This window comes from Triturus cristatus, chromosome 2_1, assembly GCF_964204655.1.
Source record: "Triturus cristatus chromosome 2_1, aTriCri1.1, whole genome shotgun sequence".
In the NCBI taxonomy this organism is placed as follows: Eukaryota; Metazoa; Chordata; class Amphibia; order Caudata; family Salamandridae; genus Triturus; species Triturus cristatus.
The window spans coordinates 114,939,360-115,083,538 of NC_140581.1; the positions used below are offsets into that span (position 1 = coordinate 114,939,360).

General features: G+C 47.0%; 1 protein-coding gene and 1 long non-coding RNA gene across 3 annotated transcripts; both read left to right on the forward strand.

Moving 5' to 3' along the window:
• Positions 1 to 38,737: 38,737 nt before the first annotated feature.
• On the forward strand, positions 38,738 to 99,654 carry DCTN3 (dynactin subunit 3). Of its 2 annotated transcripts, XM_085628429.1 has the most exons (8): positions 38,738 to 38,844; positions 39,138 to 39,282; positions 58,139 to 58,223; positions 83,354 to 83,440; positions 95,550 to 95,633; positions 96,553 to 96,611; positions 97,004 to 97,063; positions 99,028 to 99,654. In XM_085628429.1, exons 2-8 carry the CDS (start codon positions 39,178 to 39,180, stop codon positions 99,115 to 99,117), a joined length of 570 nt encoding a protein of 189 aa, XP_085484555.1. In that variant the 5' UTR covers positions 38,738 to 38,844; positions 39,138 to 39,177; the 3' UTR covers positions 99,118 to 99,654. The 2 variants fall into 2 exon arrangements, with proteins under 2 accessions (XP_085484555.1, XP_085484563.1); XM_085628437.1 differs by lacking the exons at positions 38,738 to 38,844; positions 83,354 to 83,440.
• A 29,919-nt stretch (positions 99,655 to 129,573) lies between these two features.
• Positions 129,574 to 132,966, forward strand: LOC146863848 (uncharacterized). Its single transcript, XR_014976574.1, has 3 exons — positions 129,574 to 129,815; positions 130,043 to 130,134; positions 130,415 to 132,966. It is a non-coding gene; the product is annotated as an uncharacterized LOC146863848 (long non-coding RNA).
• The last annotated feature ends 11,213 nt before the right edge of the window (positions 132,967 to 144,179 follow it).

Genomic DNA, 144,179 nt, shown 5'->3' on the forward strand with positions numbered 1-144,179 from the left:
CAAATAACTTGGAAGCCAAATATATAGATGTCCAAACATCAAATGCATTGTTCTGGTTCTCTCATCCATCACATCCTGATAAACAGACTCCACAACTTTGGAATCCAGGGAGAAGTCCTCAAATGGATCACCTAATACCTCACCAGAAGAACACAGAGAATCCGTCTCCCACCGTTCACCTCGGATCCCAAGAAGATCATCTGCGGTGTCAACACGTACATGACCCCCCTAACCAAAACCATCAGATAGTACGGACTCAACATCATCTCCTATGCCGATGACATCCAGCTCATCCTCTCACTGTCGGAAGACGCCTCCATTTCCAGAGCCAACTTCCACAGATGTATGTTGAACGTCGCTGACTGGATGAAGGGCTATTGCCTCAAGCTCAGCTCCAACAAGACAGAAGTCCTCATCTTTGGGAACAACACCTCGTCATAGAATGACACATAGTGGCCTGCAGAACTCTACCCATCCCCTGTCCCGCCAGACCATGCCCACAACCTTGGCATCATCTTAGATAGCAAGCTATATATGAAAAGACAGGTAAACACAGTCTCATCCGCCTGCTTCCACTCCCTACGCATGCTCTGCAAGATCTTCAGGTGGCTCCCAGTCATCACCAAAAGGTCCGACACACAGGCCCTTGTCACCAGCAGGTTGGACTACGAGAACACACTCTACGTGGGAATCACCGCACGCCTCCTGAAGAGACTACAGACAATACAAAACGAAGTAGCAAGACTGATCTTCGACCTCACCAGATGGACCCACATCACACCGCACCTCAAGAAGCTACATTGGCTACCAATCCGGAGGAGATACCAATTCAAGTTGCTGACCCACGCATACAAAGCCCTCCATAACGAAGGTCCAGCATTCATCAACAAACACATGACCTACCACCAACTGACCAGACACCTACATCTCACCTCCCTCTTACCAACAGACAACCCCTGGATCCGCAGAGGCAACAGCGGAGGACCCACCTTCTCCCACCTGGCTGCCAAAGCTTGGAACAACCTTCCCCTGCACCTCAGGACCACCTACTTACTCCAGGATTTCAGGAAAGGGCTTAAGACCTGGCTATTCGAATGAACAGAGCACCATGAAGCAGTAAGCAACTCCAGAGCCTTGAGACATTTTCAGGTTATTTGCCTGATTGATTGATTGATTGATTGATTATGTTATGTGTATTTGTAAAGCACACTGTCACCCATGAAGGTATCCTAGCACTGAGCAGATGTGTGTTCCTTGCCCTGCCTATGGCAGGTTGGTTGATTGAAAAGCCAGGTCTTCAGTTCTTGTGGAATTCAAGGAGAGAGGAGGAGGCTCTGATGTGAAGTGGGAAGAAGTTCCATGCTTTAGGAGTGATGCAAAAGGACTCCTGTCCTCCTGATCTGGTTCTTTGTATGTGTGGGATGTGTGCGAGTAGGAGTCCTCCTGCAGATCAGATGTGTCTGGGTAGTTGATGCAAAGAGATGCAACTGTTCAGGTATGTCAGGCCTAAGTTATGTAGTATCTTGAATGTGTGTGTGAGGAGTGGAAAATGAGTGTGTTTGAGTATGAGGAGCCGGTGTAGCTCTCAGAGGTGTGGTATGATGTGGGCTTTGTGTGGGAGGTTGAGAATGAGTTTGAATGCTGAGTTCTGGATAGTTTGTAATCTTTTAGTGAGTTGCTTGGTGATCCCGGTGAAGAGTGTTCCGGTACTTGCTGGTGACAAGAGCATGAGTGACAGTTTTTCTAGTGCTGCTTGGAATCATTGGGAGATCTTCCTCAACATCTTCAGGGTGTGGATGCAGGATGCATTGACGGTGTTGGCTTGTGTGATCATGTACAGTTATCTGTTGATGGTTATTCCGAGGTTCTTGGCATGCGGGCTGGGCGTCGATCTGGGTACTAGTTCGGCAGACCACCGGCTGAGTAAGACGTTCTTGCTGAAGATCACTACTTCTGTCTTGTCGGTGTTGAGCTTGAGACAGTTGTCATTCATCCAGTTAGCAACTTCGATCATGCAGGCGGTGAACTTGTTTCTTTTGTTGGGGGTCTTGCCCAAGAGGGAAAATATGAGTTGTGTGTCGTAAGCGTAGGAGAGGATGTTGATGTTGTTTGTGCTGATGACACTATCCAGAGGGATCATATATGTGTTGAAGGGGTGGGGCAGAGCGATGAACCGTGAGGCCCTCCACAGATGAGCCTGCAGGCTTTTGAGGAGTAAGGTGCCAGGTTGACGGCTTGTGTTCTATTAATTAAGGAGCAGATCCAGCAGAGAGCAGTCCTTGGATGTCAATCCCATGCAGGCGCCTGACGAGGATGGATTGTGAGAGTGTGTCAAATGCTGCAGAGGGGTACAGGAGAATGAGAGGCTGTCATATCTCCTTTGTTAAGGACCATGTGGATGTTGTCTGTGGCCACAATGAGTGTGTTTCTATACTGTGGTTGGGCCTGAACCTGAACTGTGTGGTGTTGAGATGCTGGTGGTTGCTGAGGTGGTTGGTGAGGCATCTGTTGATTAGTTTCTCTAAGACCTTTGCCATGTATGGTAGGAGTAAGATGGGTCTGTAGTTAGGAAGCATGGCTGGGACAGTGGATGGTTTCTAGAACAGGGGCCTAACGGTGGCATCTTTCCAGGTGTCTGAGAACGTGGCTGAGTCAATGGAGGCATTAAGGATGGGTATTAGTGTTTTGCTTATTGGTAGGAGTCCTTTGGTGTAGCTGTGATGATGGAGTGTCAGATGGGGCCCCTGAATGCGTGTCAGCGGGTCACGAGGTCAGGGTTTGTTCTTTAGCCGTGATTGGAAGTTGAGTTGCAACAGTGATGGGGTCTGGTTGAGGGTCAAAGTTGATGTATATGTAGGTAATTTTGTTATGGAAGAGTTCAGAGAGCTGTATATGTGACTTTTGTACAGAACAAACCTAACCAAAAGGCAGCTGAGTATGATAAATGTAAAATAATTATAAAGGACGTTTGCATGACATACCTACTGTTAGGGATCTATATATGAACCTAATGATAAATATCTTTATTTAAAAAACCTTCTCAAAATATTCTTACTCATTCATTACACCACAGGCATGTATTTATTGGTGTTGCTCTGAAATGCAAGGGGGAGGTTTGACCAAGTGTGCTATGTTAATAAAGATAGCCAATGGGTTAGTCAGAATAGGAGAAGATGGTGCAGAGTTTTACCCAGCAGATGAATGCCTATGGTATGGTGGCTCCTGTACAAAGAAAAATTAGAGATGAAATTCTGCTGCAACAATATATGATAATGCAATAAGGGAATAAATATGGTCTTGTAGCTTAGTTTGCTTACCTTCCACCCTGAGAACAGGGTTCTAGCCTGTGCTTTAGCACATCACACATTGTGTGATTCTGTTCAAATCACTTAGGGCCATTTCGATCTCGGTGGATGGGTTACACCGTCACAACAGTGAAGGATATCAAGTCCCCAAAATATAAGTTCCATTATATCCTGTGAGATTTATATTTCGGTGTACGGGATATCCGTCACCGTTGTGACGGAGAAAGCCATCCTCTGAGATCTAAATCAGACCCTTACTCTTCATTCATCTTGAACCAATATGTGTAATATAAAAGTTATGCCATCTAGCAGCATACTAAATGCGTTGCTTTTCCTGCCCATCCGACCATGATTTCTGTATTTGGTTTCAACCAGACCACCTGCAAACATCACACTGTCCTCTATAGAGCAGTTCCTATTTGTGATGCTGCTGCAATCAAATTGTTTTCTAAAAGAGCTCTGAAGAGCTTGGAACTTAGGGACCAGATGTACTAAGAATAGACTCACAAAAAGTGATTGCAAATTGCACATCAACTTCTGTAGATCAATATAAGTACTATTGAGTTGGTTCAAAAATCACCATTCTCATTATTATTTATGAGGTAGGTCGCAAACTGTGACTCACCCTGATTAAATACCATCACAGGTTGATGTTTGCTGGGGTCAGCAGACCACCAAGCCTGTGATTGCTTTTGAGGAAAGCATTTTTTTTTCACTGAAGTCCATTGCCTTTAAGGGATTGAGGCTGTGTTTTTATAAATAAATACTTAAAAAAAAAAAAATTGTTTAAGAGTGGCAGTGGTCCCCTGGACCTCTGACTGCTCCCAAATAAACTTTGTTTTACGTTGACAAAGAGAAGGGGTTCCTAAGGAGGTTTGTAACCAAAAGGTTTGCAAACCAAATTGCAGTTGCAAACCATTGATAAATAGCATTCCGAATCGCAATTCGGAATGGAAGCCCATTCCCAATTACAATTCAGTATGCATCTCTAAACTTATTCTTAGATTCGACAAAAAAGATGGATTTATGTACACGGTAAAAAGACATTTAGCAGTTGCCAACCCTGTGATTTAGTGAATCACAGGTTTTCATCTGCTAAATGGCCTTGTATAATAATGGTTTTTATTTTACCTACTATGCAAGGTAAATTAATGTGCATTTTTTGACATTGCTTAGAATATCCTGCCTGTCTCATTCCAGCATGTGTATGCACATTAGTGGCAACATATTTCTAAACATTTTTGTTACTCACTGTCTGTGAGGGCTTGTCATTTAACTCAATCTCCTCATTTCACCTTCTCGTTGATCCCACCAATATTGACACTAAAGTACTAAAGTAAAAGTTTGTAAACCACAACACAACGTAAAATGTGTTCACTCATAATTCCTAATTCTTTGTTTTGATATACAAAATATCTCAAGCAAGCTTAAATCAAATGGTACTCAGTTTTTAGCCTGACAAATGTAAACACAGATATGAGTGATATTTTATTTGACAGCAGTATGAACAAAACATTGATTTCTGGTTTAACTAAATCTTTTGCCAATCTTTAAAATGCAGCATATGCTTAAGGAACAAACTCAGCCTATGCTTCAGAAACAACACTCATGGGTCACATGGATGGACCTCGCATAGCTCTACAGTGAGCTTTGACACTATAAGGAGTGTAAAGGGGAGCAAAACAAGATAGTGAATGATTTTTAAGGCTAGAAATTTCTTCCTGCAGTCTGTCTGGGGCTGTTGTAGTACCCCCATTTCCAGAGACACTATTCCTTCTTTCGAGCCTCCATCCAATATTACAGCCACCCTGACGGATGTCCGGACCCACAGATGATCTTTTCCTCTTCTGAGCAGATTTCTAGAATTACTAGAAGCAATGGACCACCAGGTGTAATTTCTAGCAGAAATTTAATTTAATAGCAGACATTCTGCTCTGCAACACTGCACTCTATGCCACTGCACTCTACGCTGTACCACTCCACTCAATGTAGTTTGAATCTTAGCTTTATCTAGTGTTGTATTGCTTACAGCTCACCTAAACCTGGTCTTGGAATACTGCAGCCCTTTGGATGCATTTGAAGAAACAAAGCTCTTTGGTCTAGCGTTGGAAGAATGCTCGCATCACATCTTTAAGGAAAGGAAACACTTGTAGTCTTTCAGAGAACAACAGAATAACTACAAATGGTCTTCTAAACAGAAAGTCTTTTTCAGGCACACGTCTAGGGCTCAACACTCTGGCAGATGTAGGACAAGGATTTCAGATTGGTGGCCTGATTTATCACTTTCTTATGGAATGGGAAGAATCATCTTCAGACAGGTGGGACATGGACATTGTTCAAAGGGGATATTAGGTATTGTTCCTCTCTCCTTTTCTGGATGTTCCGGGCCATTCCTACACCATGACTGAAATGCCAAATTAAAAGCAGAGCATTGATAGACGGAATAGCTCATTAGTGGGGAAGAATGCAATCTTTCTTGTGCTGAAAACAGTATAAGGGAAGGGTATTATTCCTGGTTCCCAAGGAAGCAGGGGCTTATCAGCTCACGATAGATATGGAGAGAGTGAACAACATCCCACTCAAGGTAGAGACACTACAAAGACCTATAACCTTGAGTCACAAAAATTGCTTTATGGTTACAATAGATGTGATGGATCCCTATTCCCACATACATCTTGCGAAGGTATGGCCAGGGGTTTCTGAGGTTCTGCAGACAAAACCAGCATCAGCAGGTCAAGATTTATCCATTTTGTCTCCCATTGTCACTAAAAACCTTTACAAAAGTGGTAGATCTGAATGTGGTTCATCTTCACAAGCGGGGGTGACAATTGAGGCGTTTCTTGAGGACTGGTTTATTCATGTTCCATCAAAAGACGCGATTCTACAGTTGCTGGAAGTAACAGAATCATTTCAGATTAATCATCACTGAGTCCTACTGGAAAAACCAAGATGCCAACTCAGACCATTGAGAAATATGACCTTCATTGGAGACGGATTTGGGGGACGTTTTCCTTCCAGAATAACAAACTATCTGTCTTCATGTCCTGCTCCCTACTTTACTGTCCCTTCAGAAAGCTTCAGGAAGAAAATGAATGGAGGCCCATGGACACATGTGAGTCTGTGCTTTCATGGTGCAATGGACAAGCTTCATCTACAAAGGCAACTTCAGACTTTCTGATCTCCAGCTTGCCAGTCCTAGGAAAGGTTGCTCCCAATAACTCCAGGGATCAAGTCACAACTTCAATGGAGGTTGCAGCCTATTAATCTGGTAAAATGTATAGTAATGTGCCCGGACCTCCCCGGGACTCACATACAAATGGGCCAGCCAGTTCCTGCCAGTACCTAAGACTCTAGCTGTCAAAGATTGCTTTAATTCACGGTTCATTCGTTCCACAATTGAATTGCCCTCAGGCCTATATGAAGACGGAAATTGCACCAGTAACCCCAAATACTTCATCGCATCCTTGTAGGCCTTAGAGGTAAACACTGGACCTAGGTCTGAATGAAGGTACCACAGGCAAAGTTCCCAACAAAGACACGCAACTCTTTGATGACATTTCGAGCTTCAGCACTGCGTTGTGGCCAAACCCAAAGGAATCTAGTGCACAAATCAACTGCAACTAAAATATATATATATGCAGTATCAGAAGAAAATGTACCGCAGTGATCAAGATATACACAACCAAAAGGCTGATTAGAAATGCATAACTGCATTTGCAGTGGACGTGTTACCATAAAAGGCTTGATTTGCTGACATGTCACAAGACAGTACATATTTACGGGTCTGTTTATATAAACCACGCCACCAGTAACGTTGCTGCAATATAGAAACTGTCGCAAACACTCCAGCATGGGCAGAAGCCATGCCTTTGTGTGCGGCTTTGAACAAAGAGTGCCTGCGGTCTGCGTTGGGAATCAGCCGATCACCAACGTCCGGTATTCTTGCAAAAGGAACTTGTTCGGGAGTTAACTGATGAGAATACTTTGAAGGGAAACCCTGCGGATAATTAGTGCCCTCCGTAGTATCAGCAATAGCTGCCAAAATCTCATTATCAATCTTAGTCATGGACCTTGTAACGGCGGCAACGGAACACGTGGCTACTACAGATTTGGCTGCTTCATCAGACAAAGAATTACCAACAGCATGTGCTCCCACATGCTGATGGCCAAGAGTATGGATAACCTGTGTGAGTGGGAGACGTGTTTTAAGTTCCGCCACTCGAACCCAAAGCTGTTTAGGCTTTATCGTGCTGCCTTTAGAATCTCGATATTCATTTTGAGACCAAAAGAATAAGTTGTCATTGAACGACTGAACACAGTAGTAAGAATCACACACAATTAGAGTATTCACATTTGGATCTGCAAACTTGAGAGCAAGAACCAGAGCGCGCAGCTAAGCCAGTTGGGCGGTACAGTCTCCTAGCGCCTGTGTATGCACTATGTTAGACTTGAATTCTCCATTCACCATTGTACCAGCCACAATAGCACAAGCTGCTGAATAAGCGTGTTCACAGCCGGTGGCCGGTTGCGCAGAGCCATCCATGTAAATAATACTTTTATACTCCTCTAAAGGAAGTAAAGACAGAGGAGGAGGGTGAACATGTTCATATTGCAAGAACTCCTGTGTCTGAAGAGCGGGATCAAAGATAAACGTGACATCAGAGAAGTAGCCCGTTGTATCCAATGGAGATGTAATGCTTTAGAGTTTGGCACACTGGCTTTAGTCACTGCTAAAGCAGGGAAATGCATAATCATTAAAATGCATTTACCTTGTGCCAGTGCACATTCCTTCAGGACCACCATCTGCACTGCTGTCAAAACTTTTTCAACATTCAAAAATCGCATTTCGGCTGAACTGTACAAATGTGATTTGTATGCAATAGGTACTGTGTCACCTTCATTGTATGTCAAGTAAGTGAAACCCACTGTGCCTGGCACGATTCGTATCACCAGGTTTGTGTGGTTCTCACGTGTCAACAAGTACTTACATTCAAGCAGATCTGACTGCAAAGATTGCAGTATAGCTGAATGTTCCGGAAGCCAGCTGGCAGATGAAAATGTAGGTTGCATCAAAACATAATCGGGAATGTAAATCCTCCCGAAATTAAAAAATCCCAGCGAAAACTGAAGTTTCTTCTGTGTAGATGGAGACTGCAATCTTGCACATTTCTCCAGAAAGTGGAGGGCTAAGCCCCTACCTTTATTGTTGAGCTCGTATCCCAAAAAGAGCACCGCATAGTAAGCGATGTGTGATTTGGCAAAGTTAAATTTGTAACTGTACTTGGCAAACATAAGTATGATGCGGTCGACACGGCATAGATGCGGCCATAGTTCATCGCCCGTCAGATTAATATAATCAACGTACAAGTATGCATCGGGGTCAATGCTGTCAAACAAAGAGACAACACGCGCAGCGAATACCCCGGGGCTATTCTTATACCCCATACACAAACGTCTACATTTTTTTGTTTTCCAGCGGCCGTAAATGCTGTCCATTGACTGCATTCAGGAGCCAGATTATGACTATAGAAGCCATTGGAAATATCAAGTGTCGAACAAGGCTGTCTACAAGTGCAGAGCTATGGGTATTCTGTACCGCGAATGTGCGACAATGAGAATTCAAATGTCGGTAATCCAATACAATGCGGTAAGACCCATCGGGTTTGGCTACTGTAAAAAGAGGATTATTCACCGGTGACACGCATATCTGACTCACACCTTGATACACCAACTCAGTCAGAACATCATAAACGGGGGCTTTAACCTCCCGCCGGATGAGATATTGGGGTTGAGGGTTTGGCATTGACCGTAATGGTATCTCATGTGCTGGAGAATCTTTATCCCAGCCCACATAGTTACGGTACACCGCCGGTACAAGGGCCAAAGCCCACTCAGATGCAAAAGCTTTCGCATGCTCCTCAGGGACGTAACGTGAAAAACTCGGAAGTATCACGTACTCCCCTCTAGATGCGGCTAGAACAAACGGTGGGGGCCAATCTGCCTCTGCTAACAAAATAAAAAGACACAGACATATGGTTGGGTCCAAACTGGGGTGACATAGTGGGCAAAAGAACGATGGATTTAACCCAGATCTTTTGACTGGAGGAGAATGTTTGCATTGTCAGCATTCCGTCCATCATTTGTTTCCTGTAACACTTTTCACCCTAAGTGGGATGGGTGTGCCCAGACGTGGGTTCCTTGCTCACTGTGCCACTGGATTCAAGCAAGCCTGGCTGAAGAAGGGTGGCATACCCTGAAACCGGTCCCAGGATGCATGTTTCCGGTCCAGGGAGGACCTGGCCTGGCAGTTCGGTCTGGACTGTTCCCATGGGGCACAGGGTCAAGACTGATTTGCATATGGCTGGGTCCAAACTGGGGTGGCGTAGTGGGCAAAAAAACGATGGATTTAACCCAGATCTTTTGACTGGGGGAGAATGTTTGCATTGTCAGCATTCCGTCCTTCATTTGTTTGCTGTAACACTTTTCTGCTAACAAAATGTCATAAAAGGTTAGATTTCCCCCCAAAATCCCTGTGATCACATGCTCTATGTCACCTTCAATTTGAAAGAAAATGTTATACAGTCTATCTGGGGGGGCAACTCGGGTGTCTGCTGTTTCTACAGTAATGAAAGTTTCAGTTGCTGTTGCCTCCAGACAAGGACGCAGTGCCTCCTGCTCTATGGTACCTTCCGCAGCGCTGCTGAGCAGAGTCATTGCACAAGTCCAATCCAGTAGTCGTGTTCTCACCGTCTGAGGCATATCTCGTTGTCAAAGCGACAACCTTCTTCTTTTGAAATGGTGGACAAAACCGAGGCAGCTCCTCTTGTTTGGCTTTAACGTCAAACTGTTGAGGTTGATCCTGTCCCGGTTGCTTCGATGGCCCTTTGCCATGACCTTGGAGGTCCCCAGCACCGAGTTGTGAGCCCGATGTGTCCTGCAAAGAACGAGGAGAGTGTTGGTCAGGGACTTCAAATCTATCGGGTGACTTAAGTTTAGCGCAATCGCGCAAATCATAAGTACGTTCAGAAGACTCAGGGGTCGGTGAACCAGCACGCGACCCCTACTTCTGTTGCCCCTTATTTTTATTTTTCCAATTCATTTTAGAAAAGAATGGTTTTGCATCCTTATCCGTTTGAGTTTTCGGCACTTGGGGCTGCACCTGTGCTTGAGAAAAGGACTTAACCCCCAGACTATTGTGCCCTACAGTTTTGTAAGCTTTTACAATAATTTTCAGCAATTCTTGTGGCTTATCTACGTCAGCCACGGTCTCCAGGCGGTTAGCCACCTGAAAGCTCACCGCATCCCCATTAACATTAGCAAGGATCATATCAGCCACTACGTCGAACACCCCCACCAGTCGCATGCCCAATTCAACAGCCGCTTCGGCTCCGTGCTCATCTTGAACACGCTTAATCAAGGACGGGAGTACGGTCATGGAAGGGGTACCGAAGCACATTGAATACACCGCTGCAAATACTTTACCCCAAGTAGTACAGTCAGCTAAATCAGGACCCAGGTCTTTAGGTAAGCTCACTGTCAAAATCCTGTGCTTTTCCACAGGAGTTGTATTGGGAAAGACTGCCTCGAGTTGCCCAAACTTTTCAGCAAGCCAATAAGTAAACTCGTCCTCATTTAGTGGACGCTTGCCCATTACAGAATTAATCATAACGGGACGGATGCTCACTGCAGCATGCCCTGCCTGTTGCGCAGCAGCCCCAGGCGGTCCCGCCTGGAAATTGCTTCTGACAAAGTGAACAATAGCCCTATGTATGTGTATTAACGAGGTATGCAACACGCGAAGCTCTGCAAGTGCAGCAGTAGTTGCGTAACACGGGTGTGGAGTATATCCAGCCAAAATGGGCCATGTGGCCCCCATCAATCGGTAAGGGGCCCAAACGGACCGGCGTTAGTGGGTGAGGAAGGGTGCCATTGATCCAAATTTGGTGTTGCCAAGCTGTGAGCGGAACTTCAAGAGACATTTAAGGGCGATAGCCAACAGGAAGGGCCGTGGCAGTATATTCGTTAAACAGATTATCCGTTCCGTCAATCGCCGCGAATGTGATCCAAGAATGAAATACCTCGAAAGGATAAGCTGCATTCACCTCAACTACAAATATGAGCGCAACCCCAGCATCAGGGACTTCATGCTGAATCAAATAGGCTTTGATTGCAGCTCTATTTGGCGGCAGAATAGCTACTGCCGCCATGATCAAGAAATAGTGACTAACAACTTACATGTGGCAGCACAATAGTCAGTATAACAAGTAAATGAAAAGACCTTTTAAAACTCAAGCTTGAAAAACCTATAAAAGTACACAATATAGGAGGAACCACCATCACATCCGTCTCCGGAAACAGAAGTGAAGGGATTGTGGACAAGCACAAGCACTACTCAAGCGTCTCGCAGATAAGAACCAGACCAAATGTTGGCAGCGCCATGTTGCAGGGATTCTGCACATATACAGAACTATGCGCAGGAAACCAGGACCTCGGTTTATAGTGATGTACCAACCGATCACCTTAGTGCCCAAAATCCCAAAAAACGACTAGCTATAGTGTCTCATTCGTTCTCTGACATAATACCGACGCTACCAATGATTAGACAACCCAGAACACAACACTCTCGACTCTATCAGGAATCCCGGTAGCAAGACAACTCGTTCGCTCACTCACTCATACTTGTCCATAACAAGAGTAATCAGAGTCACGGTGCAGTTTGAAATGTTTATTTTAACTAACGTGATCTATGGTGCAGTACACATGCCATTACCAGCAGCAAAATGCATAAACACAATACCGTTAGCATTGTTACAATTCCATAGACTACAAAAGGGGATGTCATTTTATAAAGATAGTGGAAAAGGATTATAGGACCTAACCACCCTCCCCGTGGTAAGAAATAGTTTATTATAAAAATGAAGACCTTTGGGCTTTGTCAGCAGACCCCATACCTCAAAGCCTAGTTGAAAGGTTTACATCTCAGGACCAGCACATCTCTTCTCTCTGGAAAGGTCTCTCTCCAAGTGTTGTAACAACATGCAGTTCCTCAATATTAAAGCACACAACTTTCAGTAGTGCAGCTGTGTGTCATGTTATGTCTGGGTGCGAGGGACTGACCAGAACAGAATAAAAAGGGGCATTGTTTATCGACCTTGTACATCGGGTGCAGACTAAACCCCAGGGAACAGCAGATAATGCGAAAAGCAGACAGTTCTCATGTGAAAGGCACAAACAAAGTCTTGCAAAATAAAGGCATGTAGTAACGTGCACAAAAGCAGCCTCATGGCAGCGAAGCTCATGCTAACTTAGCAATGTCGACAATGAACCCACCAACCATACAACAAAACCTCACCCTTCATAGTTTAGTACGATCAAAACAAACCAATACACTAGGTGATGACTTTTCCACACGTTATCTTTTGTGCGCTGTATACCTTTATCAGTGAAACTGTATGTCTGTGCAAATGTAATGGTCATTTCAATTGAAGATGTGTTGTCTGTAATGTCATTGTGCTACCACGCCATGCTTACTCCATTTGACCCTACTCCACTCTACTCGGCATCACTCTACACTATGCCACTTCTTTCCACGCCACTCCCCACTGCACTCTACTCTGCACCACTCCAATCTACGCCACTTCACTCTATGCTTCTCTTCTCTACATCACTCTAGCCTATGCCAATGCACTCTACTTCACACTACTCTCTGGGCACCACTGCACTCTTCGCCACCGCACTCTACACAATTACACTCTGCAACACTGCACTCTATGCCACTGCACTCTACTCTGTACAACTCCACTCTACACCAGTGCACTCTATGCCAAGCAACTCCACGCCACTTTAATCTACTCTCTGCACCACTGTACTCTACTGTGCACCACTCCACTCTACTCTGAAACAATCTTGTCTATGCCACTGCACTTGGCACCACTGCACTCTGCACCAGTACAATCTACTCTGCGCTACTTCACTCTACAAAATTCCACTCTGCGCCACTCCACTGTCAGCAACACTGTTCTCTATTCCACTGCACTCTACTCTGTACCACGCCATTCTACACCAGTGAACTCTATGCCAAGCAACTCTATGTCACTCTAATCTACTTTACGCTACTCTACTATGTCGCACTCCACTCTACTCGGAAACAATATACACTACACCACTAAACTCGTCGCCACAGCACTCTGGGCCACTCCACTCTACTCTGTGCCACTACACTCTACTCTGCATCACTGCAATCTATGTCACTGCACTCTACATCGCTTTAGACAAAACCAATCCACTCTATGCTACTGCACTCTATGACAATCTTCTCTACACAACTGCACTCAATGTCACTATACTTTACTCTGCAACACTTTATGCCTCTGCACTCTACGCCATTTTACTGTACGTCCTGCACTCTACGGCACTGTATTCTACTTTGCATCAGTGTACTCTACCCCACTGCTCTCTATGCCACTCTACTCTGCACCACTGCACTCTATGACAGTCTACTCTGCAACAATGTACTCTCTGTCACTGAACTCTACGCCACTGCACTCTACTCTGCACCACTCTACCCAACTACATTCTGCATCACTCCACTCTATGCCACTGCACTCTACCCTGCCCCACTCTACTCTGCTCTGCACCACTCTCTACCACTGAATTTTACGCCACTCTTCTCTACATCACTGCCCTCTGTGCCACTGCACCACTCTGTTACTCTACGCCAATGCAGATTACACCACTAAACGCTATGCTACTCTAGTGTTCATCGCTTCAATCTATGCCACTGCACTCTACGCCAATCCACTCTAATCTGCTCTGCACAATGAACTTTACGACACTGCACACTATGCCACAACACTCTATGCTGCACTATTCCACTCTACGCTGCTCCACTCTATACCACTGCAATCTACCCTGCCCCACTCCACTCTATTCTATGCAGCTACAATCTACGCCAACCCCAATACACCACTTTACTCAAAACCAAACCACTCTATGCCACTGCACTATACACCAATCTACTCTGCACCACTGCACTGTACGCCACTATACTCTACTCTGTAACCCTCTACTCTATGCCACTGCACTCTACACCATTTCACTCTAAGTCACTTTCCTCTGCACCACTCTACACCACTGCACTCTACATCAATGCACTCTACACCACTCTACTGTACACCACTGCACTCTACAGCTCACTACTCTGCAACACTGCACTGTCCGCCACTGAACTCTACACCAATCTACTCTGCACCACTCTACTCCGTGCCACTGCACTCTTTACCACTGCACTGTACACCTTCTAATCAACTGTACACCACTGCACTCTATGACACTGCACTCTACGCCACTTCACTCTACGCCTCTCTACTCTGCACCACTCTACTCTATGACAGCGCACTCTAGCATGCACCACTGCACTCTTCACCACTGCACTCTACACCACTCTACTCTGAACCATTCTACTCTGCGCCACTGCACTGTACACCATTCTAATCTACTGTGCACCACTGCACTCTATGACACTGCGCTCAACGCCACTTCATTCTACGCCTCTCTACTCTGCACCACTCTATGACAGCGCACTCTAGCATGCACCACTGCACTCTTCGCCACTACACCCTACACCACTACAGTCAAGGCCACTCCACTCTGCTCTGCACCACTCCACTCTATGCCACTAAAAAGCTCCATATTCATGTCATTGCTTAGTTGCGGAAGTAGATAATTGGGCTAACTTTTATTGCTATGGTTGTAACTGGACCCTTCCCCGGATCACCGAGGAGCCTTCCCCTTAAGCGGCAGGGCTAACAGCTCTAATAAAGTTAGGAATTTTAATACTATATTACTTAACACACGCTCTCTGCAAAAGCATGAGACACATATCCATGACCTCTTGTTAGACGACCGCCCTGATCTCTTATTCCTTACTGAGACTTGGCTAACCGAGGCCTCTTATCCTATCATTTTCTCAGCCATCCTCATGGGTTACAAACTCCTCAGGAAAGACCGGTCAACTGGGATGGGAGGTGGCGTTGCCATTATTTTCAGATAAGAGCTAGACTGCATCTCTATTATGTTAGACAATATTGAGGATGCACAATGCCTAGGCTTTAGTTGCACTCTATCCCCCCGTCAATGCATAGCCGGAATCTTGCTATATAGACCTCCAGGGGCGCTTGGTAACTTTATTACTTCACTAGATGAAGTTACTACCCCTCTTGCCCTTAGATATAACCAGTTCCTCCTTTTAGGAGATTTTAAAGTACACATGGACAAGCCACTGGATCCTTCAGTAATCTCTCTGTCTGATACGATGCTGGCCTGTAATCTGACCCCATTTATTTTTGCTCCCACACAAAACAAGGGCCACACTCTCGACCAGATTTTCTGTAACACGGAATTGGGGAGCAATCCGCCATCACCCGGTTGGATCACTTTCTTATCAACTTCAAGATTCCTTGCCTAAGCAAGAATTCTTTACCAAAAGCGACAAGGACAGAACATAGTATCAGAGCCTTAGACAAAATATCCATCCCAGCACTGGCGCAGGCTCTCGAACTTTCCATCCCGGCGCTATCTGGCAATCCTGATTTTGATGCCCCTATGCTGGAATCCTGGCTTATGTCCAACATTGACACTGCTGCCCCTATGACCTCTCGTCCTTCAAGGAGGATTAATCCCTCCGTGCCATGGTCCAATGAATCCCTAAGAACCAGCAAAAGTACCTGCAGAGGTCATGAAAGGAAATGGCGGAAATACTATTCTCCTGAAGATAGGAAGACTTATAAGGCCGCATTGAAAACCTATTATTCACAGATAAAAGAGGCCAAGATGAATTTCCTGCAAGCTAAGATTGAAACGGCCCACAATAAGGGAAAGGAAATCTTTGACATTGTAAAATCCTTTACTTCCCCTAAAGTAGCTAAGAAAGAAGCCCTGCATTCAGCTGACTGGACCAAGCAGGTGGCGTTATGCCTCCACAATAAGATTGCTGTAATCCAACAGTCTTTTGATAAGGTTTCAGTGGAGGGTCAGATCTCTTATCAACTTCTGAATGAAAAGTTTAGTCCCCTGCAGTCTCCTGCACTTTTAGTGTTCCCTGAATTACAATTAGACGAATCGCTCAATTACCTCAAAGGCCTCAAGTTCGGCTCCCCAATAGATGCCTGCCCTGCCAAACTATTAGCACCTATAGCTCCCACTATTAACCCCATAGTTAACAAGGTGCTTAACCTATCCCTCTCCACCAGTAAAATACTGCATTTCTGGAAGCAGGCAAAAGATTCTACCACTTCTAAGAAACAGACCGCCGATCTCCCTCCTCCCAGCCTTCTCTAAGGTTTTAGAGAAACACGTTAACAGGGTAATCTCAGAGTACATTGAATGCCATAATCTGTTGCATATTTCCCAATCTGGCTTCAGGACAAGTTATAGCACAGAGTCTGCCCTATAGCAAAGTGACAGAGCACATAAAGGAAAAACTTGATCAGGGAGGTAGGGCAGTTCTGATACTACTCGACCTGTCAGCGACTTTCGATACGGTCCCATATGAGAGACTTCTTCACAGATTGCGGAACTTGGGCATGGGTAGGACTGCATTAGCCTGAATGACTTCCTTTTAGAAAGATAGATTGCAGGAAATATGGATACCCCCTTTTTCATCCCCCATGCCAAACATGAATGTAGGAGTACCCGAGGGCTCCAGTCTTAGCCCCACCCTCTTTAACATATACATGTCAGCTCTTGCACCTTTATTAGAGGAACATGGGGCCAAGATTATCTCCTATGCTGATGACACACAACTGAATTTCATTTGTGAAAAAGGAGCCGACTTTGATGGAGATAGTTTTAGATCCTGTCTTACAAAAGTGTCCAATTGGCTCAAAATAAATCAGTTGAAACGCAATCCGGATAAATCAGAGATTGTCTTTTTTGGACAACCTGCAGTGTGCAAAGGGAGTTCCTAGTGGCTGGTGGAGTTGTCCCTCCCCTTATAGCTCAAGAGCTGGTTAAAAACCTGGGCACTCTACGCCAACTACTCTACACCACTGCACTTTATGCCAACTACTCTGCACCACTGCACTCTAGGCCACTTTACTCTAATCTGCAACACTCTACACAACTGCACTCTATGCCACTGCACACTACACCACTCTAGTCTACTTTGTACCACAGTACTTCATGCCACTACTCTTTGCGTGACTTTATGCCACTGCACTCTATGATACTCTACTGTGCAAGACTGCACTAGCCGCCACTGAACTTAATGCCACTCTACTCTGCACCACTGCACGCTAAGCCACTCGACACCATAGTGCTCTGTCACTGCACTCTACACAATTTTATTCAACTCTACACCACTTTACTCTACACCACTGCACTCTGCACCACTCTGATTTGCACCACTCTACTCTGCAGCCCTGCACGCTACGCCGCTCTACACCATTGCGCTCTACGCCACTGCACTCTACACCAACTACTCTGCACCTCTACACCACTGCACTCTATGCCAACTACTCTGCAGCACTGCACTCTAAGCCATTTTACTCTAATCTGCAACACTCTACACAATTGCACTCTAGGCCACTACACACTAAACCACTCTATTCTACTTTGTACTACAGTACTCTATGCCACTACTCTCTGCGAAACTCTATGCCACTGCACTCTACGATAGTCTACTCTGCAAGACTACACTCACCGCCAGTGAACTCAACGCCACTCTACTCTGCACCACTGCACGCTAAGCCACTCAACACCATTGTGCTTTTTCACTGCACTCCACACCAGTCTATTCTACTCTGCACCACTTTATTCTACACCACTGCTCTCTGTGCCACTCTGATTTGCACCACTCTACTCTGCAGCACTGTACTCTATACTACTGTACTCTACTCTGCACCACTGCACGCTACGCCGCTTGACACCATTGCGCTCTACATCACTGCACTCTATGCCACTCAATTCTACTCTGCACCACTGTATTCTATGCCACTGCTCTCTGCACCACTCTACTCTGCACCACTCTACTCTGCCCCAATCTACTCTATTCTACTGCACTCTACTCTGCACCACTCAACTCTGTGCCACTTTTCTGCACTCTATGCAGTGCACTCTATGCCACTAGACTCGGCATCACTCTACACCACTCTAATCTATTCTGCACTCCATGCCACTGCATTCTATACCATTTTGCTCTACACCAAACCACTCCAATCTACACCACTTTACTCTACTTTGTAACAATCTACTCTACGCCACTGCCACTGCACTCTACGCCACTTCACTCTACTCTGTGCCACTCTACTCTACACCACTGCACTCTATGCAACTCTACTCTATGTCAGTGCACTATAAGCCAATGAACTCACCACTGTACTCAAAACCTATGCACTACATGTCAGTGCGCTCTACGCCAATCGACTCTGCGCCACTGTCATTTATGCCACTTTGCTCTAGGTCACTCTGCTCCCCTCTATGACACTACACTCTATTATACTACACTCTACAATACTACACTCTATTACACTCTACTTCATTAAACTCTACTCCACTGTATGACACTCACTCCACTCTACAACAATCTTCTCTATGCCACTCTACAACACTACAACACTTTACGATACTCTACACAACTCCCTCTATGACACTTCATGCCACTTTTATCCATTCTTTTCTACAACACACTACTCCACTCCACTACTCCAATCAATGCCACTCCACTCTACTCTATGCCACTCCACTCTGCTCCACTCTGTGCCATTCCACTCTCCTACACTACTCTACTCTATGCCTCTCCATGACAATCTACTCCACTCTATGCCACTATACTCTACAACACTCTACTCCACACCCTCTATGCCACTCCACTCTGCTCTACACCACTCCATGGCACGCTATGCCACTCCACTCTACCCAACTCCAAAACCCCACACCACTCAATTCTACTTCATTCAATGCCCTTCCACTCTAGAACACTCTACTCCCTCCACGACACTCCATGAGACTCCAAACCATTTAACGCTACACAATGCCACTCCATAACACTCCACTTTACGACACACCACTCTCCTTTACCCCACAACTTTTAGCCACCATGCTGGTGTATAACACGGCTAAAACATATTGGCAATGCTAATACCTCTTGCATAGGCAAGACATACTTACTTTGCCAATGCTTATTTTTAGACGCAAGAGATAGTTGCCATAATGACAACGCATGCGCGCTGCCAGCAGGTTCAACCTAAAGAGCCAGGCTATGTTCACGACATGGTGGTACTTGCCAGCAGTGGGTGCTCATAAGTTACCCGTAAGTGTATGTAAATAGGCTAGTTTACTCTAACCAGAAAATAATTGAATTATCTAATTGACATTAGGTAGTTTGAATAACTAAATTGTAGAGGTTGTGCAGAGGGGTGCAAGTGGACAACTTGACCACCTCTGATTAAACCAATCCGTTATCATGCTTTTCAGAAAATATGCCTTATAGTTGATATTTGTCGTAGTGGGTTGTATATGTGCGTCTGTGTAGGTTTGTGTGCAGTATTTTAAAAATGTGAATGTCCAGTGGCTTTTGGGTGCCATATAACTGCCTTTGACACCCATTAGTCTATGTCACTTCTCGCAATGTCATTAGGGTCAATACCTGAACCCCGTGGGGAAATTTGGAAGTTGGCTTCCCTGTATCAAACAAGGGTTGTCACTTGACCAGTTTTCTACCGGCACCACTGGTATTTTAATGTCCCGGCTGGTACAAAAATAGGCACAACACTGAAAGCAGGTATTTTTAGCCCCTACCTGTACTTTCTTCAAACAGCAAATATAAATAAAAAACACTTTTAAATATGTTCTAAAGCTGCGTTAACGATCCCTGACTAATAAATACAGGCAGAAAAGTCATGTTACAAATTAATGAATTTGATTTCATTTATAGTCCTAGGCACTATCATGTCCAGGCCTTTGAACACTCTTAAAAGTGTAAAAGTGTTCTAGAGCTGACTTAATGATCCACGACTAATAATTAAAGTAAACAAAGACAGAACAATCAGGTTACAAACAAATACATAGGAGTTTGTTTAAAGTCCTTTTCAGTATAAAGTCCTTAGCCCTTTGTGTGGTTCAGACAGCCGGGAGCTGTCCGATGCCACGGTGGGCATGGGTGTGGCATGGCTACCGGCCAGATCGGCTTATGTTTTTTAGCCCTTTATAAACCACAAGGCCTCAAGGGATTATTACATGTTTGGGATGTTGGGGAGTGGCCCCTTGGGCAGGGGTCACTTCCCTTTAGGGGTTGAATAGTTTGGCCATTTCTGCCCCCGCCTGGATGCAGATTGGCCTTATGCTTTTAGGCCCACCTGCCGCCAAGGGGGACAGACGCCACTAGACACCAGGGATGTTAGGTTGAATATGTTGTAGTTGTAGTTGGGGAGCGGCCCCTTGGGCCTTATGCTTTTAGGCCCATCTGCTCCCAAGGGGGGCAGAAGCCACTGAATACCAGGGATTTTGTTTTGTGGGAAATATGTTTGGTGTGGGGTGCGGCCCCTTGGACAAGGGTCGCTCCCCTTTAGGTGGTGAATATTCTGGTCATTTTTTACTCCCTAGGGGCAGATTGGCCTTATGCTTTTAGCCCCACCTGCCCCCAAAGGGGGCAGAAGCCACAATACACCAGGGATGTTAGTTTGAATATGTTGTTGTTGGGGAGCGGCCTCTTGAGCAAGGATTGCACCACTTTAGGGGGTGGTTATTTTGGCTGTTTCTGCCCCTTTGGGGACAGATCTGCCTTATGCTTTTAAGCCTACCTGCCCCCAAGTGGGGCAGAGGCTTCTAGACACCAGGGATGTTGCTTTCAATAAGTTGTTGTTGGGGAGCGGCCCCTTGGGCAGGGGTCGCTCCCATTTAGGGGGGGATTATTTTGACTGTTTCTGCCCCCTTTGTGGACAGATCTGCCCTATGCTTTTAGGCCTACCTGCCCCCAAAGGGGGCAGAAGCCACTAGACGCACTGGATGTTGGTTTCACTGTATTGTTGGGCAAGGGTTGCTCCCCTTTTGGGAGAGAATGTTTTGTCCATTTTATTATAAAGTCCGTCTGCCTCCCAGCTTGGCTAGCGGATTGTGTGTGCACTGGTGCATTATTTGTATATGTGATTGTAATTTATGTTTGCAGTTTCAGCAGTGGTTGATCTGCAGTTTGCATAGTTGCATGTGTTTGGTAAGATAAACTTTTTTGCCGTGTTTACTCCAAATGAGTATTACTGTCATGCACAAATTTATTTTTTGTAAGTGGTGTCATAATAGCAGCATATTTAGCTTATGTTTTTGTATTTGTGCACGATGTGTATTGTGTTGTCTTATGTGTAATATTATTATGTTTTTCTTTTTTAGTGGGATATTGTTGGTTCTTGCTGTGTTTGTGCACAGTAGCTGATGGTGAGTCTAGCTGTCTCTGGCAAATGAGTGGTATTGTTTTTGAGTATAAAGGCCTTTGTGATAAAGCCACATTTTGTTTATTACTTATATTACAAAGTGTTCCTTGTTGTTGCCTTGTTTGTCAAGTTACCTTTATTAGTAAGGATTATGGCGAGCCCCAGGCTTACTGCTCAGCAGGTTGTTGGTATGCTTTTTCAATCTTCCTCTGACCATGATTATGAGATCGACAGTGCATCTGAGGCAGAGAAGAAAGTAAAAGATTCTGGCAGTGGAATCATCTGATGATGAAGCTTCTCTCAGTGCAGATAAAGCTACTCTCAGTGCCTGTTTTATAGGAGGACACTGATGTTTCATCACTGCAGCAAGAGGCGTCGGGATTGCAGTTTGAGGACGCAAAGGCTTCCCATTGGAAGTGCTAGACTCTGGGTTGGTCAAACATGGTGCAGCCGGTGTTGACTACCTTCAGTGGTGTTGCAAGGTGTAGAGTGAATTGTGATCTTTTTTGCCTATAAATGTTTTTCAGTTGTGTATGGACGATGTATTTTTGGCTGAGATTGTTGAGCAGACTAATTTGTATGCTGAACAGTATTTGAGGGACAGGAGTGGCAGGCTTAGGCCCCACTTTAAAGCTACCCATTGGACTCCCACAAATCTGGATGAGATGAAGACGTTTTTGGGTTTAACTTTTTTGATGGGCTTGATAAGGAAGCCGCCCCAGTCTTCATATTGGTCTACCAGTCCCTTGAGGGCAACGGCCATATTTCCTGCAATTTTAAGTTGTGATCGGTATTTACTTTTGCTTCGGATGCTGTATTTTGTTGATAATGCTTCAGCGTTGCCGCAAGATCACCATGATTGTGGCTGTCTTTTTAAGATTCGACCTGTCCTTGATCACTTTGTAAATCAATTTTCGGAAATCTATGCTCCAGGGAAAGTAATCGCTATTAATGAGTCTTTGGTCCTGTTTGTTGGACAGGCCACACGAAGGGCTTGCTCCCTCCCCGCACGACAGGGCCCGAGCTCCGGCCCACCAGGCATAACCCACGAAAAGCACCTGTACCCCGTCTCCCGACGGATCTTCTGCCCTCGGACCTCTACTCATCACGGGGCCCAGCCCCACCGGCTCCCCCGGCCGGTTCAAGCCGCCATCTTGGGCCCTGCACCACGAGGCCGCGTGGCCTCGCCCCGACCCTAACCCCGGGCCTGGCCGGCCCCGACATCCCGGCACCACCATCCACCCAGGAGGTGAGCGGACCACTTGGCAGGTCAATGGGAGAACGAAGTGTCAAGAGCTCTTCCCCCGCCAGGTGCCGATCGCCTCCAGCTCCCCCAGGCGCTGGCTCCACCCCCTGCTGGGTGTCTGGACACCTTCATCCCGGGCCCTCCGACCTCCAAGTGCGAAGGGTCCGGACATCAAAGGGCGCCTGCCCTATAACTGGGGCAACTCCGGAGCAGGAAGGCAGTTGTATCCTGGAGTCGAGAGACACCGAGAGAACTCAGCCTTGACGGACTACTGGCGCTGCCGTAGCCCGCTCTTGTGAACCATCGTCCTGCCTGCTGGCGCTGCCGCGGCCTTCTGCAACATCCATCCTCATCGGGACCTGCTGGCGCTGCCGCAGCCCGTTGTAACGACCATCCTCACCGGGACCTGCTGGCGCTGCCGCGGACCGTACATCGACCATCTTTCCGGGACCTGCTGGCGCTGCCGCGGACCGTGTACCGACCATCTCGACCGGGACCTGCTGGCGCTGCCGCGGCCCGTACCAACTAAACCACCAAGCTCGAGGATTGTGAGCTAGTCATCATCTCATCCGAACTACCTGACTGGTAAACAGACTGTCCCGCTACCCCTTACCCTGCTTTGAGAGACTTGAATCGAGGGGACCCCTGAGTCCAGACCTCCTTGTACCGTTCAACCGTACCTTAAGAAGTGCTTATAAAGAACACTGAACCTTATCCGTGTGTGGTATCTGTCTGTGGGGGAGGGAAGTTACTTGTCTGTACGATCGCTGGAGACGGCTCTCCCCGGAGACCTCTCCTCCTGACCCCGGCCGACCCTCCCGGTCCGTCTACCCTTTCTAACATTGGTGGCCAGCGGCGCGATCCGAATCAACGCGTAATCGTACAGAGAGTAGCTCACCCCACGACAAAAACACGATGTCAGCCAAAGATAGCAGCTCCACCGAGAAATTCCAAATGGATAAGTTAGAAGAATACAACCACCGCGAACTGAGACAATTCTGCATAGAACTTGGCATTGCTACCACCGGCCTGAGTACCAAGGATGATCTAAAGCACGCCCTAGAGTCGTGGACAGAAACTGGGGTCGCCGGACCCTCCGACCAAAGCAGCATCACACCAGAGGGGAACGCCACGGCTCCCGAGGAGCGGGGAACGGGCCTCTCGCAGGAGGAGATCCGAGAAAGAGAAAGAACCAGATTGCACGAGTTGGAAATGGCACGACTCAAGATGGATGGGGAACTCAAGTTAGCTGAACAGAAACTCAACCTCGAGCATATGCGGCTCCGAGAAGAACGAGAAGAGAAACAGAGACAGAGAGAGCTGGAGGAGAAAAAAATAACGCTCGAGCACGAGCGCCAACTAGCGGAAATAGAACTTCGGAAACAGAATAAAGAACTGGGGGTGCCTGAGCGACCACACACCCCGGGGCCAATCGAGAAAAAAGTCCACATCCCCAAGGATGTTGTCCGCGAGTATGTCCGAGAAGACGACATACAACAGTGGTTTAAAGCCTACGAGATCGCCATGACCTCCCACCGGATCGACCGGAGTGATTGGGGAGCCGGACTTTGGGGGAGGTTTATCAACGAGGGTCGTGATGCCCTACTGCAGCTCCCAGATCACCAAATGTCGTCCTACGACCACATGAAGGCTGCCCTCCTCACCCGCTACGGCCTCACACCCGAGATGTACCGCCAGAGGTTCAGAGATTGCACCCGGATCCCAGGTACAACTTGGGTAGAATACGTGAACTATTTCAGCCGTGCCTTCGAGGGTTGGATCAAGGGGAGCCATGTCACCACCTACGAACAACTCTTTAACCTTATGGTATGGGAGCACCTGTCGAACAACTGTTTCGTCGAGCTCAGGCAGCACCTCCTCGACAGTAAGCTGACTGACCCCCGGCAGCTCGCCGCCGAAGCTGACCGATGGGAAAGCACCCGAGTGGGCCGGAGGGGGCCACACGAACAGAACAGAAGCAACCAAGGCCAGCACCGTCCTCGGGGAGGAGGAGGGGGCCAGGGGCGAGGGAGAGACGCCTTGCCAGCAACACCCGTGGCCAGCACCCCGCCTCCGGCCGGCCGGGGCAACCCCCCGTGGCGTCCTGGGTTCCGAGCCAACATCACGTGCCACCGATGCCAGCGAGTCGGCCACTACGCCAATGACCCGAGCTGCCCGCAGAACCAAACACCCAAGCCCCGCCAGGTAGCTGCCGCCGCCCTGGGGAAAGAGCGATTATCGGAGGAACAGGAAGAGTATGAGCCGGCCCAGCAAGAGTGGGAACCGGCCGCCATGGTCCTGGCGTGCCTAGGGGGAAGAGACATGGTCCCGCGGGCTCCCCTACCCGCTAACACCAGGAAATACGGTCAGTGGGTGACCATTAATGGACAGCGAGACGAGGCCTTGCGTGACACAGGCGCCAGTGTGACGGCCGTCCGCTGTCACCTGGTGAAGCCCGAGCAGATCCTGCCGAACATTCTCTGCCCCGTCCGCTCGGCAGACAACTCTGAGAGTATGTGTCAAATGGCCTGCGTCCCATTCGAATGGGGAGGGGTCTCCGGCCTGTTGAAGGTGACAGTCCGGGACGATGCCCCCGTGGACTGCCTCCTGGGGAATGACCTCGAGAGTTCCCCGTGGGCCACCGTTGAGAGAAGAGAGCACCTGGGGATGCTGGGCCTCCCGGACTGGGCCTGCATAACCACCCGGTCCATGGCCGCCCGTGCCGTCCCCCGATCAGAAGAACCGGAATGGCCAGCACCTCCGCCCCCGGTCGCCCCAGTAGAAGACAACGACGAGGCCAGCCTCCCAGACCCGACGACCGAAGGGGACGCGCAACCCCAGGACCTTCCTGACCTGGCTCAGTGGCGTCAAGAAGGGGGGCCCACCCAAGAACAGTTCCGCCAGGAACAAAAGACCTGTCCCTCCCTCGAGGGACTCCGCCAACAAGCCAGCGCCCAGAACGCAGGGGACTCCACCGGAACTCACTGGGTCTACTGGGATAACGACCTGCTATACAGCGAGCAAAGAATCGCCGAGCTGGGGGCCGGTCGAGTACTGGTGGTACCTCTCCGCTTCAGAGACTTTCTGCTCAACCTGGCCCACGATGTCCCCCTGGCTGGACACCTGGGCCAGGACAAAACGTACAGCCGCCTAGTGACCCACTTTTTCTGGCCGAAAATGAGGAACGACGTCCTGAACCACTGCCGATCTTGCCCCACATGCCAAGCCAGCGGGAAGAGTGGTCGGAAGCTGAAAACCCCTCTGCAACCCTTCCCTGTGGTCACCACCCCGTTCGAGAGGGTGGGGATAGACATTGTGGGGCCTCTGGACCCCCGCACGGCACAAGGACACAGGTTCATCTTAGTACTGGTGGACCATGCCACCCGCTACCCCGAGGCGGTGCCCCTACGGACCGTGACAGCTCCGGTGGTTGGCCGGGCCCTAATGGGGATCTTCTCCCGGGTAGGCTTCCCCCGAGAAGTCGTCATCGACCGAGGCACGAACTTTATATCCAAATACATGAAGTCCCTCTGGCAACAATGCGGGGTCACCTACAGATTCACGACCCCCTATCACCCCCAAGGGAACGGACTAGTGGAGCGTTTTAACCGCACTCTCAAGGGGATGATTGGGGGATTGGAAGAGCCCCTCCGTCGCCAGTGGGATGTACTACTCCCGTGCCTCCTCTTCGCATACCGAGAAGTTCCCCAGAAGTCCCTCGGTTTTAGCCCTTTCGAACTCCTGTACGGGCACCCTGCGCGAGGGCCCCTCAGCCTAGTAAAAGAAGGTTGGGAGATGACCCCCCTAAAGACCCCTCCAGACGTCTTCAAATACATCCTGGCCCTACGCAATCAGACCCGGCGCTTCAGAGAGATGGCCAAGGCGAACCTCGAGGCCAGCCAGGAGGACATGAAGAGGTGGTATGATCACAATGCCTCGTCCGTTGAGTTCGAGCCTGGACAACAAGTATGGGTGATGTCCCCCACCGAACCATGTGCCTTGCAAGATAAGTGGACGGGGCCCTTCAAAGTGGTCGAGCGCAAAAGCCCCGTCACTTACCTCATCGACCTGGGGACCTCCCGGAACCCCCTTCGGGTCCTCCACACCAACCGACTCAAACCACACTTTGTGCGCTCAGAACTCAGCCTCCTGATGGCTACGGACAGTGGGGCAGAGGAAGACTCCGAACCCCTCCCGGATCTTCTGAAGACTCAGGAGAATGACGGCTCCGTGGACGGGGTCCGGCTCTCTGACGCCCTCACTTCGGAGCAACGCCAGGGCTGCCGGAACCTCCTGCTGCAGTTCGCTACCCTGTTCTCCCTCACCCCCGGGGTCACCCCTTGGTATTTGCACGACGTGGACACCGGGGACAGTCCCCCTGTCCGACACCGGGCCTACCGCGTACCAGATCGGGTACGGGCCTGCATACAGGAGGAAGTGGCCAAGATGCTCACAATCGGGGTCATCGAGCCCTCGGACAGTCCCTGGGCCAGTCCGGTTGTGTTGGTTCCCAAAGCCGCTGCCCCCGGCACCGCACCTGAACTGAGATTCTGCGTCGACTACCGGGGCTTGAACGCTGTCACCCGGACCGACGCTCATCCGATCCCCCGAGCAGACGAGCTGATCGACCGGCTGGGGGCCGCCCGCTACCTTAGTATCTTCGACCTAACAGCGGGCTACTGGCAGATCGGCCTCACACCCAGGGCTCAGGAACGGTCAGCCTTCTCTACCCCCGATGGCCACTACCAATTCAAGGTCATGCCCTTCGGCATGAAGAATGCCCCCGCCACGTTTCAACGCCTCGTGAACCAGGTCTTGGCGGGGCTCGAAGAGTTCAGCGCTGCCTACCTGGACGATATCGCTGTATACAGCCGCCACTGGCCCGACCACCTCCGTCACCTCCAAGAGGTCCTACAGGCCCTCCAGCGGGCCGGCCTCACAATTAAGGCCGGCAAGTGCCAAATTGGCCAAGGGTCTGTGACCTACCTTGGGCACCAAGTGGGAAGCGGGCTGGTAGCCCCGCTACAACTTAAGATTGCTGCCATCCAGTCCTGGCAGCCCCCCGTCACCCAGACCGAGGTCCGAGCCTTCTTGGGGCTCACCGGCTACTACCGGCGGTTCGTGAAGGACTACGGCAGCATCGTGGGGCCCCTCACGGGTCTCACGTCCAAGAACAAACCGAAGCGGATTAACTGGACCCCCGATTGTCAAGCGGCCTTCGAGAAGCTGAAGGCCGCCCTGTGCACCGCCCCTGTGCTCCAGGCCCCCGATTACAGTCGGGAATTCGTGGTACAGACCGACGCCTCCGACCACGGCATCGGAGCCGTCCTTTCTCAGTTAAACCCCGAAGGTCATGACCAGCCGGTGGCCTTCATCAGTCGACGTCTCCTGGCCCGAGAACAGCGCTGGAGCACCATCGAGAGGGAGGCCTTCGCAGTGGTGTGGGCCCTCAAAAAGCTCCGGCCCTATCTCTTCGGTACCCACTTCCGGGTACAAACCGACCATCGACCCCTGCAGTGGCTGATGCAGATGCGGGGGGAGAACCCAAAACTCTTGCGCTGGTCCATTTCCCTGCAGGGAATGGACTTCACTGTGGAGCACCGACCAGGCCAAGACCACGCCAACGCGGATGGCCTGTCCCGCTTTTTCCGCCTCGGCGAAGAGAGTCCCCAAGGAGATGGGTGACTCTCCCCGCCTTCAGCTGGGGGGGACGCATGTTGGACAGGCCACACGAAGGGCTTGCTCCCTCCCCGCACGACAGGGCCCGAGCTCCGGCCCACCAGGCATAACCCACGAAAAGCACCTGTACCCCGTCTCCCGACGGATCTTCTGCCCTCGGACCTCTACTCATCACGGGGCCCAGCCCCACCGGCTCCCCCGGCCGGTTCAAGCCGCCATCTTGGGCCCTGCACCACGAGGCCGCGTGGCCTCGCCCCGACCCTAACCCCGGGCCTGGCCGGCCCCGACATCCCGGCACCACCATCCACCCAGGAGGTGAGCGGACCACTTGGCAGGTCAATGGGAGAACGAAGTGTCAAGAGCTCTTCCCCCGCCAGGTGCCGATCGCCTCCAGCTCCCCCAGGCGCTGGCTCCACCCCCTGCTGGGTGTCTGGACACCTTCATCCCGGGCCCTCCGACCTCCAAGTGCGAGGGTCCGGACATCAAAGGGCGCCTGCCCTATAACTGGGGCAACTCCGGAGCAGGAAGGCAGTTGTATCCTGGAGTCGAGAGACACCGAGAGAACTCAGCCTTGACGGACTACTGGCGCTGCCGTAGCCCGCTCTTGTGAACCATCGTCCTGCCTGCTGGCGCTGCCGCGGCCTTCTGCAACATCCATCCTCATCGGGACCTGCTGGCGCTGCCGCGGCCCGTTGTAACGACCATCCTCACCGGGACCTGCTGGCGCTGCCGCGGACCGTACATCGACCATCTTTCCGGGACCTGCTGGTGCTGCCGCGGACCGTGTACCGACCATCTCGACCGGGACCTGCTGGCGCTGCCGCGGCCCGTACCAACTAAACCACCAAGCTCGAGGATTGTGAGCTAGTCATCATCTCATCCGAACTACCTGACTGGTAAACAGACTGTCCCGCTACCCCTTACCCTGCTTTGAGAGACTTGAATCGAGGGGACCCCTGAGTCCCGACCTCCTTGTACCGTTCAACCGTACCTTAAGAAGTGCTTATAAAGAACACTGAACCTTATCCGTGTGTGGTATCTGTCTGTGGGGGAGGGAAGTTACTTGTCTGTACGATCGCTGGAGACGGCTCTCCCCGGAGACCTCTCCTCCTGACCCCGGCCGACCCTCCCGGTCCGTCTACCCTTTCTAACACTGTTCAAGGGCCATTTGGTTTTTAGGCAGTACATTCCTAGCAAGAGGGCATGTTAAGGAGTTAAGATATATATGTTGTCTGAGAGTAGTACAGGATATGTCAATAATTTCCGGGTATACACTGGTAGGGATTACACTATTGACCCCACTGGTTGCCCGTCCACTTTTGGAGTTTGTGAGAAAATTGTGTGGGAACTTGTTTGAGGACTTTTTAACAAAGGTGACCATTTGTACCTAATTAACTTCTACACTGGTGTGCAATTGTTTAAGGAATTGTTCAAAGTGGACACTGTTGCTTGTGGCACAATCCGCTCTAACCGTAAAGGTTACCTAAAAGAGCTTGTTTGAAAAAGCTTGAGAGGTGACCGTGCAGTGCCTTGCATAGTGATGAACAGCTAGCTGTGAAATTTGGGGACAAGAGAGATGTCTATATACTGAATACCATCCATGATGAAAGTGCTTCACCAGTGACTGTTTGGGGTCAGGTTGCTGAAGTGCGCAAACCTGTGTGCATTTTAGACTACAATAAGCACATGGGTGGTGTAGTTAGAGTAGATCAGAGGTTGGAACCTTACACTGCTGTCTGTAAGGCTTACATTTGGTATGAGAAGCTGGCTATCCATCTCTTCAACTTAGAAATTATTAATGCTTTTATTGTTTTCAAAGTTTGTTCTTCAGTCAAGGTTGACTTTTGTTCAGTTTCAGGAGTCTGTAATAGGCAGCCTTGTTGTAGTGGAACAGGCAAGTATCCCTAGACTTGGAGTGGTGGAGGTTGTGTCTTGATTGACAGATCACCTCTTTCTTGATTATATTCCTCCCAGGCCCCAAAAAAACACAATCCCTGTAAGAGATGTAGATTCTGTACACAAAGAGGTATACGGAAGGAGAGTCATATGCACTGCTCTAGTTGTCTTTCTAACCCTGGGCTGTGAGTGCCCTCATGTTTTAGATTGTATCACACACAAAATAATTTTTGGTGAGCAACCATGCGTGTAAAAGTGAACTGCCTGGGCTGAATTGTTTTATATTTTTTGTTAAGTTTCAAGTCGGCGTTAGTTGGATGTATTTAGTTACAGCTGTTATGTTTGTGGTTCTAGTTTTGTATCTACTTCCAATTGGTTTGTGTTACCTTTTTGGTTAAAATGGCGTTTGGCTGGCGGTGTGCATGAATTGGAGCTTGGCTGGTGGTGTGTGTGGACTGGGGCTTGGCTGTGGTGTGCATGGACTGGGCTTGGCTGGCAGTGTTCATGGACTGGGACTTGCTACTGTCACTACACACATTGTTAGCCAAATGCCAGTGCACACACTCCGTCAACTGACAGCCGGTATGATTTCTGTGTCACTCATGTGGGCATATGAAAGTGATGGGCCCTTGAATGGCGCTGACTGTTGAAGTGAGTGTTTTAATTTGCTGGGCCCATGGCTGTCGGTGTGAATGGTCTTGTGTGTGTCACGTATGATAGGTGTGTTAAACTTGTGTGTGCCACGTATGGTAGGTGTATTAAAGGCCTCTAAAGAGGTTGGTGCCTTGCTATGGCTTTACAGCTCAAGACCTGTGAGTCATTGGTTCAGTTTCTCCACCGTTCAATTATTAATACTGCATTTCATTTTTGTAAAATCTTTTGTTAAAAAAATATACATTTTGAACATCTCACTCAACCTTGTGTCTAATCCAACTAATGTCTACTTGAGGAACAGATGGATGGGCAGAAATATTTGTCTTTTCTGTCTTTCTCTGCCAATGTGTAGATTGTCGCTAGGAAACCTCTACCAACTCTAGATATTTTTGTAAACTAAAAACCCTGAGGAGTACTGGGTGGATTGCCTCTCATGGATCGCAATAAGTTTTCTTACCCACAATGCCTGGCAAACCTCAAAATGTGACTATAGTCACACATTTTCCTTGCATTACTTACTGTGCCATATTCTTGTGGAATCAGAAAAGCCACAATTTTCCTACCATTCAAAATTCCCCCAGGTCTCCAGATAAAAATGGTACTTAACTTGCATGGGTGGGCCAAGTACTCGCGACAGGGAAGGGCCCAAAACATATTGTGGATACATCAAAATTATCTAGCACAAAACAACCTGGTTTTGCAAGGGGGTCACCTGCGTTTTTGATCCCGGGTCGGCGGCCTTCTAGGGAAACCTACCAAACCACAACATTTCTGGAAAACTAGACACCCGGGGAGTCCAGGGAGCTGTGTCTTGCGTGGATTTCCTAACATTTTCCTACCCAGAATCCCCTGAAAACCTCAATGTCGGAGGGACGGTCGGAAACAGAAGCGAGGAGGCCATAGAGGTTGAATAGTGTAGGGTTTTATTGATGATATTCAATAACCCGCAATAAGGGATAACGGTAAGTAAGCAAAGTACGATATGCAGATAGGCAAAGTATGGTAGAAACAATCCAGTTCGTTGGTGTTTTCATAGGCTTGGTCCTCAGTGGGTCTCGCCGAGGCTCCTCTGTAGGAAGGTTGGGCTGCTCCTCCTTGGCTCCTGGTGCCGTCTCTGGTGTGGTTCTCCCCGGGGTAACCCAAAAACAAAAGAAATAGCGGTCAAGTACAGGTTTTGTGTTTCTTGTATACCGTCACCACACCCGGTGCGATCCTGACAAGGAGAGTGAAGGGTGGCGAAAAGGGGGTGAAGAATTTCAACTTATACAGGTAACAAATGGGTGGTCGTATCCTATGGTAGGGATTTTGCTGGTTTGTTTTCCTTTAAATCCTCTCCTGATACTTGCGGGCGACTAGTAGAGAAACCCTCTCCCACAATCCCTCCACCCACTCCATTACTATCCCTGTGGTCCCCGTTACGTACCGCTGTCTGCCACAACTCTCCTGAGTTGCGGCGGCTCATACGCGTCCCCCGGGCTCCACCACTCCTCGGTCCAGATGTCGGGACCCTCCGGGTTCTTCCGTGGGGATCTCCTCGGCGTCCTCTCGACGGGAAGCGGCATCCTTGCTTCTTTCGGCGTCCTCTCGACGGGGGATGATGTCCTCGATCCTTTCGGCGTCTCTCTCTGCTACCTCCGGCTGCCTTCCAAGGGACGCGCTGATTCTCTCGGCTTCCGGCTTTTTCTTCCTCCTGTGACCTCCAGGTCCGTTACCTGATTGGTCGACCTGCTGTGTCCTGTCACTTCCGGATCAGGTGCAACGTACTGGGGGGCGGGGAAAAGATTTGTCGTTATGTCGGCTTCGTGGTTATCAGCATACGAACGGTAAGGACGCCGGTTAACATCTGGTTGTTTATCCCTGTGGACCCTCTCCTCCTCACATCCCCCTACCCTATCTTTCTTGTTAACAAGAAAAGGATCCTGAGGATACCTAGACAGGAAGTCTGCATTGGCTTGGTCTTTCCCTTTCCTATGGCGAACAGTAAATTGGAAGGGTTGAAGGGCTAGGAACCGCCGTAAGATTCTGGGGTTGTGACCTTTGTTCTGGGACAGCCATTCAAGGGGTGCATGATCTGTGTAAAGGAGGAAGTTCCTACCATCTAGATAATAACGGAGCGCTTCTACTGCCCATTTAATTTCCAGTGCTTCTTTTTCAATCACCGCATGCCGGGTTTCTCTGGGGTATAGTTTGCGGCTGATAAAAAGAATGGGTCTCTCTTGTTGTTGGTCATCGGGTTGTGACAAAACTGCCCCAATACCAGTGTCGGAGGCATCCGTCTGCAGGATAAAAGGTTTCTCATAATCAGGATTTACTAGAAGGGGCTGTGAAGTGATGAGACATTTTAGTTCTTGGAAAGAGGCCTGCTCTGTGGGGGATGGAGTTTTTAGACGTCTTTCTGTCAGTATAGCTTTCTTCAATAGGTCAGTTAAAGGACTAGTGATCAGGGAAAAGTGGGGAATGAATCGCCTGTAATACCCCAGGAGACCCAGGAAGGCTCTGAGGTCCTTTTTGGTCTTGGGGAAGGGAACTTGTGAGATGGCTGCTACTTTTTCTTCTTGGGGTTTTATGCACCCTTCTCCCAGGAGAAAACCTAGATATTTCACGGATCTAGCAGCTAATCTGCTTTTGGTGGTTATTTTAATGGTCAAGCCTCCGTTTCCTAAGGTTTGGATCACCGCTTTTAGGTGTTGAAGGTGTTCTTCCCATGAATCGCTATGGATGATTATGTCATCCAGGTACGCTGCTGCGTATTGCCTGTGCCTCTGTAATAAGGTATTCATAAGCCTCTGAAAGGTGGTGGGGGCCCCGTGGAGTCCGAATGGTAATACCTTAAAGTGATATAGACCTGTCGGGGTACAAAAGGCTGTCTTTTCCCTGTCTTGAGGCTTCAGGGGCACCTGCCAGTATCCTTTACAGAGATCTAGGGTACTGATGTATTGGGCCTTCCCGAGCCTCTCTACCATTTCATCGATCCTAGGGAGGGGATATGCATCAAACTGTGATACCTTGTTTACTTCCCTGAAATCGATACAGAAGTAGATGGACCCATCGGGCTTCGGTACTAGTACTATAGGGGAACTCCACTCGCTTTTAGAGGGTTCGATGATGTCTAATTTTAACATTTGTAGCACCTCTTGTTCTATGGCTTTTCTCCTGGCCTCAGGGATTCGGTACGACCGTAGACGAACAGTCGTCCCGGCTGTAGTGTGGATCTCATGTTCCACCAGGTCAGTTCTGCCTGGGAGCAGTGAAAAGACGTTTTGTACTGGTTGGAGTGCTTCTTTTAGTTGCTCTCTAAGGGGGTCGGCGAGGTCTGGGTCAACGCTTTGTTCTAGTAGTGAGGGGGATGGGTCGGTGACTAGTACCGGTTTCGGTCCCTCCCATTTTTTTAATAGATTAATATGGTATATTTGTGTGGGGCTTCCTGATGATCCTATTTCTACTTTGTAAGTGACGGGTGTTACCTTATCAACCACTGTGAAGGGACCCTGCCATTGACATAAGAGTTTGTGTTCTGAGGTGGGGCGAAGTATTAGGACTGGATCACCTATTTGGAAGGACCGCTCCTTAGTCGCTTTATCGTATTGGGTTTTTTGGGTCTTTTGTGCTTTTTCTAGATTGGTTTTTACAATCTCTCGGACTTGATTCAAATGTGACTTAAGGTTTGTTACATACTCCAATAACGGTCTGGCCGTATCGGCCTCTTCTTTCCATTCTTCTCTGGCCATATCCAGAAGGGTACGTGGTGGCCTTCGTACAAGAGTTCGAATGGTGAATAGCCTAAACTCTTTTGCTGTACGCACCGTATGGCAAACAAGGCCAATGGAAGCATGTCCTCCCACTTGCGTGCTTCGAGATTGAGTAGTTTCTTAAGGGTGGTTTTTAGGGTGGCATTATACCGTTCTACCAATCCGTCGGTTTGAGGATGATAGGCGGCCGTTCGAATCTGCTTAATGTTCAATTGTTGACACACCTGCTTCATCAATTTAGAGGTGAAAGGGGTGCCCTGATCGGTAATGATTTCTGTAGGAAATCCTACACGTGATAAAACGTTGATCATAGCTTTAGCTATCTGGGTGGTATTGGGTTGTCTGAGGGGAATGGCTTCCGGGAAGCGGGTGGCATAATCAACTAAAACCAGGAGATAGCGATAAACATTACGTGAGGGTAAAAGGGGTCCTACGATGTCCATCCCCACCCTGGAAAAGGGTACATCGATGACAGGTAAAGGTCTCAGGGGTACACGGGGCGGAACATGGTGGCTAGTTTTTTGGCAAACTGTACATTCACGACAATACTTCCTGACCTGTTGGTATATACCTGGACAATAAAATCTTTCCAGGATAGCCTTTTCTGTTTTGTCCCCCCCAAAATAGCCACCAAGTAAGTGACTGTGAGCTAAGAAGAGGACCTTTTCTCTATAGGGGAGAGGAACTAACAGCTGGATGGGCATAGCTCTTGCTCCCTTTCTGAACAACAGCCCCCGTATTTTAAAAAACTGGGGACCTACTTGTAGTTGGTCTTCTTCTTCGGCGGCTTGTCGCCATGCTTCCTGTAGGGTGTTATCCTCTCTTTGTGCGGTGTGGAAGTTTTGATCGTGACCCCATATAGGGTTATCTGACTGACTGAGTAGAGCGGGTTTCCCTTTTCTTTTTTCCCTTCTTCTTTGCTGTTTACTTTTCCTGTCCTTCCCTTGATTCCACCCGGGATCTATCTCATGGAAGAACGGGGCCTCTTCGGTCCCATCTATTGGTTCCGTACTTTGAGTGGGTAAGAGACTGTGAAGGTGTGGATAATCGGTACCTAGGAGTACGGGTTCAGGAAGGTGAGGGAGGAGACCTACTTTCATAGTTACTGGTCGTTTGATGGGTGTGTGTTGTATATTCACGTTAGTCATGGGATAGGTTTTGCAATCCCCATGGATACACCGAATATTAACAGCCCCGGTGGTAGTTGAGGTTCCTCCAGGTACAAAAACCAAAGGAAATGATGGACGGAGTGTTGAACATTGCAAGCACTCACCCCCAGTCAACTGATCTGGGTTTAATCCATCACCGTTCTTTAGCCCACTCTGCCACCCCAGTTCAGACATGGCCATATGCAAATCAGTCTGACCCTGTGCCTCTTGGGAACAGTCCAGCCCGAACTGCCAAGCCATGTCTTCCCTGGACCGGAAACAAGCTTCCTAGGACCGGTTTCTGGCATTTCAGCCGTCTTCAGCCAGGCTTGCTTGAATCCAGTGGCAAAGTGAGCAAGGGACTCACGTCTGAGCATACCCTGCCAACTTATGGCGAACAAAGCAAAAACCAAAGGAAATGATGGACGGAGTGTTGAACATTGCAAGCACTCACCCCCAGTCAACTGATGTGGGTTTAATCCATTACCATTCTTTAGCCCACTCTGCCACCCCAGTTCTGACATGGCCATATGCAAATCAGTCTGACCCTGTGCCTCATGGGAACAGTCTAGCCCGAACTGCCAAGCCATGTCTTTCCCTGGACCGGAAACAAGCTTCCTAGGACCGGTTTCTGGCATTTCAGCCGTCTTCAGCCAGGCTTGCTTGAATCCAGTGGCAAAGTGAGCAAGGGACTCACGTCTGAGCATACCCTGCCAACTTATGGCGAACAAAGCAAAAACCAAAGGAAATGATGGACGGAGTGTTGAATATTGCAAGCACTCACCCCCAGTCAACTGATGTGGGTTTAATCCATCACCGTTCTTTAGCCCACTCTGCCACCCCAGTTCAGACATGGCCATATGCAAATCAGTCTGACCCTGTGCCTTATGGGAACAGTCCAGCCCGAACTGCCAAGCCATGTCTTCCCTGGACCGGAAACAAGCTTCCTAGGACCGGTTTCTGGCATTTCACCCGTCTTCAGCCAGGCTTGCTTGAATCCAGTGGCAAAGTGAGCAAGGGACTCACGTCTGAGCATACCCTGCCAACTTATGGCGAACAAAGCAAAAACCAAAGGAAATGATGGACGGAGTGTTGAACATTGCAAGCACTCACCCCCAGTCAACTGATCTGGGTTTAATCCATCACCGTTCTTTAGCCCACTCTGCCACCCCAGTTCAGACATGGCTATATGCAAATCAGTCTGACCCTGTGCCTCATGGGAACAGTCCAGCCCGAACTGCCAAGCCATGTCTTCCCTGGACCGGAAACAAGCTTCCTAGGACCGGTTTCTGGCATTTCAGCCGTCTTCAGCCAGCATTGCTTGAATCCAGTGGCAAAGTGAGCAAGGGACTCACGTCTGAGCATACCCTGCCAACTTATGGCGAACAAAGCCAAAACCAAAGGAAATGATGGACGGAGTGTTGAACATTGCAAGCACTCACCCCCAGTCAACTGATCTGGGTTTAATCCATCACCGTTCTTTAGCCCAGTCTGCCACCCCAGTTCAGACATGGCCATATGCAAATCAGTCTGACCCTGTGCCTCATGGGAACAGTCCAGCCCGAACTGCCAAGCCATGTCTTCCCTGGACCGGAAACAAGCTTCCTAGGACCGTTTTCTGGCATTTCAGCCGTCTTCAGCCAGGCTTGCTTGAATCCTTGCATGGATACCTTCTGTGGACAAAAAGTTCCATGGGATTTAGAGCAAACTACCCCAAATAGCTCAAAAAAGACATGGGGGGGGGGAGAGGGGGGGAGGAGCCTAACAGCGAAGGAGTTTAAGCAACACCAAATGGCTGGTATTTTTCTCTTGGAAATGTGGCAACCCTAATGTAGGGTGGCCAGGTGTCCCGGATTTGCCTGGACAGTCCCAGGTTTGCCTGGACAGTCCCGGGTTTACACCCGCTGTCCCAGCAGATTTCGGGAAATGTAGCTCATGTCCCGGTTTTTAGGTCTCGCCGGACCCAGCGCATGCGCTGGTCTGGCGAGACTTATTGAGAGGGCTCCAAAAAGTGCTACCAGGCCAGCTTAGAGCTACAGTGCATGTGCCCGGGCGCGCGCGCCCCGCTTTACCGCTTTGATGTTGATCGCGATCACTTTCGCGGCCGCACGGCCGCTTGGCATAGCCAATAGGTCTCGCTTTTGGGACCTTATAAGTATTTAGTTATGCAACTGTTGCATGGCTAAACACTTATAAGGTCCCAAAGGCGAGACCTATTGGCTATGCCAATGTTTGTTACAGAGGGTCGACTGAAAACGGAGGGAGGTGCCTTTTATGTTCTACATAGCAGGGATAGTTGCCAGCTGTTATAAGAAAACGATTTAATTAACAGACATGATCCTGGTGGAATGTCCCGGTTTTTGGCTCGAACATTGTGGTCACCCTACCCTAATGCAAACACGAGAAAATACGCATTCCATACGTTTAGCCTCACTTACAAAGTGTGTGAGCAGAGACGGCAGGGTGCAAAAGGAAAGGTGTGAGGAAGAAGTGTCAGGGAGCATAGAGGGCTGTAAGAGTGGCAATGAAGCAGAATAGGGTAGTGTGTAAGCAGTGCAGTATATGAGCAGAAGGGGCGGGGAGCAGTGTCTGGAGAAGAAGGCACATATTGTGTGAGCAGAAAGATCCTATGTGCGCACAGATGTCTGGGTGTGGGGACCAGAGACTGGAGAATGTATGCAGAGGTGACCGGCAGTAGGAGCAGTGTAGCTGGGCAGGAGTCCAGGGTCGTGAGTGGACAAGTGTGTAAGCTTAGACTATGAGATCCAATTGTCTGTCCTTTCTGCATTTCTTTCCTCTTTATTTTAAAAAATGCGTCCTAAGACATAGGACTTGTCGATATTTTTGTGAGGCTGGCTTTTGTTGACGCATATTTGTATTAAATGCAAGTACTTGTTTGTAAAAATAATATATGGAGTTAATGAGCTCATTACGATTTCGCAGTATAGTGCCATTCCAAGATGGCCGCGACATTTCCATCTCTTTCGGAAACAGGCGTAAATGATGTAGTCTCACACCGGACGTGTCGTGTGTTTCAGATGTCATCGGCTGTTCAGGGGCAGGGCGGGTGTTGACATCATGGACGTTTGTGTGGAGGTAACAAAGCTCCAGGCCCGGCTGGCAGATGTGGAAAACCGACTCTACGGAGAGCGGAGACTCGGGGAAAGCCGGGGAGGTGGTAAGGTAAGTTGGTGGCTGCGCAATGCAACATGGCACGTCTTTATTATAGGAATAGCGACTTAAAAAGTGTGGAATCTGGGCTGTTAAACCCCATTTGCATTGTGTGGTTCTTGCCGGGGAGCGAGCGGAGACGGGTTTATAGATTCTGCGTTTTTTTGAGCGGGGAAGCGGCGTTCTGTCAGTTGGTCTCTGTCTTGCTGGGGATACTGCTTGATATATCCTGCCTACTACAATAATATCACCCTCTGTTGTGGAGGGAGTTAAGTCTGCAACAGCGGGATGACGAGGTGAGCAACCAAACAGTTAAAACGCACCATGTAAAAATGTGTGAATGCATATAAGGGGAACTTTGGAAGAAAATGTAAATTTAGTTGGAATAGGATTGGTTTTATTTGAACATTGACTTGTATTGAGTTAACTAGGGCTTTAAGTGGGATGAAAAAACTGGGGGGGGGGGTCTCAAGGGGCGTGGTCAGTGTAATTAAGTGCGTGGCTTAAAAACACGTAAACTGAAAATCTGTGTTTAGCACAGTGTGCCGCCGACTTGTATTTTGCAGATCCGGTCATTGCGTCCAGATATATGATATAATAAGCCACATCATACCTACAAGTCAGGTCTATTGGCTTTGTCAATGGTTGCTAGTTGCATAAGATAAATAAGCAGCAATTATGGATTGTATATAATATTGAAAAAAATTCCACTTAAAGCCCTGGTGACACCACAACAATGTCTCTTCCCCCCCCCCCCCCCCCCCCCCAAAAACGAAAAAGCGGGGTAAAGGCAAGATCGAGGTACGGGCAATGTGAAGAAAAACATTTCGTTGTAACGCATGCGTGGTAAAGGCATGCGTTGCAACGGAATGCGTAGTAACGACATATGTTCCATGTGGAGACGTCGACTCTGCTGTGATAGTTTATAGTGCATGTTAAGTGCTCGCTCGTTCTTTCGTTAATCAACTTTATTCTGTCAAATGACCATAAAAGCACAATATACATAAGCCATAGAATGGCTGTCATGTTACTCTGCGCAAGACAGTCTTTGATTATACTTCAAGTGAAGCCCAATTCTTGTGTGGTCCAAACTTTGCACCATAATTGAATAGGGGGCCAACCTGCCCTGTGTTTCAAAAACCCTACCCCAAGATCTTTATGAGTAATAACTCTTGGGCTGATTTTTGGGGTCCCTAATAACCTATTTAAAATGTATCCCCTTCTCCCTGTAAGGCCTTAGGAGTAATTATCCCCCATACTCCTGCTCCATATATGCCCATGTTAAGGGCTTTAATTTTATAGAGCGTGATCATTTGTGCAAGGGGTTTGTGTCCTAACTTCTTAGCGTATCATCTAAAAATTAATTCAGAAGAAGCCTCCATCCCCAGTCTTCTCTGAATTAGTCTTTTCCAATTCATGTTCTCATTAAACCTAAGGCCTAAATCATTAAAATCTTTTGATTTTAAAACTTCGATCCCCACAATAAAAAAATTCACCGGTTGTGTTTTGGGCCAGAAGTCATAATGTACGATTTTTAAGGTTCACCTTGAACTTCAAGTCTTGCATAAGATAATTAAAACCATTTAAAGGTAAATGCAACCCGTTTGCTGTGCGCAGGATTAAAACCGCGTCGTCTGCATAAAATAGTACAGGGACTAAACCGGAACCTATTTTAGGAGCGCGATACGTTCATGGTATTAAAAAAGCCTCAAAGGCATTTATGTAGGCTAGAAATAAAAAAGGAGCCAGAATACAGCCATTTCTTACTCCATGTTTAACTAGGATAGAGGGCGTATACTCTCCTTGCTGGGTCTTCCTCTTTCGCTCACTCTTCTAGTTTTGCTAAAAGTACCCTGCCAAAAAATTTAACTGAGGCATCTAGAAATTAAATGGGCAGGTAATTTGCAGGGGTGTTTAAATCATCTTTCTTAAAAATAGGAACAGTTATAGTTTCCCTCCAGGTCTGTAAGTCCCTCATTGATGACATCTCTAAAAAAGTTTGTTACCAGGGGGCCCAGAAATCAAGATTATTTTTGGGGTCAAGTTGACAATCCGATTTTTTGGTTGTTGTTGTAAAAGTGCCTATTCCGCGCTTTCACTTTAATATCAGTCACTCACCTTTCTTTAGACGTGGCTTGTCTAAAGAAAGGAGCGCGTCCTCCGTGAATGTGAAAGCACCACATGGGCGCTAGTAAACAAACAAGTAAGCGTGGCTGCTATACTTAAAGCAGACCGCACTGCTAAAATAAATAAAGACAGAAACGTGGGTGCTATTGCTAAAGCGGACCGCCATTAGTAAATAAAATTAAAGCAGGCGGTGGTCTGCTTCGTAGTGGCTGGAATAGAGGCAAATCATTAGACAAAGTAGTGCTCGCAGCCAAGATAAAGCAGACCATGTAACAATACAAGTAAAAGGTCAAGTCATTATGGGAGGTAACACATGCAGACAGGGAGGTACCAAGGAGGGACTAACAAGCCTAATAACCAATCGGAAGCCAGCATTTACAAAGTCCATACTCCAGTACAGAATGCCTCGCAGCAGCGCATGCGGTGCCCAGGCTCGACCTAAAAACAACTTGTTTGTTAGAATTAAGCATATCAAGGCTTTGCCATAAGCCAAATGCTGGAAGTGGCCAATGTGCTCTCCTTTCTCATTTGTAATTCCATGGGCCCGTGGCCCACTATATGGGCATTTTGCAATATTAAAATCCCCCGCTCAGATAATAGAAACATTTGAAGGTTCCCTAGTTGGTATATCTATGAGGGTGTGTTCCAAGTCCCCACAGGTTGAGTAAAAAAAATGTAATTCAGATAATAATATTGCTTGCCCTGGATATGGTTGACTCCAAAATCTGGTAATGAGAACTAAACATCAACATCTTAACATTGAGGTACCTTAATGAAGTGGCGACCGGGACTAATAGGCCCCACTGCCTTGGATGGAATAGCAGGGGAGCTAAAGGAACAAAACCTATCAAGTACAACACTGTTGCATGCTCAAGTCTCATGACAGCAAATGAGGTTAACTTTTTTAATGTTCAATTTCAAACTAATTCCTGCTAAATTCAAGGAAAGAAGTTTTAAATCCTGATGTTGTTTCACAGGTGGATTTTTGATTGTAACCCCCACAGCCTTCCGAACTGGGGAAACAGCTCTCTGTGAATTGGTGTGTGGTAAAGTAATTTGTAAGTCAGGGGAGTGATGTAGGCTGTCACTATGGAGCCTGTTAGTGCCTATAGAGTTTGAGCAGATTAAGTTGTGACAGGGCAAATGTTATCAAGGATGTTTGTATCGGATCCGAGGACACACCACCCCTCTCAAGCAAAATTTGAGTGACATGGGCTGGTGGTTGAGCGCAGCTTCCCTTGTGTATAATATTATTCTCCTCCATGTTCGGGATCATATCTGCTTAGACTGTGGTCTTCAAATTTGATGCCAAGACCCCCTATCAAAATTGTTTAGGCATAAGGACCCCCTCCATACAAAAATTTCTAGAACCTAGTACTCCTTATCATTGGCAACCAAAAATGTTCTCCAGAGAAACTGTCAATCTGTGGTTGCACCTCATTTGTACCAGTCTAACACCTAAATATATCAATAAGCAACAAAAAGTTGACCAATACAGCTTTACATAAGGCCTTCTACTGAGCAGCAACACCTGTTGCTGCTTTTTAGTAACTTTTGAACCTTTTGAGTAAATACATTCTTTTTGTTAAAATCGGCAGATTTATACGGCTGATGATGGTGAATGCGGCAAATGTATAATTATGCTAAAATCACTGCGGCCATGCAATCACAATTCCAGTGGCCCTTGGTATAATAGCTGTAATGCATGCTTCAACTTTATTGCATGGCATTGGAGAAAAACCATACTATATTTCATGGGATGCTGATGGCTTGGCATTTACAGCTGCATGTAACTGGAGGTAGCTAAACATCATTCATCATAAACAAAACATACGTACATTTTTTAGGTCTTTCACGGTCAGGTTGCTACATATAAAATAACGGGCAGCTTCAATGAATAATAAATACATTTTAAAAAGTTGTTACTCAGTGGGAAATGCACTACAGTACATAATGAAACTTCTAATATTTAATGCACTGCAAAGGTTTGTGTGAAACCAGATTGTGGTTGGTGCAGTGGAGACTAGTGACTTGTGTATTTTTAGTGGTACAAGGTCATCGCCTCTGACAGAAAGCCCTGTGAATATGTAAGTCTTTATTTTATACTTGCATCACACACAGTATAAGATAGACTGCTATAAAATGCGCAAAATGTTTTACGATAAAATGGTGCTTCCAAAATATAGGGACTCATTTACAATCCTCTTGGGCTGCTGGTGTGTTACTTTTTATGACGCTTTGGTTGCGCAGAGTCCAGACCTATATCTACAAGGCCATGCAAAGTCACTTTGCGTGGTTTTTCATGGCCTCCTAGATATGGTGTAAGGCAGCGCAGCGCAAGTCGAGGTGCTGCCTTACACTGCGCATGGGGGGGTGTTCCATAGGCGTTTCTCTGGATTTTCCCATGGCCCTTGATGCATTCCCAGATTTACAAGGATCTGTAAACCTGAGAATGCATCAAAACTGTACGCTGCCCCAGGGGATGCATAACAAGGAGAAATATCTTTTTTTTTTTCTCCACAATTGTTTCCACTTTTCTATGTTTAGCACATATAGGAGGAAAAACCTTCATGGATTGTTTTTGAGCAGAAAGGCATGCCTTCCTGCACATAAACAATCATGCCAGCAATGCAGACACCCTTGCACCATGGTGCAAGGGTGCCTGTGTTGGTCCTAGGGACCAAATTGTGCACCAGCAGAAGAGACAGGAATGCACCTCATCTTAGTACAAGCATTTGCAATGCATATCGGTCTCGCCTTTAGGACCTTATATGTATTTCGCTATGCAGTACATTAGTCTGAGTGCTGAAACATCTACTGTTCTTTAACATGGAGGGAAAGTAAGCACCAAACTGCGTGACATACCAGGTATGGGAACACATTGAGAGAAATATTGCCTTTCAGCGGGAAAGCTCTGTTTTTAATATAAAATCAAGGCCTTCGGTGGTCATGTCACTGAAAATACAAGATTTGAAAAAAATATTATTGTCTACGGGTTCTTGTGGAAGACAATTTCCATGAACTGGAATCGAGAGAATGCTAAAGTGATTCTGGTATTTTACTGACCTCTGCTGGTCGTTTTCTATCAAGAAAGTTAAATAGAGGCAGTTGAACAAAAAAAAAGTCCCTAAGCGAAAGCAGACAAGTCCTTGGGCTGATCTCCAGAGCCCACAAAGTACATACACATATAAGTATATACTAAAGTGTATACAAAAGGTCTTGAATGCTCAACTTAAAAATGGTCCATTCTTGCCCTTTGAATTGGCGTAGGGCAGCGCAGCATAAATACATGTGGAGCTGCACTACACCTTTTCATTGTAAATGAGGCCCATTGATTTTAATATTACCCAAACCGTATGTAATGCATTTTGTTTTTTACATTACTGTCCCTTCAACACCTTCTCAGGGACAGTAAGCACTATGTAAATACAATGACAATTAAAAGCAAGCACTTTACAGCTCAGTAACTCTGTGCACTACCACTCAAAAAGCTTCAAATGATTCACTCTCCTGTCCTGAGAAATCGAAGCGAGGCAGACAGCTAAACACACCTTTCTGCCAGTGTGCTACTGTCCTGAAAGAAATGCAACGTGCACAACGAGTTAATCTGCAAATCCTTTACATTTGCTGATAAACTCATTGTGCGCATTTCCATTTCTTTCAAGGCAGCAGCATACTGCTAGAAAGGCATGTTTAGCTGTCTGCCTGGCTTTAATTCCCCAGCGCAGGAAATTCCCTGAATAACACTCCAGGGGAAGCATTTTACCTACCGGAAGAAACAATCTTTGACTGTTTCTTTTTGGAAATGAGAGGGCGACCCCTTTCCCATGACTCCAGGGCCCTCCTCAGGTTCGCGCCCCACAGATTGAAGACCTCTGGCTTAGTTTGTACCACACCAAGAAGCCCTCGATGGTGTTCTTTCGAGATTCCACTCCTGATCTATATGATGAATAAGTCAGCCATTAGAATCCATTCCCGAAAGTGGAAGAAATCTATTATGAGATGCAATCAGAGGGACTCCCTTTGAGACTGCCCGGGTGCAATGGGCACCACGCCTTGCCTCCAGGCCCTGTAGATCAGCTAGGGGAGGATGGTAAATGTATCCCAGCGGCACAACAATTAATGTGGGTTGCGCATCCCCTTTGGGAAACCGCCTGTCAGTCCTTATCAATCGGTAAGCTAAGTCTGGGTGCATGCAAATTATCACTGTACAGTCTGCCCCAATAGATTTTAAGGAAGAGCCAATCCATTTGACTCTCCTCATCAATAAGTTATCATTTTCCCTGGATGCAAAGTCGGTATTTCGTGTAAGCCAATGACGGACTTTGTTTTTTGGGGCCCCGATCAAAACCACTTCATATGGGGTATAAAGAAATTATGCTGAGTGGGGCAATTATGAATACTAGTATGTTTAGAAGGTCAACTTTGTCAAGGGCTATCTGGCGGTTTATATATTCTCAGCCTCTGCTTCTTCCCAGAGACAAGCGCGGAACTACTTGCGCCGGAGCAGTTCGTCGTGTTGGTATCTGCCTGGGCTGTGGGAGCCCCTCTGGTGGATGCTCTATACAGTGAGGTCTCTTTCTCGCGCCTAAGACTCTCAGCAGTTATGGAAGTAGCCTGCTTACTAGGTTACTTAAGATTAAGATTGTGTGGTTATCTGAGATGACAAATCTCTGATCGTTTCCAGGGAACTAATTCTTTTCATGGAAAGGGCAATGTCCTAGACCACAGTAGTGCCCAACAGAAACTGGATCCCTTCCTAGGATGGATTTAGATATCCTTTATTTGTTAACCCAACTCGAATCAGTAACTAAAAAGAAAATTTGCACCTGCATCACTTTGTAGGTGTGTGCGTGCATGCATGGTGTGCATTTTTTAAAACTTTGCCAAGCTACACAGCATCGTAGTGTTGCTGAAAACCCTGAGTAAATCAAATAGGTCACTAAAGAAAGACATATGGCGTTGTCAATGTTTTTCTTTTTGTTAAGCACTTTTGGAGCGTTCATGAGTTTTTCAGCTCTCACCCTCGTATGCTCCTGGCCCAAATGCCCACCCCTGCACTTGGTGTTGCTATCACACATGTAATGCTCTCTCGCATACTTCACAGTCCCCCTCCTTCCTAGTGCTCCTTGGTGCTCACTCCCTCATGTATGCAGAAAGTATTAAAAAATAAGAGTGAGTGCCAGAGCAGTGCATGCCTAGTGATTTTTAAAGTGCTTTCTGAAATAAGCGTGCGCTTAGCCCTTGAATATGGTTGTAGGAAAAACAAATGTGAATTTTCTTCGGAATCTTTTATCCACATGTAGGCTTTTAGTGTTATCTATTCCTTTATTGCACACGTTCAAAACTACAGCTCCTTAGCGTTTCAAGACATCATTACCAATGTTTTCTTAGTCAATTAGGAGAGAGGGAAGGCCCCACCCATCCTATAGTAAAATTCAGATCCTTCATAAAATTCTTTATATTGCTATGTTTTTTTTTATTACAAGGTTTGGATGAGAGATCAAACTTAACCATGTTAATACTGAAACAAAAAATCTCTCCTCAAGTTTCCTAATTCCATGCCCTGCATCGTATTGTTCATGCACATCCAATCCTTGGCTTCTTGGCAGACGGCACAGAAATTGTTGTATTTGTGCCAATTTTAATTGGTGGGGGGCGGGGGGGGGGGAGTATAAGGTATGCAGGTGGCGAATTTCAGAAAGATGTGGGGAGAAAAGGGGCAATCAGTGGCTAACAGAGTAAAAGCCTGCATAAGAAAGTGGTGTGGTGAACAGGAGTGACTTTGGTATTTCAAAGACCACTTCCTCTTCCTCAAACCTTAGCTGTGTTTAATTCAGTTTCATATTACAGAGTTCAAACATTATCAATTCTACTTATTCCGATGAGAATCATTGGTACTCATTTATGTGATACAGCTAACACCCATAGACAAAACCAATAGAAATTAATAAAAGGTTCAGCAGAGAGTTGGCAGAATTAAAACATGCCAACAAAAACTTGTGAAGGAGGATATTCGGAGGAGGTTAATACAATTAAGAGAAGGATAATCAGGAGTATGCTGCTGAGGCACAGACAATAATGTGATTTAACTCCAAGATACTCCTCTGACGGAGACACATTGCAACCTTTTGGGAAGTGGAATCTACATGACTGTAGCACTTGCTGCTTTAACGATGGTTTCTAGATGGGTGGTCATACTGCTAAGAAGATTAGTGCCATTGAGGTGAAGCGTACTCTGGTGACTCAATGCTGCTGTATAGCCGCATACGAGTGCTCGAAAATAGTACAGAATCTACTTTGATGCCGGGATTGGACAGCATCTGGTTGATGATGGCAGATCTGCTACCCTCCTTCTTCTGAACCCGTCTGCTGTGTTCACCACCGATTCCCATAATTTATTGCTACAAAGCTGCAAAAAAATTGGCATACATTCTATAACCTTTTTAGTTTTTGAGCAACTGGTCTCGGTCTGTACAGCTGCCTCCTATTAAATCCAAGCCAAGGGTGGCAAACTGGGGTGTTCCTCAGTGGTCGTCTCTGAGCCCCACCTTCTTCATTGTTTGTTTCACATTTGGTGGGTATTGTTAGAGCCTGGGGGTTTGAAATAACTAATGTTTATGATACTCAACTCATCATTTTCATTGACAGAATGACACTTAATACGAGATAATACCCAATATGCTCTAGACTGCAGATGGGATTCCCGTAATAGTAAGTGATAAGAACCTGGTTCTGAATGACGTACTTAATGGATCGTGCATGAAGGTCTAACAACTGGAGTTGATGACATTTACATCCACATTGGGTCTGACTGAAGTACCAAGGGTGCAGAACCATGGAGAGAGGCAGTACTCGTACTACTTTATGGCCCTCCTCTTCCTACCAGATTAACTTTCTTTTCTCTATACACACCTATATATAGAGATTTTCAGCAACAAGAGTCATTGCATGGGGAATTTCGCACCACCCTCTCCTATGGACAGAGTTCAGTTTCTCATGTGGCTGCTGTCCAACAGGGTTGGACTAGATACATAGCGTCTGCAAGACGATAGTGGATAAACTGAGGGAGAGCATTGAAAACTAAATCTATCAAAATAGAGGCTGCACTTAGGAAGGCCTGGAAGACAGTGGGTAAGCAGTATCCTGCTCAGTGAGTGCAAAAAAGCAAACACTGCAGGAAACTAGGAAGATGGAAGTCATACTTGTACACTTGGAAAGAGGCTTCTTTTGTTCTAGGGACTTATTGGTGACACATCACATTGTGAAAAGAAAACAGCTGTATTGCGCCATACCGAGTATCCTTTACCCCACCCATTTGAATGGGATGTCACAGAATACAAGAATTTTTCCAAGACCTGCATGCCTCATAGCTCTGCATAGAAAGCTGGGAACACACTCTACGGAATTCACCACTGAGAGGTCACTGATGTAATCTCTCAGGTGCAGAATGGTTAAATGCCAGGCGCTATCGGTCTCTGAGGAATTCTTTAAGTGACTGTTAAGTAGATTATCAGACTGTACACTTGTATTATTCAGGGATGCGGGGAAGACTGGAAAGCTGCCAGACTATCTCCGTACAGCAATGGTGTTTGTGATCAAACCACGGGAGGGCTGCCCCTCATTTAGACCCAACTCACCTTTAAACATAAAGACGAAGATCCTGGCACAAGTCTTGGCAACAAGGGTGAATATTGTTGTAGAGACACTGATAATCTAGATCAGTCAGGCTTTATGCAACCCAAGAGTACAAGACGGGACCTCAGATTCTTATTTGGATGTATGGTTGTTGGACTTGGCCCTTTTCCCTGAATTTTTTCGCTTTTATGGGAAACCACATGCTATGTGAATTCGTGTTAAACGCCAATGTTAAATGCTGTCCACTGGTGTACGCACCTTTATCTCCCCCATTGTAGAGAAATGTATAGGCCATGTGTGGTGTGAGATGCCATACGACATGCTGTGCAATGGCGTGTGCAGACTGAGTTTCCCTATTTAAACATGTAACTTTTAAAATGGATGCCATGGCTGTGTGGTTGTGCCGCCTGACTGAGCTGGGTTACCAGCCTAGTTGTTATTTCCCAGCAACCCCAGCTTTTGGAGGGAAGCCTGGCACCCAGGGTGCTGGACACCTCCCCCTGTGCCAGTTAGAACCAGTTTCCCCAGATGCTTCTAGAAGGTTCTGGCACTGTCTGGTAGGTGGGGTGAGGGGCATATAAAAAGCGTAGCTGGGCTGCCATGTGCTCAGTCAGAGCGTGGTCCTGAGAGAGAGGGGACCTGCCGCCAGGGGGTACCGCCACATGGGCCTGTGTGCTGGGCCCTGAGCTTATCTTCACCCCTCTGCTGTCCACAGGGCCAGGGAGAGCCATAGCTAGGGCACCACTGGACCAGTGGAACCTCTATTGGAGTATAGGCGGTTGGAGCTGGCAGGAGACTATACTGCTGTGGCTGACTGAGCTGAGGCTCTGCTGGCCCCAAGATAGCCGAGTAATCCTGCCTGTCTGACCTTGCCCAGTGTGAGGGGAACCAGGGAGGCTAACTCTCGAGTGCCTGCTGCTCTGCTGGCTAGCGCCTGGAGAAGAGGAGCGCCGATCTTATTACCTAGAAGGTGAGGAGCGGGGACGCTACACCTAAATGACTGAACTTCCTGCCTGCACCCTAGCGCCTCGTAGGACCCTGACTGCATTCCCTGCGGAAGGAGAGCGCTATATTCAGTGGGCGCTATATTTTAATGGACTGCTCTGCTGGTGAGTGCTGCAATCCCAGCTGTCTGCTCCCTTGCGCCTGGTGGGCGCTGCATTTCGATTCCCCCGTGCTGTGGCGGTATTTTTGGGCAGATTGAAACGGCGGGAGCGCACCCCGCGTATTGCGCCCTTTTCCTATTGCAAATTACGGCGGGAGCCTACCCCGCGTTGGTGCGCTTATTTAACCCGGCGGGAGCCCACCCCGCGGGCTTGGACACTTCCCAAAATTAGTTGAAAGCCAGCGGGAACCCACCCCGCGGTTTTGGCGCCCCAGAGTGAATTTGAAACTACGCGGGAGCCACCCCGCGTGTGAACGCCTCAACCACTGAAGGCGGGAGCCCACCCCGCGCTTCAGCATCGCCGGAAAACACCGCCACCGGCCCGGGAGGTTAAGGAGCGCCGCGCGGGCTTCCCTGTGACGTCAGGGGAGCCGCGCTGGCATTGGCGCCAGCGGGAGCCACTTCAGGGAGTCCCGCCCTGCAGAGGCGGAAGTGGGAAGTGCAGAGCCTTGTGAGCTCCGCAACGAAGTCCCGGGTCCCAGAGGGGGCCCGGGTGAAGTGCAGAGAGCCGCCAGGGAGGTGCTGCTGCTGGCAGGGCTCCCATGTCGGGAGAGAACCCTGCCTGCTGAGGAGAGAGCCGAGACCTGCTGCGGGAGACGGGAGGCGGCCGAGGAAATCCCCGGTGAGTCGGGGCTGGGGGTTGGAGGCTGTCAGGGGCCGGCCGAGGTACAGGGTCGGTACCTGAGACCCCTGATGCCGAGTGAGCCCCGGCGCTAGTCCCTGCCATCCCATCTGCACCGCGACGCCGGGCAGTTGCAACAGAGGTGCCCCTTTGCCTTAGGAGTCCCGGAGTGGGGCTCCACCCCGTAGACCGCGGGTGCTACCGTGTTGGGGGTATTGCTGATTTGGGAGTCCCAGAAGAGGGGCTCCCACGTTCCAGTACTGTACTGGCTGTGCCTTGCGCGACTGCCCCACCGGACAGTGGGCAGTGGCAGCATGGGTATTCTCGAGCTGCTGGTTTGGTGCAGGACATGCCTCTAAGTGGGAGTATTTAAGCTGACACTCGCCCAATGTGTTTTATGCCCCTATTGGTTACCTAGTGGGTGTCCTGCCGGTTAGCCTACTGACATGCAATAATGCTCTAGTCCAGGCCTCCCACCCCCCATGCATTTATGCTAATGAGGTCTATGCCTATTGGGATGCATCATGCCTATGTCAAGGCCTACTGAGAGCACCTACTATAATTATGTCCAATGTGCCTTCTGCTAATGATGCCTTCATGTTCCAGGTGGTACCATGTTTGCCCGGCTGATGTTAAGTAGGATGTACCGTTGCTGATGGATCTTATTCCTGACTAGCATTCATGTTTAATGCATCTACGCCAACGAGGTCGCCTAGTCCGGGATGTGTGGTTTACGGCATAAGATACTGCCAGGAGGCTTACCTTTTATGCCTAATGCTTATGGTTTCTTTTCCCCTAAGCTTACATCAGTGGTGTTCTGCATAATTTGTTTTTCATGCGAAGTAGGCCTAATGTTCACATGTTGATGCCCACAGGTTCATGTTCGAGAATAATGCCTTTATGCCTACTACTGGATGCCTGCTCTGTTTGTGCCCACAGGTGGATGCCTAATGTTTTCCCCTTACAGCTATCCTGCCTCAGGGGTTATTCATGTCGTTGACGCTTATGGGGATGTCATGATGTTTCCCTTGTAGATGTTCCGGCCTAATGTTGCGCCCTGATGTTTTTATTGCAGGATTGAGACGGATGGACTTAACTTTATTGTCTTGTATGCCACAATGGTTCTGGCAGGGGCCTTATTGGCACTGCCATGTATATACTATCCCCTGTAAATATTGACCTGGCGCCAATTGGCGCAGTATAGAGATAACTAAAATTTACCCTGTGTTCTACAATACAAAAGTTATTCTTACACAATTTTGTGTAGCGTCTCTTTTTGGAGTGTGCCCTGTGCGCACTGCGTGGATGCTTTACACTTTTCCTACGGAGTTTGGCCCACCCGCTCTGCACCACGCTACCCGTTTCCAACAATGGTATACACAAAAAATGTCAAGAAGCTACTAGTTGTCCCTGGATGCAGCCAAAGCAGATTAGCCAAATAAGGTAGCTGCAGCCATTGTTTAACATTGAACTTGATGTCAATTTCAGTTCTCCGTTCAGTGTCCTTCATGTTGCTTTGCCACGCCCTCCTCTTGCTTCCCTAGCCTACGTATCTCCGCCCACCCCCTTGCCTCTTTGTTGCTTCCACACACTAGCATTTAATTTTTTTATTAAAATTTTTTACTAATCCAATCTGGATTGGCAAAAAAAATGCTTGCTTCATTTTGTAGGCATGTGCATAGTTGGTGCTCAAGCCTACAAAATTATACTGTTGGTTGTTTTATGTCATAGACTTTTTTCTGCATCAGGGTTGTTGTACAGCATGGCTAGAATCATTGGCCAAGCCAATAGGTCTCAAACACGAGACCTATAGGCTCTGGTTGTGCTTATGTTTAGCTAGGAATGCCATTTCTGGGCATAAAACACAAACGGGCAATTGGAGAGAAACCAGTGTGGCAAATTAGACTCGCCTGCCTTTATTGGTTTGGCTTGTAAACCAGCATGACCTATTTGGTAGAAGGGTGATTTTGGTTTTTTTTTCTCCATCACAGACCTGACATTCTTTGAAAGATTTAATTTAACAAGAAAGTATTTTTATATTTTTAGATCATAACTTCCTTGTCTGGCAGTTACCTCTACAGCAACCACTGAGCGTTCACTTTAGGTCCTCTGACAGATCCGTAGACCCAGTCAACCATTTCTTCTCACCCCCTAATATATTTGTTCCAGTCAATAATAGCTAAATTCAGCAGCTTAAGATTCCATTTCCTATACCCGATAACTCCTGGAGGTGCCCGTGTGAACTCTCAAACAAAAGAAGGGATAGAGGGCTTATAAATAATATTAATTATTATTTATTAAGGTCCAGCATACGTGCCCATCAAACAGTGAAAACAGAAAGGGTATGCAGTTCCTAGGGGTGTCGCAGGGTGTGGTAGGATAACAAAAAGGTGCCAAGGTGAAGGTGTTGAAGTACGCAGGAGAGAAGATCACTCCTTGTGGAAAGGAGACCCTCACACACCCAACAAGCGGGTGTCTTGCTTCATCATCGGGTCTTGCTCCTTATCGGGCCGGCGGTGCAATGCCCGATCAGGCACCCAAATGGGGCCTTCTTGACGGAGATCTTTTTTTCCAATGCCGATGGGTGAGGTGTGTAAGAGGTTCCTGCTGCTGACTAGTGTAGGTGCGTGTGAGGTGTGAAATGAGTGAACTAAAACGGGGATAGGTGATCCACTCCAAACTATTTTAATAAAGCATGGTCACCATCCTGATTAAAACCACAGTGAAACGCACCTTTAGGTGTGTGAGTTAATGTGCTAAAAGGGTCAACATATTTCTTAATTGGCAATTCTTCAGGACCGAAAATAAGGCTACCTACACTTTTTTGGTGGTGGTCACAACCTCAAGGAGGTGTCAGTGGTGACCACGCGTACAGCACCCTAAAAATGTGTGGTACCAAAAGTTAAATAACACAACCCTCGTAGGCTGTGGTGAAATTGAGACCAAGGTGGGAGAGCACTAGTAATATAGTGTCGGTTCCGTATTTTGGAACGCTCCGTAATCCTAACGCCTCTCTCTCCACCGAGGTACGGTTTCCCAGGGAAGGCAGACTGCAGCCAACAAAGTGAGTTCATTTAGTCTACTCTGTAGCTTCTATAAGGCTTTGGTTATTTATTGTGATCACACACCTGTCACTGCCTGAGTGTGCAGCCAACCTCCACTAGCTACCTACCTTAGTACAGCCCTGTGGTCTTACCCTGCAAAACAGCTACCTCTGAGTCTGACACATTCATCAAACAAAGTCAAATTCCTTACCCAGCTGACAGCACACCTGAAGAATAAGCTTACTAATGCTCTCGTCTGTGATTGAAAATAAGGACCTGTTTGAAAATCATCCATGGGCTACCAAATGCTTGATGGGTGCCATTCCAATTGTGCGCAATTTTAATACCAAATAAAAGTAACATCGTGCCTTTGTGCTGGTTTGTTGTACTCGAACAGAGCAATGAGCACCTTCCTTGAAATATAGGGTGCAGTGACAAAGAACATTTTATATTATTAAACCACTTTGGGTCTCAGCCTTTCATATCCGTTTAAAACAAGAGGCATTTTAAATGGATAGTGTTAGACCTGGTCAGAGCTTGCATCAAGGAGGAGGTCTCCAAAATGCTTGCGCTAGGGGTGGTTGAGTCCTCCAGCAGTCCTTGGTCCAGCCCCGTGGTCTTGGTCCCCAAAGCTGCTACGCCGGGAGCCACACCTGAACTCCGGTTCTGTGTGGACTACAGAGGACTCAATTCAGTAACTAAGACTGACGCGCACCCCATCCCCAGAGCTGATGAGCTCATTGATCGGCTGGGGGCTGCCCGGTTCCTCAGCACGTTTGATTTAACGTCTGGGTACTGGCAGATCGCCTTGACCGATGGGGCCAAAGAGAGGTCAGCATTCTCTACACCAGATGGGCACTTCCAGTTCCGAGTCATGCCATTTGGAATGAAGAATGCCCCTGCCACCTTTCAGAGGTTGGTCAACCAGGTACTGGTTGGGCTGGATGCGTTCAGTGCCGCCTACCTGGATGACATCGCAGTGTTCAGTGCCACCTGGCCCGAACACCTGCGCCACCTCTGGGAAGTGTTGATGGCTCTGCGCCGAGCAGGCCTCACGATCAAGGCAAGCAAGTGCCAGATCGGGCAGGGTTCTGTGGTGTACTTGGGACACCAAGTGGGGAGTGGCAAGGTGGCACCCTTGCAACCCAAAATTGAGACCATCCCAGCTTGGGAACCCCCCAAGACGCAGACCGCAGTGAGGGCCTTCCTGGGGCTCACTGGGTACTACAGGAGGTTTGTCAAGGGCTATGGAACGATCGTTGCCCCCTTGACAGAGCTGACTTCCAAGAAGCAGCCCCGGAACGTGATCTGGACTGACACCTGTCAGAAAGCTTTCGACACCCTGAAGACTGCCATGTGCACGGCGCCCGTGCTTTTGGCCCCTGACTTCTCCAAGGAATTCCTAGTGCAGACAGACGCTTCAGAGCATGGTGTAGGGGCTGTTCTCTCACAGATGACTGAGGAGGGCTGGGACTAACCCGTAGCCTTCATCAGTAGGAGGTTACTTCCACGGGAAAGTAGGTGGAGTGCAATTGAGCGAGAAGCATTTGCTGTGGTCTGGGCGCTGAAGAAGCTAAGACCCTACTTGTTTGGGTCTCACTTCCGGGTTCAGACGGACCACAGGCCCCTCAGATGGTTGATGCAAATGAGGGGTGAGAACCCGAAACTGTTGAGGTGGTCCATCTCCCTACAGGGTATGGACTTTACGGTGGAACACCGTCCTGGTACAGATCACGCCAACGCTGACGGTCTGTCCAGGTATTTCCGCCTTAGTGACGAGGAACCCCCTGGGCAAGGGTAGTTCTCCCCACATTTCAGCTGGAGGGGACACGTGTTAGACCTGGCACCTTGGCGTGAGTTTCCCTTCCACTTTTTGATGGTGTGCCTCGATTGTTTTGCTGGTGTTGTCCGCTCAGGGCACTGCGCCACGGCTAATCCGTGCCGCAGTGCAAGTGCTCCCTAGGTAAAGTGTACCTGTAATTGATGTTCCTGATTGGTTTATTGGATTCACTGTCAGTCCCCAGTAAAGTGCACCAGGGGTGCCAGGGCTTGTGAATGCCAATGCTGCTGGTGGGCTTGCAGCGCTGGTTGCGCCACCCACAGAAAGCGGCCGTGTAAAATGTGCCTAGGGTCTGCCACCGCAGACCCTGTGCGCGGTCTGGGACCGTCGCGCTGACTGCGCAAGTGCCCCCACTTGCCAGTCCCTAAACCTTCCCTTACCTACATATTAGCCACCCCTCTGGTAGGCCCACGGGCAGGGTGCATTGTAGGCATAAGGTAGGACATGCCCTGATGTGTGTGGCATGTCTTAGTAGTGAATTACAGCCATTTTCGTTCTTCACTATTGAAGGCTACCTGCTCTCCATAGGCCAGAATGGGCTGCTGGAGTCACTACACGCTGTGACCCCAGTGGACTCAGAGAGCATGGTAGAATGTCAAGCTTAGTATGCCTGAACTCAGAATAATAAAATACTTCTTGTAGTCAAGTTTATTTTAATATCCTGGGTTTGTAAATACTACTTTTAGAAAGTTAGTATTTACTGACCTGACCATTTCAGTCCGCCTCTGCTGTGTGTGTGTGTGTTCTGCCTAGCAACAGTAAGGAGCAGGGTTGGGGAATCCCCAGAGACAGGTTGGCTGCCAGGTGGTGGGTAGGGAGATGACCCCAGGATGGGTGGGAGGAGTACACCTTGACTCTTGAATAGACCTGTGCTCTGCCACCACAAAGCCGGCACCGCCCCCTGTGGGGCGGCTGATGTCTCTGCCCTGCTGCTGAAAGGAAAGAGCAGAGTCACCATAACAAAGTGCTCCAGAACTGGACTGAGCCAGGCCCAGGCCCCCTGGCGCTAAAGAACAAAAGAATCGTGGTATAAAAGTAGGAGCCTGGCTCCTAAGAAATCAGAATCCTGTTTTACCACAAAGAACCTCTGCCCGACTAGAAGGAGAAGGAGACGCTGGAGGAGCTGGCCTGCTGCTTGCCTTGCTGAGAAAGGAGAGGAAGAGACTACTGAAAAGACCTTGCTGCTTTGTGCTTTAAACATTCTCCAAGGGCTTGATCTGAGCTTGCCCCCTGAACTGAACCCCAGGACCAGTGGGTTCTCTGTGCTTTTGCTCGTCCTCCAATCCGAGCCGTGTGTGCATCCCGCTGGAAAGAGACTGCGCCCCTCAACGCCCCTCCTAGGGCCGTGACACTCAGGAGCTCGCCTGCCACAACCCCGTGAGAGCCCCGCTCCGTCCGGAGCCGCTCTCTGTCCCCGGGCTAGGTTGCCTGCACCCCTGTCACCGCCTGCCACTGGAGCGCGCTGAACGCGCTATCACCCCTCCGGCCGGAAACCGTCCGACGACTGTGATCTACGCCGGGTCATCCAGCTGCACCGACCGTGCCCTGTGACCCCGCTTCGCTATCCCCGGACACCTCAGGCCGCGCCGCCCCTGCTGTGGAGACCCACCCTGCACCGCCGTGCTGAGGGTCGCTGGCCGCGCCTGCCTACCTGTCCACACCCGCTGATCGAGGACCCAAGACCACTTCCCAAGCTGAGAGTCGCACCGACCTGTGCCGACTCTCCACATCACTGAAGAAGTTCCAGTATCGGGCTCGGGGCCCGCAACGCCTTATTTCCCCGTTCGCAGGAGCCGATCTCTGTGAGTACTGGAACCACAAGTAACATCTGCAAGAGACTACAAAGTATCCATTTGAAGCTACGAACAAAGAACATTTGCCTGCTTTATAACCTGGCGGCATAGCGAAAACGTTATTGGTCTTGTGATAAGTCTGCTGAGATATATATACCTATTTTTACATAAAGAAGCGTATTTTTCTACCTATCCAAGGCTGGTGTCCGTTTCTGGGGGGATTGATGTATTTACTGTGTGTGTGATTGTAAGTGCTTAACCAACAACGCCTGAGGAATCGCCTTGGCTGCTCACGCCACGCACCTAGAGGGTGAGCAAGGGTCATTCACAAGGGGTTATCCTGCGCCCTGACGTAGAGGAGAGGGTTCCTGCTTGACACAAGGGCAACCTTGCGCCAACCGGAGACCCCCAAGTCTAACAGATAGTTGTAATAAGAAAAAACTAGATGTTTTTACAAAAAAATGTTTAAAACAGTGTCCATAGTCGAGATGTGTTTTAAAAGATTTGTACTTTTATTACAAATACAATCTCACCATGTTTAATAACTATTTTGGATAGTTGACTCTTGTAGTTTGTTTTCTTCAAGTTCACATTTGTTCCCGCAGTGATTATCTTTTTTTTTATCTGTTCTTTTTCTAGATTGCAGATGGCTTGATGAGGATACAGAGCACACTTGGGAACATTGCTGGCAAAAGGGAAAGGATTAAGATTTTATATAAGAAAAGTAAGTGGCCATCTTCATTTACGTATATTTAGGGATGTGTTTGGTGTAGGCTGAAGGGTTGGGTGGGGGTTTGCGTGCTAAATGCATTTAACACCCGCAGGCTCATATGTTTGTAGGTATGCATAAACATTTTGCGTAACCATTGCCATAATGGAACCATTCATTAAAATCCTCCCCAAAAACTTAGAGTAACTGTTCCAAGGGTGACTGTCTCTTAAAAAGACATAAGGGCGCCTGTAATGCCTTCTAAGTAAGTTGGCAAATTCCTCTTCCTGACATGATTCACCAGGAGGTATTATGATACCGTTACCTTGAACTGCAAAGCGAGTAACCTCCCAGCCATCTCACCGTGTTCATAGTCGCTGTTTAAGTTTTAGCAAACCTTTTTCTGCTGCTGAGATAAGTGGCGCATTTGAGGCACGTTTTTCTGCCTCAAGCTTTCTTCTAAGTGGTGTAAAGTTTGCATTGTATTTCTGCGTTAGGGACTTGGTATGCAGTTCTAGTTTACATTGCTCCTCCACTTGCTACCTTTTTGTAAAGGTGTAGTCCCTCATTATCAGACTCCTCTGTGTTACTTTCCCTACTTCCCACAGGAGTTGTACCAAGGAGACCGAATCCCCCATTTCCTCTTTCTGTACTCTATTTGGAGCATTCAGTGTCATCTGGTGTACTGTACCTGGACATCAGTATATTACACAGTGACGGCGGGTGGATTTGAAAAGTGGTGAGGTGCAAATTTAAGATCGAAGTTACCCCTGATGAGCCCCACCCCCAAACCATCTAATAATTGCCCAGTGCCCTGATGCTTTGCACTGATTTTGGGGGCTTGAAGGCCTTCAGCCACTCAGGGTTTGATTTAATTACACAAATTGTTCCTGTGTGTTTTTAATTTGATGCAAAGCACAGGGATCATTGCAGCTGCAACTACTGCTATTCTGTCCAGGGCCTTGCAGACTTTGCAGTACTTCACAGATATTAGGATTAGACAGACAGGCATTTTACCTAAAGCGTTTCCTTAAAAAGAACAAGTATAGTTATTTTAAAAAAATGTAATCGTGGGTGTTCAAGATGCTACATCTATAAGGTGTAATCTAACACACTTTGCTTTCAATTAAAAATGATATATTCACGCAAGAGACATTAGCCATCTATACATTGGAAAGATTTCCACTCTAAAACTGCTGATTGGACTTAGCATTTGCCACCAGTTACCTATATCAATAATACTTGTTTTCTCTGGCTTTGGAAATTATTTCCAGTGCACATCTCACAGTGTACGCCCTGGTAGCGAGGCATGTGCTGGCTCCTGCTTGGGTCTGAAGCACCTTTCATCCTCCATACATGCCATCCACATCTGTTTTGAGTGCCTGTGCAGACCGAAGTCCCACATGCCACTTGCAAGGAGTAAATCTGAAAGAAACACGTTAGTTAGATTCCTCACCTAAGAATATCCCCAGGCGTCGCTAGGCGTCGTCTGCGGCTCCGCGTCCGTCGTCGGCGTCGTGCGCCGGAATGACGTCGTCGGAGTACTTGGACGCCGCCCTCGCGCGCTGACGTCAGTTCTTCTTTTTTTTCCGCGCCAGTAAGCGCAGATCCGGGAGAGCTACCCCTTTAGTCACTTTTTGACTAACTTTTTTCGATCCTTTTTGATCTTGTCTCGACTCCGGTGCCGGTAGGATGCCTGGTTTTAAAGCCTGTGCTGACTGCAACCGCTTGATGTCGGTTACGGACCATCACCGCCGGTGCCTTTACTGCTTGGGCCTCGACCACGACGCAGAGTCGTGTTCGGACTGCAAGGCCCTGACCTCGAAGGCTAGACGGGAGCGGTCCCGTAAGCTTCTCGAGCTTCGCCACTCGGCTCCGCGCCCCTCTCGATCCCGGTCCAGGTGGTGGTCCAAGGATCGGTCGCGGAGCCGCAGCTGACGTCATCATCGATCGTCTGGCTCCAAATCTTCGGGTAAGTCGAAGCACTCCAAGAAGTCCAAGAGGCGACACCGCTTTTTGGACTCCCCTCGCCGGTCGCGCGACTCGGCTGAGGGTCAGGGTGGTTCCACCCCCGCGGCTCCAGCGGAGCCGCAGGTGCCGCGCAAGTCCCCATACCCGCCGGTCCCTGGGACTGACGCGACGCCGGCGGAAGTCAGTGCCTTCCTCTCGGCCATGAGGAACCTGGCTCCGCCGTCGACGCCCGCTGGCGCGCCTTCGGGCCCCGCGGACCCGACTGGGCAACCTTGCCTGCCGGCGGCTCCGGCGCCGTCGACGGCTCCGGCCTCGACGCCGCAAGTGCCCGAGGGACCCGTTCCCGAGTCCCCGCCGACGCCGGTCGACCTCGTCACGCCTCCGCCGGTGTCGACACCGGTACCACCTCCGACGCCGGCTCTGCTCGCCGTCGAGCCCCAGTTCAGCCCCGCTCCGGGCCCGGCGCCGTTACGGCGTCGATGGACGCCGCGTTCGGCGCCGCTAGAGACACATTATGTCTATCGCCCGGCTCCGATCCTTCCTCCTGCATACCAGGAATCGGATGATGGGGGTGAATGGGAGGGATCCGAGGATCCTATGGCCATTCAGACTCAACTGTCACAGGACTGGGCAGATGAACTGGGGGAGGCCAGTGGTCTGGATACCTCTCCAGACACTGGATTCATCTCTCCTCCGACTGTGGCTTCGGAGGAGGGTGCTGCTTTCTCTGTGGTGCTGCGCAAGGCGGCCGCAGCCCTTGGGCTCGAGCTACCTGCCGTGGCTGTGAGGACTAACGTCCTCACTGAGGTGCTTCAGTCTGCAGCAAGCTCCAATGAGCCTCTGCTGCCATTCAATGAGGCCCTCACTGATGTTCTGCAGGGCACCTGGTCCAAGCCCTCCACAGTTCCTCCTGTGGACGGGAACGTCGCCAGACGCCACCGCCCTGCTCCGGGCGACCCCAGTTTTCTGTCCCAACACCCTACCCCCGAGAGCCTGGTTATCCAGGCATCTACCTCCCAATCCTCCTTCCCGACCGCTCCGCTGGACCGGGATTCCAAGAGACTGGAACAGTTCGGCAAAAAGCTGTTCTCCTCCCTTAGTTTTGGGCCTGCGGTCTTTGAACACCGCCTGTCTCTTGGACTGTTATTCCCACTCTCTGTGGGATACGGTGGAGGACGTGCTGCCCCTGTGTCCGGAGGAGGTCCAGACACGACTTACCCAGGCTCTGGCCGATGGGAGGGATGCAGCGCGACATGCTATCCGATGTGGGCTTGACACTACGGACTCGCTGGGTAGGGCGATTTCTACCACAGTGGCGCTTAGACGTCACGCCTGGCTGCGGTCCACGTCCTTTTCGGGCGATGTCCAGAGCACTCTCATGGACATGCCCTTTGATGGCGCTCGCCTTTTCGGCGAGAAAGCGGACAGTGCGCTGAATCGCTTTAAGGACTCCCGGGCTACGGCCAAGTCCTTGGGCCTCTCGGCCCCGCGGTCGCAAACTTCCGCCTTTCGCCCCTTTCATGGCCAAGGAAGGGGTGCCTCCTCACGTCCGCCTAGCCACCAGCCGCAGAACCAACCTGCGCGCGGACGTGGTTTCCGCCGAGGCGGTTCTGGAGGACGACTAGGTCAGCCCACATCCACCCCGGCAGCATCTGCCTCAAAGCCTTCCTAGTCCGAGCTTTCAGGCCCATTCCACGCCAGTGGGCGGCAGAGTTCGCCATCTCCTGCTCCACTGGCGGTCCATCACATCGGACAGGTGGGTGCTGCAAATCGTCCGAAGGGGCTACTCCCTCCCCTTCGAGACTACCCCTCCAGCCATGCCACCGCAGCACCACCGTATCTCGGGGGATCATTTGAATCTTCTCCACGAGGAAGTTTCGCCCTCTTGGCCAAGGGGGCCGTCGAGCGCGTTGGACTTGCAGGACGCATATTTCCACATCCCCGTCCTGCCTGCCCACCGGCATTACCTGCGGTTCACGGTGGGTCAAGAGCACTTTCAGTTTACCGTGCTCCCCTTCGGCCTCACCAGTGCCCCTCGGGTGTTAACGAAAGTGATGGCGGTGGTCGCAGCTCATCTGTGCAGATCAGGGGTTCCAGTCTTCCCCCCTATCTCGACGACTGGTTGTTGAAGGCGGGCTCGCCCCAGGCAGTCGTCTCCCACCTCCAGACTACGGCGGCTCTCCTGCATTTGCTGGGATTTTCCATCAACGTGCCGAAGTCCCTCTCAGAAGCTCCTCTTCATCGGAGCGGTTCTCGATTCGGCGCAGTTCCGGGTCTATCCGCCGGAACAGCGGGTCCGGGATATTCAGGCCCTGATTCCCATCTTTCGGCCTCTATCCTGGGTTTCGGTCAGGCTAGTGTTGTGGCTTCTGGGGCTGATGGCCTCCTGCATCCTACTAGTGCATCACGCCAGGCGGTGCATGCGGGCTCTGCAGTGGGACCTGAAGTTTCAGTGGGCCCAGCATCACGGCAACCTGTCCGACCATGTCTTGATCTCGGAGGGCACTGCACAGCAGTTGCAGTGGTGGCTCACTGACCGCGATTGGGTCAAGGGCAAGAGCCTCTCCCTTCCCCAACCGGAGCATGTCGTAGTGACGGATGCGTCCCTCCTTGGATGGGGTGGCCATATGGGGGAGGCGGAGATCAGAGGCCTCTGGTCTCCGGCGGAGTCTCGTCTCCACATCAACCTGTTGGAGTTGAGAGCGATCCGACTTGCACTGAAAGCCTTCCTTCCCTCAGTCAGGGGAAGTGTCGTGCAGGTGTTCACGGACAACACCACCGCCATGTGGTATTGCAACAAACAGGGCGGGGTGGGATCGTGGACCCTTTGTCAGGAGGCTCTGCGCCTCTGGACGTGGCTGGAACACCAGGGCGTCACCCTAGTGGTTCAACATCTGGCGGGCTCTCTGAACGCCAGAGCAGATGAACTCAGCCGCCGGTGCATGATGGATCACGAATGGCGTCTGAACTCCGAAGCGGCGCAAGGTCTCTTTCAGCAGTGGGGAGAGCCTTGGTTAGATCTATTCGCCACCGAAGAGAACGCGCAATGTCAGCAGTTCTGCGCGTTGGAATTTCCAAGGCGGCACTCGCTCGGCGACGCTTTTCGTCACGAGTGGAGTTGCGGTCTGTTGTACGCCTTTCCGCCTATACCACTTCTGCCCAGAGTGCTGAAGAAAGATCAGGCACGACCGGGCCCGAGTCATCTTGGTGGCTCCGGATTGGGCACGAAGGTACTGGTATCCCGAGCTACTCAGTATGTTGACCGATCCTCCGATACGTCTGCCCCTTCGGGAGGATCTTCTGTCGCAGCAGCAGGGGACGGTCCTCCACCCGAACCTGTCCAGCCTCCACCTCCATGCGTGGAGATTGAGCGGCGGCAGTTGATGCCATTTGACTTGCCTCCTGAAGTCTGTGATATCATTCTGGCAGCCAGGCGTCCCTCCACAAAGACGGTATACGCCTGCCGGTGGAACAAATTTGTGGCATGGTGCACAGCAAAGGCTGTGGATCCCCTTTCCGCCCCTCTTTCTGAGGTTCTACTGTTTCTTCTTTCTTTGGCCCGGCAGGGCTCTGCCCTGGGCACCCTGAAAGGTTATCTTGCTGCCATCTCTGCCGTCTTGCGGCTTCCTGATCAGCCTTCTCTTTTCAAGTCCCCTGTAGTTGCACGCTTTCTAAAAGGCATTACTCACACATTCACTCCTGTCCCTTTTGTAATGCCTCAGTGGGACTTGAATATTGTTCTCACATTTCTAATGTGCGCTCCCTTTGAGCCTCTTCATAATTGTCCTCTTCGTCTGCTGACGCTTAAGACTGCTTTTCTGGTAGCCATCACCTCGGCTAGACGGGTGAGTGAGCTCCAAAACCTCCTTTTCTCTCTGTTCATCCGGACAAGGTTGTCCTTCGGCCTCGTCCCTCCTTTCTTCCGAAAGTGGTGACTCCATTTCATCTTGGGCAGTCTGTCACCTTGCCCACCTTCTTTCCGCCTCCGCATCCTTCCACAGAGGAAGAGAGGCTCCACCGTCTGGACCCAAAACGTGCGCTCTCCTTTTATCTGGACCGCACAAAGCAGTTCCGGGTGGACGACCAACTTTTCGTTGGATACGTGGGTGCTAAGAAGGGGAAAGCTGTGCGCAAACGGACCATCTCTCGGTGGGTCGTTTTGTGCATCAAAAGTTGTTACTCCTTGGCAAAAAAGGACCCTCCTGTTGGGCTGCGCACCCATTCTACTCGGGCCACGGCGGCTACCACTGCTTTGGGACGGGGTGTCCCTTTGCAGGACATCTGTCAGGCGGCAACCTGGGCTTCGCTTCACACGTTTGCCAGGCATTATTGCCTTGACAGCCAAGTCCGGAGGGATGGCTTCTTTGGCCGTTCTGTCCTCCAGGACTTTCTGGTGTGATCTTGGTTCGCAGACCCACCACCGGGGATGGTATTGCTTGGGTATCTATTCTAAGGTGAGGAATCTAACTAACGTGTTTCTTTCAGATGAACAAGTTACTTACCTTCGGTAACGATGTATCTGTAAGAAACATTATTTAGTTAGATTCCTCACCGACCCACCCATCCTCCCCGTTCTGCGAACTGACATCTAGGGTTAAGGTTATCCTTTTCAGGCCCCTAGATTTTATTTTTGGCACCAGTGTCGGTCTTTGCATGGCTCTGCGTTCCTGGCGCGGAAAGCTATGTACAAGAACTGACGTCAGCACGCGAGGGCGGCGTCTAAGTACTCCGACGTCATTCCGGCGCACGACGCCGACAATGGACGCGGAGCCGCAGACGACGCCTAGCGACACGCAAGGGGTATTGCTGACGACAAATTCTTCCGGATCCAGTCTGACGCCTGGGGATATTCTAAGGTGAGGAATCTAACTAACTAATGTTTCTTACAGATACATCGTTACCGAAGGTAAGTAACTTGTTCAACGGGATGAGACCACTTCCAAATTGTCTTTACATGCTACTGTCATGCTTAGAAAGAATTGTCGTCCAACATGTGCAATAAAATGCAAGAGCAAACTGGGAGAGTGCATTCGAAAACAGAGCTACACAAAGCTTCCACTTCCACCTCGGGCGAGAACATCCATTAAATATGCTAATTGCAGAAAGCGCAGAGGTTAAGAGGTTTTCTTGAAGTTGAAAAACTGAGTACTGGGCCTGGGTAGAAGATAACAGCTGACTGCAGAGGGTTCAAGGCCATGCCTGCCTGTCTCTCCTGGACGCACCATATGCCAGAAAGAGACATGAGTTCGAGCTGGAGGAGAGAATAGGCTTGTTTAAGTGTGATTAAAATTAGGGGAGAGAAATATGCTGTGCGGGGAAAAGTGAAGTGGTAAATGGCATCCGTGGGACTGTTTTAAGACAGCAGGAATGTGGGATAACTGAACCTTGGAGTGGGTGAGTCACTTTACACTCGGGAGCGCGGTCACTGTGCAGTCGACTGTATTTCACTTTGACTCTCAATAATGCTCTTTATCTCTGCATTCGATTATTTAAAATTGTGTTTTGTTAGTACTGCTACCTAGGTAACCCAGATGATTTAGCTCACTACAACAGATTTGGAAGCACTGAGCCATTAATATTTTTACATCACACTAAGAGTATACTTTCCCAAAACTGTGCATCAAGGGAGATCACACACACAAACAACAGTCTAATTTGTTAAAATTACATTTGCCATCCAGGAGGTCCCACCAACTAGTCGATCACAGCGTTGTGTTTAATGATACAACTTTTACGTGAATTAGACTAAGGCACCGAGTTCCCATCAGCCAAATTTGTCACTGCAAAATGAGTTTCTATTACATTGGTCTCCCACATAATGTTAGGAACAAGGCCTTCTTGGCAAATTCACCTGGAGCAGCCTGAGTTTAAGAAACACTTGCCTTGGCCTTCTGTAAATATTGTTTCCGAGTTGGCAATTGCAACCCTAATTTTCTCTCGGGGATGGTAATCTGAGAGCACTGCGATGTGCACAATAAATGTTAGGGCTCTCTCCTGTCCCTCAGCTCTCCCCAGGTCCCACACTGCTCCCCACAATCATGCAGGCCTCACACGCAAGTTATTTTACCTCTGGACTCTCGTCGACCACTCTGTGATTCTTGCTCCTGGATTCAGCATCACACAAACTGCCCGCCAGTCCAAACAAGAGGAAGCTGTCATGAGTGATGGCTTTTGCTTAACCTGGCCTGGAAAGCGAGTTGCTGCCATATCAGATGCCAGGATAGGGTTGGAGGCGAGCCCGCCTCTATCCTGCCATCTGATAGGATATCGGGATGAAGAGTGACAAACCCCACCGAAGCCTCATTAGCCGACATGCTGCTACACTGCCCCAGACAAGTGTGAAATAAGGTTGAAATCAAGGTAAGTTTCAGAAGTTTTATTTGTCGACATCCATTGCCCAACACAGCGGCAGTTTAACTCAAGGAGCTTACAGTAGAATGTTCACAGAACGTTCTAAGGAACATTCAAAGTAATGCGGAGGGGGAAACGGAAGATTCCAAAGGAGAGGGAAATAGGAATATGGAAAAGATATAGGCGAGAAAGATTATCACAAAGTGCTTCATGTCTGCTATGTACTGTGAATGTGCGAGGTGGGCTGAAGAAGCCTCCGCCTGACACATGCGCAGTTGGAAACACAGAGTCGAGTCCCCTTTGTTGCTAGCATGATATTGCACTTGACGCCATCGACGCGCCCAGAGGCGCCTTAAGTGAAGGGAGCGCCGAACGCTCTGGGGGCTCACAGGTTCTCCTACCTGATCACGCTGTGAGGGCAACGGCTTCACTCCTACCAGCGCCGTGAGGGGAACGGCTTCACTTTCACCAGAACCAGCGCCGTGAGCGCAACGGCTGCAGCTGGTGACTACATCACCCAGCTGCCACAGGGACCGGCGCACCAGTGACGCCATCGACGCGCCCAGAGGCGCCTTAAGTGAAGGGAGCGCCGAATGCTCTGGGGGCTCACAGGTTCTCCTACCTGATCACGCTGTGAGGGCAACGGCTTCACTCCTACCAGCGCCGTGCGGGGAACAGCTTCGCTTTCACCAGCACCAGCGCCGTGAGGGCAACGGCTGCAGCTGGTGACTACATCACCCAGCTGCCACAGGGAAGTGAAGGGAACGCCCCCCGCCGCGCGGGTGGCGCCGGGCTAAGCCCGGGCAAAGGGCTGGGCCACCCTTTCTACATCCAGAAGAGGCTGCAGAGAGCTCACCAAGGTACTGCTTTGCTGTCAAAAAATAGAGGGTTAACATTCGATAATTGGGCCCCCTGGAAGCTTATTGTAAGGGATCACCCAGCTTTAAGTTACGCAGAGACACTGATATTATAGTGCATAAGTAGAATGGCTGCAAAAGTACAAACTCGATCTGCCAAATTGAGCACCAAGGGCCATCTAAACTTAAGACAAATGAGCAACTGAAAAGGAACCTCCCCCACCCCCCAAAGTACCAGCGCAGCAGACCGCAATTGATAGAATGTTGCACAAGGCTATCGGTGAAGTTTCAAATGAAATTGAGCGCACTGAGAGACGGCTCTCATTAACCCCTCAATTGAGCCAATTTTCGGCGCCTGATACCAATATGTCGACGACCAATCATGATTTGCCTCTGGAGACCCCGCTGACAATCATTACTTCTGTACAGACCTCCCATTAGTGGCACAGATGTAAACGGCAAAGGGGTTAAGATACGAGCTGTCAAGAAAAAGGGGAACAGTAAGAGGCAACCTGGGTATAAAAAGGCCAGAAATCGTCTGGTCTCTAACTACCCAGATGTTGTAGCTGCAGAAGATAGTAGGGACCAAGTATTGGATACACAGGTACCCCCTGGTTGGATAAAGTCGTTTCTCTAGTGAAGCTAAGGGGGGGAGGGGTAGGCAACACTCTTACCACCACTGACCAATAATTTGGTCACAGAGTCAATGAGTATAAACCCATTGACTGCACAAATAACTAAAACTACTGAAGAAGAGCAGCCTAATAAAATTACGCCTACCACCCCATTGGATAATTCCATAGCAGGGCCCTCTAATGTTAACATAAGACCATCATTATTGCCAATCCCGAACCACTCACATAGCGATAGAACACACACAAGCCTTCTTTCGAACATAGCCTCTGCAAACTTGGCGCTACCGCACAATTTGTTGGGCCCGCCCCAACCTAGAGAAACACCTTCTATTAAACCTGTTAATAACGGGTCTTGTATAAATTTCCCCCCAGAGGCGGCCCCATATGTCATCATACTCACGGGGGTCCCAAAGTTAAAACCTGGTTATACAGAATTGCATGACGAGCTTAAAAACAGTCACGCATTGGCTGAATAACAAGCCATTGCCGAGGGACGTACAGGGGGAAATTTTGCATGTAAGAAGGGTAAGGTGGCTAGGGAATAGGCAAAAGAATGCAGTAGGCGACTGTGTGGTGGTAAATTTTAGGGACTACAGAATAGTCGATCACATACTAAGTTGGGGCCCGGCTGCTCACTGTAGTAATATTAGCTCTTTACCTTTGGGGTCCTTCTATGTCAATGGAAGAAGTACTCTGTTTAAAAACTGGGCCCATCAAGACACAGACGAGCGTTCTTGGGGTGGCAAGGATTTTTATGGAACAAAGTCATATGCTCTTCCGCGGAACCAAGGTAGATTAGCCCTGAGGAACAGGTTTGATCCCCTTACGTTCCTGGAGGAGTCGGACTGACTGCAAGGGGCGCAAGATTATGTTGAGCAAACTCTCGTAGAGCTGAATACTGCTCAAATTACCTCCACAACTATGGCCCCTTGTTACCCTAAGACGAGTAAAATTTGCACTGATTCCCCAATTGGGGGAAGGATCCCAGATAAAATTATTGTAACTGAATGCACAACAGGAAATATGTTGGGTAGTTCTGCATGCTTACAGGAGGTCAAGATTACTGAGGTAGTAGCCCATGTGTCCCCACAATTACAGTATCCACAAGCTGTTCAGGCTATGCTAGCGATCAATATAGACGTAAGCACTGGAGTATCTGACCACACTATCAATAATAACCTTGGCCCAAAAGGGAGACAATTACAAGAGGGGATTGAAATGGTTTCATGGAATATAGCTGGGTTGTCCTCCAAATTTCATAATCGGGAGTGGAGGCAATATATCACCAGATTTCATGTAATTTGTTTGCAGGAAACTTGGGTGGTGGACCACAATCCCTTTCATTTAGCAGGGTACAATTGTTTCTCTGTGCCCGCGCAGAAATTGGCCCCGGGAAGAGCAACGGGAGCGCTAATTATTTATGTGGATTTGCAGCTAGAAGGAGTGTGGACCGATTTAATTTGGAACTCAGCTAACATACAAGCTATTGGGTTTCATGCAAGCAGGCTAAATGTCATCCTGATTAATGTATATAATGCCATAGCAGGGAGTGGGAAGGGGCGAATAATATATGACCTGGATAATTGCCTGACTCGAGAGTTGGATCAAAGAAAGACAGCTATGGCCCCGTGTGTGGTTTTGGTGGGAGACCTAAACTGTCACCTGTGCCCTAATTTAAGATCGCTGGAGGGTGGTTGGTCTGGTTGTACATTGGCAAAAGGGCCGCATTTTGAACACACCCCGGAAGGGCTGGAGTTAGAGAGGGTCCTGAAAAATCACGTGCTAAGGCACACATTAGACCTGGTGGGTTCCAAAGATGGCTGTGAGGTCACTCCAACATTTAGGGGAAGAGGGTATTGCTCCATTATAGATTATATAGCTGTCTTTCATCTATTCCGGGACTGGATAAATGAGGCAGACATTGAATGGAGCATATTTAGTGACCATAACCCATTAGTATTGAAGATTAAGAACTGGTCTTCCCGTAAAACACAAAGAAAAGGGTCAAGGCAACTAGCACAGTGAGGGCAACCGATCAAGGGAGACGCCTCAGATGGTCAAAAGTGGATGGGGATGCCTTCTATAGATCCTTAATGGAGAAAGGCAAAGAGATGATCGGGGTGTGCCTAGATCCCTCAATGGAGGGACCTGTCGTGGTTAAAGCTTTTGAGTCCGTGGCACACCTCATGGATGGCCTATTAAAATCAACCTCGAAAGTGGAAGTCAAATCCTCCCCCAGATGGTTTAACAAAAACTGCTCCCGGGCCCACAAAGAGTTAAAAGAATGTTTAAAAATAGTCCCAAGAGATAAGACGCGAATTGCACAGTGCAGGATCGCATCTAAAAAAGAAATCAAACAAAGGAAACTGGCACTCCAATTACAGGCATGGGAAGACCTACGGGATGCAGCAGATAGAAGAGATTCAAGTGCATTCTAGAAAATAATAAATAAACCTTGTTTCCAGGATACTGCTGCCCCAGTAATTGGTACAACCATCCTCCCGGAGCAATGGTCTGACCACTTTGAATTACTGTATAATCATTCAATGGAGAACTCTAGGGGTGATGGGAGACTCTGCCCATGGGTGACTAAAATCGAATTCACATTGGAGGAAATGGTAGTGGGCATTCAAGGGTTGACACAAAATAAAGCCCCAGGCCCGGATGGAATCCCCCCAGATCTTTATTTAAGTAGGGTTGACCTCTGGGCCCCAATCCTAACAAGGGTAAGAAACACAGCGATTGCAACGGGCATGCCACGATCCTGGTCCGAGGCTATAATAGTCCCAATTTTAAAAAAAGGAAAAAATTGACGTGACGGCCAAAGTCCTGGGGCGCGTAGTTTTAAATCGCCTATTAGACTGGGCTGAAGAACACCAAATAATTACGGACTTGCAATATGGGTTCAGGACCGGAAAATCGACCACAGACCAGTGCCTGAATCTTTATTTATTAGTGGCTAAATACACCCTTGCAAGTGATCAGGCTGTATATCTGGGGTTCATGGATCTCTCAGCCGCTTTTGATCATGTCAATAGGGAAAAGCTCTGGGATCTGATAATCAGACTAGGGGTAGATCAGGGCCTAGTTGACATCTTAAGAGCACTTCACTGGAACACCTCTGCTAAAGTGCGTTTTAATCTGGAGGGTGATACTACGGCACCCTTCCCTTGCACCAGCGGGGTGAGACAGGGATGCATCCTGGCCCCGTTCCTGTTCTCATTGTACATAAATGAGTTAGAACAGGCACTATGTAAACTGAATGCAGATACCCCTAGAGTAGGCTCCCGACCGGTTCCCGTGTTGTATGCAGACGATGCGGTACTCTTAGCCCGCACACCCAAAGGTTTGCAGAGTTTGTTAGATGGGTTTGTCAGCTTTATGGCCAGTTTAGATCTATTGGCTAACCTAACTAAGTCTTATGTACTGCTGGCTGGATATAAACCTTGTAAAAAGTTCTTATATAAAATAGGCATACACAAAATGGAACAGGCTAAGACCTTTCCCTATCTGGGTTTACTTTTTGATGGGCTTTTACATTTTAAACTTTTAATTGAAGAGCGGAGCTCAAAATTAGTGGCATCCACAGGGGCCCTAATCAGCTACGGGCGTAGGCTGGGCAGGTGGTCTCCAGAACAGGTTATGCACCTATACGGCTCAATCTGCTGCCCCAAAGTAATGTATGGGGCTGAAGTTTGGGGTTTTGCATGTACCCAACAAATACAGACTGAGGAGAACAAATTCCTGAGAAAGATCCTCCAGATTTCACAAAGTACATCGGCCCACATTACTCATGCTGAATTGGGAAGGGTACACATGGAGGATCTGATTAAGGTCAGACCTCTTATGGCTTAGCTAAGAATTTGGTCCAATATGGAGGCAGGTTTGAGCAGACCAATAATTTGAGACTGTATGGACAGAGACAAGGGAATGTGCATTCCATGGCTGAATTATGTAAGGACTGCTCTGGAGGGATTAGATTAAGGACCTCTTTTTTTAACCCAACAACTATAATCCCCGAGAATAAACGAATTTTTTACGCAAAAGAGACTGCACGTAGAGCGTCTCTTGAAGAAAGCAAGCCCACAGTCCGTGCCTATAGCATGGTAAAGACAGTAGAAGGTATGGAACCATACCTCGCTCTTATGCACAATGCACAGGATAGGTTTTTAATCACCCGATTTAGGCTCAACCTTTTACATCACTTGTTGGCTGACCCACTTGGTTTTACTGTTACAGTTGAGCAGAAGGGTACCTGCGGCTGCGACAATAGGTCTCCGCAGGATACCCTTCACTTTGTTTTACTATGCCCTTTTTACTCGGCACCCAGACGTAGCTTTTTACTAAGGATTTTAAAACAAATGAAGTTTAGACACGCCAAGGTTGCTCTTTTATACTTACAAAGGTCTGAGAACCCCTGACATTGCCTTGCACCATGAATTTTATTAAAGTTGCAATAAGACTTAGGAACACTAGGGGGCAATATTGAATGAATTGATGATAAATGTACCTTGTGAAGCCTAATGTAATTGAAATGCACTGAAACAATGTTTTTTAAATGTATTACTGTACTTTTATGATATTTTTTAAATATCGAATAAAGGATTTGAAATTAAATTATATTGCACTTCGCAAGAAAACGATTGTCAGTTTTCAAAATAAAGTGTAACATCATGACAGCTAGTAATTGGAGACGAGGCAGGCCTAGGCATTTGTTAGCGGGTCGACGCCCCTGCGCCCCCTATGGGTGAACTGCCACTGATATTATAGTACTGTCAACGGGTGGGACATATTCAAGTGATTGGTCCAGGAGAATCTGAGAATGGTCTGTTTTATTTCTCGGAAGTTTTTCTGTCGATACCGTCTGGCAAAGTAGATGTCCCTGCAGCAGAAAGTCTGTAAAATAATGCCACGAACTGTTGAGAGGGACACAAAATCCCGGTAGGGTTAGGTTTGTGAGGTGTCCGACATCTAGGAGATCATGATTTGATATATCTATCAGCATAGGACTCTTCTGTTCATTGTTCATATTGATCATGCCAGTCCCGCTGACATGGGGTCTAGTCTCTCTACACCAATACTTCTGTCTAACTCCGCACAGAGCCTGGCCAAGTAAGCCAACAAATCTGTCTTAACCATATTCGGGATATATATCAAACCCAGTATTAGGATCTGACATGCCATCTTAATTTTTATTAAAAAAAATATCTACCATCTAGTTCGATGGATTATAGCAAGCAACAGTATTTTCCTGATCATGATAAATAACCATGCGGAGACAGTTCGCTCCATTGCTACTGATGGCCTGCTAAAGCTTCTGGGTGAGCCTAGAATTAAATAAGGCTGCTGTGTGCAACAAACAAAGCGATGATTAAAACCCACTGCATTCGTAAATGAACACCTGCCTGGGTGCTGGCAGAACTTCTTGTTGTGCTCCAAGATAGGCAGCCACGCCGCCGGTGGAAGAGGAGCCTGCTAGGTGCGATGCCATCCCATCAACCCTGCATGCTTCAGTCAGCTGTCTCTCGTCACAGGGACTGCACTTTACAATGGAAGTGCTGCCACTATGATCTGTCGCTGTTTCCCATCTGCACGCAAACTCTTCTCCCAATAGGTAGCCTGGACGCTATCCTCAGCAAAATTGAAATAACTCCACTTGTTATACTTTCACATCATTTACGGTAAAAATTTACCACGGAAGCAATAGAATGCGAGCGGCAGCTGTTAATGGTACCTTTCCTGGTACTTTTTTAGTGCAAAATACATCCTTGCACCACTTTACTGGAGGCTGCGTTTCCCGCTAAAATGCAGAGCAAAATGACTGATTTGCATTTATGTAATTTCAAGTAATTTTGCTTAAATCTCATGGAATTGCTTGAAAGCAAATTGCATACATTTCACACACCACTACATTGACTCTACCCCAGGCTGCCTCAAACTCATGTCTTTGAATTCAGGGAAGGGGGTAATAACCACATTGCAAGGTCGACATGAATTGGACAAACGATAAAATCAACTGCAGATGCAGGAGAGTGAAGATTTGGAGACGGCTGCATCTAAATCGAGAGATGCTTAGTATTGTATCGCTGCTATGTTAAGTATACGTCCATGGTCTAGGAACAAAACGGTACCTTGAATAGGATAATAATGAGGTTTTAACATTATGCCACCTGCAGAAAGCTTTGGGTAGGATGAATTTAGAACCGAACTGGAAAGATGCAATTGTTTAGGATTCAGTAGAATATTTGAGGACGGTGGGGACCTCAAGATGGCTCCTTGAGCAAACAGTCAACGCTGACGTCGGTAGTGATTTGATGTCGCGCATTGAATCCCAGCAAATTAAACTCCCTTCATACTTGCAAGGTCGAATAGTGCGGTATTATGCCAAATGTGTGTGTCTGTCTGTCTGTCGTAAGATGTGTGTGTATATAGGCATTCCAGATTTAATGATCAATAAAATAAGGCTACTGGGCTGTTATTTTTTTATTTACCTTACCAAGCGCATTGTCAAGCAAGTTCACCTCTCCTAAAGCACAGACTAACCGCTTGAATATTAATTCTATAATCTGCCCTGGATCAGTATGAAAGCAAATTAATGAATGATTTTAATGTGAGATTTTAATAAATTAGTTATGTTATTCTTTATTGGCAGAATCCCATGAAGAAATATGTTGCGCATAAGGGATCATTGTGCCTTGTGTTCCAGTTTTGAAAGCTGATGTCCCTGTGTGAACCCTGGCTTTGATTTTTAGCACAGACCCCGTCAGACTATACTTGATGAGAGCTGCTAACAGGCTCATTTGTGTTCCTGTAAGGAATGTGAAACCGGATAAAAACAGTGTGCAGCCATTTTCGAATCCATATGGATTCTCTGTGTAAGAGTGCAAATTGCATTAAACCCCATTTTTCCCCATGCAAAAGGTGGGATAGCGCACGTTTGTTGGTGTGTAACACTGGAACCAAACATCCATCCTCTGCAGTAATGTTATTATCCCCATCTGGTTTGACATGGCCAACCAGTTGGAATTGAAGTAAAATGTTCAAAATGTGGCTGCGGTAACCTAAACCCTGCACATTATCATCGATTCCGAGCATAAAAACGTGTCGTGGAACATTCCAAAGTCATCCGAGGGTAAAACAGAAAGATCGGTTAACAGATTTATCCCAGGATAATTTTAACACCTGCTAGAGCCCCAGGGCTCAGCTGGAAGTCTTAAGAAGGTGATGGCATTGCAGCAAAGCAGGCTGGCAATACTTTGTAGTCCTTTGAGTCCCAGAAAGTGGCAGAAATGATGCAGCACAGGCGTCCTAGCCTTTCAGCTGCTGTACTCCCCAAACATAGGACAGTGGTTCAGGCCTCAGTCACCTTCTCTGTCCGCCTTAATGACACACAGAAAGCGAGGGCCTCAAACACTTTCTACTCGTATGTTACTAAAAGGCCAGTGATCCAGCTGTACAAGTATTCGACAATTTCAATTCCTTACCTTCAAAGAAAGTGACAGTGCTGTGTCTTATGGGCGCAGCCGCTTTCACCTCAGTGACACACAGAAAGTGACAGTGCTGCCTCTAATAGCCGCAGCCGCTTTCACCTCAGTGACGCACAGAAAATGACAGTGCTGCCTCTAATGGCCGCTGCCGCTTTCACCTCAGTGACGCACAGAAAGTGACAGTGCTGCCTCTAATGGCCGCAGCCGCTTTCACCTCAGTGACGCACAAAGTGACAGTGCTGCCTCTAATGGCCGCTGCCGCTTTCACCTCAGTGACGCACAGAAAGTGACAGTGCTGCCTCTAATGGCCGCTGCCGCTTTCGCCTCAGTGACGCACAGAAAGTGACAGTGCTGCCTCTAATGGCCGCAGCCGCTTTCACCTCAGTGACGCACAAAGTGACAGTGCTGCCTCTAATGGCCGCTGCCGCTTTCACCTCAGTGACGCACAGAAAGTGACAGTGCTGCCTCTAATAGCCGCAGCCGCGTTCACCTCAGTGACGCACAGAAAGTGACAGTGCTGCCTCTAATGGCCGCAGCCGCTTTCACCTCAGTGACGCACAGAAAGTGACAGTGCTGCCTCTAATGGCCGCTGCCGCTTTCACCTCAGTGACGCACAGAAAGTGACAGTGCTGCGTCTAATGGCCGCTGCCGCTTTCACCTCCGTGATGCACAGAAAGTGACAATGCTGATGGCTGTAGCTGCTTTCACCTCAGTGACTCACAGAAAGTGACAGTGCTGCCTCTAATGGCCGCTGCCGCTTTCACCTCAGTGACGCACAAAGTGACAATGCTGCCTCTGATGGCTGTAGCTGCTTTCACCTCAGTGACTCACAGAAAGTGACAGTGCTGCCTCTAATGGCCGCTGCCGCTTTCACCTCCGTGACGCACAAAGTGACAGTGCTGCCTCTGATGGCCGCTTTCACCTCAGTGACGCACAAAGTGACAGTGCTGCCGCTGATGGCTGTAGCTGCTTTCACCTCAGTGACTCACAGAAAGTGACAGTGCTGCCTCTAATGGCTGCAGCTGCTTTCACCTCAGTGACGCACAGAAAGTGACAGTGCTGCCGCTGATGGCTGCAGCTGCTTTCACCTCAGTGACGCACAGAAAGTGACAGTGCTGCGTCTGATGGGCGCAGCCGCTTTCACCTCAGTGACGCACAGAAAGTGACAGTGCTGCCTCTAATAGCCGCAGCCGCTTTCACCTCAGTGACGCACAGAAAGTGACAGTGCTGCGTCTGATGGGCGCAGCCGCTTTCACCTCAGTGACTCACAGAAAGTGACCGTGCTGCTTCTAATGGTCGCAGCCGCTTTCACCTCAGTGACGCACAGAAAGTGACAATGCTGCCGCTGATGGCTGTAGCTGCTTTCACCTCAGTGACTCACAGAAAGTGACAGTGCTGCCTCTAATGGCCGCTGCCGCTTTCACCTCCGTGATGCACAGAAAGTGACAATGCTGCCGCTGATGGCTGTAGCTGCTTTCACCTCAGTGACTCACAGAAAGTGACAGTGCTGCCTCTAATGGCCGCAGCCGCTTTCACCTCAGTGACGCACAGAAAGTGACAGTGCTGCCTCTAATGGCCGCAGCCGCTTTCACCTCAGTGACACACAAAGTGACAGTGCTGCCTCTGATGGCCGCTTTCACCTCAGTGACGCACAGAAAGTGACAGTGCTGCCGCTGATGGCTGCAGCTGCTTTCACCTCAGTGACGCACAGAAAGTGACAGTGCTGCCTCTGATGGCCACAGCCGCTTTCACCTCAGTGACTCACAGAAAGTGACCGTGCTGCTGTGATGGGCGCAGCCGCTTTTCCCTCAGTGAGGCACAGAAAGTGACTGTACTGCAGCAGTGTAGGCCTCGCACTTTGGGTCTGGTCTGGAGTGCAGAGTATGGTATTTACTCCATCAAAGCCACAGAGTACAATGCCCTGCCGCCCTGATGGAGTACATATATTCATCGTCGCCCCACTCACTGCTGCCGCTCCTGCCTGCCTTTGCCGCCTCCTGCCTGCAGATTCCTTCGCTCGCTGCCCGCTGCTCCTGGGAATTTCTCGCTGCTCCTGGGAATTTCCCGCTGCTTCTTGGAATTTCCCGCCGCTGCCTCCCTGCGGCCCCGCCCCCCTGTGATTCCATTCGCCGCCCCGCTCCCGCCACCCAGCTGCTCCTCCCTCCCGGCTCCTTACTTATGACGTCCCCAGAGCGACCGCGCAGCGGATGCGCGCCGATTGAGCGCCAAAGTTGCGCCAAAGGTAATCCCGTCTGCGCCTGTCCGCGCCTGGACCGCGCCCAGCGTCAGACCCCCTGATCCTCGCCAGCACACCCTGCACATCTACGACGCCAAAACCCTCCACGCACTCAACGCCGGCCGAAACACCGCCTGCTACTGAGCCACCCCGAGACGCACCCACGGACCCTTAACCTGCCTGACCTGCCGCTTCACCGGCCTCCGACCCAACACCGCAACTGCTAAACCGAGCCCCAGCAACAAACACATGATGTGCATCCTGCTCAACACCCGCTCCTTTCACAGGCATGCCGTCGAACTCTGGAACCTCCTCGACTCGACAGCACCAGACATCGCCTTCCTGACGGAAACCTGGATGAACGCCTCCTCAGCGCCCGACGTCGCCATCGCCGTCCAGGAAGGCTACAAAATCACCCGGAAGGACCGCGTCAACCAGACAGGAGGAGGCATCGCCATCATACACAAGAACACCATCCGCATCACGACCAACTCCGATGACACCTTCACCTCCGCCGAACACCTCCACTTCCAGATACACACCGACCCCAAGACCACGCTCAGAGGCACCCTCGTCTACAGACCACCGGGACCACGCACACAGTTCAGTGAAGGCATCACAGACTTCGTCAGCCCGCACGCTTTCAATTCCACCGACTACATCCTCCTGGGGGACCTCAACTTCCACCTGGAGGACAACAAGGACCGCAACACCACTGCTCTGCTGGACAATCTGGCCAACCTCGGACTCAAGCAACTGGTAACCACCCCCACCCACTACGCCGGCCACACGCTTGACCCAGTCTTCTCATCCAGCAAATACGTCACCTTCAGCCACTCCACCAATCTCCAGTGGACTGACCACAGCTGCGTCCACTTCAGCTTCAGTAAAACGACGACCCACCACCACCCTCAACAAGCCCCCCGCAGGAGCTGGAACAAGATCACCGGCGACCAGCTCACCACCTTCCTCAGCCAGAACCCCCACCCCTCCCCCCCCACCAGCTCAACGGACCCCAACGAAGCCGCCAACAACCTCACACAGTGGATCACCAATTGCGCAGACTCCCTCGCACCACTGAAGAAGAACCCCCCCAGCAGACGCGGCAGCAAGAAAGCCTCCTGGTTCACCGACGAGCTCATCCCCTCCAAGAAGAACTGCCGCTCCCTGGAGAATACCTGGCGCACCAACCAGACCACAGACAACATGACGGCCCTCAAACACGCCACCCGCAAACACCACCAACTGATCCGCGCCACAAAGAAGACAGCCTTCAAGGAACGACTGGACAACAACACCCACAACAGCAAGGAACTCTTCAGCATCGTCAAAGAGCTCTCCAACCCCGACGCCGGAAACAATGACATCACTCCCTCGCAAGACCTCTGCGACTCCCTCGCAGCCTTCTTCCACGACAAGATTGCCAACATTCACAACAGCTTCGGCCCACCAACCACGAACCCCACCACCGAACCGATGCCCCCCACCGCCACCCTCCGCACCTGGACCCCAGTCAGCACCGAAGACACAACACGCACAATGAACACCATCCACTCCGGATCCCCTACGGACCCCTGCCCACACCACATCTTCAACACGACCGACCACATCATCGCACCCCACCTCCGCGACATCATCAACGCCTCCTTTAACACCGCCAACTTCCCGGAGTGCTGGAAACACGCCGAGATCAGTGCCCTGCTGAAGAAACCAACTGCAGACCCCTCCGACCTCAAGAACTACCGCCCCATCTCGCTCCTCCCGTTTCCTGCCAAAGTCATCGAGAAGACCGTCAACAGACAGCTAGCCGCCTTCCTCGAGACCAACGGATCCCTCGACCACTCGCAATCCGGTTTCCGAGCCAACCACAGCACGGAGACCGCCCTCATCGCAGCCACAGACGACATCAGATCCCTAATGGACAACGGGGAAACTGCGGCCCTCATCCTCCTGGACCTCTCCGCAGCATTCGACACTGTCTGCCACCGCACCCTGGTACAGCGCCTGAACAACACCGGCATCCAGGAGAAGGCCCTGGAGTGGATCACCTCATTCCTCGCCGGAAGAACCCAGAGAGTCCGCCTCCCCCTGTTCCGGTCAGCGGCCACCAAAGTCATCTGCGGCGTTCCACAAGGGTCATCGCTCAGCCCCACCCTCTTCAACGTCTACATGAGCCCCCTCGCAACTATCGCACGTCAACACAACCTCAAGATCATCACCTACGCCGATGACACCCAGCTGATCCTCTCCCTCACCAGCGACCCGGATGCCGCCAGAGCCAGCCTACACGAAGGGATGAAAGACGTCACCGAATGGATAAAGAACAGCCACCTGAAACTGAACTCAGACAAGACGGAGGTCCTCATCCTGGGATCATCACCCTCCGCCTGGGATGACTCCTGGTGGCCCCCCGCCCTGGGAGCCACCCCCAAGCCAACGGACCACGCACGCAACCTAGGCTTCATCCTGGACTCCTCCCTCTCGATGACCAGACAAGTCAACGCTGTCTCGTCTTCATGCTTCAACACCCTGCGCATGCTTCGAAAGATCTTCCGGTGGATCCCCACCGAGACCAGGAAGACGGTCACCCAGGCCCTCGTCACCAGTCGGCTGGACTACGGGAACGCCCTCTACGCCGGCACCGCCGCCAAACTCCAGAAGAAACTCCAACGGATCCAGAACGCCTCAGCACGACTCATCCTGGACATCCCCCGACACAGCCACATCTCCGGACACCTGAGAGACCTGCACTGGCTCCCCGTCAACAAAAGAATCACGTTCCGACTCCTCACCCACACACACAAAGCCCTCCACGACCTGGGCCCCAAGTTCCTCAACAGCCGCCTGACCTTCCACAAGCCCACCCGCCAGCCTCGCTCTCGCCACCGTCCCCCCCCATACGCAGAGCCACCGCCGGAGGAAGATCCCTCTCCTACCTGGCAGCCAAGACATGGAACTCCCTCCCCATCCACCTCCGGACAACGCAAGACCATCTCACCTTCAGGAAGCAACTCAAGAGCTGGCTGTTCGAGCAGTAGCGTTTCCTCCCCCCCCCCACCCCCCCCCCCCAGCGCCTTGAGACCCTCCGGGTGAGCAGTGCGCTATACAAATGCCTATGATTGATTGATTGATTGATTGATTGGTTTAGAGATGCCCGCCAGCTCTGCGAACCTCTATAGTCATTGGCAGGAAGCGATGTCACGGCGGACAGTAGCAGGCGAATCACGAAAACTAGCATTCTCGCGAGCAATAGGGGCTGTTAAACATTTTTCTAATAAGGTAGGAGGCCGGCCAGTACCAGTCTTGTTAGACATTTATAGATCTAAATGTGTATCCATAGCACTGTACGGTGCAGGAATTTGGGGGATAGTGAACACCCCAAGCATTCAGACTTGTCAGAATGCCTTCCTTCGTTATCTACTGGCAGTGCCTGGGTCCACTTCTTCTTATGTCTGTCATCAAGAGCTGGGCGTACCATACATTTCGGACCTTATTAAACTGGAGCCCATTTTGTTGTGGCATAAAGTTTGGTCTGGAATTGAGACAGGCCTGAATAGGGATATAATCAAGGACTGTCTAGGTCTTGATGGGGTCTCGAAAATGTCATGGTTTAAATACCTAAAAAATGTATTTGCGGAGATGGGTCACCCGGGATTTTTCGACTCTCCAGACATTATGGTTGGCTTATCGAGAAAGAAGCTCAAGCAAACCTGCCTGCATTTCCTAACAGAGCAACGCTGGCAGTCAGAGAAATGCAAGAGTTCTGTTATGGCCAACCATTTACTTATTCAAAATCAAGGTATTCAGCCATACTTGAAATTAGTCCCTAGTTGTTATTCCCGAATGTTATTGTCTCGCTTCAGGGCAGATATCTTTTTTAGATTAGTCACCTTCCCTGAGAAGAATTGCTGGCTAAAGGAACTTATTCCTTGTCCCTGTGATCAGGTCTCTGTTCAATCTTCCCTTCATTGTATTCTTTTCTGCAAATACTACTCAGAACCAAGGAAAAGTATTCTTCGACACGTCTTAAAAAAGTTAGGGTTGAGGCAATGTAGAGTGGCGTTGGTCAGATTGCAAATGTTAGATGATGAATTTCTTATCTCTTCTGTGTCAATGTTTCTTAAAACTATTATAAGATTCAGGATCTCCATGAATTAGATTATTTTTAAATGGTAACATTTTGTCTTTTAAAGTTTGTTGTCTTTTGCCATGAATGAAATGTTATATATGTGTGCTTTTATGGTTTTGTTTTTAAAATCGAATAAAGCTGTTTCTGACTCTGACTCTGCTTTAAAACAAAATTCCAAAGCAGGATTTTGTTTTTCAAAGAACAAAAAGTAATGATCCCTCCCACCCCACTTCCACACCCTAGAAGTCTCCTGTGGTGCAGGGGGTCATTATTATTTTTATTATTTTACTGTCCCTCTCTGCCACATTTTACCTGGCAGTCACAAACCGCATTAATTCAGTCAGTGGACTGCGGGTTTGGTGGACTGGGTTCTCTGTTGCAGTTGCGACGCAGGACCTTCTCCGCCCAACTATAATCAGGCCCTTTATCTTCTCAAGGCCACCACAAAAGGGACCGTCCGCACCAGTGCAGACCTCACACTTTCCACTCCATGTCAAGAGAAGTATTATCAGTAACACAACAGTGCGTGCCTGAGACCCATTTCACACCTTAATATCACAAAGAAAGTGACAGTCATTAGACATATTGTACTCCATGCTAAAAAGAAAACTAAGGCAGCTTCTGCTCCTTAGTGCCACCTAGAATATGGCAGTAGTGCAGCAACACAGGCACTTTAAATGTTGCAGGCCTCAGACACTTGCTTCTCAATGTCGCCAAGAAAGTGGCCGCACTGAAGCAGTGCAGGCATTGGACAGTGTATCAGCAGCTTCTCCAGCAAAGCGAAAGTACTGACCGTGCAGGCCAATCTGTCTTTCTGCACTGCCTCAAAATGAGAGTGACAGCTGTGCAGGTGTTGAACACTGTTTATTCCTTAATACCACTCCAGTACAGGGCACGGTTCCAATTCACCCGATTTGCAGCTCTAGAAAGAAAGTGGCAATACTGTGTCCGCGCGTGTCACAGATTTGTTGTACTACGTACGGCAAAGAAAGTGAAAATGCCACAGCACAACCCTCTACACATTCTAATCAACCTAACAAATTAAGTGTATTCCAGCTTATTGTGAAAACAAAGACGAGCACTCTGTGACCCAGGCCTTTTCTCGTTTAGCGTCCACACTTTGGAACAGTATATGTGAATCCGTTAGGCGCTTATTTCCAGTCCTTCAGAAGGAAAAAAACAAGATTCACTCATTCACACTTCATCTCTATGCGACTAAGTTGTCTATTTTATAAATGTACATCCTTGTGTTGACTTCTCATCTTCCAGATCTACTGTAATGTTGTTGCTGATGATGTACACCTTTATCTCGTTATTCCTATTGTACCCGAGTTATGGTCTGCGTAAAGCACTCCACTGCTCTGTGGCTAGTTCCACGCTCTGTAAGTGCTGGATATAAATAAACATTTTAAATAAAATGACTGAGTGAAAAGCAATACGCTATCAAAGTATGACATTTCCTCCTCCTCCTCATTTCAGTTGAAGATTTAAAAAAGTATCTGGATCCTCAGTACATCGACAGGATTATTGTCCCGGATGCCATGAAGCTGGAGTTTATCTTTGCAGGTACCGTTCAGAAGTACACTACCTTTTGTAAATTATTTTAATGATTTGTTACTTAGAGTGCATGCACTAGGGATGCGGAATTTTGCATCCCCGATGTCTGAGGTAGGCCTGGGCAAAAATTTCGTTCCGTTCGCGGAAATTGCGATAATTTGACATTTTTGCGTTCCGCGGAGAGCGCGAAAATGTCAAAAATTCCGGTTTCCGCAGCTTGGCGATAATTTGTTTCTTGCTCGCGCTGTAAAATGATACATTCTCGCGCGCGCGCGATCGCCTTACCTGAATCCCTGCGTTCGCCGACAAGTTTTCTTGATCCGGTCGCGTTCTCCATGAGATGTTGTATTGTTTTTAGCCATTTGCGCTGTCTCGCGACAGTTCGCGCCCGCAGTGACGTCATGCGTCGCGCGATCACGTCTTTCTTCTCGCGATCATGCACCGCGAGAACAACTCAAAACAAGATGGCCGCGCCCGCAAGCAACCACATGGGTAAGTTGGCGACCCGCAACCATGCAGAAAATCTCGCGAACATGCCGGAAAAAAACTTCCGCATCTTCGCGATATTTCTGCTTGTTTGCGATAATTTTAAACATTCTCGCGATAATTTGCGAAGGTTAATTCCGCAAATTCCGCCCACCCCTAGTCTGAGGCATGTTACGTTTTTTTGTCTGATGGGCAACTGGACATTAAAATATGGTAGGAATGGATAAGGCTGTGGCACCCTGGTGCTCGCAGCCAACCAGGAAGGCAGAAGTAGAACCCACTATTGTGTGAAATGCATGTTGAAGCCCCGAGTGACGGGGGGAGGGACGGAGGGACGGAGGGTGGGGGAGGGGGAGGGAAGGAGGTGTTACGGTGAAAAAGAAAGGGCTGTGGCTGCATCTCCCCCAGTGCATGTAGGACCAGTGATGATGAATAGACAAGGTTGAGCTGGATAATGAGCAAGCGGAAAAAAGGAAAAGTCCTAAACTACCGCAGCGAAAAGTGGTTAGTTTGGCGCTTACAGGGGACAGAAAATGGCACATGGTTCTAACTCATGAAACCGAATACAAATTTACAGAGATCCATTCGCGTGGAAGTTGAGTTCTAAATCTAATAATTCATTGCTGTGACATAGCAAATGTGCATTACAGATCTTTTAAAGAAATGTCAGAACTCAACTGTAATAACATATTACAGTTGAGTTCTGATGTCACAGTGCCTGCTGCCAGAGCCAGCACCCAGGGGAAAGACTGGTCAGGCCATGGAGCATAATTAAAGCAGCAAAAAAACAAAACGTGGCTTTTCTTTCTTTTGCTCTGTGTTTGTAGACCAACAGTGAAAAGCAGAATTTAAGTCAACCTGTTTATTTTTTGCTGTTCTTGTGTAATTATAGATAAGTTAGTCTTTCTGCAGGTTTCTACACATTCTGAGCCACATTTTTTTAACTAACTTGTATCAAACTGATTTTAATATTCTTTTCCCAAAAATATTTCACCGCTTTTTTGATGTTTAAATTTGCATTGGAAATTCCATTTTTGTTCTTTGTGATTGCAAACATGCTCTCTTTTATATGAAGGAGCTACGTGCTAAGGATTTAAGTGCTTTATAGGAAACGAAATGGCGTTACCATGCATTATAAATGGATAAAGTAAGCCCTGTCATACGTGATATTGGTATAAAGTCATCTTTGAGTTCGGCCTCGTTCCTCTGTAAGGTCACGAAACTCCTCGATACCTTGGAGTATCTTTATCGTGTATGGCAGTGGGTACTTTATCCCATATATAATGTTCACAAAACTGTTTGTGGTCTTATGAATGAAAGAGACACTTTAATGTTTACGTTTTTAATCTGCAGCCAAACGGGAGAGAGAAAAACAGCGTGAATGTTATTGGGGACTTGTTTTCACCATTTAAGGACAAAATGTCGAGAAGATGATCTGACATGGACTGCTGTGGTTTTAATTCTACAGTGAGCTTGGGGTTCCTTGCACAGAATTCATGCTTGTACTCCATGAATTTAATAATATCACCACTTTCTTCACTACTTTGTTAAAGATTTGCCATGCTCATTTTGAATACTGTTTTATGTTGTGTTTTATTTAATCTGTGAAGGTTTACTAACATAGTTAACTATAATATCTGCAATGCAACTTCAGCTGCTGGGCACATTTTGGCAGCAGGAAACAGCAAAGCTGGTGGAGTGTCCGTGCAAAAGCAAAACTGCAGTTTCGGTTAGAGTTTGTCAATATGTAGGGTAGAGTGGAGATTGAAGTGTGAACTCGAGAGGAGAGAATGCAGGAACATGGGAGCTAACAATGGGGGTCTGGATAGTCTTATTCATAATTGAGAATTAGCCATCCGTGAAAAAGAAACCTCGCTCATGGCAGCTTCAAGCTAGACATTGCCAACCTCTTTGTACCTGATTTCACCCTCTTCAATAGAAATGAGGATAATGGTCAAGGCAGAGGAGCTGCTTTCATCGTTTAGGACTTTCCAGTAAGGAAAGCTTCAGGCAGATTTGAGACGCCTTGAAATATGTGTGAGCGGTAGTTACCACATACATACCCACCTCATTTGTGTGCATCTTGAGCTACCATCCAGTCAGAACCCCGCTTCCTTTTTTGGAAACGCTCTCAACCTCACTCAGCATATTCTCAAACAAATAGTATTTGTCACAGGAGACTTAAACATCTGGCCTAACGACTTGCACCCCAAAGCGTTATCCAGGAACTGGAAATTCTGTGAATCATTTAACTAGCGAAGCAGCCAAATCACTGCAGGGTGTCAGTCTTGATCTCATCTTCTTAGTGTTCTCTGTTTATTTTTGATTCAGACCTCCAGATTACAAACTACAAGCCCCACACATTGTCTGATCATACCATTGTACTTTTATTTGTTGTAGTGAGACGGTGCCACATACAAATCATTTTACCTCAAGGAAATGTCTAGAATCTCTCCTAAAAGCATTGGTGAAGATCTCGTCTGAACCATTGAGTGCTCACCATCATCCCAATGGGAGGCCGTAGCTTACCTGGGAACCAAAATCTTCATCATGTGGCCATCCCAAGGCCTCCCAGACCTCAAAGGCATATTAAGAAAACAGCAATTTGCGGGTATCGGGTGACGTGCCACAGACCAGCACATCTGGATGATTGGCGGACTTCACAGCTTGTCCTATTCATTCTCGTCCTTATGAGTGTATGATGCAAAAAAGGCATATTTTCAATTCTACATTCTGGACGCTCTAAACCCCTCTTTCCTCATTTGATCATGCCATCCCACTGGAGATATGCAGTGCTAAGGTCATCAACTTTTGCCTTCCTATAGTGGGACCACCATAACTAGCCTCATAAATTACAAATTACTCATTCTGTACTGGGAAAGAGACCCATAAATTCTAGTATTTGATAATCATGCATCACTTGAAAGATCCAAAAGATGATCCTCATACCATGTCAACTACAGACCCGACCCAGACCTCCCCTGTGTGGCTTAAGTACTGGAAACTATCCTGTGCACCATGTTGTGCACTCCTTCACATTGCAATCTGCTCCGTGATTTTAAGTCTGGATTCCTCTCTTGCAATGAAAAACAAACTGCTCTATTAGATACCTGAAAATAATTCCTTTCTCCCAGTGATAAATGTAGGTGAGTAGCGTTGGGGTGGGTGGAATGTTTGGATTGTGACACCTCCCCAAATAAATTCATCCGTGGCTTGGTAGTTGGGTCTAGGGGCCCGGAGTGTGCTCTGCTATGTCTGATCTTTGTTTGTTTTAATTGCCATCCTGATTTCACCAAGGTGTTTTAACTTGTGCAGTTTTTGAATCAGGAACTTAAATATCTTTAGGCCCAGTTTAAACAAAGTAGCAAATCTGCACCCACACAAGTACTTCGTGAATGGGTGCAAATTTAATACTTTTTAGAATTTACAAACATTGGCAGTAGTATGCTTGGAAAGCTATGCCTTTCTTAGGTTTGCAGGCATTCTACTGCAATCAGACACCCAAAAGATCATGGGCTGAATGCTTGCAAATAATCTAACCACTGGCAGTCCTTCGGGTTAGCTTTCTAAACCTTTATTTTTCAATCACTGTGCCACTCTAAACAGAGAGCCTGATTTAGGATTTAGCAGACGGAGTAAAGGTATACAGGGGGGTAAGGGGCTTTCATCCTTCAAATGATAGGGTTGGTCCTGTCAATGTAGGAAAAGTTTGAGTGACAGCACCTTCAAACATAAAGGTTAGGTGTCAAATGTTTCCAAAGATTTTTATTTTTCAAAAACAAACGCTCAAAGTGGAATTTTGTTTCTGAAGAAAAACTATGACACCCCCACACACACAAGTCCTGGGAGTTTTATCTCCTGGCGTGGGGGTCATGTTTCTATTTTTACGGTCTCTCACCACCAGGATGTACCTGGCAGTGACAGTCGGTAAAGTCTCCTCAGCAATTGTTTTCAATTGTATTGAAAGCACAAAACATTGGCTACCACCTTAATGCAGATGACCCAGCTCTACCTGCTGTTGGAAGAAGGACCTGGAGAATAGCAGCCAGCAGAAAATTCTAATCTTGACTGCAAAATAACTAATTCTTTTTGAACAGAAAATAGGCTGAGGTAGCTATAATGGGTCCCAATGAATCCTCACCATTCCCATTTGTGTGGTGAGAATCAACGTCTACCCATACCAGTACATAAGTCTTGTAGTCTTGAGGAGGCTGCTTGATACTGGCATCTCCTTACACTCCAAGTAAAGGCTGCATCCAAGAATGTCTTTTGGCTGTACCAGTTTAGAGGAAGCCCTTCTGCTTGCCGTAGTCCACTGCACTAATGTCTTCTGCACAGGGCCACATTTTAAAATGTAACTCCTCTTCAAGACTAGTAATGCACTGTCCAGCACATCTGAGATGCAAGAGCCTAATGGCACTCATGAGAGATGTCAATTTAAGATTTTCTGTCTAATGCACAATGCCCTGTGATTCCTCACTATCGTTTCTGAGCACTACCATTCACCCATGCATTTTCATTGAGCTACCCTACTCTATGTCCAATCCAAATATAAACAATTTGGTGGAAAATTCCTGCGTGTACGTGGCCATGTCAAACATGCTTCTCTTATCTGTGCCAGTCACTCGCATGAGGCAGTTCTCCATATTTACTACCAACCATAACTTGAGAGACATGTGGTCCACTAATACCATAGCTGTACCAAATTTATAACTTTCTTATGGTGACATTACCAATGTACAGATCAGGCTTCTCCCAACAATGCACCATATGACTCTTCCCATTTTTCAATACTGTATATCTTCACTGTCGTCTGTATCCTCTAAACTCAAAGGTCACAAAAACTGGCATTTAATACTCCAGTCCTCCTTCCTGCCCCATATAATTAACTAAAATATCGAAGCTACTTGTGGAGACTTATAAGGAATATTTAGAGATGTCTTGGTGAAAGGAGAGGAACTTCCCTGATACACCAACTTAATAATACAGTATGTGCAGTACAATGCGTCTGTGCTCATGTTTGGGTGGGAGGGAGAAGGAGTTGGCCTCCTATAGAGTATAAAGATGGCATACTTTTTCTGTCAAGGTTAAAATGCTGAAGCCTGAACTCCTAATGCTTCTCATTGATTCATAGTAGTACACAGTCTTCTTTCACATTTTGCTTCTGCCCACTACAGCATACAGGATGGGGCAGTGAGGCAGCCTACCTAAGACACTGGTTAAGTTAACTTTGATTGACTTCAATTTGCTCTCTCACTAGTTCCCTTCAGTGTCGGGGTTTTTATTTTTACTTTATATAATTACAATAGTGTTGCCCTTCTGTTTAGAGCCTTATGTGATAGCACGGCACTTTTGATTCACATTCCCTCTTTATCAGATCCCATCTCCTGCCAATGCCTGCCAATTTCTTTTGGAATGTTTTGCTTTTTTGACTGCTGCTACGTTACATACACCGGATTGTGTCCATTTTTAAAACTGTGCTGTATTAAGTTATCATCTTTTTAACTTTTTTCTTTCTTGCCTTCTTTAATTTTTTTCTCATTCGTTCTCTCTCCTTCCCCTCTTTCATTCTTTCAGTGCCAGATGCATTGACTTTTTAAGTTGTTCCCCTTTGCTCAGGAGTGCTATGGTTATGCTTCTGTGTTTTGTTTTTTTTGATTGATGAAGGCCCGATATAAGCCCAAATTATAAAGCTTTGTAAAAACCATGACAAATCATGCCCGATATCTGATGGCAAACGCTAGACCAATGCTTGTTTAATATTTTGCCCCAACTTAAGAAGTTGGTGGCTAGGCCATACATGGTACTGTTGTGGGTGAGCAGAGTTTATTTAAAGGTGTATTCTCTGGATTCTCTCATGTGATATGGTGTAGTTTAAGTACGGATTGTTGCAAATTCTTTTTTTCTGGATACTATTTTTGCAGACTTTAGTAAGTTGTAAAGTGCCTGTGCTTCCCCCTCTAAAACTTGTGATGTATATTGGAACTCTCTAAGTAACTTCCCTAGAAGTCCATTGTAAAAGGTGTTTAAGGTTCACCAATGACATGGAACGTTAACTGTCGTATATGGACTGCAGTACATATTCGCAGCTCCCACTTATGCGACAAATCTATTTCTGCCAGGGGCACACCTGTGCTCTGGCAAGGCTGCAAGTTAAATGCACTGCAGTGATGCATGGCGGGGAAAACTGCCTTTGCCATGTAGACGTGTGCCTTGTAAGCCCACAGGGGGAGATCTAGTATACCCTGCATATTAAGGTTAATGTGCCCTCACAGTGAAATAGAAGCCAAAAACTATTTCGCTCTGTAGGCCTGGCTAGACATTTCTCTAATAAGCTTACATTGTATAACATGTTTTATGCTTCAAAGTTATTTCCTGCTTTGTTTTAAAATTCGAACTTCAGATTCAGATTTTTGATAACTTAAGCATATAAGTAATTTTGTAAAAATGTAGTTTAGTTTGGCTTAGTTCAAACTGGCTTAAACCCAGTTTTGTCCTTTCATCTCACTCCCAGCGCTAAAATACACATGCTTGGCTGGAAGACCTAATCTCCCTAGCTCAGGGGGACATGGCTTGTCTCTGGGCCCAGGAAAGGCTAATGGATCTTAACTGTTGACCACCCAGCAGTGATTAGCTATCTGGGAGTGGACGGGAACAGTTGGAAGAACAAAGAGCAGCTTGAGCACTACCTGTTTTGACATGCAGATGCTATGGAGGGCTGCTGCTATTAAATTCCAGAACTCGCCTAGACACCTCCTATCTAGTAGGATTCCCAGTTCCGCCACCATTCACACTTTCAGAGCTTGAAGCGGTAACAACCATGACTCTGAGGATAATTGTGTTCTTCTGGGCCCAGTAAAGGCCAATGAATGTAAACTGCTGACCACTTCAGACTTTCCCTATCTGTGTGTGGACAGGAACAGCTGGCAGAACAAAGTGTAGTTGTAGAACTGATTCTTGACTTGGAGATGCCAATGAGGCCTTACTCCAGGGGTCTCCAACCTTTTATGTAATATGAGCTAATTAAAGTCAATAAAAAGTATTCAGAGCTACTAGTATTAATAGTGATGTAATACTGATCGCATCAGACAAGATTACGTTAGTGATCACCAAAGCAAAATTACCAGTAGTGGTCACCTCTGTGCGTTATGCACTGTTGCCAGCAGCAATGTAAAAAGGTTTGGTCAATATGGAATACCTCTATATGTTTATTAAACATTTATAGTTGCAGTGCCCCTGGTACTGAGGTGGTAATGTTAGTCTTCCCAACACTGCATGATTTATCACTAAAATATGAGTGTTAAATATATTTTAGAAATGCAACTATTTTTCTGCAAATATCGACTTAATGAGTTCTGAAAATACTTACATTGCCATCTTGAATACGCACTTTAGGTCTCGCCTGGCGTAGGCTGCGCAGACATGCGCAGTCTCGCTGGCGAGATTTAATGAGTTAGAGCAGATTTCACTAGCGGGGTTTAAGCCCCACCCCTCTTTTTCATTGGCTGGCGTCACTGTTTATGCTAAACGGTGGCCAGCCATTGGAAAAGAGCTTCCAGTGACGTACAGTTTTCTCTTTTAGAGCCGTCCCAGTTGGACTGGCTCGCTTGGTTTACGTTTGTGGTAAAAGCTTTCTTATCTTTATGGGGCCATGTGTTTCAAACATATGGCCCCATAAAGACAAGAAAGCTTTCGCGAAGGATGAAAATGAAAGCCGACCGTGCCTTAGCAGCTCAGCCAGGCGTGGCGAGACTCCACCCCCTCTGCCATCGCCATTCCCGCACACGCGGAACAATAGAGCCGCATCCAGGGAGCGCGCGCCGCATGCAGGACAGGATGCAACATCCCTCACTAACATGACCAGGTACAGTGATGGCTTGTTATTATTACCTGTTACAGTGAGCAACGCACTGGAGCATTAATCCTTTTTCCCGGCGTGCACTATGGCTCCCAGCTTCATATAAGCTCAGATTTCTTCTTTTGCAACTGCGCATGCTTGAAGTTACAAGCTTCACGAAAACAAGGGACGACTTGAAACTAGTATAGTGAACTGCGCAGTAGCCGGGACACCGGAAAAGGTTGGGTTATGTAGCATTGCGCTTCCGGTGTGGTCCAGGTTAGAGCTTGTTGGGGGGTGGGAGGGGGCTTGTCTTTGTAAGAAGGGGCAAAGCTTTACTTGTTCATCGGAAGATCGGTTCCATGCCCTGGCGCCGCCACAAGCTACAGGGCTGAGACAATCTCTGCTGCAGCAGCGTGAACCTGGCATGTCTTTCTTTCTGCACCTCATTCATATCCCCTGTACCCTTGGTGTGGCCACATCCCCGCTCTGAGTCCGTATAGGGTTCCATGGGTTCATCATCCCTACTGATAACTCCAATCTGGGCCTCCTTCACCGTTCGTTGCATTGTCCCTTCTTTCATTAGTTTACAACTTAACAGTTCCCTTTTCTGTTGGTTGCTATTTGCTTAAACTAGTCCCATCAAGCAAACCCAATGTGTTCTTCTCATCCGTTTCCTTCATAATGTTGCTGTGGCTGTTGTTCTCCCATTGTTCCCTTTTTAAGATCAATTCACCTAACAGATATTTGACTTAACTATGTCTGATTCCCACTCATAGGGGACTGGCCACACACACTCACCGTAAGTGTTTGCTAACCCCTTACTGCAGATTCCCCGATCAAAGGATAGGTTCACGTAGGCCCTTGTCGCTGCACCACCTGCCTTTGAATTTGGTTGTACAACTTATTTAATTCGAAAATCAGCCCAATACATTTATCCTATTTACCCTAGCATTCACAGCGCATAATACCAAAGGCTTATTCAATTTCCTACAGAGCCAAAGGGCAGCGAGAGTTGCTTATAACAGTTTTTTGCTGAGAGTTTACCTAGCTCTGTCTTCTACAGCTAGTGGGAAGGAGAGGAGCAGCTGCCTAGATCCTCTTTCCTGAGCACTTTCTCGGGTTCCCGGCACAAGAGTAGGTGTGCTTTATAAATACTCTGCGTTTGCAGTTCACTCGAGCCCCCAACTTAGGCCACCCATTTCCTAGTGCAAGTTGGGGTGGAGCTGTAGGGGTAACTAACTTTCTTTTACCATTGGTGCTATTCTTACTGTCTAGTGTTTTACAGTGCAACTCACCCTCCCCATAGGCATCCTATCTTTGCTCCTTGTTTTCAGCACCTTGGCCCGTATCAGGATTCATACCGCCTTACACACGTGAGTCTAACCGCTCTACCACACACCACCACCCCTCTCGAACAGCTGAGAGACTCATGGGGGACCAGCCTTAGTGTGCTTATGTTCACACAAGTGCTGATGATGTAAAGAGCTGCAGCTCCTCAGCCAAAATCGATATACGGAGAACTCTAACACATACATATATTTATTTACAATTTCCCCCACTTAATCAGCAGGGTTTAGTTATCATATGCCATATATAATTCTCTTCGCAGTATAACACAAAATGTAATAATAATTCGTAATCATTACTCTCTCACTAAACACTTTGTAACAAAACAGTTCTATTATTTTCAAAATATGTTCATTGGTTTGTAGGAAGAAACATAAATAGACCACTTGGGTCCGCGAGTAACATGATGAATAACATGTAACATCAGTACAAGTTTAAGAGCATAGAAGATACAGTTTTCACAGAGTGGAGATTACCATGGTCGGATAGTGCTTCAGTCTCAAAATAAAACAAGCATTAAAAATGCAATAGGTCTTGCCTTTTATTAAGTTAAAGCCATTTGCTTTGCTATACAATACCATTAGCAAAGCAAATGGCTCTAACTTAATCCAAGGCGAGACCTATTGCATTTTCAATGCTTGTTAATTGTGTTATACCGATATTAATTCAGTCAAGTAAAAGCTTCTAGTTTAGTAGGCTGGGCTGTATCCAGTAAAGCTACTTACAAGTAGCTGGAGAGCCACTCGCTGGAGAAGCCTGGCTTATCCTAGTCATCCCAAGACCCTCCTAGACAGTTGTTCTTCAGCCACATTAGAAGTGCAAACTAGCTATAACCCTGTCAGTCAGGGAGAGTAATCAAAAAGACGAAGACAGGCCTGCCTGATGGTAGCGGGGTCCCGCTATCTTGAAACAGGGGCTCCTGAGTAATTTTACAGTAAGGCAAAGAGGTAGTGATGCAAAAGAATGTGGGGTTATGTGAGAAAAATGTTAGGATTGGATGGTAGAATTCCACCAGTCACTGACCCGTGCTCAGGATAAATCTGGTACCTCCACCATCACTTCCTCAGTATATTCCTGGTTCATGTGAAGCAGGCCCTGCTGGAAGAAGAATCCTGACTTCTGGCTCCTGCTGGAAGATCACTCTCACAGAGGGCCCCCGAATTCTGTTAGCACCTAGGGACTGGAAGTGCTTTTCAAGGGTCAAGTGTTTGGCTCCTGTGTACATGCTCTAGGGACACAAACAGCAGAAAGACTACTGTTTCCAAGAGCGCCCAACTGACTGTCTATTTAGATCCTGCAGGAGACCTGGCTGGAGAGTGATCTAAGGTCCAGAATCCTGCCCGGAGAAGCTAAGGACTGACCAGGAGAGGCTTTCCCAGCAGTGGCAGACTAAGGGCCTCATTACAATGTCGGACGGACCGCCACAGATAGGCAGTCGGTGACGGTCCAGCTGCCAGACAGGCTATTGGTCAGGCTGCCGCATTTCAATGCAGGCGGTCGGACTGCAAAGGTCGGGGGGGGAGGGGGGACCGCCACCAAAATCTCGTTGGGGCGGCAGTTTGAATCGTATCCCCACCATGGGGGCGGTGCCTGAGCAGCCTCCACCGTAGGGATTACAATGTCCCTTCCTGACTGTCTTTCGTGGTGGTGTGACCCCCTTCAAAAGGCAGCCTGAAAGTGACTTTGGGAGGCCCCTTTCCCTCATTGGGCCATTACAAAGTCCAGGCACCACATTGTGGAAAAAAGTATTTTCTGATTGCCACCACAGCGGTCTTATCATAATTGTCGGGCACTCTCCTGCCCACTGTGATGGCTCTCAGCTGTCCGACTGACCACCATTGTAATGAGGGCCTAAGTCTGAAAGTTAAACATTTGAGCGGAACAACCCACTTATGTCGGACTTCCACTCCATCACGGTCAGTCTGAAATTGTGCCTAGGTCCTGATCCACTGCAAACTGTTGTTTTCCATAGTGCTTGACTTCTTTCTAATCGCAATTTGCCTTAACATGTTGTTTTTTTACCTTAAAACTTTACAAATCCATATTGCCACATCCCCTGAACCAGTTGTGATGAAATCGTTTTTTTTGGCTCATTAAATTATGCACTGTTTTTCTACCTTTGCTAGAGAATTTTATTGTGTTGTATTCTTAACTTAAAAATTGTCACTGCTCGAACTTACCACACACTTCTGCAGGGATAGCCTGCTTTTTCTGCCATAGTTATCAGGGTTTGAGCAGAGATTCTCAAACTACTGTGTTTTGTCCTAACCATAGTGAGTTCGAGTTGGTAGCCCCAATCCAATGAGTAGCCCTATTTCTCACATAGATAAATTAAATTCAGTCTAATATCCATTTTGTGGTAAGGATTTGTAAAGCGAGTTTTGTAAGTTTGTAAAGAACATTTTATTTTAATTGAGCTATTCCTTCTTTTGTGTCTCTTTTTAGAGGAACAATATATTCTTGAGCAAGCAGCTCTTTTGGAGCAGCTGAGCATCCTCCAGCCATTCCTCGACAGTGAGCATATTAAAGGTAATCGAAAACCTTCCAGATGAGTAAAACTGGAGGTGGTGGATGTTTGGGGTTACTGCATTTGTCATCCTTGAAAACAGCTCTCTGCAGACATTCTGGATAGTTATGAATGTGCACATTGCAATGCAAAATAAAAAAAGACCAGGAAACTAATGAAAAATTAAGTTAAAGAAATGGAAAGCTACATTGTAATATATACAGTAAACTTGCCTACTAAAATGTCATGAAAATAAATATAACAGCTCAAATGCTACTGTTTTGAAATTGAAGCTCTCCTAAATGCGACAAACCATTGATATTTATTGTAAACAAGGCAGCTAACCGTTCTGCTTACTTTACTGTCATCTTGGATGTACTTAGCACCATACTCAAACTTGTAAGATGTAAATACTTGCAGCTCTGGACAGACTGAACTCAGTCTCACCCTAAGACCAATGTGCTACACCAGGCAGTCGGCCTTAAAATATTCGAATTTCCAAATGCCTTCTTCCTATTGGTGTCAACTGTGTGCTACTCCACTGTGAGCATGTGCTTCCAGTGAAGTTTACATGCAAAAAATACATATTACCTCTTGCAGTATATGCATGTGTAGGTGTTCACCTCTTTGGGGGTATTCTGTCCATGTGCATATAACACTTTTCCTAGGCATGTCAAGATGATCTGTTCTTTACCAGACCAAATGAAAGCTTAGGAGGCTCAATTAAATACTTTTTTTTAAGCCGTAACATCCAAATCAAATTTATTAAAGAATGGCTTTTGCTGAAGCATTTTCCTGAGATAGAAGACATACATGTGACATGCTGATCCATTCTAAATCCCACTTAAGGTGAATCGTACACAGCAGCACCCATAAATCATAGCTTCTTGTCTCAATATAAAGGTGAAAGTGATCTAATTATCTTTACTTATTCATTTCCAGCTGTTCCTGGGCATGCGTCAAAACTGCAAGCACTCTCCCAGATCCACATACAACAACAGGTAGAGCATTTCAATCTTTTTTTCTTGGTGTCCAGTCCATCACTTAATAAACTGATGCATTGTTTTGGCAGATACTCATCTTCTAGCTTTCGAAATGATAGCACTGATCCAGGTTTGATCATTTAAAAAAAGATTAGGTTGCTTGCTTTAAAGGTTTTGCGAATTGGCACAATTGCAATATTAGGCCATTATTATTTAGGCCGGCTTGAAAGTTTCCCAAAAATGTTGTTTTCCTCAAGCAAAGAATCTGACCACCATGGCCCCTTAAATGGGTTTACTGTTAATTTTCTGGTAGCACTGTGCACTGTCTGTGCTCTCTTTTCCACACAGTCTTGTGCGACACCCGATTCAATGCCTTCAATTATTTTCACATTTTGTTTGTGTCGTGACAGGACCAATCTGATGAAATAACAGAAGAGACCAAAAGACTCCTTGAAGACTACAACAAAATGGTATCCTTTTCATACAAATCTGTTGAGGTTCCCAATTCCCTTTTTGCTATTTTGTTCCAAGGTGTAATAAATAATTGTTCAGTTTAAATGTGTGCTGAGAGTTTGTGTAAGCATGTCATGCTATTTGGTTGTACATTTTGATTGCTATGAAAAATGTAGTTTTCTTTTGGAATAGTTCGGTCCAAAATCTAAACAATGCTTGGTTTAGTCTTCAAACCAATGGGCTGCATGAAACATCGTAGGCTGTACATCTTTCTTGCATCATTTAGTAAAGTGCCAAGGATCAACGGATGTCATGTATGTCAGAATCGAATTTAGTGCCCATGACTTGTCGTTGGACCTACCTGTTTATTTTTAAAACACTATTTTTAAAGCATATCGGCATATGATATTGTCAGTATAAAACTTACATGTATCAAAACAGTTGTACAGTTGTTTATCTTGCATATAGATATTGCTCAGATCCCCTCTTAGTTTTATCTTTTTTCCTGTTCTACCGGTCTGCTAAATATTTCTGCAAAGGCCATCCTCAAGGGCGGTTTGGTATGTCTATACTCAATGTGCCACCTTGGATACTATAACTACATTCAAACATTACATGGTTTTTTAATATTATAATTTATAAAAAACGAAACACTGCACATTTACACCTTAACAAGAACAGTACTGGCTGGATTGGGTGATCTGCGCTCGGTATTAAAGCTTCTGATTTCTGGCTTCTGTGGCAGAGATCCCAAAGAATGTAATGGCTGGAGCTGCAGCTATGGCTGATCCTTGTTAACCAAGTGTGCAGTGTCTCCAGTAACATGACCTTTACCTGTAGAAGTCCTCTTACCCTCTACCATGTTTACATACTCCTCACCTGGAGGAAGAGGGTGGGGCAATACCTGACCGTTTACATTCACCAGTGACCGATCAGTCAGTAGGATGCTCCAGGCGTGACCAACCTTCCTCCAAAAGATACCTCTCCCACCTCTTTTCAGAGGTTTTCCTCAAGTTTTATTACACTTTGTAGGTAGCTGGCTCTTTATGTGATATATCAACAATCTGATATACCGTGTAAAAAGTCCAGACGTTTCCTTATGAGTGGATAGGGGCATGCTATGCAATCCCAAAGTGCTCTATTAGGGGCAATTTTTGAGTTCTGCAATGTTACCCTATGGAAGGAAGAATAACTTCTGCAAACCGTTTCAATGCAGCGACTTACAAGACCAATCTCCAGGAGCTAAGGTGAGTGGTGGACAAAGTCCAAGGCAGCATCAACAATGCACCTCCAGCGGCATGGCGGCGGTCAGGTGCACGTTGCATAACAGCGTCGGGAGCCCAATGTATTTCAATGGAGATCAGTCGCTGCAAAAAGACGCTGCAGGCTCTGGCCAGGAGGCCAGTCGGCTGAACCAGCAAGGGGGTTTCAAGGCTTGCAATGCTCAGGGAAGGGGTCTTTTCCTAGGCCCAAGTGCGATGGGTGCAGGCGTGTCCTTAGGCGTCTGGTTTTCCTTACTGGAGCAGTCACAGCAAAAAACATATAACAAGATGTTTATTAAATGTAGTCTGTTTCTTGTGTGCCCCGAGGAAATGCAAGAGCCTGGAAAAAATTGGAAGACACTAGGTCTATGTATGTGTGTTTTGTAAATAAGGTTGTGAGTGTGTCACTATGACTAATACCAGTGGTCTGTTGTGATTGCAAAGTTCTCTTTATCTGCAGCAAACTTTGATGTTGTCATGCTTTTTTTCCAGCAGCGTACACCGGTTTAAGTGATATAGTGGGAAAGGCACAGTAACATCTGTTTATTTTATGAGTAATACAATACATTGGGTTTTTTCATGCTGAGTTTTCAGAACAATTCAACCATCCCTAGTATTTTTAACAGTGGCTTTGTTTCAAAATCATCAGCCAAATGCAAACAATGATGTTGAAGGTTAGGCACTGTATGCATGTGATGTTTCCTTAACTTGCTCTTCAGACTGTACTCCTTTCCAAGCAGTTCGTCCAGTGGGATGAAATCTTAACTAAGATGGAGGCAGCCAGTCAAGTGAAACGTGTTCTAGATTGAATGTGGCCATACCGGAGTGATTTACCCAAACAAGTGAAGCTGGTGCGGCACAGTGAAACAAGCCTTTCACTCCTTGTATGTTGTTTGCAAACATGATCATATATTGATATCTATATGTAATTTGAAACCTGAAACGATTTGTAGTTAAGGTTGACTGAAATTGGATTTAAAATATGGGCATCTGTACAATGAGGTTATACGTTTTGGTCATGATTTGTGACCCACAAAATTGTTGCCTTTACATTCTGTTTTTTTGTTTGTTTGTTTGTTTTTGGGTTAGCAATGCCATCTACTCTATCGTTCTGCCATGGGACAAAAATAGATTTAATTTCCAATTAATTATTTGCAAACTTGGCATGGAACTATGTGCTCCTGTTAATAGAATTTCTTGCCGTTCGCATTAAAATGCATTTTATATTTATTTATGTTTACAAACTTTATTAATATTTCAATAGTATTCAATATGCCCTGAATACCAGAAAAATATTCAATGGTATGATATTGAAATGGCAAATAATAAAATATTTTAAAACTATACATTTAGAGATTTCATTTAAGACAATCCACATGAATAGAATCTGGGGTTAGTAATGATTTTCTTAGAAATATTTGCATTTGTATTTTATATTGAAACCACCAAGAAATACCTTTTTAAGCTGTTCCCTAGGTCTTTGCACATAAATGTGGTAGGGTTTGTTGTCTTAGCCAGATTTTATTGACCTTACCTTGCTTCAGAAGTTCTTATTACTAATTCCTTTTCACAAACTTAATTTCATGAGGCTGAATTTTTGACCGGCATCACTAATTATCCCTGATGATAATATTTTAAAAATTATTTTCTACCTTCCTTCCACTATCGAACCCTCCCGGTGAATAGCACGTTTATGTAGCTCTATATGTTTGCAGCCTATGAAGCTATAGATGACCTGCTGTGAACGTTCCTGCCATCTAGATACTTTTTTTGTTTAAAGGAGGAGTTTCGGCTTCTAGGTGAAACATGGTACTTCCCTTCAAACCTGCAATGCTCCAAGGCACATACTACACATCAGATTGTTTTTTTCTCCACAATTGAGTTTGGAGTAGCTTTGGGTGTTCCATCACTGTTGAAAATGTAAATATTTAGATACTGAACATCTAGATAAAGGCATGGCATCGAAGAAGAAATAAATGACACCGATGTGATTACATTTGTCATATCGAACGTCCAGGTGCAGGTTGTATGAAAATAACTTATTATGAGAGCGGCTATGCAAAAAAACTCAGTTCAAATTTTTCTGCTCACGGAATAGCTGTGGTTAGACAACACCAGGTCGGTAACATCTGCTTAACCACAATGAGACTGCCTGCACGGCGTGTATTGTTTTTCAATCAAAGAAAACTATCCAGCACAAACAGGACAATAGAAGGGCACACCGTTCAGAAATGCAGGGCCAGGACTTTGAGTCCTCTCCTTGAGCAGCAACAGAGAACTTCAAGTTTAACAAGAGGGAGGACCATCCAGTACTTCCCAGAACCAAATGGGGTGGAGTCTTATTTCTATATCTGTTGGAGACTCTGTCTCTAGACTCTGGAGAAACTGAACCACCAGGAACACAGTTGAAACCCACACTCTTGACAAAGACCACACCTTGAGCCTCAGGGGTCAAAAGGATGGAGGTGGCCTACACCCTCGGCCTTGGAAAGATGCATCTCACACAGAGGAATCTGTCGCATATTAGCCACCTAGTTCATCCTGCCTCTCCAGTAGAATGTTATGACCTCCGAGGCAGTGATGACTGATTAGAACCTCGGTGACGGCAGTGGCAGTTGATGTGTCGTTGTTGGTGAAAGTGCTTAATAAATTGTAGCTCTTACTTTAAGCAGACTAAATATTTGCTTCAAGTCTTATGGGCAGCTTTGTTATTCTAAGGTAAAGACAATTATTATAAGGCACGTCTGAGAAAGTAGAGCTTGGAGTTTTGTTTTATTTTTGCTCTCGTTTAAAAGTGTCACTCTCAGACCATCATCTTGACAGCAATTGGTTTCTCAAGGGGACAATGACTATTGGATATTGTTGTCATCATAAGGATTCACAAGGAGACAGCAACTATTTGTAGTGTTAAATCATTTAGAATCTTACTGATGTACTGAAATTGTGAATTTTAGAGGATTATTTGGGTGAACAGCAGTTGTCAAATCTATGTTATATAGGGACTGACCCATTATGCAGAATGCTACTTCACTGCCGTTTTTCCTACCATCGACAGGTGAACCATTGATTGGAAGGGGCAAAATGGAAAAACGTTTTTAGGAACTATGCACGTGTGTGTGACACTAATCTTAGTGCGGAACGAAAACATGCTTTATTGTTACATTGTTTTGGAGCAGAAGGACAGGATGTCTTAGAAAATTTACCAGATCTACCACATGCTGAAGCGCGTGATTCGAATGAATTTGAAATATCCATAGCTAAGTTGGATCGACATTATTTGCCACGGGCGAGTACAATTTTAGAAAGGTATCATTTTGGTCTGAGGGGACAGTGTCAGAATGAATCCGTGGAAGAGTTTGTGACTGCATTGAGGAAATTGGCTTTGAAATGCAATTTTGTGGGAGCAGTTGAAGAGAGGATTAGGGACCAATTTATTTTACGCTGCAATAGTGACAAAATAAGAGAGGAATTATGGATGAAAGATGAACCTCCCCTGGAGGAAGTACTTATTGTTGCGAAACAGGTGGACCATATGATGAAATGTGTTGGTGAACTAAAAGCAGAGAAATTTCCACAGAGAAAAAAAATAGAACTGAAATTAATGTGGTCAAGACTCATTTTGTTCCAGAGGTTAAACAGAATGCTGAAGCAAAAAGTGTCAGGAGTTTAGAGCAAAACGTCAAAGGGAGTTGTTTCAGGTGTGGGTTCGAAGGTCATAGAGCAAATGACAAATTTTGTCCTACTTTGTTTCACGTATGCAATTCTTGTGGTATCAAGTGACATTTTAGTAAATGTTGCAGAACCAAGTATAAGAAGTACAATAAGGGTAAAGGCAAAGAAGTCTGTCAGGAAATAGTTTTGCAAGTTGAGGAGTCTAAAGTTATTTCCGTCTGAAGTGGTGAGCATTGATGTAAAGGATATTATGATGAAATTTGACTCTTGTTCACGTATCACAATAATTTCTGAACAAACGTTTTTTGAAAATGTTTTCTAACAACAAGGCTCTCGCTAAAATGGATATACAACCCGGAGGTTATGGGGGTTCAAAGATTGACAATCTAGGGTATTTTGAAGCATGCATAGATGTGAGTGGGAAGAGTATATGTGGAAAGGTTTATGTTTCTTGCCATGGTGATGATCTCTTGGGTTGGGGTCATCAGAAAGTTTTGGGGGTCGGCCTACACCCAAACAAGGTTCCACGAGTACAAATAGATGAAATTGAGTGTGGTCAAAACAAATTTGTGCAGGAATGTAAGGATTTGTTTCTAAACAAACTGGGAAAGTTAGTAGGCTATAAAACACAGGATCATATTAAGACGAGACGCAATTCTTGTAGTGGCTAAGGTAGAAGGATTCCCTTACATTTAAAGACGGCGGTAGAAACTGAACTTAAGAAATTGGTGGAATGTGGGGTCATTGAAGAGGTTGACGCAACAGAATGGTTGGCTCCTATTGCTGTTGCGTGCAAAGGAAATGGTGACATTCACCTTTGTGTGGATTTGAGGGCACTAAACAGAGAGTAAGTGCTTGACAAATTTCCCTTGCCAAACATTGAGGAAATGATTACTACTTTTTCAGGTACAAGAGTATTTAGCACATTAGATTTAATGTCAGCTTATCACCAGGTTAAATTACATGAGTGTTCACAGGATCTTACTGCTTTTACCACTCCTTTTGGCATCTTTCGCTTAAAGAGAATGCCATTTGGCTTAATTTCTGCTGCAGCAGTTTTTCAACGGATTATGTCAAACATTCTAAAAAATCTATCTGGTGTAAAGTACTATCAGGATGACATGATTATTTTTTGGATCCAACAATGTGGAGCATAATCAGCGAGTTTGTGAAGTGTTACACAAACATCAGATGGTTGGTCTAACACTGAAAGCAGACAAGTGCAAGTTTGGAGTTGGTGAAGTCAGTTATTTAGGGTTCAAAGTTACTTCAACAGGCATCAGACCGAAGAAAGAACTGGTCGAGACAATCAAAACCCTGCAGGAACCTAAAACCAAAGAGGAGCTTTCTTCTTTTCTGGGGAAGGTTGAATATTATAGTAGTTTCATTAAAGACTTTGCAAGTAAAACATTTAATATGAGAATTCTGTTTAAAAAGATCTGAATTTGTCTGGGGACACGAATGTTCTCAGAAGTTTGTAACTGTCAAACAGGAGCGTAGCAATGCTCCTTCTCTTCAATCTTTTGAGGCTTTGTGTGAAACTAAAATTGTTTGTGATGCCAGTTGTAAATAGTTGGGAGCTCTTCTAATTCAAATGAAAGATGGCAAGGAAAATGTAATTGCGTGCACTTCAAGAACTCTCAGAGATGCTGAATGTAACTACTCTGTTATTGAGAGTGAGTCTTTAGCTGTGTATTGGTCTGTAATGAGATTTAAACAATTCCTTTGGGTTATCAGATTCAAAGTTCAGACTGATCATAAACCATTAGTTGAAGTATTCAAGAAGAAGGGTCTAGATTCCATTTCATCACATATTCGCAGATGGGTTGTCGGTTTGCAAGATTTCTCCTTTACTGTTCAGAACGTTCCAGGGGCGAGCAACTATTCAGCTGATTGTTTGTCTAGGCTAGTGGATACGTCTGTTCCTCAGTTGGTGGGTGAGGATGAGCTTAGTGAGGAAGATTAAGTGAGTGTTTGTCAAGTGACAGAAGGAACCATAAATTAAGATGAGTGGTTAGCTGAGCTGCAGAAGGATGTAATTTTGTGTAAGGTGCGGAACCTTGTCAGTTCAGGTAAGAGGAGCAGTACTGAGCTAAAGAAGTGCGAGGGAGGTTGGGAGAAAATGGTTGAGCTTGCGGTGGACAAGGGATCTTTATTGAGATGCAAAAGATTAATTCCACCCGAGAGTTTGAGAAGGAGGATACTACAATTGGCTCATGAAGGCCATATGGGCATTGTAAAAACTAAAGGAAGACTTTGCAGAGATTTCTGGTGGCCTGGCCTTGATCATGATGTGGAGCACATGATCAGAGACTGTACAGTGTGTGTTTGTAGTGATAAGGGGTTGAAAACCAGTCAGGCACCCATGGTTTGTAGGACTCTCCCTAAATATCCTTGGGAGGAAGTTACTATGGATATTATGGAACCAGTGAGAGGGGAGCATCCCACACCTTGGATCTCATGGATCTGTACTCAAGATGGGTGGAGGTGTTGTGTGTTCATGATATTTCTTCCTCCACTGTGATAACATTTTTGGAAAATGTTTTTAGACACAAACGTTTTCCACCTTACATGTTAACCGATAATGGTGTACAGTTCTGCTCAATATAGATTGAAAATTATTGGGATAGGTGCGTTATTGTGCACAAAACCTCTGTTTTGTTTCACCCTGAGACCAATGGTGACATTGAGCGAGTGATCAAGACTCTTAAGGCATGCAATTGGCAAGGGTCAATAATTTAGACTGGAAGGATGAGCTATCCAAAAGATTTTCTGGGTATAGTTTGTCACCACACACAACCACTGGTAAATCTCCATTTGAATTTTTCAAAGGAAGGGCACCTTCAACCTGGGTAAATCCTGGTTGGATGCATTGGTCAAAAGGGTACGTGGATAACACTGTTGGTGAGTGGAGAAACAAAGAGTTAGCTGCTCAGAAGAAGAGGAAAGAGATGTTTGACTTGTCAAAGAAAGTGAAAAACATGTATGTTAGAGTGGGGGACTTTGTAAAGGTAAAAGCGCCAAAAGGGTGTGCAGATTGGTCAAAGTTCACCGGGAGATTGGAAGTGGTGAAATGTTTTTAAAACGCTGTAAAAATACATGGCGGTCGCATATGGAACAAAAGCAGAGTGGTAATTGTTCCTGGCCCTATGGAATCTCCTGTTATCATTCATCGGAGTGATCGAGTAGCTTATGATTTGCAGGAAAATGGCATTCACAACAATCACGCGGGTGGTCATGTGGTACAGAGGAAGAGTAATAGTCATTAGAAGACCTACATACCTTAGAGGTTTTGTAGAATGAATTGTAGTCCATTTTGTTTTTTAAACTTGTTTTATCATTCTCTCTCTTTACTTTTATGGTTTGATTGTTCTCAAAGTATTTATTGTTGTGTAATTATTCTTAGGTTACTTTCTGTTCATCTGTTACATCTCATAGAGGTTGACTTTCCTCTTTGTTTTTGTTTAAAATATTTTTCTATTCGCACATGGAGAGAGAAGTGTGGCATATTAGCCACCTATGTCATCCTGCCTCACCAGTAGAATGTTATGACCTCCGAGGCAGTGATGACAGTTTAGAACCTCGGTGAGGGCAGTGGCAGTTGATGTGTCGTCGTTGGTGAAGGCGCTTCATAAAAGGTAGCTCTTACCTTAAGTGGGCTCCAGTTCTTCATTGAGAGGACATCACAGAATCCCCATCCTGGGAACAAACTTGAAGTGAGTCTTGACCCTATGGAAAAGAAGGGCCTAGAGAGGACTATGCCTTGTCCAACCACCAAAAAAGGTTTAACAGTCTGTTCTTAAGTCCACTTGTCATCAAAAGGCACCCTCAACTCTGGAGGAAATGCAAGCTGGAAGAAAATAATCTCAGACCCGGGGAGATTCTCAAGGCCAAGATGATGCTAGTAGTTCCTCTGCACTTAAATCTCCTTCAAAGCCAAGAAAGCCTGGTGCCAAGTCTGCAGGGATGCATTGAAGGCTAACAAATGCATGATGTGAGGCAGGGAAACATATACATTGATCCTGACGTAGGACATATTCTTGCCTAACCACTGCAAGACATACCAGCTCTTCCAAAGAAAACCAGGCTCATATTTGAAGAGGCCATTTCAGAAGATATATATGGCATTTACGAAGTCTCTGAAAAAGTAAGACAGACAATGAATGTACCTTAATACCACCAATGTCAGCACAGTCTGTACAATCCGCATCTGACGAGGAGTCTCCCTATTGACTATGACCCACAAACCAAGAACCGGGCCGGCTGATCAGCAAGGCAATGTGTAGAACCATATCCAGTTAATGCATCCTCCACATTTCATACAGTTATTGTGCGAGTGCCAGCATTTTGCAAACTGCCACTGCACCTAGAGGAGTAAGAGACTCAAGGGGGGGGGGGGGGGATCTGTATTTATGCTATAGGCAATGTTGGAATTTTCCACGAATAACCATCTATAACTTTAAATGGGCTAGAGTAATGACATCAAAGATCGAGAAATGATTTAACCCAGTGTCACTAGCAAAAAACAATATACATGGATATATGATCCTGGATTCCCTTTTTAGGTCGAAGCCTACCAGACAACACAGCAGTCTGGTTGCTAAAGACCTCTCTGGGACAAAAGAAAGTTTCTCTGGACTGGGAATGCATTCCACCCGTTGCCTACCATTGGCTTTGTGATTTGTAACTCACGTTTTCTGGCTTTCTATTTATTATTTGTTTTAGGCTGTGCAGAGTGAGTTTTGTTTCTCCCAAGGAGCAACGACTTTTCACACTACCACTCCTTTGTATTCTTCCACGAGTGCTCCTTTCTGTAAACAGGCCTGTAACTCTTGTTCTGACTGAGGTCAAATGTCATGCTCTGTCTTCCGAGCGAGTTTGGTGTTTACTTTTCTTTCTCTGACTTCAAAGTGAGATGATTTATGTGACAATCTTGCTGGATACTGGGGGTAGAAAAGGTTTTTTTTCTAGCACGCAACATTTAAATCAACTGTGCAAGTATTTGTAAACTTTTCCCAAGCGATATCGGACGGACTCTGGTCCATCCGACATCGTAATCGTGCCCTTAATGTTTCACAGCTGATAAATACCACCTGATATTTTGGTATCCAACAACAAGGCCACTTTTTTATAAATGTATTGTATATTTGTATTGTCTATATAAAAGTATAACTCAACATTGTTACAAAGGGCTCTGAGAACACAATGTACATAACCCTTCATTATTTGTGAACTATAGACGTGACGAACGTATTACAAGTTGATAAATACTAACCATTGATTCAAAACCCTTAGAAGAGCTGTCCATACAACACAGGATCACGACCCTTCATAACATTAAGGGCAAAATACAAAACAAAACTCAGTTTTTTAAATGAGTGCCACAAACGGGGACACGCATATAAAATAGGTTTAATCAGATATCACAAAGATTGTTTTTCTAGGATAATATAGTACTGCTGCATGTCAGACTCATCAGAGAAGACAGACCCTATCAATATGGTGGGTAAGCTAGGCTCATATGACTGTTAGTAGAATACTTTTTAGTAATGAAGGGAATACCCTGTATAGATCCAATATTAGTCATCGAAGGCAAAAAAAAAACGATTTCTATTACAGCACTCAACTGCACCAGTTTGATAGAACTTGATCTGTATTATTACGTACAATTTTGTTTTCTCATTTTAGGAGAGAAGTCTTCTCACAAAAACCGGAAAGAATCAATCCGGCTTAAATAGAGATATCGGGGGACATTGTTCCACCTGGCCTGGGGTATCCTAGGAAAAGGGATCCACGCACTATTGGTCCTGACTAAAGCCAACCACCCAGAGAGGGCGCAGGTGGTGCTGAAACATGTAGACCATTTTTTTAAGATGTTGAGTGTTCATTACGTGATGTGAGGGACACATCGTACATCCCATATCACATCCACTTCCTTTTTAACCTTACCCTTAGCTAAATTTTTCATTAAAGCACAGTTTCTGGATAAGAGGTCATTTTAAGTCACAATTCCATATCTGGATCTCAAATAATCTCTCGACCAGAGAGATTACCATTCTGGTGAAGGAAGTAAGACCCAATTATGACGCTACCAACTATGAGTATATTGATGGCAAAACATATACCATTGATAGAAAATAGGTGTTAAGGGTCCCACAGAACTTTTTCATATTGAGATCGTTCTAGCTGAAATGGTCCCACTCCCAACTTTGATTTTTGATTACTTCTCACTTGGAAGCTGAGTGAGGTCATAACTATACTAGGCTTCTTTTTTCCTCTGTTGATAAAATGTGGTGTTCATACCTCCCCCAGGTCAGGAAGAGGCATCTGCAGCAGGGGAGCTTCAAACTCCTTGCTGCCTTTGCAATGCGACCCCCAGTCTCTCCTGCTATCAGGAGCCGGCCCCCTTCCTGTCTCACCCCCTTTTTGGCGGGAAGACAGGCATGAAAAATCAGGGAAGCCTAAAAGGTGTGCCCACCTCTGCCAAACCCACCTCTCCGGTAGGAAAGGCTAGGTGAAGCCTACTCTGCAGTGCCCACCATCTTGCAGATGGCAGGCACCCCCCAATCAGGACCAGGGATTGTGCTCACTCCACGTGGGGTGAGCACACCAAGGGTGTAGTCTCGCTAAGAACAGTAGCCCTGAACCCAGAATTGAGAATTGACAGCCTAAGAAGACTGGAACCTGAAGGCGTTGCAGCAGTGAAGACTCCAGGCCCAACTGACTTGGCCCCGGCCCCATCGGCATGCCTGCAGCTCTGAATCGCCCTGGGCAGAAAACGACAGCTCCAAAAAGGATAAGCAAACTCCAGACATGGTGAGGACTGATTTCCCCCCCCCCCCCCCCCCCACCCCCGGGGCCACAAAGACTCGAGACTCCAGAAGACAGCTGCACAAAAGAAGATCAAGACTCTGCGGAACCAAGAATCCCTGCTCCAGGACTTACCACTGCACCCACCGTCCACGACCAGTGTCCAGATGGTCCACCAGTCCAGAAGTGGTTCCCCAGCAGTCCTGTCCTCCAGTCCATCGAGGGGTGTCACCTCCAAAGTCCAGTGTCGATGCCTGCAGCCTCTTCACGACTACCTCCCTCCACCGCAACCTTCCCAGTAAGGAGAAACCTGATGTTCACAGACATCCCTGCATCCTAGTGAACAGAGCCAACGGTGCCCAGACGTCACCTGGCATCTTAACTTTCTCCCCTGGCTGTTGGTTCCATCTTAGAGACCTCTTAGTCTGAGCCGGCAGCCTGAAACTGGAACCGACACTCTCCATTGGGTAACATTGGCCGCATTATGCTATGTGAGCACCCTGCACCCGGCCGCCCCTGTGCTGCTGGTGTTGTGGATCTGGTGCTGCCTGGGGCCCCCCTGTGTACTGACTTTTAAGTCCTGAAGTACGTTCCCGTGAGCAGCCTCCAACCAATGTGCCCCATGTCTCCATAGACTAGCATTGGCAACCTTGCACTCTGCACCTGGCTGTCCTAGCACCGCTGGTGGTGCACCTCAAGTGCTGAATTGAACCTTGGGGAACCTAGGTTCTACCCTCCAAAACACAGTTACCAAAACAGTTTACTTACATACAAACGTAAAACTGCTTTTTCCCCCATAGGATTGATTGCATGAGGAGTTTTTCTCTGAAAATATTCTGTTGAAGCTGTCTTGTACTGCAACAAAGTAACTCAGTGTCTTCAAATGAGTTAACCTGCTTACTGATGTACTGCATTGCCCAAACTGTGTTATTAGTTTGTTTTGCACAAAGTTAGAAAAGTAACTAAAAAGTAATCTAAAGTAATTGCAAGTATTCTAGAGCGTACAATCAATTTTTTCTACTTCCAAGTAACTTGTATGCTTCTACAAAACCAGTGCACACCATATTTTGAAAAGTATCATTGTACTGAAAGTCTCACTTACCTGCTACTGAGTATATCTTGGTTCTAGTAATATACAAACAATTGGTGTGGATTCAGTCTTTGAGTGTGTGACATCCTTCCTGGTAGTAAGACAAGATCTTGATAATAGCAGGAAGGAAAACAGAGCTATAATGGGAAATCAAAAGGCTAAAGAAATCCTGTTGAAATTTGAAAAACATCCTTTCTAGGGTGTATTGGCATGGGGGTGTGGGGTATATACCCCCCCCCCCCTCCAGAGTTTGGAGTGGGGGGGGACACGGGATAAGGGTTGGGGGGATGAGGGGACAAAATAATTTCTCCTCTCCCTTCTGAGATTGGCAGGCCAATAGCACACTAAAGTGTGACCTAATGGCCCTGCACTTGACCTGGCTGTGACCTGCCTCTCCAGTCACCTGTGACCAATCCGATAGTGGGGGTAGAAAAGGTTTTTTTTCTAGCACGCAACATAAAGGTGACGTCACAGAGGCCACCCGCCCTCTGCCCTTTTGAACTGTTGCGCAGCACCCCTGAGGCTCTGGGAATTCTTTCTCACCTCCCACCACCACAGCTGCCTGCAGTCTGCACTGCACTGATTGCTGACTGACCTCACCCCGTGCCTGCTGCCGGCTTGAAGACGAAGGGCAGCAGGAGGATTTGAATACCAAAAGGTAAGGCCGTTTGGCAAAGGTGGGATAAAGAAAAGTATTTTGCCTTGGGAAAAATCTTTAAAATATTGTGCTATAATTATAAAGTACACAATTTTCCGTTTTTAAAAAAGATATTCCCCGTCACCAAGTACTCCGGCCTAGTGTGAGTCACTCGCACATTTCTTTCACTACTCTTACTTGGTGCTTTAGTGGTATGGTTCAAGGTGTGGAGTATTTTAATTCTCTGCTAACCCCCTTGTTACACTCGACCGTCTGGCTGGCCATTGGTTGCCGCTTTGCGAGAGAGTAGTGCTAGTGATTCAAATGGGCGCTGTGTTAGTTTGCTTCCCTGAGCAGCCTCATTTGGGTACCGGTGAGATTTATTTATAGGAAATGTGAGCTTGCTTGCCAGCCAGGGCCCCTGATTTGGAGACTTTGCTCAAATACGTGGGATGTTATCTGTAAAAGGTGGGGTCTACGGCCTTGGGTGTTTTGGCTTGCGGGGCTGGGGAGCTATATAATTAATACACGCACACAAGAGCTGTGGTCTGGGCCGGAAGTCCCGTGTGACCTCCGCCCGTTTATTTTATCCACTCTGGCCACGCCTGGCCAGAGAGGGTTACAATGTATGGATTCCCTTCCGGGCAATGGAGGCAGTCTCACAGACTAACAACTAGACTGCTACATCCCATCCCAAATCCGTGTTCTTCGGGGACGTCAACGATACTTCAACATGCAAAGTCTGCTAGCCTCTGGCTCGGCCTTGGATTCGGCCTTAGGCTGTATCGGCCTTGGGCATCGCGCGGACCTCTCCTTGTGCTGGCGGTGTTTCCACGACATTGGATTGTCCACCATCCGTGGCCGGCATGGCATCTTCAGGCACTGGGTTTTGAGTGTTGTCAGCGTGTGGTGGCAGACAGCCACTTGGACACTCTTCATCCTCCATTCTCCTGGGGTGTTCAAGATCGATACCCTCCGGTTGTACTTGTTTAAACCAGGAGATATTCCGGGTGATCTCTCCTCCTTTCTTAGCGGTGAGGGCAATTCCATTGAGGTTCAGTACTGTCCACAATCCGGGCTCATATGCTGTGCGGAACTTCCCTCCGCTGCGACGGTGACGCACTAGGACGGTGCATCCGGGTGCTGTGACTCTCTGCCGTGCTCTTCTCGGGCTGCGTGCTCTGTCGTTAGTAGCTCTTCGTCGAACTTGTGTTTCGACAGGATGATCTGGCTCCAGTGTCCAGCTCTCGGCTACTGGAATGGTGTCTTGCCGGGGACTGGCTAACATTAGTGCCCACGGCGATCGCTGTGTAGTGCAGTGTGGTGTACTGCGATATTCTCTCAAAAATATTTGAAGCGCCATTTCTGGGTCAGATTGTTCAGGTACTGCTATGTGAAGGATTTTATTGAGTGTTCGCATAAAACGTTCCCCTTCACCATTGGCTTAAGGCCATTGTGGAGTGATGCAGTTATGTTTGATTCCTAGTTGCGTTAACAGCTCTTTAAATTCTCCTTGGAACGGAGGTCCGTTGTCAGTTTTTACGACTTGAGGCAGTTCAAAGAGAGCAAATGCTTTCTCGAGCACTGGCTGCAGATGGTTGAATGATGTGGACGGTATGACTTCTACGATAGGATACTTCGTGTAACTGTCGACTAGGACAGCGGTGACTCTTCCGTCTGGGAAGCTCCCAAAGTCTAGGCTTGCCCACTACCACGGGGACGGAGCTGGATCCTCTGTTACTACCGACGATGGTGCTTCTGGGTTACTGGTGAGCTGGCAGGCCCGGCAACTCCTCACAAAACTGTCCACAGCTGCCTCTAGGCCAGAGAACCACACCTTTTCTCGCATTCGTGACTTCATCCTCACGGTACCTTGATGGCCTTCGTGGGCTAGAATAGTTGCTCTTTGCTGGAGGCCAACCGGGATGACGATCCGTGATCCACGTAATACAACACCACTGTCGGAAGTGCTTAGCTCATCGTGTACTCCCCACATCTTCCCTAGACGGATTCGGTCTGGTTCGTTCCATCCGGTGATACCTTGGAGGAAACCTTCCCATGACCCTCTGCGTATGGCTTCTAGTACTTTTTGGAGTACAACGTCATTGTCTGTTTCCTCCCTCATATGTTCAATTGTGAGCGCTCGTGGGCAGGCCCACTGAGACAGCATGCATACGTATTCTTCAGTACGTTGTTCTTGTCGGGCGCCTCCTGGAAGTGTCTAACGGGTATCTAGACAGGAAGTCTGCCGGATTATTGGCTCCGGGTCTGTACTTTGTCCATCTGATAATGTTGTAGTTGTATCGCCCACCTTTCAATCCTGGGCGGTGGATGCGGAGCAGTGCCTCTGAATAACGGAAGTAGTGGCTGGTGGTCAGTTACGACCTTGAACGGGTGTCCACAAATGTAAAGATGAAAATGGTTGCAAGCCCACTTGATAGCTAGCGCCTCTCGTTCAATTTGGGAGTAACGAGCTTCGGTTGGTGTGAGTGCTTTGCTTGCGAAGGCTAGGGGAACCCACTTTCCTGGCTCTGTCTCTTGGGTGAGGAGTGCTCCTAACCCCACGGGGCTGGCGTCCACTACTATTTCTGTTCGACATGTAGGGTCAAAGTAGGCCATGTTGGTTTTGCTCAGCAGAGTCGTCTTGACCTTTTGGAACACCTCTTCCTCTTCTTTTCCTCATTGCCACACTGCATTCTTCTTTGTAAGAGCTCTTAAAGGGTCGCCCACCATAGCCAGGTTCGGTATGAACCGTCCACAGTATGTGGCCATACCCAAAAAGCTCAGAACTTCTGATGCTATGCTGGTGCCTGTTGAATAGCTTGCGACTTCCTGGGGTCTACTTGCACTCCATCTTGGCTGAACACGTAGCCAAAGAACTCAATGGACTTTTGGAAGAATTGACATTTGTCCCGGTGGAGTGTTACGCCATGGTCAACTAGTCGTTGCAACGTGGTTCTGAGATGACGATGGTGCTCCTCGAGGTCGCTGAGTGAATGAGTATATCGTCACTGACGTTGAGGACGCCCTGGAGCCCAGATAGCATTTCCCGAACTGCGTTTTGAAAGATTTCTGCTGCCCAAGATATGCCGAAATTTTACCTTTTATAGCGGCGTAGCCCCAGGTGTGTTGAGCAGGTCGTGATACACCTGCTTTCTTCTGCCAGCTTCAGCTGGTGGTACCCCGCGTTGAGGTAGAGTTTGGAAAACCACCGAGATCCATTGAGATCAGCTAGTATGTCGTCGACCGTTTGGGTAAGGTGTCTCTCCCGCTTTATCACCTGATTAGGCATGCGCATGTCGATGCAGAGACGTATTGTCCCTGGCTGTTTTGGCTTTTCGGCTATGACCATGGGTGACACCCAGGGTGTCGGCCCCGTGACTTTTTCAATCACTCCCAGCTGCTCTAGGTTCTGTAGCTCCTGCTCGACGAGTGGTTTGAGATGAAAAGGTATGCGACGGTGTCGTAGGGCCACTGGTTTTACAGCCTTGTCAATGTGTAGCTTCACTGGATTTCTTTTCATGCATCCAAGGCCTTTGAAGAGTTGTGGGAACAGCTCGAGTATATCGTCGGCCTGTAGGGTCTTGATTGCGTTAGCAAAAGTTACCAGTCCCAGATCTTCTGCCATGTGGCTGCTCACTAGGATGTCTGCTTCTCGGTCTATGACGTGGAACGTCGTAGTGACCTCGTGTGTGTCCGACTTGACTTGCACCATCATCTTTCCTTTTAGGGGTAGTGGCTTCTGGCTTCCATACGTTGGCAGCCCATGATGTTTACGGACGCTCCTGTGTCAATTAGAGCGGTTACTGGTGTTCCTGCAATTTCGATGGCGCACGTCGGTTGTGGCCTCCGTCTTCGTTTTAGATCGCCAGCAAAAGATATCATGTAGGCTTCAGCCTCATCCTCTGTGGATGAGTCTTCTAGGTACTGCCTTCGGTTGGCTGAAATTTTCATTCCTTGCGATTTGTCTGCTTCATCAAGCGATAATTGTCGTATTGCCTTGGACGGCGGTAGTCTTTCTCGAGCACCTCTGCTTCTGGCCCTTCCTCTGCAGACGCTGGCATAATGATTGAGGATGCCGCACTTCGAGCACGTCCGGCCTTGTGCATGGCATTCTTCGGGTGGATGTTCCTCATTCCCACAGTAGCCACACCGTGACCCTCGCGGGTTTCTTGTCGGCCATCGCCCCCGGGCACCTCTAGACTATTATTATTAGAAGCTTATAAAGCGCACTTATACCCGAGGGTGTCCTGGCGCTAAAACACTGAGCAACCCTGGAGAACGAGGGCCTAGTCCCTAAATAACCAGGTCTTCAACCCCCTCCTGAAAGAGAGGAGCTCCTCAGCTTTCCTAATATGCGCTGGCAGGCTATTCCAAGCAGTGGCCGCACCATAGGAAAACATATTTCCTCCCCAGCTGGCCTTTTTTATCCAGGTCACAGCTACCAGATTGCTTTCAGCGGAGCGCAGTGCTTTGCCTGCCACACACCACTTAAAGCACTCCATCAAGAACTCTGGGCCACTGCCCTTCAGTGCTTTGAATACCGTGCACAGCGCCTAAAATTGGGCTCGTCTGTGTACCGGCAGCCAGTGCAGTTTCCTTATTCCTTCTCGGACAGAGGCATAACTGGGAGTTCCTGTTAGCAGTCTCGCTGCCGCGTTTTGTACCATCTGTAGTCTGTACAGATGTTTTTTTTCTTCAAATTAAGGTACAGACTATTACAGTAGTCCAAACGCGACAGAATAAGTGCTGAGACTGCTAACCGGAAACCATCTGTAGGAAGAAACCTTTTTACTTTCCTCAATATCCTAAGGATATGGAAACCCGATGAAACCACTCCACTGACCTGTTCCCCAAAATCCAATTTCTGGTCCATAATCACGCCCAAATTCCTTGCTTTTGGCATAGGAACTGGTGCCTTCCCCAGAGCATCGGGCAACATATCTGGAGTCCAGATGTTCGGATTGTTCCCAAATAGCATGACCTCTGTCTTCCCTGCAATTAGTTCAAGGCAGTTCGAGGCCATCCAGCTCGCAATGTCTTTCAAACAATCATGACACCTTGCCGCCATATCCACTTGGGACCCTCTCTGGATAGGTAACACGATTTGCGTGTCATCTGCGTACGAGGTGAGTTGCAGGCCAAAAGATCTGATCAAGGCTGCTAGCGGGCTAACATAAATGTTAAAAAGAGTGGGGCTCAGGGATGAGCCCTGATGAACCCCACAGGGGAGGGCAAAGGGTTTAGACCTATCAGATCCCAGATCAACTGTCTAGATTCTGTCGGCCAGAAAAGATTTCACGAGGCTCCAGGCAGTGCCTTCCACCCCTGCCCTTGACAACCGGTCCATCAACACCCCATGATGGACCGTGTCAAAGGCGGCTGACAGATCTAATAGAAACAGCCTCACCCCCCTATTTTTAATAGGTAGTGAGGCTCTCTTTGTACCTTTCTTTATTGATGGGACTATACCTATTCCGCCATAGTCTTTCCAGCCTCTTACAGTCAGTTTTAAAGGTCTGCAGAGTTTCGGAGAACCACGGGGCAGAGGGCTGAGCCCGCCTGGGCGTGAAGAGTTTAACTGGCGCAAATTTATCACAGGCCCTCTCAATCCACTTTGAATACAACTCTACTGCTTTGTTTGCATCTGCTGGAATACAGGGGGTATTTGACTTTAAAAAATTGCCCATCTCCAAACTATCTATCTTTTTCCATGCCCGGATAGCAATCGTATCCCTTGGCTTGGAATTAACCTGTATCTGGGGCCCTTGAGAAAGTGTAAAAATTATCGCAGCATGATCTGTCCAAGGGAGTGGCAAAATTTCCACAATGTCCAGACCAGAGTTGTTAGTAAAAATGCCATCCAGGGTGTGCCCCTCAGTGTGCGATGGTCCCGCCACCCTTTGATCCAGCCCTCCTCCAACCATGAGGTCCATAAGTCGCTCATTATCTGGGTCTAATATATCATCCAGATAGAAATTAAAATCTCCCAAAACGGTAAAGGAGTTGGCACATAGTCCATCCTCCACCAAGGTGCTGAGCAAATCCAGGAACGCGCCTCAGGGCCCTGGAGGACGATAGATCAACAGTGCTTTAAAAGTGTTATGGGGGGAGAGGCGGACACTGAAAGATAAAGCCTCACACACTTGGTTGGAGGCTGTAGAAAAGGAAGTCTCCAAACTGCTGTGATAAATCACAGCGAGCCCTCCCCCTCTTCCTGACGGTCGTTCCAACGTGTAACAGACAAAATTTACTGGGAGAGCTTTCACAATATCAGGGCCTGAGGCACTATTTGTCCATGCCTCTGTAATAAAAGCCATTTTAATCCGTTGCTCTTCCATGAACAGACTGCATTCCAAGCTATGCTTAACCAGTGGCCTGGCGTTTAACAGTAAACATTTCCATGGTGGAAATTCTGTCACTCGGTTCTGTGAGCCCTTCCACTCTTTAAGCACTGGTCTGCCATGGTACGCCAAAATATAGACTAAGGCATCCGCACGTTCCGTCTTTATTGTTATTGGCTTTTCCACTTGCTGGGCAAGCGCGGCGTCCATGACTGTAGCTCTGGCATCAGAGAGTTCATGCGACCTTGCTAGGATAAGAATATCTTCCAGGGTGATTCCTGGTTGTCGCAGTATGAGGGTCCGAAGGTGTTTGTTGCGGCACCCTTGGATTGCTTGGGTTCTTACTTCTTTGTTCTGGTCATCGTCCGTGCAGGTACTGGCCAATTCTCGCAGTCGAGTGTGGAAGGCGTCCATTTTCTCGCCTTCTCTCTGACGCGCTTGGTGCAGTTTGAATCGCTTGTAATCTGGGTTGAGCTGGGGGTCAAAATGGGCATTTAGTGCCCTGATTGCTGCGTCGTAGTCGGTAGGAGGACCGGTATCCGGGAGGTGTGCAAACAGTTTATATATTTCTTCCCCCCCCCCCCCCCAAAGTGAAGTAACGGCGACCTTTTTACTGTGCCGTCCGTCTCGCGAGTGGCGGTAAAATAGTTGTTGAGCCTGCCGATCCAAACTGTCCACCTCGGTGATGCTGTCGCAGGATCAATGAGCTCACTGAACAGAGGCAGTGCAGTAATCTGCGCATGTTGCGATGTGGGCTGTACTATTTGCTGCGCGTTTTGTTGGGCCGCGGGCATAGCCGCTGCTGCGAGGCCAGACATGGTGATGCCCTGGTGTAGTTGATGAAACAGGGCACTGCAGCAAGGTAGGATATTTCTCTCTCAGGCTTAGAATAAAGTCAGGATGAGAGCCTGTGCATTAATCTCCCAGAAAAACTCTGCTCCCCCTGGCACCAGGAAGTTTTAGGCATGGAGAAGTGAGCAAAAGCGGACTCTGGAGGCTGCAGAGCATTAACAGGTAAAAGTCCCGGCCTCACGTTATGTTCTTATCATTTGGGGCGTTGTATGCATGCAGTACCTTGAGGTCGCCAGCAGGTGGCCCTGCCTCGCTCTTTGGAAACAATCCGGAGAGCCGGGTGAAGATCGGGCCGGTGCGCGATGGCAGTGCAGCGCTGATCAGGAGCGTGAACACGCTCTGGGACCTTTCTCGGGCAATTCAGGGCTGGACAGCTGGGCGATCTTGCAGGCAGCGCTGCAGACACAGTAGCAGCAAGCAAACTTTGCCGCTCGCACGCGGCTCCACCAGCGCTGCGGGATGTAGCAGGATCTCGATTACCGGCAGCGCGGAGATTCCGCTCGTCAACGCTCCCACCAGTCAGCTGTTTACGGAGGTGAGTAGGCAGCATGCAATGGGCAAATAAATGCCCACCCATGTTGCCAATGTAAAAGGTGGGGTCTACGGCCTTGGGTGTTTTGGCTTGCGGGGCTGGGGAGCTATATAATTTAATACACGCACACAAGAGCTGTGGTCTGGGCCGGAAGTCCCGTGCGACCTCCGCCCGTTTATTTTATCCTCTCTGGCCACGCCTGGCCAGAGAGTGTTACAATGTATGGATGCCCTTCCGGGCAATGGAGGCAGTCTCACAGCCTAACAACTAGACTGCTACATTATCAACTCATTTGAAGTCGACGAGCGAGGCTGCATTCTAAAGTGAGAAACAAATGGCAGGGTCCAGGGAATGACTGCGGCTCAGGGGAAACATTTAGGGCCATTAAAGGGGGAAGAATGAACTCCCGTGAAGTGTGAGGCCCCACATGCGCGATGACTGTCCATCCATTGAAGTGTGGTCCGGCTAGCTTGTAAAAGGCTGATGACGGGGAGGGAGTGTCGCTTATTTAAAGAGCTTAGGAGGAGTTAAAGGAGAATGAGAGACTGAGTGAATGAGGAATGAATGAGGGCCACTAACATATGAGAGCCATCAACATATGAGAGCCATCAACATATGAGAGCCATCCCGAGGAACGAGTGCAGCTTCTTCGAAATGCTCCAACCCAGTGACCGAGAATGAGTGAGACCCCAATGTCGTGCACAAGGCTAGAGATGCGCGGAGGGTAGAGTCTCCTCTGACGCATGAGGCCAGTAATGTCATTCCCTTACACTCTGGTGCAGTGCATGCAGAGAGTATGGGGGAGATTTGAACCCTATTGAATTATGTGAGGCCCTCTAGGGCAATAAGTGGGGCTTCATTGAGTGTGAGTGGGGATTGATGGCGCACCTTGGTGTGAGTCCATGGCTGCTGCATGGGACTGATGGCCTGGAGTGAGGAACAAGAGTATGAATGGAGTGCCATAGAACAGGCGTAGGTCTAGAGAGCTATGAAGGGCAGAGATAGGACGTGTGTGAGATCTCACTGAAAGAATGAAACAAGGGATGAGTGACACTCGCTTGAAGTGCACTAGATTACTGATGAGGGGTGGGTGAGACTCCAACAAAATGTAGTAATTTAGTGATGAGAAATGGGTGAGACTCAACTGGAATGTAGTAATGTACCGATGAGGGATGGGTGAGACTCCAACAAAATGTAGAAATTTTGTGATGAGAAATGGGTGAGACTCAACTGGAATGTAGTAATGTACCGATGAGGGATGGGTGAGACTCCAGTGAAATGGATAAATTAGGAATGGGTGACACTGAATTTAAACTCAGTAGACTATTGATGGGTGAGACTCCATTGAAGTGCAGTAGAGCCAGGGCCATCTCGCCACGAGCTCACGTTTGGCCATGGTCAAGGCCATGTCTGCTTGGAAAGGTCAGGAACAGGGGCATCTTTTAAGTTTAACGGACTCAGGAAATCAGATACACCGAGTAAGATACAATGTGTGGGAAGTGGTCCTATTGAATGGTGCTGGCAAGCATGTACGCACCTAGCACACAGTGTAAGGAAGTTTTTTTTTTTTAATGAATCCCAGAACGGCAGAAATAGCCAAGGCTCAGCCGTTCTGGAACGGGTGGGGTGAGCAGAGACGGCAAGGACAGCTGCTCTCTTCTCCGTTCTCTTTCTTTCTTCCTCCCTCTCTTTCTTTTTGGTGTCCTCATATATGCCGCCAATCTATACTCTGGATGGAAACCCCATATGCCTTTCACATTGTCTGTTAGTACCGCCCTGGACTCAATGCATGGCATTAAAGGTTGCCCAGAAGTAGGCTGTTTCCCTGTCCCACTCCCCTGTCCTTCGATGGAATATCTCAGGGCTGGGGAGGACCGGATCATAACAAACCTCTGGCGTAATCATCGGACCGTTATGTCGACAACCAGGCCACCAATGCCGACCACACGTTATCTGAATTCTCTTTATGGCACGCCATATCCATCTTGCTAACTTCTATAATAGTTCGTAAGCAGTCAGTAAACATGGGGGGGGGGGCAGTTGACTTCCATTCTTTGCATATCTCTCTCCTGGCTATAACCATCACATAGAATATAAATTGTGTGGAATAATTGTTCACGTTATAACCAGGTGGTAAGCCAAAAAAGACTACCCTTGGAGAACATATAATGGTAGTTGTTAAAACCTTCCGCAGGAAGTCAAAAATCTCCTGCCAATATTCGAGAATCTTTGGACATTCTAAAAATATATGTATGTCATCGGCTAACAAAAGTTTGCAGCGCGGGCAGCAATAGCTCACACGTGTGACCCTGGACAATCTAGCGGGGGTCCAATACACCCGAGAGACCGTGAACAGATGATTTCTCCTTAGACTAGCCGGTTTTATTAAACTCAGACAGAGAAAAAGAGTCCGTCCAGATCTTACTTATCACTTCAGGGCTATCTGATATCGGATTACCCCAAAGACTAGCCAACTCACTGTTTAACATTTCAGTTGCCCCCAGTAAAGCCTTATACCAAAATGAAACCTCACGTTTCCACCCTCCTCCCCTGGAGACAGATTCAAGTATCTCAAGGTCTCTCGATTGCTGTACCGTCTGTCTTGACCACCAGGCGGAGAGTTGGTAAAACTTAAATCTTGTCAAAGATCCATTTGTGAGTGAAACTAAGGAATCCCAGTCCAAAAGGCCCGAGTTGCCCCAAAGATCTCCCCATCTCCTCACGCCGGCTGTTTTTAAAGGTTGGGACAACTGGTCCTGAAGGCACTCCGGGGTGCCCGGGGAGTCCCAGACTGGGGCATTAGCATGGTAATATGGGATTCCCAGAGCCCTCCGGACAAATACCCAGTTCCTAAGGGCAGCCTGCAGGATCTTCAAACGGACTTTCTTATAAAATTTCTGGTCGCCAAATTTAAACAAAAAAAACTCCTGTCCCTGTGGTAGATCATGAAGCAAAGCCTGGAATAGGCGGCCCTGTGAGGTTGAATCCAATTTATTGGTCAGTGGTCTAAAATTTTTGAAGTGAAAGGCGTGACAATATGTGAATAAATCAGGTAAGCCTAAGCCCCCAATCCTTAACCCTCTTCTTAGCTTTTTCTAGGCTATCCTGGGAGATTTACAAGCCCAAATAAAAGAACCGATCTTACCTTGAAGGTACTTAATCTCTTTTTGTGGAAATGATAAGGGGATGGAATTGTACAAAAAAGTTAATTTGGGAAGAATGGACATTTTAATAAGGTTAACACGTCCATAGAAATTAAGTGGCAGATTACCCCATCTTGTTAATGTTTTTGTTATTTCTTTTGCTACTATCTGCCAGCTCATTTTCGAAATATTTTTCAATTCTTGGGTTAAATTAATTCCCAAATATCTCATTCTATATTTTACATTTTGTATAGGTGTAATATTATTCCATCCCATTATTTCGGTCTTTTCTCTATTTATTTGGTATTCCGATAGCCTTCCAAATTCTTCCGCTAAATAAAACAACCTGGGTATGGCTTCCTCATGATTAGAGGTATATAAAAGAAGGTCGTCAGCATAAAGAGCAACCTTTAGCTCTAAATCTGCTATCTTAAAAGGTTGAATTACATTATCAGCCCTTATAGCGCAAACAAAAGGCTCAAAATAAATGTCAAACAAAAGAGGGGACAGGGGGCAACCCTGTCTCGTACCACGGGATATCTGAAACCAATCAGACAAGCCGTTGTTGACCAATACTTTTGCTCTAGGGCCCTGGTAGAGTGATTTAATTCCCTCTATAAAAATTGAAGGGAACCCAAACCCAGCCATAGTGGCCCACAGATAATTCCAATTTACTTGGTCGAAGGCCTTGGCTGCGTCTATTGCAATTAGAGATAATGGAAGCCCTCTGTCTTCTGCATAATCGATGGCACCGATCGCCTGGAAGGTCAACTCATTCAGCTGCCTCCCCAGAATGAATCCTCTTTGATCCTGATGTATTATAGATTTTATAATTTTGGCAAGCCTAGTTGCTAGGATCCCCGAATAAAGTTTCAAATCAGAATTTAAGAGAGAAATGGGCCTGTAGGACTCAATTTTTTTCGGATCCTTATTAGATTTTATAATCAGGGTGATCGTCGCTTCCGCCCAAGTGGGGGGGATGCTCTGGCCAGAAATCAATAAGTGGTTAAAAAGTAAGGTAAGGACAGGTACCAATTGCTCTGAACAGTCTATATATACTTCACTTGGTAACCCGTCTGGGCCCGCCGCTTTCCCCCTCTTTGTTCTCTTGAGTTGAGCTATTACTTCCCCTTCCCTAATCTCACTCTCTAGATAGTTCTTATCAATTTCTGAGATTTGGGGTGAATTTTTCTGGCTTAACCAGGATTGGACAATCTCTAACTTGACACTCGTTCTTCCTTATATAGGCCTTGCATGAACCCTCTCGCTTCCTCCCTGATGTCCCCATCCTCCAAAATTGATATACCTGTCTCTTTCTGAATTAAAACTTTAATATTGTTCCTAGATCTTTCCTCTCTGGATTTCCAGGCGAGAAGGGCCCCACATTTCTCCCCATATTCAAAATTCTTTAGCTTACTAGTTTCCCATTTTTTCCGAGTGATCTTTTCTTCGCTGGCCTTAAAAGATAGTTGTAGTTCTGAAAGCTCCTTTTCTAATTTTGGAATCTTCTCTCTATCTGAAACAGTGGCCATTTGTAGTTCCAAGTCCTTTTCAGTAATCGTTTTCAACTCATCCTGTTTTTTATTTTTAAGAATCTTTCTATTGTGGGCCATCAGGGAACTCAACATGCCACGTAAAAAAGCCTTATAAGATTCCCACACCATCTGAATGGTAGAGGAGCCAATGTTAATATTTAGAAATTCAGTTGTTAATTTCCTCATTTCTGCCTTCACTTGATCCTCTAAAAGTAGCGTCCTCTCCAGTGTCCACCTAATGACAGGGGGTCTAGAACTTAGTGAAAAGACCATTTCAACTACCGCATGATCGGATATCCCTACTGGGATATGGGAAAGGGAGATTATGTCTGCTAGCAAATGTTGATCTACTAGGAAGTAATCGATTCTCGAATAATTTTTATATTTTTTGCTGTAAAATGTAAACCCCCTAGTAGAGCCGAACTTAGCTCTCCAAACATCTAGCAAATTGGGATGAGTGACACTCGCTTGAAGTGCAGTAGATTACTGATGAGGGGTGGGTGAGACTCCAACAAAATGTAGTAATTTAGTGATGAGAAATGGGTGAGACTCAACTGGAATGTAGTAATGTACCGATGAGGGATGGGTGAGACTCCAACAAAATGTAGAAATTTAGTGATGAGAAATGGGTGAGACTCAACTGGAATGTAGTAATGTACCGATGAGGGATGGGTGAGACTCCAGCGAAATGGAAAAATTAGGAATGGGTGACACTCAATTTAAACTCTGTAGACTATTGATGGGTGAGACTCCATTGAAGTGCAGTAGAGCCAGGGCCATCTCGCCACGAGCTCACTTTTGGCCATGGTCAAGGCCATGTCTGCTTGGGAAGGTCAGGAACAGGGGCATCTTTTAGGTTTAACGGGCTCAGGAAATCAGATACACCGAGTGAGATACAATGTGTGGGAAGTGGTCCTATTGAATGGTGCTGGCAAGCATGTACACACCTAGCACACAGTGTAAGGAAGTAAAAACAAACTATCTGCTCCCCACCAAGACAATACATGTTTTTGGAGTCACATCTGTTGCCCTACTTTTTTTTTTTTTTTTATGAATCCCAGAACGGCAGAAATAGCCAAGGCTCAGCCGTTTTGGGACGGGTGGGGTGAGCAGAGACGGCAAGGATAGCTGCTCTCTTCTCCGTTCTCTTTCTTTCTTCCTCCCTCTCTTTCTGTCTCGCTCCTCCTCACTTGCGTGAAGCTCTTTCCTCTCCTTTCCTTTATGTGTTCCACTGTGAAATAGATCCAAACAAACAGAAACACTTCGGCTGGAAATGTCATCATTGTCTGAGCTTTTTCTATTCCAAAGTGTAACCTCGGAAAAAAGAGAAAATAAGGTCAAAATATAAAAAATATTACAAATAACTAAATTAGCTCCACTTTACAAAACTTACCAGTAAAGCGCTACTCTCTTTTTATCTTCTTTCTTTGCACAACATTGTTTTCCCGGGTTGGGAGCGTGCACCATTCCTGGAGGGACTGCAACACCTCGTTGATGGGTGGAGTGGAAAACGTTTAATGTGGTCCTTTCAAGCGTTTTTTCCTTATTTTAGCTTTAAAAATTTGTACCGCATCTCTGTGTTCAGGAATGTGGTCTTTTTAAACCAAACTGCTTAGGTTGTGTAAGGATATAAGCAATGCACATTGAAACGGGTCCCTTCTGGGCTCTGTAGTCATGTCCTTAACTTTTCTGGAAAAATCACTCACTGGTTTCTGAATAATGAGTGTAAAAGCGTTAAGGTTACCATGTTCCTGCTTACATTCACATGCTTTACTTAAACCTGCATTCCCTAGGAGAGTTTTTTTTCCCAGAATGTTGATACTTTGTTTTTTCAGGCAACATTACTCTTGTCTAGTGCATACTTTGAATTGAGTCACATCCAGGTGTTTATAGCGGGGCACAATTGAGTTGTCGTTGAAGGCAGTGCGAGTTTCTCTCAATGGGACAGTATGGTGTTCAGTGGAGAGAGGATGTGGCACTCTGGCTAGAGCTGTCGAATTTGGAACTGGGGAACCAGGTTCAGCCTTTATGACCAGTCCACTCTCCTGAGGGTGCACATTCCCATGCTACACCTTAGAAGCCCATTGGGCATATTACAGAAAGTGCCCCGGGGGTGCAACGGGCTTTTGAGCCTGCTTTGCATGCCCACGGGGTACTTTGGCATTACAGAAGGGGCCGCAGACACTTGTGCGGCCCCTTCCATAATACCAATAGCGCTGGAGCAGTTAAAGCGCCAGCTCTACCTCCAGAGAGCATTCCCTCATTTGCATGGGGCCGTTGTCCCATGCAAATGAGGGGATTCCTTTGCCTCTGCGCCCGCGCTGTATTACAGACGCGGGCGCAGAGGCAAAGAAGCTCTCAGGAGGCGCACATAAAATGTGACGCACTGTCAGTGCGCCTCCTGAGAGCAGCCTTCTAGAGGGGTAAAAGAGGGTCCTGTGGACCCTCCGACATCCCCTTTAAAAATGCAGGCGGGTTGCTGCCTGCACTGTGAAAACACATACCATCTGTAAAGCAGACACTCTGGTTTTCACATGAATGCAGTTCGCAGCTGCCCTGAGGGCAGTGCATTCATCATAATGCAGCGCATTTCCCTTCATTGCGCTGGGCGCAGCTTTTAAAAGGTGCACCCAGCACAATGAAGGGAAATGAGCGGCATCTATAATGTGGCCCCTGGAGACTCTCAGCACCATCAGGTGGACCCTAGCGGTGGCAAGTGTGGGTGATTGAAGGCCTGTCTACCACAGTCCATACTGAAGTTCACCTCCAGTCTTGCGGGCAAGCTTACGAATCAGCGCACCCTAGAGCGACAGTGACTCTGCCACTGAGGTCACAAGACCCTTGAGGCAGTCCACCTCACCCACTGGTACCTCCATTGGCCTTGTTTCAGTAGTAGTAGTGCAACTCACCAGGGATCGGCAATGCTGGATTTGCATGCACACCAAACTAAGTTCCCAAACTTCATGCTCGCTCTGCTTCATGCACAAGCACTTTTAACATGTGCTGCCTGTTTTCGGGCCACTGAAATTATGCAGCAATGGAGGACAAAATTATGTTGCAGTGTTGACTAAATTGTGCAGCAAAAAAAGGCTGCAGTGTAATGTGATACATTTGATGATACTTTAATATTTTGACATTTTTATTCATGTCTACAGTCTGTGCAAAGAATTTGCCTCGTTAGTACCTGTGTAACATACAAATGCAGCAATGAGAAAGGGGACCATTCAACCCTTGCACAGGGCCCTCCACTTTGCAGCAACATAAGTCACATTTTATTACTAATTTTTGATCCGTGTGATCTACAAACCATTTTTTAGTTAAAATCGTCAGAATTTGCAGCAGATGATGAATTATGTGGCAAATATGGTATAGCCAAAATTATGTGCAAAACATTTGCAAACTAGGACATTTTGCTATTCATATTTGAACTGCTGAAAACTGAGAAGAACTGATGACAGAAACTGCATGGCTCGGAGACAAATGGCTTATGACTCCACTTTTAAGCGTATTTGCCACATTCTGTTATTGGATACATATCCCACTTGGTGGATGCATTTTAACTAATATGCAAAAACAACAATTGATGGACAGAATGCAGAACAATGTCATACATTCACCCCAGTACAGAGATCTGTGCCTAAATCCATCGTTTTTTTGCTCACCATGCCATTCCAGTTTAAACCCAGCCATATGCAAATCAGCCTTGACCCTGTGCCTCATGGGAACAGTCCAGCCCGAACTGCCAAGCCAGGTCCTCCCTGGACTGGAAACAAGCATCCTAGGACCGGTTTCGGGGTTTCACCCCTCTTCAGCCGGGATAGCTTGATTCCAGTGGCATGGAGAGCACGGGACTCACGTCTGAGCATACCCGTCCCACTCGGGCAAAAGAACGATGGATTTAACCCAGATCTCTTGACTGGGGGAGAATGTCTGCATTGTCAGCATTCCGTCCATCAATTGTATGTTGTAACGCTTTTCGCCCTAAGTGGGATGGGTATGCCCAGACGTGGGTCCCGTGCTCACTACGCCACTGGAGTCAAGCTATCCTGGCTGATGACGGCTGATAGCCAGAAACCGGTCCTAGGATGCTTGATTCCGGTCCAGGGAAGACATGGCTTGGCAGTTCGGGCTGGACTGTTCCCATGAGGCACAGGGTCAAGACTGATTTGCATATGGCCATGTCTGAACTGGGGTGGCGTAGTGGGCAAAAGAACGATGGATTTAACCCAGATCTCTTGACTGGGGGAGAATGTCTGCATTGTCAGCATTCCGTCCATCAATTGTATGTTGTAACGCTTTTAACTAATATAAAACCTTAAATAAGCATATGTGTATTTTGGTTGAATTAGATAGCGTAGTAGTTTGTAACTGGTCAGTGAAATGCCAAACAAATACTAAAAATAGGGTGTTTTGCTCTTTCTGGCCACACCTCTGACTCCACCCACTGACCCATAACCTTCGATTCTGCGCCCAGATTTCTCCTACTTTTTCCCCCCACTCTGACCACAGCTTCCAGCTTATTATGTTATGAATGTCGAGGCCTCACAAACTGGAGTATTATCGGAGTCTGACTCTGGGGTTAAGCGTGGCAGTCGCAAATCACAGTTGGCTCAGGTGGGAGCTGGGGCTTGAAATTAGGAACCACGGGCTGCATAGGGCACTTTCCCTGTGCCTTGCCACTTTACTAATTAAGCCTAATAAAGGTAAAGATAACACTGTATCAGAAAAAAACGCTATTTTGTAGTCCCTGACATTCTTTAAGCGCAATAATGCATCCTGAGATATGTAGTCTTGCATAACATCAGCTTAACCAAGTGGACTAATATACCTGAGAGCAAAGTCAGGAAAAGGAAAGACCCATGACTTGACCACTGTGGTCCTTATTCATGGGCTTTTGCCGTAGGGCAGGGCCGCAGGCCTCCCTGCTGCGCTGCCCGACGGCAAAAGGAAAGGGCAGGAATGCGCTGTATCTGTATGATATGGCGCATTCCTGTCCTTTTCCCTTGCGCAAGCGCACAATGGGCTGCCGTGTGCCAACAAAATCACCTTTGCACCATGGTGCAAGGGTGCCTGCGTTGCGGGGATGATTGATTTTGTGCAGGAAGGGATCCTTCCTGCACAAAGTCAATCCATTCAGGAGCTTTCCTTTTTCTATGCAGCACACATAGAAAAATGAAAGCACAAGTAGAAATGTTTTCATTTCTCTTTGTTGCACCTCCCTAAAGCCACCCCTGGGGTGGCATTAGGTTCTGACGCATTCCCAGGTTTACGATGCCTTGTAAATCTAGGAATGTGTCCGGTTCCATGGGTGTGGCGTGGGAACACCCACGGCAACACCCATGGAATGTCCCTTTAACACAGTTTTCTGCGTGAAAGGGGCACATATTTATAAGGCAATGAAAAGCCATGCAAAGTGGCTTTGAGTTGCTTTATAAATATGCGGTGGCATATTGCGTTACCGGAACGTCCAAAAAGTGATGTTTCAGGGGCGAAAAAGTGCTGGTAGGGCCACATAAATGAGTACTCTGGTAACATTAATGGTAAGCCACATTTATTCAGGCAGCACCACCCTGGACCCGGATAGAAATATGAGGGCCCTTTTCGCAATTGTGCCAAGTGTAAACCGAGTTGCCCCATTATCAAGTCTGTACCATTAATGGCCTGACAATGTTCCCAAATTAAAAATTGATTTTCCCACTTAGGCCTCTTGTGCTTGTGTTCGTGATTCACAAAAAGTGCAAGAGATTTACTCACAGTATTGAACCAGCATTTGAAATGTGAGTAGCCCTTATGACCCCAATACACCAGTTGGCGCCCCGTCCCCCTTTAGAAATCCCAGGCCTGCTAGGGCATCTTCTTTATAAAAGGTGTGCCAAGTGCTTTACCACCACATGCCCTCTGAGCTGTCTCTTTGTGTTTGTATGTGACAGCTGAGAGTCCTCTTGAATTAGGGACACTCAAGTGGGATTTCAAGGAAAAACAATGCTTGAGAAGACTGTACAAATTAGATTTTCAGCATAGTGACTTTAACAGTTAAAGCTCCAAGTGGACAAGAATCATAGATGAGGTCATCAGCCAGTCATGCCTCTTTAGCCAGCAGCCCTTTGCATTCTGGTACCTGTAGTTTTGGGTTTTCTACTATAGGCATGGACTTTGAAATCTAGCCTTACAAAGTGAAGCTGAAAGTCAACCAGTGGTGGTAGAGTTAGCTGGTTTCTGGGCTATTAATGCTTTGTGAAGTAGTGTTTCTTCAATGTGTAAATTTTTCACCTGCAGGGGTTCCACCTATCGTACAAAAAATGAATATAGTATTTGCACTATTTTTTATTCGATTTTTTTTTTTTTTTTTTTTTTTTTTTTGTCCGGGAACTGGCAATTTGGTACTCACTCCCTTAAATATTTTGGGAGCAAGGCTCTGGCAGAATAATGGTGGAATAGAGGCTAGATGTTCACTGCACCATGTTTGAGCCTTCATGCATCTCACTCACACTCACTCTCCTAGTTCTGTGTTTCACAATTCCCTATTCCCCTTAAAACTATGTGGAGTTTTACACCTGATTGTAGCTTGGCTTGGGGGTACTGCTAATGAAGATTTTGTCTCAAGTCTCTCTGTTTCATTTCTATGTACTTGTGTCACCATTTAGTAACTGAGCAGGACCATCTCTGTACCGCATTTGAGTAACCAGCACCTCTTCCAACTTCAAGTCCACAGACTGAGCTCTGGCTCACCTCCATTACATGGTGGTAAGTCTCCAGAGTCCCTGAGCAGAAGGAAACTCAGCACTACCAGCCATCGGAATCCAGTAGTCAGTCCGACCAGCAACTTGCAGCCAGTAAGTGGATCAAGAAAATCACAAAAGAGGGATATGGCTACCACTACTACTGATAATAGGTAAGTGTACTATAGTATTGTGTCTAGCGTAAAAAAATAACTATTTCTTGCCCAATCTGTTTGGATACTTTTTGTCAAATTGTGTTAATGCGCTCTCTTTCTCAGCATCACATCATTTGTGCATTTTCTCTTTCTATGCCATGTACTGAACAATTCTGTAGTACAGTACTTGTATTACACAGACCAAAATCAAAAGCCTTACAATGTATTATTATTTTCCCCAACAGATTCCTTTTTGCGACAAGTACAAAAATTCTTCGCTTTTGGAAACCTGCTTGGACACATTGCCTGTCATCTTCAGCTAAAAGATATTTTTCAGGTAGGTTCCTTTGCCACCATAAAAATATATACTGCAGTGTCTTATGTATTGCTGAAACACTTTAGTCAGGTAAGATGCTGACTAGAATGCTCTTCTCGCTGTGGAAACCTAAAGGTGTTATAAAACAGCTAGATAGACCTTCTAGGAAGCCTTTGCACATGCATCACTTCCCCTCACTGTCACACTACATTGGAAGAGGATCCTTATACTGGAGGCATGGTGTATGTTCCCAAATTGCAACTGCTACAAACTTATTTGTTCCTTTTTTTTTCTTTCTTAGAATGGACATCCGGAAATTCTTTTCAAAGAAACAGCCAAGTGAAGTGAACCAATATTCAGACAACTCAGAAATTAACATGATTCATTGCGATGATTTGTCGGAACTGCAGTCTGCAATTCAATATGGAGTTGGGGCCACAGATTTAGAAATGTCAAGTGATTGCACCTTGGTCCCAGGAACATTTTGTGGAGTTGTCACTGCCTCAGACGATTCAAGCAACAGTTCTTATGCAACAACAACTAGTCTTCAGGATACCGAGGAAACACATGTAAGCACAGTGCACCAAACCAACCACACAAGAGCACATTGCCCATTCAAATCATTGTAACACAGTCACAAATGAAGTAAAAGCGCATTCTGCATTTTCAAGGAAGATGGTTCCAGGATTTCCCCTGGCTGCATTGCAGCGGTAGAGTGGCAGGAGTGCTATGCTTTCACTGTGCAAACGCTAAGTCACTGAAATTAACTGAGCTTTCCAAGAACACAGAGGAAGCATTTTGCAGCACCGGTTACACCAACTGGAAGAAGGCAATAGAAAGGTTCAAAAAGCAGCAGAAGAGTTATGCTCATTCATATGCACTGAAGAGTTATGCTCATTCATATGCACTGAATCAACTAGTACAGTATAGAGGAGGGCAATCAATCAACAGCTATCACAGCAAGTCCAACAACAACAGAAAGAAGCCTTGCTTTGTCTTAACAAAATCATTCATACCATAGCTCTTCTGGCAAAACAAGGCCTTGCACTCCGAGGTCATGATGACAGCAATGAGAATTTCCATCAATTTCTTAGTGCACGGACAGAGGATGTACCTTCTTTGAAACAGTGGATTACAGCAAATCGAGCAGAATATCTCAGCCCAGACATCCAAAATGAAGTTCTTCAGTTATTGTCCCATTCAATTTTGCATCAAATCCGTAGAAATATTGGTGACAATCTACATGCAGTAATTGTTGATGGGACACAGGATATATCTGGTCAGGAACAAAAAAACTTTTGTATTCGTTACATTGACCAAGATCTGTATCCTCATGAGGATTTTATTGGATTGTATCAGGTTGATAATACCACTGGTACTGCAATTGCTACAATTGTCAAAGATGTTTCATGCCGTCATGGTCTTTCTCTGTCAAAGTTGAGAGCACAAACATATGATGGTGCAGCAAATATGGCAGGGAAATACCATGGTGCACAAGCATTAATATGCCAAGAACAACCACTTGCTCTTTAAGTCAATTGTGGAGCACATTGTACAAATCTGGTGGTGTAGACTGCAGCACATAAATGTTCCATAATGGAAGATGCACTACTTTATGTCCAAGAACTTGGTGATCTGTTTGGGCAATCTATGACATGCCTTACAATATTCTCAGACCACAGTGTAGAAGGCCCTGCAAATGTATTAAAAATAAAGCCTCCATGTCCAACACGCTGGACAGTCCGTGTTAAAGCTGTAAAAAAAAGTAATGGATAATTATGAACCTGTTCTGGAAACCCTAGAACAATTATCAACATCCAAGTCCAGTGGTAATATGTCTGCTCGAGCTCGTGGTATGCTGGTACAGTTTCACAGAGGAACAACTGTCCCAGTTCTTCAGATTATTCTCCAAGTACTGCAGCTTCTGGAATGTTTGAATATTGCCTTGCAAGGACGCCAGCAAACTACATCAGGGCTACTAGCTGCTGTTAATGTAGCAAAAAGTGCAGTACTAACGCTCCGTAGTGAGGAGTCGTTTGACAGTCTGCTCAGTGGCAATAACCACATGATTGCTAAGTACCATCTTAATGCCATTGAAGTGCCACGACTGCGCTGAATCCCTAAACGAATAGATGATGGAGCAGGAGCAACTTTTCAGCCTGCAACCATCAGGGACAACTATCGCCCTCAGTATTTTGAACTTTTAGATACTGTTTCTCTTGATCTCACTCAGCATTTTGACCAGGAAGGCATCCAAACATATGAAAAACTTGAACAAGTACTTTTAACAGGCAATGGTATTGATTCTCTTGCTCAGAACAAAGAAACTGACCCTTTGCTGCTCTCTGCTCAATTGACTATGTTATCAACTATGTTCAAGTACTCTTCAGTACCGGAACTGGCAGACATACTCCGAAAAATGCTTCCAAGAGAGAGAGCTTTATTTTCACAGGCTGAGAAGCTACCATAGATTCTTTTAGTTATACCAGTATCTTTTTGTGAGGCTGAGAGAAGTGTCTGGTCTCCACCGACTGAAAACTTGGGTAAGATCAACTATGTCTCAGAAAAGACTGAATCATGTTGCAATATGCAACATACATAAAGAGATGATGGACTCAGTTGACCTACAGACAATAGCGAAATAATTTGTCCTCTGCACTGAAAGGTGCAAGAAATTATTTGGCTTTTCAAAATTAAGTTAATAATTTTATTATAGATTCCTGCGGCCAGAAAAACTATTTTTAATTAGTCCAATTGCATTTTGAGTTGTAGGAATGTCACTAAGAGCATTTAGTTTATTCTTCCTTTTTTCATCCCACCTTTGTTTGCTTGGTGCATGAAGATGCAAGATTCATATACATATTTTTTCCCATTTGGTCTAATTACTTTGTGAATGTAAATAACAATAAAGATACTTGCAAACTGACTACATGCCTGCCTTTCACAATATTTCTCTTCATAACTATGCAATTGTATACGTTTAATGGGCGTACGGTCTCAAACAATGGGCGATTTGTATAGGGTCACTGGAAAGTCCACAAGGTTGTCCCTGTCCCCCTACCCCTCTCCCCCCACCCCCAGAAATGTTGTGTCTCCTACGCCCCCGCCAGGATGGGAACTCTCAAGTGCACGACTGAAATTAAAAGTCCACAAATGAGACGAAAAATCAATGTATAGTTGCACCTAGCCACCAGCATGAAATAAGGTGGTGACACTGATTGTGTTCCTCAGCAAAAGGAAGAGAGACCAAAGAAGCATAGGACCTGTGAAGGTCAAGGGGGGCGTCCTGCAGATAGCTATTGCATGAGCATTTGCGACCCACCTTAGTGCATTGTACTCCATGACACTAGACAGGAAGGACTTGGATATAGCTGGTTTTATAGGAGAACTATAGGTCCTCCCAATTCCGAGACCCAAATCGACACTTTTGAAACCTCGATATCAACAGAGAAAATAACAAAAGTGATCACACAGATGAAAGGCAGAAATGTCCTAGGCAGCGGTCTCCTGTCGGAATTTTTTAAGAGGTTACCTAGTAAATTAGTTACACCTCTCCTCCAAAAGTCAAGGAAGCCAAAAAACGTGAGTCGCTTGTTATGCGCTGCAGACAACTATACTTACCCACAAATAGAGAAAATAAGATCTGTCAGTCCTATAGGCTCATCTCCTTGTCAATCTTTCAAACTAAAATGCTAGCTATGGTCTCAGTGAACTGACTGATCAGAGTGTTAGAAACACTTATCCACCCTAATCAATCCAGTTTCATGTCACACAGGAGTAAGAGATACAATGTTGGCAGTTAAATGGGTGCATGGAATACAGGTGACAAGTGTGCGAGCTGAAGACAGTTTTGGTGCTTGACGCAGCTAAGGCTTTTGATTCAGTTGAATGGCCATATCTGATAGCAATGCTGATGAATGAATGAATGCGTCTAGTAAAGCGCATAGCTACTCCCACAGGAGTGTCCCAGCGCTGACAGGTCGAAACTATTGAGAAAAGTCACAATACTCAAGGAGACAGCCTATATAAAGAACCTAGTTTAAAAAAAAATCCAAAACAGAAGTTGACCTAGATAGCCTTAACTGAAGCGGCAGAGAGTTTTATAGCTTACATGCAAGACAGCTAAAAGAGTTCCCGACAATGCAAACTTTCTTCACTCTGGGAACCTGCACCAACAGAGCCTCGGAAGACCTAAGACATCTTCGAGGGGAGTAGGGTGTACTAAGAGAACACAGATAAGCCGCGCCTGTTTTTCTGTAGATCCTGTAGCAAAAACAAAGGGCTTTGAAGGCGAGGCTTTTTTTCACTGGGGGCCAGTGCAATTGGTGAAGCGCCACGCCCTTGGATGCCCATGAGAATGGACTTTGGCCTGCAGTTAATATGCCGGTTGAAACTGCTATACTCTGAGCCTATGGCGAGAGTGAGGATGAACAGGGCGCTGTCAGAGCCATTTCATCTGTGTAGGGAGACAAGCTAGGGGTGTCCTCCTATTGCCACTGCTCCTTGCACTAACAATAGAACAATTGGCAGCATGGATTAGGTGAGATGCCCTGGTTAGATGACTTCAATGGCACACCTAATAGGGTGAGATGCTGTACCTTTTTGCAGATGATGTACAAAGTATATGGCTGACCCTGGGTCACTATTGACAGAATCTATTCAGACTATTTTGTATATATTCCGATTCTCAGATAAACTGCAACAAATCTGTGTTTTAGTCCCTCCCAGCATGGAAACAAATGAAAGAATTCTCCTCCCCCTTCAAATTGGCAGCCGGGAGCTTCACATACCTAGGTGTCTTCATTACCAGGAACATGAACAAATTCCATAGGAACAACCAGAACATGGTCTTGCCAGAATTCGAGAGGGTGTGCAATTCTAACTGTTCACTCTCTCACTGATGGGAGTTTGGTGCTGTAAAATATGATGGTACTCCCAGAGTTTTTATGCCTCCTCCAGAGCTCTCTATGCTGCATTTCCAAATGTTCTCCCAAAGACTGGACGAAAGAGCCTGCACCTGCTGTACAATGGAGGTCCCTGAGAACAGCGTTAGATATACTGACTTGTGGAGTATACGATGGTGGCATAGCACTCCCAGGCGTATTGCGTTACTCCTGGGACTCACAACTCAATTAATAAATGACTGGGCTTTTCTGTCCCAACGGGGTCCATCGTTCTAGGTTGACAGGCATGCTCTGGGTGATGTTGGGTACCCTGCTGCGGTACATGGAAGCACATATGTCAAAAGACTGCTGGTGTTGTGTAACACAAAACCGGCTCACACTGCCACAGTGGTCAGAGCGTGGAAAAAGGCTACCCAAAAATTGGGCTCTAAAAGCAAAGTGACCGGGCTCATCGCTCTATGTGTGCGCCGTGGATAAAGAGAACTGAGGATCCTTTTAGGGTTCTAAAGCTTGAACACAATTGGAATTTCTTCTTTGGGGACATTATGGGGCCCAAAAAGAGTAATACCCTTTCACCAACTTGTAGACGAGTTTTATATGCAGGATACAGAAATAGATATCTGTGATACCGGCATGCACTGCGAGTGCACATCAAGGAAGATACTGAGATCTCAGATGGAACCTGCTGGAGCACAGGATTTTGGGGTAAGTTATGCTAAGCCTTGCTAGAAAATGGGACCCCATTATACAATGCTCCAGGAGATATGAGTGACCTCAAGCCAAATGGGAAGCAGAGCTGGGAGACTTGGAGGATTCTGGTTTGAACAAGACACAGCTGTTTTAGGCAAGTACAATTCAAAATCCTGCAAAGTAAACTACATAAGCTACATAATCAATGGAACTGAAAGCGGTACTTGTCTTCGGGGCTACTGTCTAGAGGGCACTTCCATTCATATCCTATAGCTCTGTCTTCGACTGCAGGAATTCTTTAAAAGGAAAAACCAAGTACCTGAATGGGAACATGACCCAGAGACTAGACTCATGCTACTGGGAATCTGGGATGATACCCCCTTGTGATATAAAACTCGGGGGTGATGATGGCCCATACAGATATTGCCAGACTGCCGAGTGGCCTAGAGGTTCCAACGCTAGAAAACTGTCTCTCCAACATCACTGATGATGGAAGGCCGAGAGCTGGGAATGTGAAGGTAAAGGATCTTTTAGGCAGTTTGCAAAGATATAAGAGCTGAGGATGAATTTGAGAGAGGACTCACGAGACAATGTTACTGACCAATCAGTGCTGGTAAAAGTGAGGGAGTACGAGTTATGGGGGTGACCAGATATCTACCGTACACGAAGTTTATCCCTGAGATCAATGGTGGGACGGTTTATTAAAGAATGTCAAGAGGCGGATGGCCTAACTACAAATGAAAAACGTAATCCAACTGTGTGAACCGACTTGCAAAGAAATAAGATGTGATCAGAAAATGCATGTCACAATCATTAAGTTTGCAGTAACTTCGCACTGATTGTTATGATGTATTGACAGGCATGCTGAAAAAACAAAATTGTTTAAAAAAAATAATGAGCTTTATGTAACCTCTGTATAATGCCACCATTTATGTGCTACAAAAACAATGCAAAGAAAGACTAGGCTCTAAGAGTTATAACATACGCGTCACAAAAGAGCTTCCTATCTTGTTAATGAGCATTCTCTTTAGGAGCAAATGTATATGCGCCTTCTGAAACTACCTCTATGGCGTAATCCTGGCGTTTTCTGCTTATGTCCCCATGCATTTCATATATTTATGTGTTTAAGTGCATATTTTTATTTATAAATGAGTGTTTACTGCATTTAGATTGCACATGCTTAACATGCAGTATTTTCTTTATAATAAGTTGATAGAACATCAACTAGTCATACAAATATATTCATATGGTTTTAAATATGTGACGGAATTCCATAAAGCTGCAACAAGATTAATATAATAGTTGCATTCTGCAAGAGATCTGCTATTTTAAAACAACCAGAAAAGTGCATTTAAGCATGGTGCAAACATGTATTAGGAAGAAAGGAATCTACAACTTCCTCAGAGGCTTGGTTTGTGCAAGCTGTAGCTGAAAATATCCTCAACAAGGTGCCAAAGGCTTCTTGGAACCGACCAGAGCTTATTGGGTTGCTTTGTCATGCCTCGTCCCCAGTCCTTAGTCCATCCGGAACAATGAGTGGTCCATACGGAACAATGCATCCTGCTTGCCCGGGAAATCGTGACTTGCTACATGCATAAGTACACCCATAGCATGCATTTCAGTCACAGCACAGTTAAACATTCCATGCAGCATCGGCTTTGGCACTGGTGGCGCCCAGTGCGACAATGTTTTTTGGCGCCCCCCAGTAACCACCTCCCCCACGGATTCCCTTCCACAGTCTCCATAACCACTCTCTCTTAGATGCATTTAATTAATTTTATAGCGTCGCTCATAAAAGTGAAGGGTGTCAGAGCACTGTACGTAACGCACACATTACACAGAGACTATCAATCATAGGTGTGTAAATCAGTGTATAGGAAATGTTACATAAGAAGACAGAGGACAACAAGGGGTGGATCCACATATCATCCATCCAGGTAGGCAGTATAGTTGAACAGTACTTGGTCTGGAGAAGCACAAACTCTGAATTTAAAATGTAACACAATGGATTGGGGCTCTCTTTAATAGCAAGAACTGATCTGAACCCAAATGAAGCCTTTTTGCAACATTAGAATAATGAAAGTCCGTGGAAAAAATCCATACACTCTATTCTATACCTTGAAGTCTACACGCAGTTCTTTGATGACAGTGAATAGCTCACACTAAAATGCAACTAACAAAAGGAAGTCTCTGACAAAAGCGGTAACCCACTGACCTGTTTACATTACATTCACTTTGTGATCTGCATGGTACATGTTCTTTTCAGCAGCCATATTAACCCTCTGCGCCACCTTACCATCAAAACTTCCACGAGTCAAAACTTCTACTAGACAAAACTCTCCAGAAAGAACATTAATCACCAGAGTTTTCTTGACATTTTAATTGTTGCCTGGAAATTGCTGGAGGCCAAGAACGCGGCAGCTGGTGCTTTTAAGCACAAAATAAACTAGCAAACAGGCGCCCCCATGCCAAGTCAGCACCCGGTGCCGTTCCTGGCACCGGTCGCACCGCCCTAGAGCCGGCCCTGACTCCATGGCACTGACACCGGCAGGTACCAGAGGTGGCAGCACCTTCACTGTTCATGTATCACAGCCACCAAGCACCGTATCTTGTACACTGTTTATCTCCGCCCCCAAACATCTGCTTGATATTCCGCTTGTTTTGCGATACATTTTCTTTTTTGTAAATATTTTTTATTGCAGTGTTTCAAGTAAACAGTTCTACGTAAACAAACACAGAATAGCATGTGTGCACGGTCAGGGCTAAGACTGGCAACTTGTATGCCAAACATAGATGAAAAACAATTAAAAAAAGGATACAGAAAGGCAAGCAGTGCCACAGCAGTTCCACGCCACACCCAGCACATAGACGTCTAGCAAACTGGCAAATACCACTCACTCAGCCAGGACCTTGTCTGTTGGAACATCAGCAGCAGGGGTAAGGGACAACGGTGTTGCACCTGCTTCCGGTGAGGGCACCGCAGAGACCACCTCCTCAGTCAAGTCACCAATATTGCATCCCAGGCAGGGAGAATTGGGACGCTACCACTCACCTGGCCTCGTCCCCCCGAAGCACCTTCCTCTCACGATCTTCCATTCTGGACATCTCCTTACTCCATCTACACTGGTTGGGTCCGTTGGCAGATTTCCAGCTCATCGTCCATTGCCATCGGGCAAGCGTCAAATCCGTAAACCTGTCTGTCGCCTTTCGGGATGGACTTTGGGCATTACACACAATAAACACAGCTGTGAAGAGCAGTTGAAGTGTCTATCCGTAGCTCGACAGATGACTTGCAGTACGGCAGACCAGTATAGAACCAGCACTCAGCAAGTTCATACCACCGGTAGAATAGCGCCTCGTTGCATGACAGCTGCTGACGAATCCCCAAGAAACATGGCATTAAGACAGAGGGGTGAAGCACGCCAGGTGTAAGAAGTAAAACTGAATGAGTTTAAATCTAGCATTTCGGGACACCTTGGGGATGGACTCCAGAGTTGTCCTCCAGGCAGAGCCACTGAGCACAATCCCCAGGGCCAGCACTGGTGTAGCTGAGAAAGGCCCATCAGTTCCCCTAGTAACAGAGCCCTTTAGAGCAACATGACCACATTCATTGTCCCTGTGATCAGCAACAGATATCGAAGGCACTCATGGTCAGGGGGGCTCCGGTGAACCCGTGTTCTAACACGCATGACACCTACCAATCAGGGCCCCATGCAACAGGAAGTGCCTTGCCGGAACGCCATACATCTCCCTCAAGTCCAGGAAGAAGCATGCTTCACACGCTGCAAATAAGTCACCCAGTAAAGTAAGCCCAACCTCCTGGGTGCTGCTAGTACTGAGAAATCATCAAGGGGAGCTTGCAGGAATATGGGACCATGGTACGCTTTCTCTGTAATGTATGTGCCCCTACATGCTGTGCCGTTCGAACTAAGACCTTGTTCATCATGCGCTCTCCTGGTGAGCCACTGCATCCCAAAGTACCGATCGCCACCGAGCCACCCACTGCAACTTAGCGGCTAAATAATAAAGCTCAAAATCTGGAATAGCCATTCCACCCTCAGCCACCGACAAAGGCAAATGCTACAGGGCCCCCCTGCGTCTTGAGGGCCCCAATATAACATAATAAGGATGCTATCCAATTCCCAAAAGTAAGCCCTAGGTAGTTCTACCGGCAAGGCCGCTAATAGTTAAATGAGCCCAGGCAAATTACCATCTTAGAAACGACTATCCAGTCACTGACCGATATAGGCATGATACTCCAAAAGGCATCGCCCGCCGCAGGGCAGACAAAGCCCGGCTGAAGTTACTCTCAATGGACTGCACCCCAGATCTATGAATATCGACTCCCAGGTAACGAATGGTAACCTGTTCCCAGCACAGCACCGGCACGGCAGTGGAGGGTGATCCTCCTCCAAGCCTGGTAGGCACAGGACTTATGCCAGTTAACCTCCAGCCAGATAGGCACCTGAAGTCTGACAGGGCTGCCACCGCTCCCCTAGGTCAGAAGGCTCGCCGTGCAAATTAAGCAGCATGTCGTCTGCATATACTGAAATATACAAACGATCTCCAGATATCTGTAGCCCCCCTATAGTGTCCACCCTGCCGCACCAACCGTGTGAATGGCTGTAGGGTCAGCGGAAATAACAGAGAGGACAAAGGGCAACCCTGTTGGGTGTCCCTCTCCACTGTGCTTGCAGCTGATATCACCAACCCAGTCCTTGCTCTTGCCATCAGTTGAGTGCATGTGGTATAGGTAAGTCACCTCTACAGCAGACCTTACAGCCCGAAGGCAGAGTGCACTAGACCCGCGTAAGGGCGTATCTGCCTGAGTGGATGTGCCCCTGTGATATCCAAGTTCATTCTTAGATATTATGAGTGTGCAGGAAAGCCATGATGAGCTCATGGGCTGGACACTCGTGATTACGAGTACACCTCATCTTAATAAACCTACATTGATGCCAGTGCTGGATTTGTTAATAAATGCATTCAGAGGGGACCTTAGAGGTGGCTCCAGAAACCCTACCGACTACTAGTGTGTTGACTGATTGGTCTCGACCAGTCATCCACCCTAGGCAGGTTTCTATCCCCCTGAGATGAGAGCCTTCATTCTCGGAGGTCAGAAACCAAGCATGCTCTGAGCGGAGGTGTTCACACCTCCTCCAAGCAGAATGGGCATTCCAAATCGAGAAGCTTCAAAGACCCTGGCACCTTTGTTATGCGACCCTGGGTCTCTCCAGATAGTGAAGATCCCCGCCCCCTTTGTCCTTCTCCCACTTTTTGCGACAAGACAGGCGGGAAAATTAGTGAGATTAGGAGGTGCGCCTACATACAGCCAGCACCGCCCCTAAGACGGATTAGCTGATGTGGACCTCACTTTTCAGAATCCTCCCTCTTGTGTTGAAGAGAATTAGCCTATTAGGATCAGGGTTATAATCACTTTCCACAGGAAGTGGTCATATAGAGTGTGTAGTCACCCTACAGGTAGGCAACCCATTGGCTACTACCTTGTACGCAGTAGAGAAAATATAACTTCCCCTTGGAAATCAGATGTCTAACACTCTCAAACTTACTCACATTCAATATACACAATCCATACAGTGCTGATCCAGTTCAAATTTGATCCGCCCCACCTGTTAATGTACCACCAAAGTCAAGATATAGCGTTGAAGGATTATTTAATATCTTAAAAACAACACATTGTTTCACAATGCACTTTTAGTGATTAAAAGCACATAAAAATAGAAACATAAAATTCATGTATAGCATGAAATATACAATGAGACACAATGTGCATTCAAATCTGACAAAATGTCTACAATAATAAACAACAAAAGAGAAAAATGTTTTATATATAAACAGGAGACCCTTTTTGCACAGTTCTAAGCGAGCTGTTGCGTAAACTGATCCAACACTCTACATCAAGGTTGCAAGCTGGTGAGCCTTTAAATCTATATCTTTCCCAGATGCCTTGTGGCTGGATTCAGAAATGATTGGCGTCAAAGCCTTTCGGTGGTAAGTCCCTTTATTTAAAATCCACCTTCATCAGGACATAAGAAAACAAGGGATTTTTTATCTCCCTCCTTGGAACGCGAACGGTATATGTAGTCTATGAAGGGAAGGCAACATAAAAGAATGAATTTTAGTTTCTATGTTATCTAAGCCATTGTTCCGCCTTCCAATCATGGGTATTTTGCTCATCTTTACAAAAGACTAGAACCCCCACTCTAAATCAATGGTATTTTTCCATTTTTAAACAATCCCATTACGCATGATCTCTTTTTTTGTCAGTTACATGGAGCCCCAAATTATTTACTAAAAACACAATAGCATACCACTTGCAATCACACTCATCATACATACAAATTCATCTATATTTAAAAAAAGGGTAACACTCACCACTTTTGGTGAGGTAATTCTATTAGATAGGAAATGGTTGGTTGAATATATCCAGTGGATAAGTAGTAATTCTCTGTAGCAAAGAAAGGAAAAAAGTACTTACCTGCTGTCTGCAGCCCGCCGCATTGCCATCTTCTGCTCATCTCGTGGCTCCACTACAGGCAGAGGCTCCCAGACTCCGCTGCTGTCATGCATGCACTCCGAGAGACTGTGAGCCTGTGCTTGGTGTCTCCAACCAGCAACGCACCTGAGTTGGAGGGAGCTTCAGTGCGCATGGCGGTTTGACTGGCCTGATAAGGCCAGCCAAACCGTCATGCGCACTGATAACAATGCATACCACTCCCCGTGGTTTCTGATATCCCCCTGGAACGCCACCAATAAACCGGAAAACAAAATAAAATGATAATAAACCCAGGCTTCTTATTTTCTTTTCCTTTTTTCACGCTGCTGGAAGGGAGGGGATGACCCTCCTCCGCCATAGGGGAGGAGCCACCCATGTGGGAGGCATCCATGCCCCAGCACCCTGCTTGATCCTCTCCTGGGGGCGCTCGTGGGGGCATCATCCTTGGCCCTCTGAGTGTGACCCATACCTGGGGCAGATAAGGGAGAGGAGGCTCCCCAAAAATTCAGTATTCAAAGTCAGCAGCAGTGATGTCAGGAGGCACAACACCGTTAGCCACAACAGTAGTAGCAGTGATGTGGAGGCGCAAGGCAGACAGGAGAAGCTAAGGCCACCGCCAGAAGAAGGGCGAGGTGGGAACACCTGCCCTACCACCTAACGAATTGCACAGCAGTCCTGGAAGGCCCCCATGTGCAACAAGGGCAATCCCCAGTCAACTAGACTCGCCAGCTCCAGTTAGGGTGTCACAAATACATTCAATGTCCAAAGTAGCAAGGGGAGGGTTGTATGACCAACAACTGGGCCCATCCAGGGCAGCAGCAGACTATGCATGGCAGCAGGTTAACTTCCAGGTTGGATGAAATAGCACTCGTCAGGGGCTCCCACTTGCCATGGGGCTAACAAGGCTGGGGACTGCATTCAGCAGAAGGGACCCCCAGTTGGCCCGCCCGCTCCCCCAGATGTCAACAGCAGGGAGAAGCAGATCAGTCACGAGACCCAATGTCCACAGAGCCCCTGTTATCCCCAGTGCCTGCAGTCCGAGAGCTCTCAGGCCAGGGAGGCCACCCCAGATATCTATTCACCTGTGTCATGTACTCACCCGGTCCCAACCACGGAGATGACACTAGAGCCGATACTGGACCTCCTATCCCACCCAAGGACAATGCAAGTCAAGGAACCGAAAACCTTAGATTACACACTGTCCATCAGGGGAGAAGGGGGGCTGGGATAAAATAAGAAAATAGAGACTTGCTGTACTGGATCTGCTCAGAGGCTGTGCGATTGGTCACCTCTATGATCTTCTACGTTTGCGAGATGAATGTGATCTGGACCACAACCTGTGGCTTTGCAATGACACAATGCACTGGAAATAACAAGAGTTAGTACACTAATAGGTCTCCACATACAATGAACATGCATTAACTTCAGTGACATAAACTTACAGGTTTCATCAGCAGCATGACATGAGAGCAGAATAACCAAAATTACAGATTGGAGTGAGGCACTCCAGGAATATACTTGAAATACAGATTGGAGTTATTGGCACTTCCAGGGAAAAACTTGGAGTAAAGGTTGGAGTTACTTGCACTTCCAAGGATATACTCGGAACACAGGGTGGGGTACAAGGTTCATTCATATACCAAGGACTCAGAAATGCTTTATCTTGGCATTACTGTTCATCAGAGAAACACGAAACTCAATCCTTTAATCCTTGTGCGATACAGTTCTAGCACCAAAGTTGCAAGTAGGGTCCGAAGGATAAACACAAAAGAGCTGGAGTAAATCACAGAGAGGACATGGAGGAAAAGTCTATAGCCTTTGAAGATGGGGATACTCAGTCCTGTTTACTACTATATGAGGTTTAGTGCGCACTAACCTGAAATCAAGTATTTAGCCAAGTTCTTCCACTTGACGGAAGTTCGAAGATCTCAAGGCTTTGACTCAGAGAGTTGCGG

What these genes read in the sequence shown, in the direction of transcription:
- DCTN3 (XM_085628429.1), top strand. Translation starts at nt 39,178, where the DNA reads ATGGACGTTTGTGTGGAGGTAACAAAGCTCCAGGCCCGGCTGGCAGAT. An exon ending in AAAGCCGGGGAGGTGGTAAG is followed by an intron (nt 39,283 to 58,138) that starts GTAAGTTGGTGG and finishes TTCTTTTTCTAG; the next exon opens with ATTGCAGATGGCTTGATGAG. An exon ending in CGACAGTGAGCATATTAAAG is followed by an intron (nt 95,634 to 96,552) that starts GTAATCGAAAAC and finishes ATTCATTTCCAG; the next exon opens with CTGTTCCTGGGCATGCGTCA.